Source organism: Paroedura picta, chromosome 3 (assembly GCF_049243985.1).
Source record: "Paroedura picta isolate Pp20150507F chromosome 3, Ppicta_v3.0, whole genome shotgun sequence".
NCBI lineage: Eukaryota > Metazoa > Chordata > Lepidosauria > Squamata > Gekkonidae > Paroedura > Paroedura picta.
The window spans coordinates 14,409,614-14,523,339 of NC_135371.1; the positions used below are offsets into that span (position 1 = coordinate 14,409,614).

Sequence of the window (113,726 nt, forward strand, 5' to 3'; positions counted from 1 at the left end):
CCAACAACAGATGCCCTGTGAGGCGGGTGAGGCTGAGAGAGCTCTGAGAGAACCGGCCCCAGGCCACCCAGCTGGCTGCAGGTGGAGAAAGAGTTTGGAGCCAAACCTGGTTCTCCAGATTAGAGTCTGCTGCTCTTAACCACTACCCCATGGTGGCTCTAGTAACCATCAGGACAGATTTTATTTTGATTGACATGTATATGCAGTGAAGGGAAAATACCAACTCATGTATGGGGCTGGATCTTGGTTTCCAAAAATACGGCAGAGAGTAATGGGAAGCTAGGGAGAACTGGCCTGCAAACCACCTTTGTGACCCACTTTTTGGTCCCAACCCATGGATCATCAGTCACATATTTTTAAATATATGGCCCTCTTTATAGCTTAAGCTTGCTAAATGGCAATGAACTGTCAAGGTATTTGGTGTCTTTCCTTCTAAGCTATTCAACAGGTGCTGTTTCCCATCCACGGCCATGCAGGGAGGTTTATTAGAATGCTTGCCTGGCAGCTATTCAACAGGTGCTGTTTCCCATCCACAGTCATGCAGGAAGGCTTATTAGAATGCATGCCTGCCAACTATTCAACAGGTGCTGTTTCCCATCCACGGCCATGCAGGAAGGCTTATTAGAATGCTTGCCTGCCAGCCTGTTATCACTGCCAACCCTCCCCAAGAAGATGGGAATGGGTAGGAGCCAACATCCTCTTCACATATGGTGTTTGATTGGCAATCTTGAGAGCTGTGGCTGGGAAATACAACAGCTGTTGCTTTTTTAACAGAGGTGCTGGCACTTTAGTGTGAAGTAATCCCATTGGCTGATGCCCCGGGAGACCTTTCTTTCCAGGTCAGGTGCTGTACAGATGGTTGGACAAAACTGCAGCCACCAAGCTCTCTGTGTGGAGGCAGCCTTTCCCTAGCTTGTGGCTAAGTCTATTAAGGTTGGAGAGGGGATTCTTTGTTTGTTATTCCAGCAGGTGATGGGGTAAGAACAAGGAATGAGGAAGAGTAACAACAACACTGCCTTACAAATGGAGAATGGTTTTGCTAGAGATCTCAGAAAAAGAAAAAGAAAAGAGTTGGTACTTGTATGCCGCTTTTCTCTAACCAAAGGAGTCTCAAAGTGGCTTACATTTGCCTTCCCTTTCCTCTCCCCACAACAGACACCCTGTGAGGGAGCTGAAGCTGAGAGAGTCCTGAGATTACTGCCTGGTCAGAACAGCTTTATCAGTGCTGTGGGGAGCCCAAGGTCACCCAGCTGGCTGCATGTGGGGGAGGAGCAGGGAATCAAGCCTGGCTCACCAGATTAGAAGTCCACACTCCTAAGCAAGCTGGCTCCTCTATCAGAGAAACCCCAAAGACTTTATGCACCTGGAGTCTCACAGCAATTTCTGAGGAAAAGCCTTTATTTCTGCCATCCAAATGAAAACCCTTTGGTTGAAGAATATCAGCTTAAGACAGCTGTGACATCACAGCCTTGTCTTGTATATGGATGTTCTTAGAGCAAACTCAAATGGCCATTGGGGTTATCTTTATTTGGACTTGTGACCAAATGGAATGCATTCTAGTGGATATTGTTGATACAATTCATAGGTACTGTTGTATTCTGGAAAGATATTTCCCTTAAGGTCCACTATTCACACTGCATTGGTTACATTTGACAAAGTACAGGAGCTGCATTTTTTAGAAATGAAAGAGCTAATGTCAAGACCTGCCTTGCTGTGGCTGGCCATAGCATTTGTCTGGACCCCAAATGGTGGATCTTCAGCCATAACAAGTGGGAGCAAGGCTCTTGACTACAACAAAATGCTTTCCATGCCATAATTGACATACAAAGTGGGTCTGCGTAAAATAAAAATTTGTAGGATCATTCTCTACATGTCTAGTAGAAATGCCCCCCCTGCTAAAATGCTCCCCCCCCACCAAGACAACCATTAGCTTACACTGTATACATGACACAGGGGTCTCTCCCCAAATCTGTAGCTAGTAGTGAGGACAAACCTCAAGAATCCTGCACCCATCCCCACCCCAAGCACCAATCACTCAGGTTCTGTTATACGGATGATGGGCTGGAGCAGGGGTAGTCAAACTGCGGCCCGCCAGATGTCCATGGACTACAATTCCCATGAGCTCCTGCCAGTAAAAGCTGGCAGGGGCTCCTGGGAATTGTAGTCCATGGACATCTGGCGGGCCGCAGTTTGACTACCCCTGGGCTGGAGGAACAAAGGATGTGCTCTCTCAACCCCTTCCTAGAATGTCACACCTAGACGAGATCTAGAACGGGGGTAGTCAAACTGCGTCCCTCCAGATGTCCATGGACTACAATTCCCAGGAGCCCCTGCCAGCATTCGCTGGCAGGAGCTCCTGGGAAATGTAGTCCATGGACATCTGGAGGGCCGCAGTTTGACTACCCCTGATCTAGAACATCACAGACTGCCCAGGGGCTGCATAGCTTTCTCTCCCTCTTGAGGCAGAACAGTGCTGGCAGGGTCTCATGGAGAGCCACAGTTTGGTTTCCCCCCTGCTCTAGCTGGAGAGTCTCTTCCCTACTGCCAGGAAATCCAAGTGCCGTTGGCATCTGATCCATTCCTCCCACTTCCCCCCCTCCCCTGCATTGAATGCTCTTCTCTTTTCCGTGAGCACAGCAGCAGTCGTACTAAAGAAAAGCGCGTTGGAGAGATTTGACGTTTATTGTAGAGGAAGTGTATGCATGCGTGCACACAAACCACCCACCAGTTACCATTGAAGTGTAAGGCCCAAAACATTTCAAGCCCAAACATAAAACCGCTTCAACAACTATTGTTTACATGAAAAGAGAAATCAAGGGTCTGTCGGCTGTTTGAGGAAAAGAGGTAGGCTGTTGCCGTGGCCCCCAAGAAAAAGGAATATCAATGAAAATAATAATAATAATAATAATAATAATAATAATAATAATAATAATTCTTTCTCTCCTCTCTGCCAGCAGATATAACCACCTATAGGCATTCAAGCACTCCTTTTTCTCCCACGTTTTCTTGGGAGTAGTTTTAGCCCGTCAACCCCCCCCCCCTCATTCTCAATAGCTTTGCGTTTACTTGTCAGCTTTGCATTTTGTACCAAAGCTGTGGATCTCAATGCTACAGGACCATTTCGTTCAGCAGGAAGGGTACGTATCTGAGCACTCATGGGACATCGGTCAAGAAGTCTCCCCTAAGTCTTCTCCGCACATGCATCCTTGGATCAGGGGCCTTCCATTTGGACTAACTACAGAAACACACACTGGTGTAACCACAGCAAACAACTGTGGCGTAACGCAGTCTTCATTATCCGTCATCACGCGAGCTGTAAGTCCATTTATCTGGCTTGCTTCTCAAGCGCTGGAGATCTAGGGTGCTACAGCCACAAAGTACTTTATGTCTATTCATCATGGACTCTACTTTGCCGACAACAGCGTGGACTAGGAGTGGACCAAGGCGATGTGTGCCTCTTGGGCCAGAAACCCATAACCAGTTTTGCATTTGATCATGTTGAGCAACAGTATGTCCAAGAACTCCAGTTCAGTTCTCAGTAGCTCGAGAAGTCTTCTTATATCACTATGGAGCCAAGGGGCCATGTGACCCAGTAAGTTTAACAGATATTAAAGGAACGTGCCGAAAACCTGGAGAAAAAGATTCCCCCAAGTCCACAATATTTTGCAGAAATATGTGCAGTTCCTCTGGATTCTTCTTTGAAGAGCCTGTGACAAGGAGAAGAAGAGCCTCAAAGCAGCATACAATCGCCCTCCCTTTCCCCTCCCCACAACAGGCAGAAGGGGCCTTCTTGGATCAGACCAGGCACCCTTCAAGGCAGGTATTTGGCTTTCAGACGCAGCCATGCACTTCTAGGAGCTCACAAAAGCACCATATAAAAGTGGAGTCTTCCATGTCCAAAACCAATAGTAACTGGGAGAGGAAGAGATAAATGGATGCTTTCACACCCTGAATAATGCCCTTGCCATCATCTGGAAGCAGGTTTGCCTAAAATCCAGTGGCAAAAGGCATTGAAAATAGATGTGCATTATTCAGTGTGTGAGAGAGGGGAAAACCATTTAACTACCACAGGTAACAGGCCCATCCTCCAGGATTTGCCTGGCCTAATTAAAAGCCCATGTAAGCCAATGGGCCTTACAACATCTTATGGCTTGATTTCCAGAACTGGGAAAGCTCAGCAGGAGAACTGCCATTATATCTGCTAGAAGATGGACATTGAAGGGGGATCCTAAATGAGTTTGCTACTAGGGAACCCTTCCCCCCCCCCAAAAGACTCCTTTAACTTTCATCAATTTCCCCAGGCAAACCACCCCTTGGAGCAATTTGCTAAATGGGACCGGAGATTTACAGGTATCCTCACTAGGAAAACGGCTCAGGAATAAAAGAAGCAAAAGAGCTTTTTTTTTTTTACCCTGCTTTTCACTGCCGGAAGGGGTCTCTGAGCGGCCTACAATCTCCTTCCCTTTCTTTCCCCACAGCAGACACCCTGTGAAGTTGGTGAGGCTGAGGGAGAGAACTGTGACTGGCCCAAGGTCAGCCAGCTGGCTGCATGTGGAGGAGTGGGGAGTCAAACCCAGTTCTCCAGATTAGAGACCACCACTCTTAACTGCTACACCATGCTGGCTCTCATATAGACAGCACAGGGCAGTGGCCAGGACCCCGTGTTCTTGGGAGAGTCTGTCTCTATGTTATAGAAACTATTACAATTATAGCATAGTGCAGGGGTTGGACTAGATGACCCATGAGGTCCCTTCCAACTCTATTATTCTATGATTACAGCCAACCTCACCTTCTCTCGTGACCATGACAGGAGTGGTACCAAGGGGCCCTTGCAATGGTTGGGTTTGTCAAATTTGGTGTGGCCGCTGCCGTCACTGATTTGGCTCGTTCTTCCTCAGTAGGCTAGCGATAGTGCCCACTCCTGACTGTTGGATTTACTGCCTGAGTTGATTTTCAAGAGACACTAACTGAAGCAAGTGGAGCCCAAGAGCAAGTGGGCAGCTGTTCTGGCTGCCAAGCCACCAGGCACAGCCTGGAGATCGCCCACTTTTACAACTGATCCGCTGACAGAGATCAGCTCCCCTAGAGTGTTGAAGTGTGTATACCAGGGGTAGTCAAACTGCGGCCCTCCAGATGTCCATGGACTACAATTCCCAGGAGCCCCCTGCCAGCGTTCGCTGGCAGGGGGCTCCTGGGAATTATAGTCCATGGACATCTGGAGGGCCGCAGTTTGACTACCCCTGGTGTATACCCTGCTGAGGGGTCTCACCCCTCCCCAAATCCCACCATCTCCAAGATCCACCCCCAAAATTGCCAGGTATTTTCCAATCTGGAGTGGCTGTTGCTCCTAGTAGTAAAAGCCCACTCTACAAAGAGTAGCATACACCATTTGGTTGCTGACTATAACCAAGAGCCCTCTGCAGAGTATTTTCCCAGGACCTTCCAACCACTCAACCTGCCCTCTATGCCCCTAAACCCATTTAAATCCACGGTATCAATGCACGATGAATTACCTGGCGGAGAGGAGGGGGCCTTTAACCTTGCGAAGCCCGTTTGTTCATCAGCTTGGCTTTCCTTTTGTGAGGCCTGTGGGCTCGCTGGTGTCTCACGAGGTTCGGGTGGCACAGGAAGTTCTCCCCACACTTGTTGCAGATGTAGGACATCTCCTTGGAGTGGATTCTCAGGTGCCTTACGAGCTTGGAGCTGGACAGGAATCCCTTCCCACACTCCGCGCAACCGTACGGCCTCTCGCCCGTGTGGACCTTCTCGTGCATATTCCGGCTGGACGAGTGCGTGAAGCATTCCCCGCACTGCCGGCAAGCGTGCGGCTTCTCCCCCGTATGGGTCCGTCGGTGCCTGTTCAGGTTCGAGACGTAGCGGAACTTCTTCCCGCAGTAGAGGCAGCTGTAGGGCATCTCCCCTGTGTGGACCCGGAGGTGCTTCACCAAGTCCGAACTCTGCGAGAAGGTTTTCCCGCACTCGGGGCAATTGTAGCCCCAGGACCCCTCTTCCTGGTGGAACCGCTGGTGGAGCAGGAGGCTCCGGTGCTGCCGGAAGGTCTCCCCGCATTCTGAACACAGGAAAGGCATTTCTCCGGTGTGGACCCGCTGGTGGGTGAGCAGGTTGGAGCGCTGAGCAAAGCGCTTCCCGCATTCCGAACACAGGTGAGGCTTGATGCCTGCATGGAGCTGCTGGTGTTTCAGGAGGTTGGAACTCTGGCGGAAGCGTTTCCCGCACTGCGGGCAGGGGTAGGGCAGCTCCCCTGTGTGGATCCTCTGGTGGATGGTGAGGCTCGACTGTTGGCTGAAGCATCTCCCGCACTCTGGGCACTGGAACGGCCTCTCGCCCGTGTGGATTCTTTGGTGAGTAAGAAGGTTGGGGCTCCGCTGGAAGCTTTTGCCGCACACACTGCACTGGTAGCTCTTCTGGACCAGGGCAGGGTCCTCGGGAGGGGTCTTGGCACCGGGGCTGCCGTGTTCTCTGGCTCTGTTGACGCTGGGCACCATGGCTGCCTGGAGGGTAAGGAGAATTAGTATGCTGTTCACAGCCAGAGGTGAAGCAAAGAAAGGCCCGTATGGACCAACACCGCGGGGTGGGGTGGCTGGTGTGTTTTCTGGTGGGAGTCCAGTGGCTTTAACAAATGTCCACATTGGGGGGGGGGAATTTAAAGTCAAGTTTCCCTTACACCTTATGTAGTTAAGTGCTACCCCTCCCAGTTTGCCAAAAAATGTCAGAGAATGTTTCTTTTATGCAACTGCGGCTGCCAAGCTTGTAGATGCAGCAAGATGGAAACAACAAGATTTGCTTGGTGTGAACATCAAGCTCCTGACAGTTAGAGCGGTTTCTCAGTGGAACAGGCTTTCTCAGTGGAACAGGCTTCCTCAGGAGGTGGTGGGTTCTCCATCTTTGGGAATGTTTAAACAGAGGCTGGAGAGCCATCTGACGGAGAGGCTGATTCTGTGAAGGCTCAAGGGGGTGGCAGGTTACAGTGGATGAACGATAGGGTTGGGAGTGTCCTGCATCGTGCAGGGGGTTGGACTAGATGACCCAGGAGGTCCCTTCCAATTCTATGATTCTGTGATGCTAACACACAGTTAGACAAGATCAGAGAGTTTGCTACTATGGCTATGTCTACTATGGTTAAATTGACTAACTTGGTAAACAGAGGGCCATTGGAACAATTTAATAATCACTGGAAATTTTCCTTAGAATTTGTTGATAAACAGAAGCTTATTTTGCACTTGCTATATTATACCGACTACAATGATGTAATAGGTTTGGACAATTGTGGCAAAGGAAGATGCTGGGGAGAAATATTCAATGTACTTTCTGATATCTTTTTCTATATTCTATCAATATTTAAAATAAATAAAAAATATTTTACAAAATGTCCACATCATGGGGTAGCTACATCTCTTGGCTTTCTACTCCCCCTTTCCCCAAGATCAAGGCAAGATAGTACAAATGCAAACTCTGGATTTCCAGCAGCTTAGGAAAATAATTGGTTTTTATACCCCGCTCTTCACTGCCTGAAGAAGTCTCAAAGTGGCTCCCGATCACCTTCCCTTCCTGTGAGGTAGGTGAACTGAGAGAGCCCTGATGTTACTGTTCTGTGAGAACAGCTCTAACAGGACTGTGATGAGCCCAAGATCACCCAGCTGGCTGCATGTGGATGAGCAGGGACTCAAACCTGGCTCACCAGATTAGATGCCACAAGATTAGAAGAAGAAGAGTTGGTTCTTATATGCCGCTTTTCCCTACCCGAAGGAGGTTCAAAGCGGCTTACAGTCGCCTTCCCTTTCCTCTCCCCACAACAGACACCCTGTGAGGGAGGTGAGGCTGAGGGAGCCCTGAGATTACTGAAGAAGAAGAGTTGGTTCTTATATGCCGCTTTTCTCTACCTGAAGGAGGCTCAAAGTGGCTTACATTCACCTTCCCTTTCCTCTCCCCACAACAGACACCCTGTGGGGTGGGTGAGGCTCAGAGAGCCCTGAGAATACCTCTATCAGTGCTGGCTGAATATATCAGTCAGAATACCTTTATTAGTGCCGTGACGAGCCCAAGGTCACCCAGCCGGCTGTCTGTGCAGGAGTGCAGAATCGAACCTGGCTTGCCAGATTAGAAGCCCGCACTCCTAACCACGACACCAAACTGGTGTAGAAGCCGTCGTTCTTAACCACTGCCCCACCCTGGCTAGAACCACAAGCGCAGCATTCTCAAGCCTGCACTGAGTGACTTTGTGTTTACAACATGAGCCTCCAAGCATGAAAGTGCTTGTACTGGACTACACAGTCTAGAAGCAAGCTGCAAAGTTCCTTGTAAGTTAGAATTGCTGTGTAGGTGATTGGCAGAACAGAGTTCAAGTCCAATAGCACCTTTAAGACCAACAGAGCTCTAGTCAACCATCCCACTTGCGACTGGAAAGGAGAGCTCTTAAAGAAGCTAATGCCTAGTCTCCTCACAACAGTAGTATGCAAATCACTCCTTCGTTCCTTTTATCAAGATTCTCCCATGGAGGCGAGGGAAAGGGACAAACAGTTCTTTCTGCAGAAGAGCATTACGCAAAAACAAAGATCCCTCTTGTGTTGTGTCCTTTTGGAAGACCCGTGTCTCTCTCTTCTCAAGCACAGCTTTTCAACACCAGTTGCCCCCTCCTCCTTCCTTACCCCTTATTTTGACACCCTCAGGACCTCACTAGGAATGTATCCAACCTAATAAAGTGCTTTAGGATGCTTTGGGCTGATCCTGCATTGAGCAGGGGGTTGGACTAGATGGCCTGTATGGCCCCTTCCAACTCTATGATTCTAAGTACCCCAAGGCCAAAACACATGAAAAAAGACCTGAAGATAGATGCCCCCAGAGCTTCAAGCTGTGGGGAGTCACCAAAAAGAAGAGAAAGCGTGGGAGGAGGCAGGTTTCTCATACCCCTTACAAATTCTGCAGAGGAAGAGCAAAAATTGGGCATGCGTGCTGATGTCTAAGTTACCTCCTCTGCATACACGATCGCTCACAGGAACCTGATTTATGAAGGATATTTTTGCAGGACAATTATTCTTTTTCTTGTAGAGCCTTGACCCAAGGATTTATCACCTGGACGGGGGAGGAGTGCTGCTATATCAGTAGAACTCAAATCCCTAAAGAAAGACACACAAACCAAATTAATTACAAAGACAGAGAGATATTTAACAAGGTACAAGAAAGAGAGCCTGTAAACCATTTTTGGCATGAAAGGACATTCCTATAAGCACCTACAGGAGTTTAGAAGATATACTATGAGTTTGCTGTTTTTACACAGAAAGAACAATAATAAAACACAACGTGTACAACCTCCAAAGCCTTCTCAGGGCTCTGAAAGTTTTATGTAAACTGCAACCAACCATAGCTTGTTAAAACATTTATCCCACCGCCATCTCCTCATGGTTCAAGATGGGCTTACAAAAGTAGCTTAAAACAACCCCAACAACTCTCTCTTACAAGATGCTTCCCATTCAAACCCACTCACTTACCACTCTGATAATTAAGCTCCTTCTCACATAACCACTCATTTCTAATAGTATCAGTTTTCTCTCAGACACTTAGAGAGAGGGCCCACCGGGGCAGATAACAGTTATATAGACCTCCTTGCATGGGTGGGGTTAAAACGATGGAGACAGATCTTGAAAAGGCTTGCTTAATTTGGTCTGAAGCGATCTCTTAAAGGGGAGCAAAAGAGAACAGGTGGTTATTGCAGGATAGAGAGTCAGGTGTCTCTTAGGGGGGGGGTCAGGTTGCCAACTGCTAGCTGGAACCTCATCTCTAGGCTACGGAGAACTGTTCCCCTGGACAAAATGGCTGCTTTGGAGGGTAAATTGTCCTTCCCAGCGCCATTCCCAAATCTCCAGTAATTAGCAAACCTGAACCTGAATCTTACAATCCTACACCCTTCTCCCACTCCCCTCCATGACTCAGGGGCATGACTTGGCAACCCTTTTCTGAGGTCTTTTGACCAGCCACCCCTTTAACTGCTGGCCAAGCTACGGACAGACTGATATGCTTCAGTTCCAGCTCCTCAAAGCTTTCCCCTCCTGCTGATTAGGCCTCTGTTAAGGGGATAGGATTAGACCAGTGGTTTTCAACCTGGGGACTGGGACCCCTTTGGGGGTCAAACGACCCTTTCACAGGGATTGCAGGAGGGCAAGCAGCTTGGCCGGGTGGGGGCACTGTCCACACAACAGCCTTGCGGGGTAGACCGAGATAGAGCGTTCATCTTTCTGGAGCAGCGGAAAAGAGCGAGATCGGCATGGTGGGACAAGAGGCAGAACTGAACTGAGAAACCCCAGGAAAAAACCCAATTTATATACAATCATGAGCAGTGGATCTTCCTGCCGTTGGTCAGTTTCGGGTTAATTTCTGTGAAGGAACACTTGCATGATTTTATGGTTGGGGGGTCAGCACAACAGGAGGAACTGTATTAAAGGGTTGCAGCATTAGGAAGGTTGAGAACCACTGGGTTAGACCTTCCTTCCCCTCAGGCCTGGAAGTCCTACTTTTTGCTCTCGCCATGGTCTCCACTGCTCCAGATTGGGGAACTCCTTCCAGCTCAACAAATTTGGAGCCCAGGGGCACCTTTAAGGGCAACAAAGTTTTGGTCAAAGTCTTCAAGGCGCCACAGGGCTCCAAATTTGTTCTGCTGCTTCAGACCAACATGGCCGCCCACTTGAATCTACCTTCCACCTCAGTTCATAATACCTTCTGTGGTTTTCTGGGGAAATCTCTGTGTGGGCACGGAAAGAACACGAATCCTAATGAGAGCTGTATTTGAAAAGGACAAAACAAAATGGAGGGGCTGACGGTAGCAACCAGAAAATCACCCTCAAAAACGTAAAGCATGGGGAGAGGAAGGGAAGGCAATTGGAGGCTGCCTTGAGACCCCCTTCAAGGTAGTAAAAACTGGGGGATAAAGAGCCAGCTCTTCTTCTTCTCATGGTGCCAGGGCTGCCTGAATAGCCCAGCTTAACCCACGATCCTCATTCCGCACACACAGGATAATGCACTTTCAATGTGCTTTGGCAGCTGGACTTTCCTGTGCAGAACAGGAAAATCTACTTCTAAAGTGCATTGAAGGTGCATTATCTATTGTGCTGAGAGCTAAGGAGGTTGGCTGAAAGTCTTGGATGGAAGCAAGACCAGGACTGCTATGCCGAAGGTGGTCATGGCAAACCACCAGCCCCTTGCCTGGGGTGCCCTGAGGTTGGGGTCAGTCAGTGGCAAATTGATGAGTCATTCTCTTTTGTGGTGTTACAGAAGGTATCAGTCTATTGCAGCCTTTCCCGACTTTTTACCATTGAGAAACCCCTGAAACAGCCTTCAGGCTTCAAGAACTGGCACAATAGTGCAGAATATGGTTGGGAAGCATAGCTATGAACATGCCCTTCCTACCCCCTCCAGGTTCATTTTTGGCCATGGGGGGAGGTCAACATGATTATATATAGTCATATCACCTAATAAAAATGAATCCCCCCCCGCCATCCATTCAGGAAACTTTTCCAGGGTCCTTAAGAAACCCCAGGGTTTCATGAAACCCTGGTTGAGAAAGCCGTTTACTGGGATAGGAGTGCTGGGGCGTTCCTTGATAAGGCCACCACATTTGAAAACTCGTTCTGCTCCTTTTCCTTTAAATGAAGCACGACATGCATATATGAAACAAGTGGAGCCTTTTTCTACTCCTGGGAGCTCTATGCCAGGAAGAGGTTTCACCTGTCACGACTCCTGTACTCAGGCTTCTGTCCTAGGCCAAAGAGTAGAGCCAGGTTTTAGCAACCAAATCTCTGGATTAGCCAAACACCCCAGAAAGCCAAGGTGGCATCATAGCTCCAAAGCTGGCTAGGAACCAGCTAGGCCTGGTCATAACCTCCCTGCTCCCCACTTCTAAAAAGCTCGCCACATAATTGCAAGCCAGCTTGTCCTACCTCAAAGGGCTGTTGTGAATTTTACAAAGGTTATATATAAAAATGAGAAATGGATAGATTAGGCAAATGGGAGTGGCCTAAAGATACAGAGGAGAAGACTCTTCTTTTTTTTTGAGGAAAAACTAGTTTGTTTTTTTTTGTCGCCCGCTCTTTATTACCCAAAGCGGCTTACAAACTCCTTTCCTCTCCCCACAACAGATATCCTGTGAGGTGAATGAGGTTGAGAGAGCTCTGACAGAACTGTGACCGATCCGAGGTCATCCACATGCTGGCTGCATGTGGAGGAGGTGGGAAATCAGTTCTCCAAATTAGAGGCTGCTGCACCATTTTGGAGGGCAAATGAGAGTAAGGCGAGAACTTGGGTGGCCAGAGAAGTGGTCTCAGGCAGTGGCCCAGAAACGGCAACACAAGCCCCTTTGGCTCACTGGCCAGAGGAGGTCAGCCAACCAAATACCCAGGTCTGGAATGGAGAAGGGATGTCCTGAAAGGAGAGGGGGCAGCTTGGAGTCAGGGGAGCTGCTGGGAAGAGTGGAATGAACAGAGGAGGGGGTAGGGATGCCACCCTCCAGGTGGGACCTGGGGATCCCATGCAACCACATCTCATTTCCAGACTACAGAGATCAGTTCCCCTGGAGAAAAGGGGCGCTTTGGCGGGTGGACCCTACAGCACTCTACCCCACTGAGGCCCCTGTCCTCTCTAGGCTCCTTCCCTAAATCTCCAGGAGTTTTCTCAACCTGAATTTGGCAACCCTACCCTCCCACCCTCATGCTCCACCGGAGGACTAGGGGGACCTGGGCCCATTCCGCAGATGTTGGATAATGCACTTTCATTGCACTTTAGAAGTGGATTATCCTGTTCTGCACAGGAAAATCCAGCTGCAAAAGTGCATTGAAACTGCATTATCCAATGTATGCAGAATGGGGCCTGGTAACCCTAGTGGGTCGAAGAAACACAGTCCTGGAGACTGGTGAAAAGACACTTAAAGTCAAAGCAGCGTCCATTCCCCAGCAGGGATCGCTGCTTGGAGGGTAGAGAGCCCTTGAGCCCACCCATTTTCCAGGTAGGATCTCACAGGTAGGATCTCACAGGTAGCTGTCACCGGGCAAGGTGCTGGTGTCGCGGTGAGCAGGCCTTGGCCAGTTGTGTCACCAGAAAGCAGGAACTGAGCTTGTTTGTCTTGCATGCCACATCCCTGAGGTTCAGAAAGCCAATGCAAACCCACTGCCTCTCTACGTCACTGATGCCCTTGCTGGAGGGGGCAGCCATCGATGGTTGTCTCTCTGTGGCTGGGGCTGGGAAGACACACTCTGCGTCAGGATCGCTCCTCAAATGGCTCCCATTTTCCAATGCTTGGTCCAAGCAAAGTGCCCTCATTTCCTTGTTGCTTTTGTGTGCTGGCACGTGTCATCCTGGGGCGGAGGGGAAAGGGAAAGCCCTGCCTGTGACCCAAAAAAGCCAGTGGACAGCCCGCCTGACTCTGTGGTCAAGGTGCTGTTGTTGGATAATATGAGCATCGATCCCACTACCTATCGCATGCTGAGCTCTCTCCCCCTTGGGCTAATCCCACACCCCATGCTGGTGGAAAGGGGTTCACAGCATCCTATGAAGGGGAGAGACTCGAGAGGTGGTAGCCAAGGCAGGCCTATCTCTCCACGGCTCCGGCCAACAAAAGGAAGGAGCAAAGAAGCCTGGAGAATGTGGGCATCGATCCCACTACCTCTCGCATGCTAAGCAAGCGCTCTACCACTTGAGCTAATTCCCCTGCCTTGCTTAGAAAGAGGAGAGGTGCATCAGGACCTTCCCTGGGGTAGCTCCCCATTTGTAATGCTTGCCCCAAGCAAGCCCCCTTTTATTCTCCTGTTATTTACAATGCTGGCAGTTCTGAAGAGTGCTTGCACTCAGAAGCTCACACCTTGAATACATCTTTGTTGGTCTTAAAGGTGCTACTGGACTCTGGTTTTATCGTGCACGCAAAAGGGAGCGCTTTACCCAATGAGCTAATTCCCCTGCCTGAGGTTTCATCCACCATCTGTGCATCAGGAAATCCCTCCAAATGGCTCCTGGTTTTTAAACCTTGGTCAAGGGAGACATCCTAGACGGGAGAGGAGGATTGGAAAACACAGGCATTGAAGCCGTCACCCCTCGCATGCCCAGGAGGTGCTCCCTTTCACCCTGCATGAGGCGCTAAAAGCTAACAAACCAGGACTGCAATTCTGCAGCAGAACAGCTCCTGTGGGGGAAATGCAGGCGTCAGTCTTGTTGCCACTCATGCTAAGGGAGCCTTGTGTCACTTGTGCTAATTCCCGGTAGGGGCGGCAGTGGCCAGGGCGGATTCTGCTCCCTGTGGCGCTGGCCACCAAAAGGAGGCAGCAGACAAGACTGTCCAGTGCTGGAGAATGCAGGCATCGATCCTGCTACCTCTCGCATGCTAAGCGAGCGCTCTACCATTTGAGCTAATTCCCCTGCCTTGCTTGGAAAGAGGAGAGGTGCATCAGGACCTTCCCTGGGATAGCTCCCCATTTGTAATGCTTGCCCCAATCAAGCCCAAATTAATCCCCCCATTGCTTTACAATGCTGGCAATTGTCACCTGGGATTGGAGGGGAAAGGGAAGAGCCAAAAAACATGGTGCACAGCTACCCTTGCTGGAGAATGCAGGCATTGGCCCCTCTGCCTCTTGTAGGCTAATTGAGTTATCTCCCTTTTGAGCTAATTCCCCAGTGCTGGTGGAAAGGGGTTCACAGCATCCTATGAAGGCGACCTCTCTCTCCACGGCTCCAGCCAACAAAAGGAAGGAGCAAAGAAGCCTGGAGAATGTGGGCATCGATCCCACTACCTCTCGCATGCTAAGCGAGCGCTCTACCATTTGAGCTAATTCCCCACTGCTGATGAGAAGGGTTTCCTGTGGTCATGAGGTCATGCCAGGGCATGCGTCCAGGGCACATCATGGCCTCCATGGTTCTGGTCAGCAAACGGAAGTGGCGACAGAGCCCTCCAATGCACTGGAGCATATGGGAACAAACCCACTACCTTCTCACACACTTAACAAGTGATCTACTATTTAAGCTCATTCCCCACCCTTGGTAGGAAGGGCTTCGTCACATCATCCTGAGAAGGGGTGGCTGGTAGGGTCTTGGACCAAGGCATGCATTTCACAGCTCTGGGCAGGAAGCAGACGCAACAGAGGGCTGTCCTGGGCAGAGTCTCCACTAACTTTGTTTATTCCATTGTCAATCCTGTTGAATTCAGATCGCTTTGAACTTGGATCTTCCTCTTCCCCCCCCCCCTCATTGAAACAGGAAAGTCTTCTGCACGTGGTTAGGGTAGTTCAGAAGGGGGGGGGGGAGCCAAGCCTCTTTCTTTCTTTTCTTGAAGGGGGGGGGGGAGAAGCCAAGCAAGGAGCCTCTTTCTTTTCTTGGAGGGGGAGATGATCGAAAAAGGCAGAGAAGGGAGAAAAAATCGAGGACCGACAGAAGTTGAGAGAAATTAGGGGCTTCTCCTTTAAGGCAAGTTTGTCACATGACCATCTGTGGCCAATCACGGGTCCTCTACCAGGAGGAGAACCCAGATTCAAAACAGCCTTTAAATATTGAGGGTTAAAAGCACTCTAAGATATCACACAATAAAGGTAGGGTCACTCTGGATCAATCCTTCTTGCTGCAGAAGGAAATTTTAAATCACCCCAAATCCAAACGGAAATCGCATTCTGTGTAGAGGGCAGGGACAGAATCGATCTGAGGTTGGAATAAAAGCTCCGTGCAGTTTACACCCTGGAGAATGTGGGCATTCATCCCATTACCTCTTCCCATGCTGAGAGAGAGCTAATTCTCCCTGCACTGGAAAAGGCCCCGTTCCAGAAATGACAGTGGGGCTTGTTGGCTGTAGGGCATGATCATCTGCTCTCCACGGGTGGTCAACACATCAACCTTGTTGGTCTGTGATTTAGGAGATAAAAATCTGAGGTTTAATTCTCAGACAAGCACATGCTTGACAGCTGGACCTTGAGAAACATTGTTGCAAAGCTGCCCTGACTGAGCGGCTTGTTCAGTCCTGCTGCTTGGGGGGGGGGTGTCACTATGGGTGGGCAGGTAGTTATGAGTTCCTGACTTGTGCTAGATGGACTAGATGACACTGGAGGTACCTTCCAACTCTATGATTCTATGAACTGGCTTGCCACTCTCATCTTGGGAAACCACATCTGTTATTATGTAACTGTGCCTTATACTTACTGTCCACAGTCCCGTCCTGTATTTTACCCCACCTTTCTTCCTGGCTGGGGCCTCAAAACTGCTTACAGCATTCCCCTCTCCACCATTTTATCTTTCCTTTAATTCCCTATGCTTTCTGTGCTATCAAACTCAGTCACACAGGCATGTTTGGTTCCTAGGACGGTTCCTTTTTATAAAGTGGCCAGTTCTGGAGAGGGCAGGGGTCAGGGAGGAAAGGAACCCCGGGTTGGGGGGTTGCCAAGTCCTCCTGGACACTGGTTGGGGATGGAGGGGTAGAGTTACCAGATCCAGGTAGGGAAACTCTTAGAGATTTGGGGATGGAGACTGGGAAGGACAGTGGGGTACCCCAGGGGTAGTCAACCTGTGGTCCTCCAGATGTTCATGGACTACAATTCCCATGAGCCCCTGCCAGCATTTGTTGACATTGGCTCATGGGAATTTTAGTCCATGAACATCTGGAGGACCACAGGTTGACTACCCCTGGGGTCCACCACAGAGTCCACCCTCCAAAGCAGCCATTTTCTCCAGGGAACAGATATCGACATTTTTTCTGAAGATCGTTGTAATTCTGGAAGCGTCTCCAGGCTCCACCTGGAGGTCAGCAACTCTAACCTCTTCCATTTTGACCGATGAAGAGTTCTGTGTAACTCAAAAGTCTGCATACACCGTCCACAGAAATAGATGCAGCAGAAGTTTAATAACTACTGGTATTTGGATGTACCTTTCCCTATCCCTCTCATACCCCTTCCTCCAGTAGCTCCTTTGCAAAGCCTTTAAAAAGAACGCCAGACTAAAACAAAAACCACCTCCCCCTGCCCCTAGCAATAGAAGCGTCTACAAACTCATGGCGCTCTCCGATTGGCTAACAAGGATCACATGGCAACTGGCTCCAGACGGCCGAGATTCCCGACGGAAGAGTTCAGCGGTTCGGTCCAGGCGTCGCCTCCGTCTCTTTCTGTCAACTGTGCAGCGCCCTCTTGCGGACAAAGGCAGCACAGCGGTCTCAACGTCTCGTTACGCGCCGAGCATCGCACGCGGCCCGCCGTAACCCAAGATGGCGCTTCCCACAGTGGCCAATCCCCGGCTGATTAACAGTCCAACATTATCTCATTGGCTTGCCCATTCCGCCGCCGGCTAGACTAGGCAACGACGCAGCACCCGGCATATCTCTCTCTCGTGACAGTGGAAGACTCCGACACATCAACAGCTGAGTGGATCAGAGGCACGGGGGCCGCCATGTTGTACGGACGAAGGGAAGGGTCTTGGGAAGACCACGGTTTCCGCTTCCGTTGAGGCTGGAGGGGCTGCAGCGGGAGCTGGAGGTAAATAGAGCCATTTTCCCTTCCTTGGCTGGCCCTGGCCATTGGAGAGGGGCTACTCGGGGGGAGGAGGAAGGCGGTGCGGAATGGGGGGGGGGAAGGGGTGCAGGTCGGGGAGGGGGCGAGGGTGGCCCGTCGCAGGGAGACGCGGGTTCAAAGCCCGCCCGGCCAGGGGAGCGCGATGGATGGCGCTGGAAGCCTCCCATTCTCGCCCGTGCAATCTCAGAGGGAGGCATGCGTCTGGATCCCGGGAAAAGTGGATCCCGATCCACCCCAAGGGTCGACCGCAACACTGGCTTGGAAGGGGCCGCAGCAGACGACCTCCCTTGGCAATGGCAATAAGATGGTTGCAGCGATGGGCGACTGCCAAGCCTGGCAGCTCCCTCCCAAGCTCTGTAGCAATTAAGAAAAAGAAGGGTCCGGTCGCGTTTAGGGCGTCGCTGCAAGCGAGGTGCAGGAAGGCGATGCCCGGAGTGTTGTCTTTGCTCCCTCTCCGGCTTCCTCCCAGCGGGAACCACATCGAGAGCAAAGCGGGTGTCTGCAGGGCTCTCCCTCTTCGCAGCACTTGAGGGCTCTTGAAGTTTAGAGCTAGCAAATGCCTGGAGCAGTTCACAGCACGGGCATGGCGGTGGTTTCTGGAAACGCTGTTGTTTAGTTTAGCTGTGGGGTGCAGGAGGTGGGAGAGGAGGAGAAGAGCTGGTTTTCACACCCTGCTTTTTGCTACCCAGAGGAGGGACGTGACCTCAAACTGGCTGGCAGGGTTCTGTTTACAAGGAGTAGTAGAAGCTGGCCAGGCTGGATGCCTCCTTCAGTAGCCAGAAACCTGGCAATTGGCTGTTGTCATCTAGGGACCTGGAAAATTCTCATGTTCCATATTATGCGCACCCCCCCCCCCAAAAAAAAAGCAACAACTAACAAACTTGGGCTGACAGTGTTGGAGGAAGGAATCAGCAGGACAGTGTGAGAAATGGTGAAAAAGGTGCTCATAAGCTGCCACACACAAAATCAGAGTATAGTTTTAAAAATAGAAATAAACCTGTGCCAACCCCTGGGAGATGTTTGTTTTGATGGGCTGGTATGCTTTTGCATTGCCTGCATGTGGGGGCTGTCAGGCGGCAGGGGTAGTCAAACTGCGGCCCTCCAGATGTCCGTGGACTACAATTCCCATGAGCCCCTGCCAGCAAACATTGGCAAGGGCTCCTGGGAATTGTCGTCCATGGACATCCGGAGGGCTGCAGTTTGACTACCCCTGCGGGTAGACCTTCTTTGTGAGGTACAGCTGTGCAGTTTTCCTTAGAAGGAAATGTGCTGGCGTGAAAGCCGGTCTCAATCCCCAGCTCTCTCAAAAAGCCTCTTTTCTAGCTGCAGAGGGGGGAAGAGGAAAACTTACGGTGCGGATTAGGATTTAGACCCCTTCTAATTGACATACCGTATTTGCCGGCGTATAAGACGACTGGGCATATAAGACGACCCCCCCAACATTTCCACTCAAAATATAGAGTTTGTTACATTACATTACAGTACTATGGGCTACTTTGGGCAGCTATGTCTATCCCAACTGAAGGGCACCCAGCGTATAGGACGACCCCCCACTTGGAGGCATGCTTTTCAGGGGGGGGAAGTAGTCTTATACGCCAGCAAATACTGTATTTCCCAGGGAGCTGTAGATTCTCAATAAAGAGGGCAACTGAAACTCTTTGTTGCTGAAGAATTTGTGTGTCGTGTCCCGTTCTCTCCCCCCACCCCCCTGGGCTGAGCAAGTAGTTAGAACAGTTTTCATGTTTGTTTGTTTGTTTGCAAAACACATTGATGGATTTCTGGGAGGGAGGGAGAAGGGGCCCTGCAGATGTTGTTGGTTACACCTGGTCTCAACCAAATGCCTGGTGGAAGAGCTCCCTTTTGCAGCCCCTTCGGAACTGTTCTAGCTCTGTCAGGGCCCTGATCTCCTCCGGGAGCTCATTCCACCAGGACAGAGAATGTCAGGATCAGCTTTTACAAACCACAGTGGCACTTGGTATATTCTTATACATTCTGGACCGCCACCTCACCCAGGCACCTGGGGCTTTTCCAACCCGGCCATCGTATCTACTGACAAAGGTGTCTCATGGCAGATTGACGCCTCACCTGTTAACACAGCCTTGATGTGTGGTGGTGGGGATATCAGCTCTTCTGTTGCCTTTTAAAGAGCGATGCCTATAACTCCCCTCCCGTTTTCTTTTCCAGCCCTGCCTCTGACGTGCTCCTTCCGTTCTCCAGTCTCTGCTGCTGGCGGCTACCTTGGACAAGGTGTCTTAGGGGTGGGCAGTGGAGGGGGGGTGGAGGACACGCCTTGTGGGGGGGATTTTCTCCACCCCCTCTGCGAGGGAGAGTCGGCTTCGGTGACCAACCCTGGGGTCAGTTTTGCCAAGCCAGTCTTGCCTCGCTTGCTTCCAGTCTGGATCGCACACGGGAGCGGGAGGCGCCCCACCGCTTTCCGGACTGCCGCTGGAAGAGCGGCTTGATTTCTGCCCTTGCGGCGTGTGCCAAATGCATCCCTGCGGGCCTAATCGCCTCGTGCCAAATCTCTGCGGAGGGTCCTGGTGTTAAAATGCTGCCCGGGTTCCTGTGACGAGGCCAACCCACCCAGGGAGGCAGGGAGACTGGAGACTGCGGAGGGGCAGAGGGCGCCCGGCATGGAGGGATCTGACCAGCGGCTGGTGCTGGGCATGAACATGGGCGATGGGCGGCAGACACCTCCCGGGGAGCTGCGGACTCCCACCGAAGAGGGGCAGGAGCAAAGGACCCCTGTGCCTGAAGCCATCTGTGATGGGGGTGGAGATGCCAAGACTCCCCAGAGGACGGAAGAAGAAGAGGAGGAAGAGGAGGAGGAGGAGGAAGAGCTGGACCCCCGAATCCAGGTGAGACAAAGCGAGGCTCTCCTTTTAGGCAGGCCAGGGAGGATTTGATATTTTTACAGCCGCAGATATGTGGAATGTGAAAGGGAACCGGTTGGACGACTTTGGGTCCTCACCCTTACCTTAGGGAAGCCCTCAGGGTTGCCAGCCAACCAGGATCCAAACAGGCCTGCTGAGTTATTTATTGATGCTTCTGCCTCCGGGCCAGATGCCAGAACTTCTCTAAGATTGGGGGCTGGCAGAAATGGCTCGGCTTAAAAGCTCTGGTTTTTCAGAACGCACGGGCTCGAACGGTATGACTCACGGGCATGCCTTCGGGAGCCAGGCTATTGCGCTAAGGCCCCGCATAGCATTTCAGGCACCGGTTCTTGGGGGAGGGGATGGCTAAGAAGGTTCATAGATGCTTCCCGCAGGACTCTGCCCACCGGTTCCCTTGAGCTGAGGCAGGAAGGGGGCAGCACAGCGGTGTGCCAACCTGGCATGGGCAGCAGTGTGTGTGTGTGTGGGGGGGGCCTTCTGTCATGCACACCATACAACTCCTTTGTGCACCCGCCCCTCACGGGAACAGAAATTGTGATCTCAGCCAATTGGCTGCTTACTTGCTTCTGAACCCTGGCAAAAGCAGGGAAATAAATTTTACCGTTCCAGGAAGCAGGCTAGAGCAATGAACCTTGCCTCAAAATGTAGTGCAGGTGACAGTCATTCGGATGACAGGGCTGACGTGCAAACCGCTGAGTCAAATTGTGCCCATAACACAGGAATTACTTTCGGACAGCAATTGGTGGCGTTCCCTGCCGGCGCCAGCAAGCGGAGAACTTCTGCAAGTAGCTCTGGGGCCACTGGATCTTGCCCCTGGCCCAGCCCTCCCTGCACGGGGTCACCCAAATGGAGGAGGTCAAATTATGATAACCCTAGAAATATAACATTTCTATCTCCTGAGGCTCTTAAAACTTTTCTGTTTGAGGGTGATCACCCTTACCTCGAGACAGTAACTCCAGACTTTTGGTGTCGGGCAGGGAAGAGGGTGGGAGAGGTGAATCTTGGCATTTAAATGTGCTGAGATTGGTGGTGTGGATGCTGCACGGCAGAGGATTTAGGATGCTTAGGGCTGATCCTGCGTTGAGCAGGGGGTTGGACTAGATGGCCTGTATGGCCCCTTCCAACTCTATGATTCTAGGATTCAGAGAGTAGCCAAGAAACTGCATGGGTGGGATTTGAGAGATGGGCAAGCCCTGCCTGGACACAAGGAGAGGGATTGACCTCCGGCCAGGGCTGGGTGTCCTTGGACACATCTTGCCTGTTCAGGAACAGAATTTAGGAGAATGCTCCTCTTATGATACACGTTTTAAAAAAAGAAATGTCTCCAGCCCATAAGAATGTGAGGCATGTGCAGGGTTGCGTGTCTTCGCAGAAGCCAGCCAGGATGTGATCGACTGATCTGGGCTCTTTGCAAATGAACAGGTTTGCAAGGCTTGATAGACTTAATTAGTCTGCTCTTTTGCTTTCGGCAATCTCCGAGGGAGCAAAATGGGCACTTAGCTGTAAAGGAAGGATTTGGATCATTATGTTCAATTAGTGATTTGAAACGTCTTCATTTTCCAAATGTTTTGTCCCGGCATAGGCGTGGTGGCGTGGGTTCTTTGCGGAGGCATGCTGCTTCTTCCTCAGGGGCACTTCCTCTGTGATCCATCATAACTGGTTAATAATAAATACCAAGAGGATTCCTGATTCCATATACCCCAGTTCTTTCCCCCTAAACCACAAGTTTCTAGCCCTCTTGGTTGTACAGCAAAATATTGGGCATCTTAGGGGGCGGGGGCTGAAAAAGTTGCTTGGCTCCTGTGCTGTCTTCTGGTGGTGAAAGGTACAATCTGTCCTCTCCTTCCCCTTTTTCTGGATAGGTAAATTTAGAAACCTGTGGTTTTCAGCCATCTGCACGTAAGACCATGAAAGGCCTTTCTCTGCCATAACTTTCCATCCGTTCTCCGAGATCCCGCCTTTGGATTAAATAAAGAAATGCAATTTTCTGGAAAGCTTTTATCCATTAAGCAGAACGAAATATTCCCAACTTCACGCCGCTTTCCATTGCTTCTGAATGAGAAATGGAGATTTTCCTGTTCTTTTTTCTGGTGAAAATATCTGTGAAGCTGTCGAGGCATCTGGAAAGGGGTGGTGGGTTCCGAGCACCTAAGCGCATCCTTCTGTAAAGAGACATCCGTAGTTCTCTGCCTTGAGCCTCACTCTCTATTTTTAACCCAAGGAGGAACTGGAGCATCTCAACCAGGCCAACGAGGAGATAAATCGCGTGGAGCTACAACTGGATGTAAGTAAAGGTGGTGTGGTTCCACCCTTGGAGCTTGGCTTCCTCTTACCAATATATTTTACCACCTCCAGTCGTCTGTTTTGTCTGAAGATGCACCCGTACCAGTCTGTGTGAGAACGTACAAAGTTGCCTCAACAAGAGTCTGTTCTGAGTAGCAGGATCTCCCTAAAGTCCCAGGCAAAGACCTTTCTCAGTGCAGCTATCTGCAAGTGGTTGAACTTTTGGGTTGAGCTTTTTGTTTGTCTGCTTTAAGGGGGGAGGTCTGCGACGAGGAACAGAGTGTTAGCTTTGCATGGGTAGCCCCGGGTTCCATTACCAGCATCTCCAGTTAAAGGAAGAAGGCTTCTGGAACCTGTAGGGGCTTTCATTCACTGTGGGGGGCACTGCATGCAGTTGGGTGCTGCATGCAATTTGCCCTTTGTTACAATTGGTGTTGCATTAGGCAGGTTCTAGTTGCCAACTTGTATATCACCACGGTGATGCATTTGCGACTCCAAAAACTCCCTTGTGGTTGGCTTCAGGGCCACATGAGCGACATGCGAATGCACGGATCCCATAAGCCACTAGGAATACAAGGCCGTTGCTGACATCACTGGTGCAGCTCCATCGATGCAGAGGTGCAAGGCAGTCACGTGATCAGTTACGGGTGAAGTGTTGGCACCCTTTCTGGACCTGGGGTTCAGTGGGAAGTAGCCAGGCCACCCAATGCAAGGCACACAGGAGGGACCCACGAATCTAGTCTAGGAGCAGGAATTGACATATGTTTATGTTGGTGGTTGTGGGTTTTCCTGGCTATGTGGCTGTGTCTGGTAGCTTTAGTCCCTGGTGTTTCGTCGGGAACTGTGGCCGGCATTCTCAGAGGCAGGACATGGCAAGATGGGAACCTTCCCTGTGCCAAAGTCTTGGCAAAACACCAGGGGCTAAAATGACCAGACTACACCTGCACAGCTCAGAAAACCCACCACAGCCAGCCAACTCCGGCCTTTGACAATGCCTTGTGTTTATATTGTTGATTGCAACAGGAAGCCCGGACAACGTACCGGAGGATTTTATCAGAATCTGCCCGGAAGCTCAACGCTCAGGGCTCCCAGCTGGGAAACTGCATTGAGAAGGCACGTCCTTACTACGAGGCCAGGCGCCTGGCCAAGGAGGTATGGCCGCCATTGCCTTTGCACAGTGCCGCTCTGAGGCGCGTCACCGTCCCTGCCAGCCTTAGAACAAGCACATGTGGCTTAGGTGCTGCTGTGGCCAAACCCCCCTCTGAAATTCCCAGAACACGGAGAAGGATTTTTGAAGGCTCAGTGTGACGATTCAGGATTTCTCTGGGCTCATTTTGCATCTCAGAAGCGGCTGCTCCTGAACAGAGTTTCCATTGGTGCACGAGCAAGGAATTCTGGGTATTTTCAGCCCCCTCCCCCGTGCTGCGTTGGATCATTAAAGAGGTCACGCTCCTGCCCCTAGAGCTCTACCCGCAGCATACTTTCTCTCTCCCTCATAGAGAACAGGAGAGGGAGGCGAGGTAGTGTGGAGCCAGGAAGCCTGAGGAAACGCCTGAAGCTGGCTGCACTGCTTGAACAGCACAGCCAGACAGATTATTGCTCACAGATCGCCAAACCAGATTTGTGAAAACTGTAATTTCCCCCCCCCCCATCAACTAGGGATGATAAGACAGAAGGCTGACCTTTGCCTGATCACAGGCTCTGTCTCTAGAACAACCTCCCTCTCTCTCTTATCACCCACCCTGATTTGGATAGCCCAGGTAGCAAGCCCAATTCTGTCAGATCTTGGAAGCTAAGCAAGGCTGACCCTGGCTAGTATATGGATGGCTGACCATCAAGGCTTTGGATGGTAGTTCTTCCGAAGAACACTAGGGGTCATCGTTCGGAGGCAGGCAGGCAATGGCAAACCTCTGAACATCCCTCGCTTGGCTGCTAAGACAATCTTTGGATTGCAAAGAATCATAGAGTTGGAAGGGGGCCTCCAGGGTCATCTAGTCGAACCCCCTGCTCCATGGCTACACCATGCACACCATAAATAATATGCACCCTCCCAGTGTCAGAATGCTCTCTGGCTTCAGGGATAATCTCTCACTCTGTCTTGGCTTCAGATAGCTAATCCATAAGGCACATCCCTCATCCAGGACCCTGGAAATTGTGCTGGGGGATGAAGGCAGGGCTATCCCTGTGCAGTCTTGCTTCCCACTTCAGTCCGGCATAACGGACCAAGAAAGCACACCAAGATCACCTCATAAGTTCCACACAGCATGCTACAGGCCCAGCTTCTACGAGAGTGTGTGTGTGTGTGTGTGAGAGAGAGGGAGACAGAGGTTCATTGTAGCAAGGGGAGGCCTGTTAAGGCCTGTTAGCCTTCCCTCCACTAATACGCTAGGTCAGCCTGCACAGGGGGCTTTTCCTCCTTATAAAAAAGGAAATAAGACAAACAAGGGATCCCCCTCCCAACCCTTAATTCGGAATGGTGCAGCCCAGCAAGCCGTGCAGTTGGAGCCCCCTTGACTGTATCATTTGGCTCTTAGACTCGTTGCCGTTCCAAGATTGCAGGAGGCCCAGGGGGAGGGAAGGAGGCGGGGCACTCGGGCTGGCTCCTCCCTCCTCCCAGCCGTACCCAGGAGGGCTTTCGGTGTCCTCTACTTCCATTGAGGTGTGTTCCCCCTTCGGTCCCGGCAGGCTCAGCAGGAGACCCAGAAGGCTGCGCTTCGTTACGAGCGAGCGGTCAGCATGCACAACGCGGCCCGGGAGATGGTGTTTGTGGCCGAGCAGGGCGTGATGGCGGACAAGAACCGGCTCGACCCCACCTGGCAAGAGATGCTCAACCATGCCACGTGCAAGGTGAAAACCTATCCGGGAGGGAGGCTGCAGGCGATACCGTTCCACATACTAGAGCCAGTGTGGCAAAGTGGCAGCTTCTAATCTGGCGAGCCCAGTTGGATTCCCTGCTCCTCCACATGCAGCCAGCTGGGTGACCTGGGGCTCATCACAGCCCTGATAGTCCTGTTCTCACGGAGCAGTCCTGTCAGAAGCTCTCTCAGCCTCACCTCCCTCACAGGGTGTCTGTTGTGGGGAGAGAAAGGGAAGGCGATTGTGAGCCACTTTGAGATAGAGAATGGCGTCATATAAGAACCAACTGTTTTTCAATAATCTCAGGGCTCTCTCAGCCTCACCTCCCTCACAGGGTGTCTGTTGTGGGGAGAGGAAGGGAAGGCGATTGTAACTCCCCTGGGCAGTAAAAAGCAAGTTGTTGTTATTATTATTATTATTATTATTATTATTATTATTATTATTATTATTATTGTTGTTGTTGTTGTTGTTGTTATTGTTATTATTGTTATTGTTATTATTATTATTGTTATTATTATTATTATTATTATTATTATTATTATTATTATTATTATTATTATATTTATTACCCACCACTCCCAGACAAGCTGGCCCATGGTGGGTTACATACAAAATACACACAGTAACGCAATATCCAATTAACTCCCCCATTAAAACCCCATAAAATTAAAGAAAAATATTAAAAACCATGGGGCGGAAATAATAACACATTATCTAACAGCTCCCATTAACAGCTGGCGTGGCTGACGAGGGGTGTGACATCTGACCACGCCAATGGACTGGCGTGGAAGCATATCTTCTGGGGGGAGGGGAGCCCCATCTTGCACTCGAAAGCTCACACCTTGAATAAATCTTTGTTGGTCTTAAAGGACTCTGGTTTTATTCTGATTCTGTGGTACATTTTAAAATGTTCAACATTGGCTGGGGAGGCGGGGGGGGGGGCCGAGAGCAAACCACAAAATCCCAAGGATTTACTAAATCTTATCCTGTTTTACACATTCATGAGGACCAGAGGCCTACTTCCTAAATCAGGGATAAGACAGCTAAATATCGCCTCCTTGTTGAGGCTCAGCAGGGAACGGCCAGTGGAGATTTGACAGATGGTGCCCAGTGTAGGTTCTTGGCTCTGACTCTCTCCCTTCCTTCCCTGCTAGGTGAATGAGGCGGAGGAGGAGCGCCTGCGCAGCGAACGGGAGCACCAGCGGGTCACGCAGCTGTGCCAGCAAGCGGAGGCCAAGGTGCAGTCCCTCCAGAAGTCCCTGAAGCGAGTCATTGTGAAGAGCAAGCCCTACTTTGAGCTGAAGGCTCAGTTCAACCAAATTCTTGAGGTGAGACTTCCTCTCTCAGCGGTTCAACGAGGGTTACAAGGTCTCTTCAGAACTTACCTGAGTGGACCTTGACCTCGGTCTTGACAGCTGAGTTCCCCACCTCCCATCTGCCCCTGACACTGAGGAAGCACCAGTCCAGTTAGCTTGCTGACTTAACCCCATTATTCAGAACATGGCCGTTTCTCAAAAATAGAATACTTAGATCTTGACAGCTATTAACCTCTACGCATAAAATTAAGAGCCTCTTGTGGCGCAGAGTGGTAAGGCAGCCGTCTGAAAGCTTTGCCCATGAGGCTGGGAGTTCGATCCCAGCAGCCGGCTCAAGGTTGACTCAGCCTTCCATCCTTCCGAGGTCGGTAAAATGAGTACCCAGCTTGCTGGGGGGTAAACGGTAATGACTGGGGAAGGCACTGGCAAACCACCCCGTATTGAGTCTGCCATGAAAACACTAGAGGGCGTCACCCCAAGGGTCAGACATGACCCGGTGCTTGCACAGGGGATACCTTTACCTTTACCTTTATAAAATTAACATGTGGAATTCACTGCCACAGGAAGTAGCGGCGGCTACGAGCATAGACCGCTTCAAGAGGGGATTGGATAAACATGGGACTGATGCTCATCAGGGGCTATTAGCTGCAAGCTATAGAGAGAATGCTCTGTCCGGGCCATGATGCTCTGGATGCTTGGGGGGGGGGCAACAGTGGGAGGGCTTCTGGCTCTGCCAGTGGACCTCCTGATGGCATCTGGGTTTTGTCCATCATATGACACAGAATATTGGACTGGCTGGTCCATTGGCCTGATCCAAAATGGCTTCTCTTATGTCAGGCTTTCTCAACCAGATGACCCTGAGAAAAATGGTCTTTGTGGTAAGTGTTCTGCCTGGTGGCTTTACACTTTGGGTCTCCCCCCCACACATGGGATTTCTGCGCATTCCCTCGCAATGTGAGAGGCTTGAAATCCGAGTCAAATTCCAAATTCGCTTTAGATTTCAGTTTGGAGAATTCCGTGCGAACTTGGCGTTTTCTTTCGCGTTTCCTTGTCCTGAAACTAAAAAGGGAAGACTCACCGCTGCACATATTGGGGTACAGCTTGATCTTCGTTCTTGTTCTGCTATTTAGGAGCACAAGGTCAGGGTGACGTCCCTCGAGAAGCAGGTGGCCCAGGCCAAGATGCGCTACTCGGTGGCCCTGCGGAACCTGGAGCAGATCAGCGAGCAGATCCACGCCCGCCGGCTCCAGCGCCTGGTCGGCCGGCGGGCCTCCCCGGTGGGCGCAGAGGCCAGCCCGGCGCTGCTGTATGGAGGGGCGTCCCTGCCTCCTGAGCCGGCCTCCTCCGCCGACACCCTCTCGGTGCTCAGCTTCCAGACCATCGCCTCCGACCTGCAGAAGTTCGACTCGGTTGAGCACCTGCTGGGGCTGTCCGACGCCGCCAGCCTGAACAGCGACGAGCTGGAGGAGCGGGAGCAGCGCCGCAATGCCCAGCCCCACCCCTTCAAGCACCACCGCAGCATCAGCCTCTGACCCGCACCCCCCGGGGCAGGGGAACGAAGGAGAGACGGCCGCCATAAGGAGGGGTGAGGAATGGTTAGCGGGGGGAGGCGCCTTTCTGAATGTGCGGATGGCAGAGCTGTTTTATCCGGAGCATAATCTGCAGGTGGGTTTTGAAACCCCCTCCCCCCCCCCCCGTTTGGTATGTCAGATTTCCTGCCCCTTAATTCACCCAGCACTGCAGTGCCCACCCCACCCCACCCCGCCCCACTTGCTCTTGGGGACGTTGGCATTAGGGCTCCACTTTGGGGCTGCCCTTCTCCTCTTCCCCCCCCCCCGAGCATGCCCCTGCTTCCTGGCAGCATTGCATCCTGGGAGTTCACCTCTCCCTGCACACTCCTCCCGGCTTACTCTCAAGGAGCGGCCTGCAAGTTGCAGGGAAAGACTCGGGGAGGGGGGAAGCCCAAGCAGGGGTGGGCGAAGAAATCCTGCTGCTTGTTCTGATCAGGTTGTCTGCTGCCGGCTGTGGAGGGCTGAAGTGCCAAGTTCCACCCAGGACTGTGCGGTGTGGCCTTTTAAAATGGAACTCTGACGCCCCGCCTAGGGGCTCCTGGAAACACTACAGCGTATCGGAGGCATGCCCTCCGTCCCCCTTTCCTTTCTCGCGCCTCCCATGCGATGCAATAGGACAACACCCTCTTTTTCTAGCTTTTCCAGCATTGCCTCTAGGCCAGCTCTACGAAGAGGCCGGCGCCTTGGGGGTGCTGTTCAGAGCGAGGGGGGCAGAGCAATGGGGGGGAAGAGCCTCGTCCAGCTGGGGCGGCTCCCCCCACTCTCTCTCTCTCTCTCCTCCCTGGTTGGTCCCAGTCACATGACGATGGCATGTTTGCTTCATTGGACGTGGTTTGCACTAGCAGGGGGGCACCGAAGTTCCTAAGGAAGTTGCTGCTTGCTCCGGCTCTTTCTCTCCCCCCCCCCTCCTGGACGACGGTGCCACTTCCTGCCTCTCAAGCAATTGTTCTGGGTTCGGGTTGCGATGAGAACCGTACTGGTTTGAGGCCGCCCGGCTGCAACTCCGTGTGTTTGTATGACCGGCTTCTGCTGTGTATTTTATTTAAAGTAAAATTTATCGCCCTGTAGAAAACTTTCCCTTGGCGTTTTTTGCCTCCTTTCTGTCTTTTTATTCCCAGCTGTGATTTGAAGGGCACAGTGTTTTTTTTTTCTTCTCCCGACGTCTGTTCGGAATCTCCCAGTGCGGAAACGCCACTCGAGGGACGAGAGCTTCATCGAGCTCAGAATACAGCCCTGTTTCCCCTGACCTGCCTGGCTCAGGCTAGCCGATCTCCTCAGATCTCAGAAGCTAAGCAGGGCCAGCCCTGGTTAGTCCTTGAATGGGAGACCACCAAAGAAGTCCCTGAGCCGAGGCAGGCAATGCAAACCAGGTCTCTCTCCCCCGGAGACATTCGCCAGGTGTTTGGAAGCCGTTGTGGGTGGTTAGAGCAGAGCCGCCTGAAACTCAGCCCCTCCAAGACGGGGGTCCTGTGGCTGAGCAGGAAAGGGGCAGGACAGGAATCTCGCCTCCTCACCTTTGCAGGGACACAACTTAACAATCTCGGCCACAGTAAGGAATTTGGGGATGGTTCTGGATGCCTCCCTTTCAATGGAGGCCCAGGTCACAGGAGTAGCCCACACCAGGGGTAGTCAACCTGTGGTCGTCCAGATGTCCATGGACTACAATTCCCATGAGCCCCTGCCAGCAAACGCTGGCAGGGGCTCATGGGAATTGTAGTCCATGGACATCTGGACGACCACAGGTTGACTACCCCTGGCCCACGTGACATTTTACCATCTTCGCCCTACCTGTCCCCGGACTGTTTGGCCACAGTGATCCATGCAATGGTCACCTCCAGACTGGACTTCTGTATCTCGCTGTACACTGGCCTACCCTTGCCCTTGACCCGGAAACTCCAGCTGGTGCGGAATGCAGGTGCTAGGGTCGTCACTGGTTCATCTTGGAGGACCCATATCCAGCTGGTGCTGAGGCAGCTGCATTGGTCCCACATGGGGCCCTCAAGAGACAACACAGGAGCTCCAACACTCCAGCCAGGATGCTCTTGCCGGACAAAGCTGGCCTCGGTCCCAATCCCTCTTTGCTTTGGGTGCTCCTTCCCCTGCCTGGCCTGGGAATCATAGAATCATGGAGCTGGAACGGACTGCCAGGGCCATCTAGTCTAACCCCCCCTGCACAAGGCAGGAACTAACAACCACAAGGGAAGGTGCACAACACACCAGGACCTCTCTGCAAACAGCTCCCAGTCTTTAATGCTTGCTCAAAGCAAACCACCTTAATTCCCCTGTGACTCTTCTGGGCTGGCGGGCATAACCCTGGGTTGGTAAAAAAAACAGATGACGCCACCCTGACTGCATGGGCAGAGTTCCCTTGCTGGGAAATGTGAAGTATCGCTCCCCCAGTATTAGTGGGAAGGGGAGAATGCCGGAGAACGGAGCTCGGACAGATCCTGCTTCCTTTGGCTCTGGCCAGGGAAAGGTGGCAGCTGTCCAGGACTAGAGGAGGCTGCCTCTCACCGGCTCTGTTGCTTGAGCGATTCCCCTGCTCAGTCCGTGAAAACCCATGATGCATCAGGAGAATCACTGCCTATGTTCAATGCTCGTTCAAAGCAAATGCCCTCATTTCCTTGTTACTTTTCTGTGCTGGCACCTGTCGCCCTGGGGTGGAGGGAAAAGGGAAAGCCCGACCTGTGACCTACTGTATGGTCAAGGTGCTCTTGCTGGACGATGCGGGCATCGATCCCACCACCTCTCGCATGCTAAGCGAGCGCTCTGCCACTTGAGCTAATTCCCCACTGCCAGCAAGAAGGGTTTGAATTGGAATCGAGGCGGAACTCGACCTAGAAGCTAGAATGACTAATCTGAGGCTATATCATACTTTGGTCCCGTGATGAGAATCCAAGAGTGGATAAGACAGTCGTGCTAGGAAAAGCTGAAGGGGGCAGTAAAAGCGGAAGATGCAGCATGAGATAGACGGATTCAGTGAAGGGAAGAGCTGAGCAAAGGTGTTAAGGACAGGACGTTGTGGAGGTCACTGATTCATGTGGTTCCCAGAGGTCGGAAGCCACTTGATGGTGCTTAAAACACACACGCTGTGAGAAGGGAGTTCCCATCCTCAGAAAGGTGGTTGCTAGGGCATTGGGGGCAAGGCAGATGTTTCTCCCTGGATCTGAATTGCCCCGCCTCAGGCAGAGCTAGGTGACGGCAGACAACTGGCTGCTGTACTCAAGTCAGCAGCAAAAGCTGTCCAGCTCTGGAATGAGTCTGCTCTCATGTGCTAAGTCAGGGGTAGTCAACCTGTGGTCCTCCAGATGTCCATGGACTACAATTCCCATGAGCCCCTGCCAGCGAATGCTGGCAGGGGCTCATGGGAATTGTAGTCCATGAACATCTGGAGGACCACAGGTTGACTACCCCTGTGCTAAGTGAGCCTTCTCCCCTTTGAGCTAATTCCTCCCCGCTGATAAGAAGAGAGGGGGTCACATCATCCCGAGAAGGAGAGAGACTCCAAGGGGAGGCTTCTAGTGTAGGGAGCCAAGCCAAGCCTTGCCTCGCTCTCTGGGGCTCTAGACAGCAAAAGGAGGCAACAGCCAGTGCTGGAGAATGCAGGCATCGATCCTGCTACCTCTTGCATGCTAAGCGAGCGCTCTACCACTTGAGCTAATTCCCCTGCCTCGCTTGGAAAGAGGAGAGGTGCATCAGGACCTTCCCTGGGGCAGCTCCCCATTTGTAATGCTTGCCCCAATCAAGCCCTCTTAATCCCCCCGTTTCTTTACAATGCTGCCAATTGTCACCTTGGATTGGAGGGGAAAGGGAAAAACTTGGTGCGCAGCTACCCTTGCTGGAGAATGCAGGCCTTGGCCCCTTTACCTCTCGCAGGCTAAGGAGTGATCTACCTCTTTTTGCTAATTCCCCAGTGCTGGTGGAAAGGGCTTCACAGCATCCAATGAAGGCGACTTCTCTCCCCACGGCTCCGGCCAACAAAAGGAAGGAGCAAAGAAGCCTGGAGAATGTGGGCATCGATCCCACTACCTCTCGCATGCTAAGCGAGCGCTCTACCACTTGAGCTAATTCCCCAGTGCTTCCCATCGTCCTGAGAAGGAGAAAGACTTGCAGGGGTGGTAGCTAGGGCAGGCCTCTCTCCCCATGGCTCTGGCAGCCCAAAAAGGCATCAGGCAGGGCTGTCCAGTGCTGGAGAATGTGGGCATTGATCTTGCCTGCTGAGCAAGCCTTGTGCCACTTGAGCTGATTGCCCAGTGCTGGTAGGAAGGGGTTTGTGCGATTGTGAGAAGGAGAGGATGCCAGGGCAAGGGAAGAGGGGAAATCTCCATGGCTCTGGCCAGCAAAAGGTGGCAAACAGGGCTGTGCAGTGCAGGGGAGAACGTGGGCACCGGCCCCATTCTCTTTCCCATGCTGAGCAAGCATTCTGCCAATGGGACGTTCTCCCTGCCGTTCATAGGAAGGGGTTCACAACATCATCCTGAGGCAGGGAGAGGCTCCAGGGTGGCTCAGGTCAGCAAAAGGAGGCAGCAGGTGGGCTGTCCAGTGCTGGAGGATGCAGGCATCGATCCTGCTACTTCTTGCATGCTAAGGGAGCGCACTACCGCTTGAGCCAGGGGTAGTCAAACTGCGGCCCTCCAGATGTCCATGGACTACAATTCCCAGGAGCCCCTGCCAGCGAATGCTGGCAGGGGCTCCTGGGAATTGTAGTCCATGGACATCTGGAGGGCCGCAGTTTGACTACCCCTCCAATGCTGATGGAAAGGGGTTCACAGCATCCTGAGAAGATGAGAGACTCGAGAATTGGCTGCATCCTCCTCTTCTCCAGCTTGGACAGTCACAGTTCCTGGCATCCTCCACTACTATGCCTGGGGAAGGGGGCTTATATTGTCTCCCCAGTACCAAGCCTGGGGCAGCACCTCAGCCCAGTGGGTTAGGCTGATAGCTGGTGACTGGCCCGAAAGAGCTTCTATGGCTGGCTGGTGGTTGGAACCTGTATTTCCCACGCCCATCTCTGAAGCTCAAACCACGACACCACACTGCCCTTCGTACAGCTCACAGGCCTAGGGGAAGAGAGGGTAACCTGAGGGTTCCTGCTGGGCCTGGCGCAATGAATCCTTCCCCAAAGGCAAAAATGCTCTTGGAAAGGGCCTTTCACTGACAAAATCTGAGCCTAGAATGCTGAGGTTATCTGTTCGTGGCCACTGAGGGCTTCTGCCATATTGTTGCCCATGTACTGGCTATGTGGAGAACTTTCTGGATCTCTTCCGAGTTGGCCTTGTTTTTCACCCCCCTGAATAACTTCAAGTCCTCTGCAGAGTTGGCCAGTACGCTGCCCAACCCCAACGCTAGTTCACATACGGGTAAATGAAATAGCACTGGCCCCAACACCAATCCTTCCGGGGACCCCACTGCTTATCTCCCTCCATTGGGAGAGCTGCCTGTTTATTTGCTTCCTCTTCCGCTTGTTCCTGACGGGTTCTTGTTGAACACGACAGGCTGCAACTCCAGGAAGAGATTGAAAGAAAGCAGCAAATGGAATGGAGATATTGTCAATTTGCACTCTACTGTGAACCCCCTTTCTGGGCTCCTCTGCCGAAATCACTGTAGGGAAAGGTTGTTGTTTTCAGCCACTCAGTTGCGTCTGTCTCTTGGCAATCCTATGGCACAGCCGCCACCACGACCCCTGATCCCACTCTGCCTCCCTCAGCCATACAATGTTCCGGCCGTGTCCATCCTGATCGCGTCCAACCACCGTGCCCTTTTGTCAGCCCGATTTCTTTTTTCCACTGACCAATCCTAGCATAATTGCTTTCCCCGTCGAGTTGGATCGCATGATATGGCCTAAGTAAGTGAGCTGCAGTTTCATGATTTTGCCTACCAATGATATATCAGACTTTATGCCCTATAGCAGTTCCTTGTTTGTGAGGAATAGGAGCACGCAAACATACATACCCCTCGGTGAAGAAAGCCTGCAGGAGCTACAGACTTCCAGACAGTTTCACTTTCTCCCAAGTTTTGCATTCTTTTTCATTTTTCTGCCTAGTCTGAAGCGGTGAAGAAATCAAAACCTTGTCCAGTGTCTTCTCTTGTTTTGGTTGATGCTAATGAAAGCTATTACTTGAATTTGGGTTTCCTTTTCTGTCATTCACTACCAGCAATGCTTTCCATCATGACAGGGACACTGGTAGCATTCCTTTAAGGCTTTGACTTGTGTACCTACTGAGAGCCAGTTTGGTGTAGTGGTTAGGAGTGTGGACTTCTAATATGGCATGCCAGGTTTGATTCTACAGTCCCCCACATGCAGCCAGCTGGGTGGCCTTGGGCTGGCCACGGCACTGATAAAGCTGTTCTGACTGAGCAGTGATATCAAGGCTCTCTCAGCCTCACCCACCTCACAGGGTGTCTGTTGTGGGGAGAGGAAAGGGAAGGCAATTGTAAGCCGCTTTGAGACTCCTTCGGGTAGGGAAAAACGGCGTATAGGAACCAACTCTTCTTCTTCTTCTTCCCCAAGTGGCTGGACCTTCATATTGTGACCTTCGGGGACTTATTAGTATCTGGCCCTATTCATGGTGTCTCTTTTCTGTTTTTACTTGGCTTTACTTGTCTCTCCCTACCAGGTGGTAAAAGTGATTAGCAGCATAAAGCAAGAGAGAGGAGTAGATACTTTACTGCAACTTCGTCTTTGACTTGAACACAACTGGTACCTGGGTATGTGAAGTTTTCTGCACTGGTGGCAAAGTCAGTTTGGGAGGAGTGATTTTTAGCAATAAAAAAAATGCAAAGAAAAGGGTGCTGCTCTGATCCTTCAACCTGAAGCCGCTGTAGGTGCAACTTGACAAAAAGACCCCTCAAAAACAAACCTTAGGGAAACTATTGGAGCTTACACATAAGGTGACAGATATTTGGGAAGATTCCAGTTTGGAATAGAGCCACCCCTTTAGCATCTCTGCTAAAATAATCCATAACCTGATCACCTTTATCCCAGGTCTTCCATCACACTACATTTCCTCTGCTTTTTTCTGAGACCACTGCTAATGCTTTTGAAGTTATCCGCATAAAGCAGGAGCATCCAAACTGTGGATCTCCAGTTTTCCATGGACAACAATTACCACTAGCAGTGGCTCATGGCAATTGTAGTCCATGGACATCTGGAGAGCCACAGTTTGGCCACCTGTGGCATAAAGGCTAGGAAGGTGAAATTCTCATGTATACAAAATTCAGCTACAAGATTCCAGGGAAAGTTCCAAACACAACCGTTAAGGGCAATTGTGATCACACAGAAAAAATTGCCAAATCCAGCTGCAGGGCTTACTGGTGCATCTCATAGAATCATGGAATCAGAGTTGGAAGGAACCTCCTGGGTCATCTAGTCCAGCCCCCTGCACTATGCGGGACACTCACAACCACCTGCCACCCCCTTGAGCCTTCAAAGAATCAGCCTCCCTGTCAGTACTTTTTTTTTAACCTGAAAGGACCCTTTTTATTTCTGTTAACACCATTCTCACCACTCACAATAGGGCTTTTAAACAGTATAGGCATTTGGGTTGCCCAAATAAGAGATTTTTTAAACAAATAAGACACACAATGTTTCACTTCATTGCATTTCAAACCCCATATAAGCACAGTGCTCTCTACAAAGCAACAAGACATTTCCAAGCTGATCGAGAAACACAGGCAAACAGAGAGAGACAATTACAAAAGCAGAAAGGCAGAAACAAAACTCAGATCTCGGTAGAACTGCTATTTGTCTCTCAACAGACAGCATTAATATCCCAGCTGTTTGCAGGCAGCCCTGGCAATTCCAGCTGCACCTTTTGGAATGTCCCTGGTGCATGGAGAAGCCGTAATTCTTTGTAGGCCTCTTTCATTCTCAGACAAGATCATTTGGAAAAGTCCTGTTACCAAGGGTGTCTTAGGATGCAACGGCCCAGGCAAGGGCACCATTTTCACCAACTTCTTCCTCGGTTAAATATCCAGTGAACAATGAAGTGAGCTTTTCCGCACTCGGGCCAGGAGAGGGCAAAGGAGCAGGAAGGATAGAAAACAGTTTGTTCAGGCAAAGGTTTCTGTCAGGGAGTGTGTGTCATTTGACATATTAACCAGTTGGGCATAGCCATTGTCAACACGTTGGGTAAACCACAACAGACACCCTGTGAGGGAGGTGGGGCTGAGAGAGCTATGAGAGAACTGTGAGGACAGTTCTATCTGTGACTAACCCAAGGTTACCCAGCGGTCCAAGGTGATAATGGCAGCAGGGAGGAAGACAAGAGGAAGAGCAGTCTTAGAGGCGTGCAGTGTTCAGGAGCCCCTTAGAGACCGTGAAGAGATTCAGCTTTTCAGAGTCAAAGCTTTCTGAGGAGACAAAGTATCTGACAAAAGCTTTGACTCTCCCAAGCTTACACCCCAAAGATCTTGTGGATCTCGAAAATGCTACTGGTGGATTCAAAGCTAAATGGGAGAATGGTAAGACAGGCTGCTTTAGAAGGAGCAGGAAAACCGCAAACTAAAAAACGGTGCCCTCCGACAGCTTTCCAGGTGCCTGGCAGGAGCTTTTTCGGAAATGGGTGGGGCCAGGTGAGGAATGGCTGCTAGGATCCCAGGAGCATTCCCAAGGTCAGAAAAGATTTCTGCCCAGAGAATGGCTTTCTCTCTCGGGAAGGAAGCAGAAAATGGTTGGCTGCTGAAACCTACACCCCAAGGCCTGGAGCAATAATGGCGAGGAAGGAGACGGCAGGATCCAATCACAGGGTGAGGGAGAGCAGAAAGGGCAACCAATCAGGTTGCAGGTCTGGACACTGCAGAATGCAGACTTGGCCGACAGGGCTGCCGACAGCCTGGAGGAAAGAAAAAACACCTCCTGAGCCTTTAATAGGGACTTAAAGGGAATGTTGTTTAGCAGGTTAAGTTTATTTACCTCTGTGCTGGGAAAAACTGCCCATTTCCACACCTGAAGCCTTGCTAAAGGGACGTGGCCCTTTTCTCCAGGCCTGTGGGCAGCTCTCTTTGCAGAAGAAACGCGTGAGAGCAGCAGAATGGGGACGGAAAAGAAGAGGAAGGGGCTAGTTGATCAAGGAAGAGGCCTGGGCCCCGGACGGGGCAGGTGAAGGGAAGGACGGATGCTGGAAATTCCGGACAGGGAAAGGCAGGGCCCAGGGTAGATCCAGAGAAGGGAGGGGGAGAGGGGAGGGAGGAGAAGGGAAGGAAGAGAGAGTGGGGAGGGGGCCCGGCGAAGCAAAGGAGGCAGAGAAGGCTGAGGCGGGGAGAGGAGCGGCAGGCTTGGGGGGAACGGCGGGGGCCTTGTCACTGCTGTGGGTGTGCTGGTGGCGGTTGAGGTGGGAGCTGCGGCTGAAGCCTTTGCCGCAGACGCCGCACTTGTAGGGCTTCTCCCCGGTGTGGGTGCGCTGGTGGATGGTGAGCTCCGAGCGCTGGATGAAGGCCTTGCCGCAGTCCCCGCACGCGTAGGGCTTCTCGCCCAGGTGGATGCGCTGGTGTTTGATGAGGTTGGAGCTGACGCTGAAGCACTTGCCGCAGTCCCCGCACGCGTAGGGCTTCTCGCCCGTGTGCATGCGCCGGTGCTTGGTGAGGTCAGACTTCTGGATGAAGCCCTTCCCGCAGTCGGCGCACTTGTAGGGCTTCTCGCCCAGGTGGGTGCGCTGGTGCTTCAGCAGGTTGGAGCGCACGCTGAAGCTCTTCCCGCACTCGCTGCACTTGTAGGGCTTCTCGCCGGTGTGCATGCGCCGGTGCTTGGCCAGGGCCGAGTTCTGGGCGAAGCGCTTGCCGCAGTCCCCGCAGGAGTAGGGCTTCTCGCCCGTCTGAGTGCCCTGGTGCCGCACGCCCTCCCCGCCGCCCCTCCCGCACTCGCCGCAGGCCGGCCGCCGCCAGAGGAAACTCTTGCCGCAATCGCTGCACTTGCAGGGCAGCAAGGCCCCGCGCCGGCGCCTCCGCCGGGCCCCCGGGGAACCGCAGTCCGCGCAACGGCAGGGCGGGAGCTCCGCGCTCCTGTGCACGCGCCGGTGCCGCTCCACGTGGGAGCTCTGCGAGAAGCCCTTGCCGCAGTCGTCGCAGTGGTAGGGCTTGTCGCCGGCGTGGATGCGGCGGTGGCGGTCCAGGTGGGAGCTCCAGGCAAAGCTCTTCCCGCAGTCGCCGCAGGCGTAGGGCTTGGCGGAGTCGCCGGGGTGCCGGGAGCGCCGGTGCTGCCGCAGGGCCCCGTTCAGCCCGAAGCTCTTGCCGCAGTCCTCGCAGACGTAGGGCTTCTCCGCGGCATGGTGAGCGCGGCGGTGCTTGGACAGCGCCGCGTTCTTGCTGAACCCTTTCCCGCAGTCCCCGCAGCGGTAGGGCTTGGTGCTGGCTTTGCTCGCCGGTGCCGCGGCGGCGGGAGCCAGGCAGCACTTGCACGGGGAAGCCTGGGAGGAGCCCGAGTGGATGCGCCGGTGGCGGTCCAGGTGGGAGCTCCAGGCGAAGGCCCGGCCGCAGTCCTCGCAGACGTAGGGCTTCTCCCCGGTGTGGATGCGCCGGTGGCGCTCCAGGTGCGAGTTCCAGTTGAAGCCCTTGCCGCACTCGGCGCACTTGAAGGGCTTCTCCTCCAGGTGCTGCTTCTGGTGCTCGACGAGGTGGGCCGGGAGGCCGAAGCTCTTCCCGCAGACGTTGCACTCGCACGGCCGGGCCGGGGCGGCCCCCGCCTTCTTGCCCGCGTGGCTGCGCTGGTGCTGGATGAAGGCCGAGCCGACGCTGAAGCTCTTGCCGCACTCGGCGCAGCGGTAGGGCTTGGTGCCGGCGTGGCGCCGCTGGTGGGTCACCAGGGTGGAGTTGAGGCGGAAGCTCTTGCCGCACTCGGGGCACTTGTAGGGCTTCTCCAGGACGGGGCCGCCGTGCTGCCGGGAGCGCTTGCCAAAGCCAAAGCCCTTCCCGCAGTCGAGGCACCGCCCGGCGTGGCCCAGCAGCCCGTGGTGGCCTCGAGGGGAGAACTTCTTGAAGCCCCGGTGAGTGGCTGGCTTGCTGCCCAGTTTCTTCCCCGGGGGCTTCTTTGACTGCTCCTCCGAGGCTGCTTGGCCCTGGCTTTCATGGCTGGCCTTCTCCTTGGACTTCTCCAGCAGAGGGTCTGGTTGGGCGACCACTTTCTCCACTGCAACGTTCTCTCCACCATCTTCTCCTCCCTCTTGTGTTGTCACTGCCGCTGCCACCTCCTCCTCTTCTTCTTCCTCCTCCTCCTCCTCCTCATTCCCATTGTCACTCATCATCCCATCATCTGCTGGAACAAGGAGAGAATCCAGTAACTCCTGGGGTCTGGGGAAGGAAACTTGGAAGAAGGGAATTGAAAAAGGCTGTCATGCGCTCATAGACCTGGCATCACAACTTGTCACATTCCTCCCCACTGATGGCCTGCTGGCTCTCCCCCTGCCCACATCCTCCCGCACTGCTGCCCACAGCCCGTCTTCAAAGGTACCCCTTACATTCTCTGCTCAGTCCCGCAAGGGAGGAACCATGTCTCCGGTTCAATCCCCGGCACTTCCAGTGAAAAGGATCAACTCACAGGTGATGCGAAACACCTTTGTTGGAGGAAGCAGCTGCCAGCCTAAGTAGAGAGCACTGACTTTGATAAACCAATGGCCTGACTCAGTATAAGGCAGCTTCATGTTTCCCCCCACTTTCTGCACCTTTGTGTGTGAGTGAGGAGGGAATATCCAAAGAGTTTGAATCCAGATACAATTCACAACGCATTTTATTGGGGGTTTGGACCAATAACCGCTTCCTCAGTTCCCCATCTGAACAACCGCTTGAGCCACCATATAAAATGTGTTCCAGTTTCTCCCAGTTATCACTGGAGCAGGTTCGAATCCAACCCATGGCTCGGAGTGGCACAAGCCCAGGCTTGTCCAATCTGGGCTACTAATTATTTATGTATCATATGGCACGTGTGTTACGTAGCCAGGAGACCCTAAAATTGTCTGGCAGCCAGGCAAGAAATGTTTGGAGGTGGTTTGCCACTGCCTGCTTCTGAACAGAAACCCTGGACTTCCTTGGAGGTCACCTTTCCAAGTGCTGGCCAGGGCTGTCCCTGTTTAGCTTCCCAGATCTGTAGATGAGAAGCCCCGTCAGCCGCGGAAGCCAAAAGAGAAGAGAACGTATCAAGCTGACGATGGTTGTCTTTTAGTCAATTTTCCAAGAGATGTCAGTCTTTCAAACGAGTGTTAAAGCAATACATCCGTTTTCGCAAGCTTCTTCAGTGACACTAAAAATAATATAATGTACATAAATTATACATATCCCAAGAATTTTTTTCAAATATATAACTGTAATACAATAAATGAAATAAACATTCATATCTATCGGTATCCGTGTCAATTTTTTACTTGTTCCTCCAATTACAAAATATTTTTAGTGTCACTGAAGAAGCTTGCGAAAACGGGTGTATACCTAGGAGCTTGCTTTGACCCTCATTTGAAAGACTGACATCTATTTGAAAATTGACTAAAAGACAGCCATCGTCAGCTTGATACGTTTTCTTCTTTTTCGGCTTTCGAGATCTGACAGGATCGGGTTTGCCCGGGCTCTCCAGGCCAGGTTGGTTTCGGTCTCTTAGCATGCCACTGAAATCCACGGAAGCTACAATGCAGAGGTGCCTTGTGGATTGTGCCCTGTGTGTTTCCAGAGCAACCTGGCGGGTGCTGCTGATTCCTCATCTGCAAGCAATTAAAGAAGAACTGCAAAGAAAGGGTAATTGCCTAGCAACCATCAAAACTGTATCCAATTTCCTTCCCGCCCGCCTCCCCCACCCCATTTCCCCCTCTGCAATTTACATTTTTGGTTGCTTGGTACTGACTGGGAACCTCAAGCATAGTTTGCTGCTCAGCCCGGCTTCTTCAGGGGAGGTCTGATTTTCCCATGCTGGGACAAGCGGCCTATGCAAGGAGATAAGAGTTTGGCAATGGACAGGGATCTCCCGTTCTTCCCCATGATAATCTTTTAAAGCAGGTTGAGCAGACAACAGGTGGCAGGAGAAGATGCCGCTCAGTGGCAGAGCATCTGCTTCACATGCAAAAGGTCATGGGTCCAGTCCCTGGCATTTCCCTTTTAAAAAGCTCGGCCTGAGATCCTGGATTGCTGCTGCCAGAGACTGTGTTCTTAATGCTCCCCCGTGTAAAAGCTCCCTGGGACAAATAGCACGTCAGCGAGAAAAACAGAGAGGACACGTTTTATCCCATCCTTTCTCTAAGGGCCTCAGAGCAGTATACTTCCCCCTGTGTCAGTTTATCCACACAACAACCCTGTAAGGTAGGCAAGGGGGAGAGACGTTGACCAGCTGAATGTCAACCATCAAGGTTTGTGGCGGAGCGTGAATCCAAACCTGGGATTTTCAGAACTGACCCCGACATTCCCCACAACACCCTGGCACTCATGTGCTGTGGTAGGTTTCCCATTTACAAGGATTTATGAATGCAGAGGAACTTAAAGAAATGTACTCTCTCCTCTGCAACCAGAAGTGGGTCCTTCCTACCACACCTATACTCACCCCTGCCCCATTCTGCCTTATGTGGAGACCAGGTCGGGGTTTCTACTATGATGAGATCATAGAATCCTAGAGTGTGAAGGGGCCACCCAGGCCATCCAGTCCAACCCCCTGCTCAATGCAGGATCAGCCTAAAACATCAATGAGGAGGATCTGCCCAGCTGCTGCTTGAAGACCGCCAGTGAGGGGGAGCTCACCACCTCCTTAGGCAGCCCATTCCACTGCTGAACATTCCCAAATCCTTCAGCCTTTCCTTATAGGGTTTGGTCCCCAGATCATCCTTGTCACTCTCCCCTGCACCCTCTCCATCTTGAGCTGCGTCCATGCGCGTGGGGGAACATATGCGTCTCACCTGGGAGAAACATACCCATTTCTTATTACACTGCAAGTCTCTCTCTGTGCGTAAAGTGCTGTCAAATCACAGCCAACTCACAATGATCCCACCAAGGGGCTTTCAAGAAAGGGGAGAAGCAGAGGTGCCAGCCATTGACTTCCCCCACAGACTCTTCCCTGGTGGTCTCCCTTCAAAATACCCAAACTGCTCAATTTTCAAGATCTGACAAGACTGGCCGATGCTTTCCGGTTTCCACTTGCATCTCTGCTGTTTTTGGCCTCTTGTCAAGGTGCAAAGCCACCCTCTGAACGTTTGCCCAAAAGCTCTGCGGCATCCCATGCTGTTGCAAGAGGAACACAAAGACTATCTCCAGCCCTGCGGGCTGGATTCTGCAGCAGACTTACCAGGTGCCAGTCCTCTTCTCCGGTGAGATTCGGCAAAAGCAGTTATCCGGGGCCAGCTGATTGCAATTTCCTCTGCTATGGATGGTGGGGGACGACAGGGGGATGGGAGGATGCAATTAAAAATAAAATTAGATGGAGCACTTTGGCGGTCCCCAAATCATCCTGCCTTCATGTAGACCGAGGAATTTGGGGAACTCCCCCTTCCATCCTCTTGAGATAGAGATAAAGGCTTGGTATGTTTTATATCCTCCCCTAGAGAAAACCCTCAGGCTCTGATCCATCCAAAACACATTTACCTGAGGGTAAGTCCTGCTGAAACCAAGAGAATTCCATTCCAAGTAAGCGTGTTTAGGGACAGATCATGCGCATAACTTTCACTTTCGGATATCTGTTTGGCACATTCTGTTTCTACAGGTGCTAGATTTTCAAATGGGTTTTTGCTTTGTTGTTTCTGTGTTTTTCCCCGGGGACTGCGGTGAAGCAGGATGACAAAAAAGGAAATAAAGGATAGATGGGAGCAGGGACAACTGTCCAGGGCATTTGATGTCCCATGTGCAAGCTCCATTCAATGCCTGCTCTCATCTTAAGATACTGTTCAGGTATTTTCAATACTTGTGTGAGGGCTTGTGTTCTAGATTAAAGTGTGACCGGTTTTCCCTAGGTGGCAATACACTAGGTAGCTTTAGGTAAGCGATTATTCTTTCAGCCTCAGCCCCGTCCCACCCCCACCTCGGACCTCCAAATGTGGAGATGACAATATAAGCTACTGATCTCTTAGGAAATAATAGCGGCCCTGTCTTACAGGGCGGTTTTAAGAATTGCTGTGAGCTGATCTAGACAATCTAGGCATCATGAGGCCATTTCTGTTTTCCCATGACATATTTGGTCATTTATATGGCTTTCTACATGCATCTCTCGTATTGAATTGCTTGCTTGGCCCCTGAGGCATCCGCTTCAACAGTTTCATCATGAATTTTGATTCCACGCTCTCTGAAAGAATGTGGACTATTTAGCCATCAATCTATGGTTCTCTTTTCAAATTACTGGCTTCTGCAACTTCCTTTAACAAGCTTGCAGTGTCTTAAAGGTAAAGGTATCCCCTGTGCAAGCACCAGGTCATGTCTGACCCTTGGGGTGACGCCCTCTAGTGTTTTCATAGCAGATTCAATATGGGGTGGTTTTGTCATTCCCTTCCCCAGTCATTACTGTTTACCCCCCAGCAAGCTGGGTACTCATTTTACCGACCTCGGAAGGATGGAAGGCTGAGTCGGCTGCTGGGATCGAACTCCCAGCCTCATGGGCAGAGCTTTCAGACTGCATGTCTGCTGCCTTACCACTCTGCGCCACAAGAGACTCTTGCAGTGTCTTACAGGATGAGAAACACCGCCCCGAGATGCCGCAGTGAGGGGAGGTATATAAATGAAATGAATGAATAAATGAAAATAAACAAACTACTAAATCTCTATTCGTTAGCTATCTCATGGTATTAGATTGTCTTTTTATGCCATGCAATTACGCCTGGCAACTCAGTGAGAAAGGAGAGCCAGAAATAAACGAAGAAAATAAGTCACAATTCTTGACTTAGTGTAGGGCAGCTGTTAAGAAGCTACTCAAACCAATAGTCACCCTGGGCCCATTGTTATTTCCTATCTTACCCCATCGCTGCCTCCAAAATTCAGAGAGGGAAGGGGGTCATGGCCAACGGAAGGAGAACTCCTCCTTGAGCGAGGAACTAAATCCTTTTGTCTATCTTTTAAAAAGCAATACTCGCGTCCTGTAATATTGAATTCCGCCAGCTAATTCCTGAATACACTGTTGTGACCTCACCCTGGGCTACTTTGGGCATAAGGGTGCATTCTGCGATTTCCTAGCATGGGATGCTGTGATAACATCGGAGAGAAGGAACCTAAGAAGCTGCAGGTGCTTTAAAAATCACAACAACAACCGCCCTTACCTAAAGAGATCACATTCTCATAATTTTCTTGCATGTCGTCACTGGGATGCAGAAGAGTCCACGCACTGCTATGCCTGGAGGGAAAGGCACAATCACCCATTTCCTTGCGGGTCACATTCATTCTTGCAATAACAACCTCCACCCTATCTCCCCGTCTGCCCATCATCACATTAGTAATAACCACACCCAATCTGCAGGGAAACTGCTGGTCTCTCAAAATTGGTTCCATGCTCTTCATTCAACAATAATCTCTATAAGACTTGGGAAGCCAAAAACTTCTATTGGAAGGCCGGTATGCATCCTGCAATTTAGACTCAAAAGATTATTCACTGCAGGATGTTTGCAAATTTCAATACTTTAGGCGACGAGGTACCTACTGGCTTATAAGGTTGCCAGCCTCCAGATGGGGGCTGGAGATCTCCCAAAATTACAAGGGATCAGTTTACCTGGAGAAAATCTCTGTTTTGGAGGATGGATTCTATGGCATTATATCCTGTCCCCAAAATGTGCCCACCCCTAGATTCCATGCACAAATTTCCAGGAATTTCCAAACCTGGAGTTGGCAACTGCATTGACTTCTCATTCTCTTTGGCTAATTCTGGCTACGTGATCTTCCGAATGAGCCGTGAGGTCCTTTGTGACATGGAGAACAAAAGCCCGGTTCATTGCTTACTTGCCTGGCACATTCTTTCCCCCCTCTTCCACCCAGGAGCTCAGAGAAGGGTGCCCCATTTTTCACTGTCCCGCTTTTTATCCTGACCATGACCTTGGGGCTGCAAGAGAGTGACTTTCCTCTGTTCATCCGGAAAGCTTAAGAGCAGGGCAGGTATTTGCAGTTGGATCTCCCATATCATACTTTATTGCTCCAACCACTTTGCCACAACAGCTATCCAGACACAAGCCTTCTACCCACAAAGAAGACCAAAAAAAGGGGGTCAGCAAATCTGTGTTTGAGGGGTGCCTAACTTGCATCAAGTGATTAAGAGCGTGCCTGGGCTCACAAATGGCATGTGGGAATGCGTTCATCCGGGACAAGATTCAAGACTTCAGGGCAGACCTGGAATTATGCAAAACAAAACATGATGTACAGGTCGTGGTTTTCCTCCGGACTGCACATGCAAAAAAGAACTCTGGTACTCTGGCTTGGTGTTTCTAACGGCTAAGGATCTTGAAGTTGGCAGGAAATACAGCCTAGTAAAGAAGAAGGGGCACTAGAACTAAGGAATGGTAAGGAACCCAGATTGGAATACATAGATGTGATTGATGGAGGATCGCAGCTCAGGTTGCCAACCTCCAGGTGATGGAGGTATCCTAGATCTACAACTGATCTCCAAACTGGAGGTACCCTAGATCTACAGCTGATCGCATTTGCTGGCAGGGGCTCATGGGAATTGTAGTCCATGGACATCTGGAGGACCACAGGTTGACTACCGGCACTGCATCCCCAGCCCAGCCCCCCCTCCAGATTCCATCCTCAAATCTCCAGGAATTTCCCAACCCAAAGTGGCAACCCTAACATACAGCGCATGCTTACAACTCATAAATTCAATCCTGGCCTCTCTCAAACTGCCTCTCAAAGTCTCTTCAGTCTGAGCTTCCCAATGAGCAAGCTCAGACGGATGAGACTGAGAGACAGTTTGGTGTAAGGGCTAGAGCGCTGGATTCCCATCGGAGGACACCCCTCCGCCCCCCCAATTCAGGCTTTTCCTCAGAACTCTAGCCTTTCCTTGCAGGTTGCAATCGCTCGGCCTAAACTACCTCGCAAGGTTGTTGTGCGAATCATGCCGCGAGCGACCCTGAAATCCTTGGAGGAAAGGCGGGGAATGTCAATGGGAGAAACAAAATGAGGCACGGGGCCGAGAGGACCGGTGCGAGTGCGTGTGCGCGCGTGGGGGCATCTCCCCAGAAAGGACGCAATCCGAATTAACGCCATAGTCCTGCAAAGGTTGTTGCTTCGCCTTACCCTCGTCCCTGCCTGCCAGGTAGCCTTGCTTCTTGGATTACTGTTCCTCGCCGGGGCGCCTTGCCTTCTCCGGGAGCGCCATCGCCACCCGATCCCGGGCGTGTCAACGTCGGGGGGTGGGAGGGAGGGGGGGGGAAGAATCTAGACAGCCGATCCCGATCCGGAGTCGCTCGCTTCCCTTCCTCCCCTTCCCAACATTTTCTCTTTCTCGCGCTCTCGGTCGCTCCTCGATTACCTGGTGCTTCCGGTTCAGGAGCGCCTGGATTATGCCTGCGGAATCCGGAGGCTCCCCTCGGGATCCATTAATTGTGAACCATTATTATTAGCGGCCAGGCGTCCCCCCCTCCCCCCAAAAAAAGAAAGGCACCGGGGCGGGGGTGGGGGGGGATGGAAGACAAGCAAGCGAGCGAGAGGTTGCAGACCGGCTGGGTATTGCACGGACACAGGAAGGGGCTGGAGGAAGCGGCTGGTGGTGGGGATCTGATGCTGAGAGGCGAGGAGGGGGAGGCAGGAAGGCGGGGAGGAGGGCTGGGGGGCGGGGGATCATAAAGAATAGAGGGAGAAGAAGACCAGGGATCGCGGTGCGGGGAAGGGGCTGCCTCCCTCCCTGCCTTTGCGCGGCGAAGGGGATCGAGCCGCCTCCATTGCGCGCGGCAAGCGGGCAGAGCCCCTCCCGGCGCCAGAAGGCTGGAGAGATCCTATGCGAGCGGCCAGGCGGCCTCTAAGAAAGACCTCGAGCCCGGCAAGGACTTTCTCATTGTTTGGATAGGCGCAGCTTCCCACCCCCCACTGCCCACCCCAGACAACCCCCGGGAATCCGCGGATCTGTTTGCTCCTGAGCCGCAGAAACCAGGTAAATGCATTGAAGAGGAGATCGGGGGATGGGCTGCAAAGGGACCCTGTGCGGGGGATCGAAAGAGACGACCCTTTCACCCGACAGTGATCTCTTTCTGGGTAACGGGTTAGATCCCTGCTGGAAAGGATGGGCGGGGGGGGGGGGCGTAGGACGGAGAGCCCAAACTGCTGCTTTTATTGACACATGACCTTGTTTAAACTCCCACAAGGGACAGGTTCGGATACCTGGTTGCCCAACAGTGAAGGAGGATCATAAAGAATAGAGGTAGCCCTGGGGTCCCTGTGGTCTCTAAAACTTTCTCCAGATGCCTTTGAGGTTTGCGAAGAGAGGATTGCCCTCCGGGCCAATTCTTTGCCTTGCGAAGGTCCTTTGTGCAGAGGTTTCCAGCCTGCTTGAATCCACATAGGCTTCTCAGACCTTTCTCCAGAAAAAAACGCAATCTGCATTTTTTTTCTCCCGTCTACACGTTATGATTCACAGCATTCCCGCAGATCTGGCATATAAGTGAAATAATTCTGGACTTCAGTATATCTTTTAAAAAAGAGAACGGAAATGGCTACAGCCCCACTGGCTGAGTCACCCTGGTTGCGTGGCTTTCTTCTTGCGTGGCTTTGAGCAAGTGGCTTCTGTTTCTCCCACTCCGCAAAGGGGAAACTGTCAGGCTGTACGTCTCGGTTTTTGTTGAGCGCAAGGAAATCTCTTTGCCGTCCATGACTGGACATCCGCCTTGTGGCGGAGCATTTTGTGTGTGAGAGAGGGGCCAGGAACTCTGTTCCCCAACTCATCCAAACACCAGATGAGGGTAGTCTGACAGGGCCTCATCCGTGGGGGATGGATCAATGATTGTCACGGAAGACCCCGCACTGTTATGTACCTCCCTCCAGATACACTCAGGTGGGTCATAGTGTTGGTCCGCAAGAGAAAAGCTAGATCCAACTCCAGGAGCACCGTAGAAATCTACAAGGTTTGGAGAGTAGAAAGTTTAAGAGTCAAAACTCCCTTTGTCAGATCTGATGCAGGAGCTTGGACTTACATCCAGGAAATCTTGCTCTTAAAGTGCTACTGAACTGAGACTAGCTTTTCCCAGACACTGTCTCCTATAGTTCCTCTTCAGGATTAAATCCAGTGGCTGACAGCGTATAGAAGACACTGTCTGGACACAGTATGATCTACTGAGGGATAAATCTCCTGCTTTTGCAACCTGCGTAGGAGTTGTAAACACAAGAGGGTGCCAAATTCCTGGAGGACCACAATTCTGGCTTGGTGGGCAGATCTGATTTATCTCAGTGTATAGACACAACTGACTCTCTGCAAAGGCTTTCAATTGCATCAGATTCTTTCCCTCCAGGCCATGCACATCTTAGGCCAACCACCACCAGTCTGCTTCCAGGTCTAACCTTCTCAGCTAGCGTTTGTCTGATCCTGCATCTTGACAGCATTTTCCACCACCCCCTGAAGGTCTAATGCAGGGGTAGTCAAACTGCGGCCCTCCAGATGTCCATGGACTACAATTCTTAGGAGCCCCTGCCAGCGAATGCTGGCAGGGGCTCCTGGGAATTGTAGTCCATGGACATCTGGAGGGCCGCAGTTTGACTACCCCTTGGGCAATATCCACACTCCTGTGTAATCCCGAGACAGATTGACATGAAAAGGGGATTAATGCTTTATGCCAGAAATACAAACCTTGAGCAGCAGGTGCTGAGTATGGTGTTGGTAGATGTTCTTCTTGTTTCAGGACCCGTCTTCATCTGCAAGGAACTGGGTTGGTGCCAGACCATGGAGGATGAGTGGCTGGTGGTCGATCCGAACCAGAAGCCTATCTACAGGGAAACCCACCAACAGCCTTGTGAAAGCCTGGTGGCACTCAGTAAGTATCTCGGTCATGGAATATAAGCTCTCAGACCTCAGACTGGGGCATTCTAGCAGCTTTCAGACGAAATACGTGTCTTGCATCTGTTGGGCTCTTTTTCGAGGTGTGCCTGTGGGGTCTGTCAGAAGCAACCACTGCAACAGGCAGCTGGAGGCTTGTGGACACACAGAGGTGTTTATTCGCTGTGACCCCTGGCAGCATAGAGACAAATATCTCCACCACCTCTTCCAAGAATCCGTGCACTAAAAAGGGGTTTTATCTCAGTGTGGTAGAGAAGCTCCTTTCAGGGCTGGGCACACTGCATCATAGAATCATAGAGTTGGAAGGGGCCATACAGGCCATCTAGTCCAACCCCCTGCTCTACGCAGGATCAGCCTTAAGCATCCTAAACCATCTGTCAGTTTGCATGGCCAAAACTGAGAGTAACAATGGCAGACTAAAGTCTGCTTTCATGGAGAATTCGATGAGGCGCAAATACTGTGCCCTAGCTGCAGCCCTCGCTGACAGTTTTGTCTTCAGTAATGACTACATTACACAAGAGGGATCATTACTGTAGCATTTCACTAGAAAGTGAACCTAACTCCCCAAGGGTCTTTCTGAGGCTCCCTCCTAAGAGTAGTAACACTGAGCTTTTGGGGCATCTATCCATTAAGCAAGACTGTTTCCCCCTCCCCTCCAAGTTCTCTAATGGAGAAAGTCAAAGATCCATTCCACGGACAGTTAGGATCCTCACAGCGAATGGTAAACCAGAATTTTACCTTGCCATCTCTCGGGCAGAGTGGAATTCTCACAGGGATCAGATCCTGCTTGGGGATATTTTTTTGAATTTTATTTCTTTATCATTCAGTTTGTATCCCGCCACTCCCACACAGTGGCTCGTAGCAGGTAACAGTCATCATAGCCATCAGAATAAAATCCCACAAAATTAAAAAATCCTGTTTATCCCCATCCCAATGCAGCAGTATAAACTTCCTCATTCAATTGAGAGCCAGCTTGGTGTGGTGTTTAAAAGCTGTGGCTTGTAAACTGGAGAGTTGGCTTTGATTCACTGCTCCTCCACATGCAGCCAGCTGCGTGACCTTGGGTTAATCACAGTCGTGTTAAAACTCTTCTCACAGAGCAGTTCTGTCAGAGTTCTCTCAGCCTCACCTATCTCACAGCATGCCTGTTGTGGGGAGAGGAAGGGAAGACGATTGTGAGCCACTTTAAGACTCCTTTGGGTAGTGAAAAGCAGAGAATAAAACCAATTCTTCTTCATTGTGAATTTTTTGGAATCACTTCCTGCCATTCTTCAGAGCTCTCCTTGGTACTGCACCAGCTTAGTACCACTGTTTCCTCCTCTCAAAAGTTAATGTGTATCATGGCTGACTGGTTCCATCTTGCTGGTATTGTTAATTGGGCCTTGCACCTACAGGTCTCTTGTCATCCTCAAGGCCAAGTGTGGAAGGGCTTAATTGACTCCAGGTGAGCTGAGCCACAGAACGGGCAGGGGAGAATCAGGGTTGATGATGTAATTTTCCAGAGGGTTCTAGCTGAATGTGTTCTGATTGGTTCATTATCATTGCCTGACCCAGCTAGGCCAAAACTATAGCTCACCTGCAAATTTGGAGGCAAGAGCTAGCTTGAATTCTGAAGGATTAAAGGCCTGTTCTTATGATCCTCTGTCAGCAATGTAATGAATGCTTGACCTGAGACCTGAAATTTCATAACTGTAAGATTATGCCTTCTAATGCAGTTCTTCATTGTGTTAGATAATCAAGCTGGTATTTCTTGTTTTCAGAGCTGATTGGTTTTAGAGACCCATGTTGCTTATTATGAACTGATATTCTAAAATTCTTTCCAAGAAACTTTACATATATATTTTTACAATGATCTGTTTCTTGTGCCCTGGGCACCCACGAGGTTCAGATTTGGACTCTTTGACACCTTATAATTTGCAATTTAAAACTGATTTCCTCTCATAACTTTCAATGCTTAACAGGGAGGGTTTTTGCCAGAGATGCCATGATATATAGGGACTCCTTGTTGGCATATGAGACATTCTCACTTGTTCTGCATCCCATAGGAATTAATGTATTTATCTTATTTATTATATTCATATTTATTTAGCTCAAATCTGGCCATTGCAGTTGTCAGAGGGGTTAGGGAGAACATACCTGAGAGCTAGTGTGCAGTAGTGGTGAGGATGTCAGACTAGAATCTGGAAGATCTAGGTTCATCTCCCCATTCTCCTGTGAAAGCTCACCTGGGTGATCTAAGACCCATCCTTTGCTCTTGCCCAGCCTACCTCATGGAATCGTTGTGATGATAAAACAGATGGAGAGGAGAGCAATGGATGCCACCCTGAGCTTCTTGGGGGAACAGGGGGGATAAAACATACTATAGAAAAAAACCTACGCTGCTTAATTCTTTGGAAATTGGCCTTCAGTAGGGCATTTTTAATCAAAACGCAGAAGTGAAAGGGAACTGAAATTGGTATCCTAATGGCTGGCCTAAGCAGTGCTATTTCCACAACCAATATTCAAGAAAATTTTCATTCTGATCTCCATGGACTTGGAGATGCTTGCATAGACATTTGGAGGTAGCCAGTGCCTTATGTAAGCCATAGATTGTATGCAGGGGCAGCCACTTACTTGAGCGTATTTAACGTATAAAGACATACTTGGTTTGCTTACATTGATTATTGTACCCATGACAAGTTGGCAACTCAGTAGATGAACAGGCATCATTGCACTGGAGGCCAGGTGGTTGTGAAAGATATATCCCTGAGCTTAGTTATAAGGTGGCCCAATTACACATGTAAATCCTCACTTGATAATTGTCTTCATTAAGTGATAAGGGTAGGGCTGTGGCTCAGTGGTAGAGCAGCTGCTTCATACACAGAAGGTTCTGGGTTCAATCCTGGGAAGCTCCAGCAAAAAGGGACAGATAATACTCCAGAAATCTGATCCCAGTTAAAAGTAGACTTGATGGGCCAAGGGGGCCTGGCTGAGCAGAAGGCAACTTCTTGAGTTGATTTGAATCATAGAATCATAGTGTTGGAAGGGACCTCTTGGGTCATCTAGTCCAACCCCCTGCACTATGAAGGACACTCCCAACCCTCTCGCTCATCCACTCTAACCTGCCACCCCCTTGAACTTTCACAGAATCAGCCTCTCCGTCAGATGGCTATACAGCCTCTGTTTAAACATTTCCAAAGATGGAGAACCCACCACTCTGTCAGGAAGTTCTTCCGAATATTTAGACGGAATTTCTTGTGAATTAATTTCATCCCATTGGTTCTGGTCCATCCCTCCGGTGTTCTGCGAGTTTTAAGAGTTTTTGTTCTTAGGACCTGGCAACTTGGAACCAAAGGTCACAGTCAACTTGGCATATAAGTACTGGATCCAGTTGGCCGAGGCAGGACTAAAAAAGGCAAAAGGAGTATGCAGTCCAGGGAAATTAAAATGGAATTGTATATCTGCACATATTTGAGCAAGTACTTCACAGTAGGGAGTTGTAAGTTTGGTCGGTCAAGGAAGCATGGCTAGAACGGGACCCTTCAAAAAGTCTTTGAGATTTCCTGGTGTGTTTTTTCTCCTCCCAAGCAGGATCTTCAAGTTCTGAATCCAATGAGATTTTCCTTGTGGAAGATGAAGAAGAGCCTTGTATCCCAGAGCCTGGAAGACGGGAAAACCCAAGAAGAGCCAATTTAGGTGAGGAGTCCATTTCAGTTTTTTTAGGACAAGAGTGCTAGTAAAATATAGAAGCTAGAGCAGGGGTAGTCAAACTGCGGCCCTCCAGATGTCCATGGACTACAATTCCCAGGAGCCCCCTGCCAGCATTTGCTGGCAGGGGGCTCCTGGGAATTGTAGTCCATGGACATCTGGAGGGCCGCAGTTTGACTACCCCTGGGCTAGAGCATCAGGCTAGGAAGCCCTGACTTCAGATTTCCACTCAATCATACAAATCCTTGAGTGACTGTTGATAGGCAGGTGGCTGTCCGGGCCCCTGAGAGATAAAACAGGCACTCAGCTATTTCCCACCTGAGCCAATGGGCGTGGCTGTTCCAACATTCCATCTTCAGGGTTCAAATACAGATGCTGGAAGTTTAGGACTGCCTGAGGGATTATTTAGACCAAAGAAGGAGAATTGTCTCAGCAAAGGAGCTAACAATTTTGTGTGTAGCTCAGCTTGGTAGCATGGCAGACTGGTTAAACTCTAGAGGATAGAGTCGCAAAGCTTGTCTCTGGTAATGAGCACAGCCAATAATTAAAAGCTTTAAAAAGCATTCACCATATTATATACAGGTTATGGGCTGAATGCTTTTTAAATACGCCTTCATTTTTGTTTTATGAAGCCTCCTGCTTCGGTGATCTTTGTCCCCTTCTCGCTCAATAAAAAAAACTTAGCTCACGGCAGAGATTCAAAGCCTTCACCTGTGGTATGCCAAGAACATCTTGAAACTGAAGGGAAGGCTTTTATCTCAACACCAAGCGGGTTCCCCAGAGAGGGAGAGGGTTCTCTCCGTTTCAGCTTCTTGTGAGAAAAGAGTGGAGGAATGAACCATGTGCATTGTCCTGAACTCCTCAGAGAAATAGCAGAGTAAAAAATGTGGTGCATCCACAAAACCGTTGGTTCATTTTCATTATGCAGCCCAACAAGCTCACCGCAGCATGAAATATTTGCCCTCTCCCCACATTTATCAGATCTGTGTCTATCATGAGCATGTGTGTGTGTATTTACCCCAGGGAATTACAGATTGTGGCATCTGGCATAGAAATGGGTGTCGTGAGAATTTTGACTTCAGTAGTTCTGGATGGAACCATGAGATCTAGAAGCAGAAGTCTCAGATTAGGGAACATCTGGGTCACATCTGCTTTTATCGGGTGTTGGTAGCAGGGGGATTAGTTGAGGGTGAGGTGGGAGGAGGGCAATTCTTGCTGTTTTAATATATTCTGTCTGTTCATTTTAAATTTGTCTCCAGAACTATGATCCTGGCCACCGCGAGCCGGCTGTGCCAGGAGCAGTGGCCTATAAAATAAATAAATAAACCAGGTTGAAATGCTTCCGGAAACAAATCCCTTTGCTGCTGACTCTTTCTGTACAGAGCTGAGCACTCGTAGTGAGTTGTCTTGTCTGTGCCTTCCAGCAGGTGAGGGACTGGGCAGCGAGGAAGAAGAAGAGAGCGAGGAGGAAGAAGTCCAGCAGCGCGACGGTCCCAAGGTGGTGCAGCTGGACGCCAGCATGGTTTCCGGGGAATGCAAGAGCCTCCGCTGGAGGGTGGTGCAGCAGGTGGGCGGAGGCGGCAAGGTACTGGCGAGAGAGGGCCCGCCCATCATGGTGCTGCAGAAGGGCTACCAGTGCGAGGACTGCGGGAAAGTGTTCAGCTGCAGCTCGCACTACAGCAAGCACCGGCGCACGCACACCGGGGAGCGCCCCTTCCGATGCGGAGAGTGCGGCAAGAGCTTCAATGTCAGCTCCAACCTCTACAGGCATCAGCGGGCCCACGCCAACGCCAACGCGGCGCCGGTCGCTCCCGTGGCCTCCCTGATGCCCTCCCGCGGCTTGCCTTACCAGTGCGCCGACTGCGGCCAGTGCTTCCGCCGCAACACGGAGCTGGTGACGCACCAGCGGCTGCACACGGGCCGCCTGCCCTTCCAGTGCAGCGACTGCGGCAAGAGCTTCTCGTGGAGCTCCCACTTTGCCCGGCACCTGCGGATCCACACCGGGGAGAAGCCCTACCCCTGCAACGAGTGCGGCAAGCGCTTCAGCCGCAGCTCCCACCTCTACCGGCACCAGCGCACCCACGGCACCAACGCCGCCGCCAACGTCACCCGCGCCTACATCTGCACTTACTGCGGCCGCAGCTTCAGCACCACGCTGCACTTCGACCAGCACCAGCGGACCCACCGCGGCCGCAAGCCCTACAAGTGCACCCTGTGCGGCAAGGCCTTTGCCGACGGCTTGGCCTTGGTGAAACACCAGCGCTTGCACTTAATGGGCGGGGACCAGCACCACCAGTGCCCCGAGTGCGGGCAAAGCTTCGGAGGGCGGTCGCAGCTGGCTCGCCACCGCCGGCTCCACGGCACCACCGACAAGCCCTACGGGTGCGGAGAGTGCGGGCAAAGCTTCGGTGCTCGGACCCAGCTCACCCAGCACCGGCGCCTGCACGTCTCGGCCGACAAGCCCTATCACTGTGGGGAGTGCGGGCTGAGCTTCACCTGGAGCTCGCACTGGGAACGGCACCGGCGCATTCATACCGGGGAAAGGCCCTATTCTTGTGGGGACTGCGGCAAGCGCTTTGGGCGCACCTCCCACCTCTACCGGCACCAGCGCACCCACGCCGGGGGCCAGCCCCACGTCTGTCCGGACTGCGGCAAGAGCTTCAACAGCACCTTGCACTTCCAGCGCCACCAGCACACCCACCACCTTGACTCGGAGAGCGCTCAGCTCTCTGCCCACCCTCGTGGGGACTACGCCAAGCCACGTGCTGACGCGGCGGCCCTGCTTAAGCGCCAGTGCGTGCACACAGACGACAGGCCGCACCCGTGCCCTCAATGCGGACGCCGTTTCCGTGGCGCCGCGTACCTCTACAGGCACCTCCGGAGCCACGCGCACCATGTGGGAGAGACTATGCTCCTGCCCGCTTCTGCAAAGTGTGAGGGAATTGTACCGTGCTAAGGAGTCAGGAAGGGTCTGTGCAGTCCTAAAGAGCATTAGGCCCCCTGTGGGGAACCCCGTCCCTAGCTGGCAGACATTCAGAGCTCCTGTCAAGAAGAGCTCCCCAGGGATTCAAGACCAGTCCAAAGCCCTTCAGGCGGCTGCTCCTGTCCAAATATGTGCTCTGGCCCAATGTTTTGTTAACATTTCTGAGTTGTAAGGGAGGTAAAATGACATCCTGTAGGACCATTTTAGGTTGGCAGGGGTCACGGAGCTTCTTAGTAAGTCCGTTTTCCCTCACGGCAAGTCCCATGAAAGATGAAAACGTTCTCATTTTGTTTACTCATTTTGTCCCCCTTTGTGGCACCTGTCTTTGGGGACCAAGGTGGCCACTGAACCTGCTCAGTTTCAGAAGGTAGGCCGCATCCCCTGAGGGGCCTCTGTCTGATTACAAGTCTTGGATTCTGAGTAGCCCACGGGCCTTGTAGGAAGGGCTTGGGATAATGTTATATACCCATCTGAATACTAAGCCCCAGAAACAGTCACATAGTGAAGAAAGAGTGGGAGACAAAAATCAGGTCCATTTCAATCTGTCAATAGCCACAGTGTTGTGAAGGTGCTCAGGGGTCCCCTATACTCCCTAGCCCCTTGGCCGAGCAAGAGTTCCCAGTGCTCCTTGGGAAAGCCACACCGTTAAACCAGTCTGCATTTATGGTAGCACTACACTACCATTTTGACTGTGAGATGATATATAATGCCCCCTCAAAATCCTTGCAAGTAGAAAGCCAGCATAGCAAGCAAAGGGCCGGGTTCAACCCCCCCCCCCTCGTTCTGCTTGCTCTTGGCCTGCAAGTTGGGTTCTAACTCGAGAACATTCACTTGGGGCAGGAGTAGTCAAACTGCGGCCCGCCAGATGTCCATGGACTACAATTCCCAGGAGCCCCTGCCAGCATTTGCTGGCAGGGGCTCCTGGGAATTGTAGTCCATGGACATCTGGAGGGCCGCAGTTTGACTACACTTGGCTTAGGGTATCTACTACTTCTAGTCAGGAGCGGTACATTCCGTTCACAACTCCTTTCCCGCTCATTTTGCTCCAGCATCATCAGTCTGGAGTAATTTCAGGGAAGCCTACATTCTGTCAGTTGAGCTTGTTTGTTTTGCAGGCAGCCCTCCCTTCAAGCACACAAAAACATTATTTCAGCCAGCAGATTTGGGACCAGTTTAGACAAGCAGCAGAATCAAGCGGTCAGGACCATGCCCGACTGCACCGGTTCAAGCCACAGGTGGGAGGCTGCCTGTTTAAATATTCCCCTCCTCTTGACAATACTCCCAGCAAATGAAAAGGAAGCAAATCAGAGAGAAAGGACCATTCTTTCTGCCCTGCATGTTAATGTTCTGTGTGACTCCTGTGTTAAGGACATGAAATCTCCCCTCCCTTGCCTAGCAATCCAGGAAAACCTTGATTCGATGGATTGTGTGATTCACTTTGCAAGCCTCTAAGAAAGGCGGAACTACCAAACCAAAACTCAAACGTAGGAAATATTTGGGGCAAACGGAATCCATGTCTTGTACCGAGTCAGAGCATTGGCCTGTTCCGGGCGATGTTGTCTAATCTGATTCTCTCTAAAATCAGAGTCCAGTAGCACCTTTTAAATCCAACAAAGATTTATTCTCTCTGATTCTCTCTGCCATTGCTGCCTGGTGACCATCAGTTTGAGTTTGTAGGTTGAACGAGACCCCTTTAAGAGCAAGGCACACACACTGTGGCTGAGCAGGGGCTTTGGGACAGAGGGCATGTTTCTGGGTCAGAGTCTGCGAACGGGCTTTGGATTGGGTTGTGGGGAGGTGGGTAGATTAGACGGGTAGATTAAATAGCAGAGTAGAGCAGGGTGGTGTATTAGCGAGGGATCAATTGTGATGCGGAGCAGGGAGTGAACGGAGAGAGGTATTTGGGGATCTTTTCTTGTGACCCCACTACCAATCCTATCCATATGCACTGACAGCCTACTGGATCAGGTTCCCTACCCTACTGTTACGAAGAGGAAGTGGCTCTGTTGGAAATCCTATGGCAGGAATATCACCATCCTTCTGTGCCTCAAAGGTGGCAACCATGGTTCTCTGGGGCTGGGCCAGTTCTAAGAACAACGGGAGTGTCCAGCTACAAAAAAAGAAGGGATTTCTTTATGTGGGGTGACCCAAGAAGAAGACTGCTTTCACAGGATACCTTGGGCCTGCCTTATATTCAGGAGGGTGGTGTTTTCTGTTTTGTTTTTGGACTTTTGACATCTACACGACGATTTCACATTTTGTACGTTCGGGGCATCCCCATTTTGCCCTTCTCCCAACAGACCCCAGACCACCTCTGAACATTCCCGTACCTTGAGCTGGCTGAATTGCGCAGGCCCTGTTTGCTCTAGTGTGTTACCCAAAGTAACAAGTGGCTAGATGTTTCTTCATGGTAGAGAAGCTGCTGGAACGCGTAAGGCAATTCAACCCTAGGAGGCCATTGTGCGTGTCACACTTGAGTGTGTCAGTGTCCAAATCAAAGAAGGAAAAGCCCAGTGTCAAATGCCCAGCTGTGATTTCGCCAGTTCATCCTCTGCTCCCAAGGAGCAACCCTGCACATCTGTTTCCAAGAAGAGATCTGGTGATCACACACTCCTCGGTCCTCCTTTTTGGCTGTCATGCCAGGCTCTTGACAGCGTGCTTCTGTCGGAGCAAAGGATGGATGTAGCCCTCTGTATTTTCCTGGCAGCCGTAAGATGCACTCCTCAATCACTTCCAGGCCAACCAGCAATTGACTGGGCAGCATCTTTTCACAGCGCTTATCTCCCCACCTTCCCTGTTGGATAAAACGGCCAATGAGAGTGAAGGATAATGGTAGCAGTGGGTCAGAGTGCTGCTCCTTAGGAAGTGGTTTTACATCCTCTCCCGTGGGCCTAGATGTCCACCCTCTCTGGGTAGTGGTCCAGTGGTCCAGTCTTCTAAAAGATGTTGGGAATGAGAAAATAAGGAAAGAATGCAGAAATTGTGGATTGCCAGTTGCGGCCACGAACAGAAATTCAAGGACAAACTAGAGGTTACTGCTGGCATGAGATAGGTCAAGGCTTCCCCAGCCCTTTTTACAGATGATATATTGGAAAACTACCATTTTAAAGGGCTCCAGGACTTAATTTGGCTCAGGAGTGTGGTGATAAAGAGCTTCAGCCTTTCCTCCTGAACAGTTCTTTTTTTTTGGTGGGGGGGGGGGGCGGGGATTTGCCTCTCTGTAGAAGCTAAAGGAACACATTTGGTTTAGGAGTACCCTGACCCAACTCTTGTCAGATTTAATGTCTAGTTCGGCCCTCCATTGTTCCCTAAGACAGCAGTGTTTGTTTATTGGGAATTTGGTGGTCACTGGCCTGCAAGAATGCCATCTTACTGATCCAGCTGTGTCCGAAGCGAGCAGGATTTTGTGTGTGTTGTGAAGCAAATAGATTAGAGGAATTAAAAAAAGGAATTAAAAAGGGTTTGTGTTCACGGCTGCTTTTCTTGGTCTCTCAGGGAACTAACTTGTCTCTCAAAAGAAGCCTTTCTCAACTTTTTCACCATTAAGAAACCCCTGAAACTTCCTTCAGGCTTCGAAAAGCCCCAGAATTGGCGCAATGGTGCAGAATATGGTTGGGAACCATTGCTGTGTACACCCCTACCCGGTGCCCCGCCCCTTCCCACCCACTCCAGGCCCATCATTGGCCATTTTGGGGGTCAACATGACCATATATGGTCATCACTTGATAAATGTTTAACAATTTGAAAAAATTTATAAAAAAATTAATTAATTCCCACCATTTGTGAAACCCTTCCAGGCAGGGCTGTCAAGTAACCCAGGTTGAGAAAGCTTGACTGGCCAGGGTGGAAGTGTTTAAGAATAAAAGTGTCTGAGATCTAGATCTCCTATGAATCGAGTAAAATGAATTGAGATCTGCCTAGGTATTACTTTGTACCCAGTCCTTTATCCCACTGCACACTTGTGAAGGTGCTCACGGACAAGGCGGTAATTTATAATCAGTAGTATACTCCCTGGATTTTTAGACATGAAGACAGTCATTCCATCGAGGTACCATCCTACAAGTTCCCAATGCATTTACTTTATTTCTTGCCTACCTTTGATGTAGAGACTCAAGATCAAGATGGGTTACGATGTTATAAAAAAGACACACACACACCCTGGTACACTATGTACAATGACCAATGCAATAAAACTGTTACACAGTTAAAAGGTCAAGGTGCCCTGGGGGGGCAAAAACTTCTTCCCCAGCTGGCTGCCTTACCTCTCCGGTCCAGAGAGTTTTTCTTTTAAATCAGCAGCACAGAATACATTTTTGATAATAGGTCTGTTTTTCCATAGGTTTCCATCCATCAGTAGTGGCTTAGGTGAGTCTTGTAGATCAGTGGTTCTCAACCTGGGGGTCGGGACTCCTTTGGGGGTCAAATGACCCTTTCATAGATGGGTCCCATGGGAGGGAGTAGGGGCTGATTCTTCTCCCTTTTCTGACCTGAAATGCCCCCTCCTGTTTGCTCACCTGTGGTAGCTCTAAATTTACCTCCAACAGGGCAAATAACAGTTCCCTGTCCTGTTATGACCTTAAATTCAGCACATCGACAGCTTGTCAATCCTGCTGGACGGCAACTTTTTATCCAGCCCTCTTGCCTGTGCTTTTTAAAGGCAGTTTGATGGGCAAAACATTCCCCGCTTAGGGCACAAGAGCAGCCCAGACCTGGGCTTTTCCTGGTCAGCTGGCAATATATGTTCCCCCTAAACAATGACAGGTGGCAACCCAGTCTCTAGACCTCACTTACGCTGGCTCTGAATAAAGTTTGCAAATGAAACCCACATAATTGCCAGTCTGCAAACTGGAGACTTCTTGGTGTAACGGTTAGGAGCATGGACTTCTAATCTGGCGAGCCGAGTTTGATTCCCCGTTCCCCCACATGCAGCCAGCTGGGTGACCTCGGGCTCGCCACAGCTCTGATAGAGCTGTTCTGACTGAGCAGTTCTGTTGTAGCTCTCTCAGCCTTCCTTACCTCAGGAGGTGTCTGTTGTGGGGGGAGGAAAGGGAAGGCGAATGAAAGCTGCTGTGACACTCTTCTTCCTCAACCTACCAGGTAGGGTTGCCAGCTCTGGGTTGGGAAAAACCTGGAGATTCGGGGGCGGGAGCTTGCGGAGGGTGGAATTTAGGAGGGAGGGGCTCCAACGGGTGATAATGCCACCTTCCAAAGCGGCCACTTGCTCCATGCAAACGGACCTCCATCTCCTGAAGTGGTAATGCCAGGAGCTCTTCAGGCACCACCTGGCGACAGATTACCCTAATACAGGGGTAGTCAAACTGCGGCCCTCCAGATGTCCGTGAACTACAATTCCCAGGAGCCCCTGACAGCTAACGCTGTCAGGGGCTCATGGGAATTGTAGTCCACAGACATCTGGAGGGCCGCAGTTTGACTACCCCTGCTACCTGGACGCATGTTTTGGTCTCCTCTACTCGGGCCACATTTCCCTCTCCTGAACGCCGAACCTGGGGGAGAGGTCTCTACCCTCAAACGCCTGCCTGCTGCCTGGCTGGGCGATGGCTGCATGGGTGCAATGCCTGCGTCCCTGAGATGCGCCATGCACGGCGCGGGAGATTGCAGGGAGCCAGCAGAGGGCCCTGGCTGCGGCTGCTCGGCGAAGGGGGCCGCTGGATGGATGGATGGCTGCCTCCCCCCCCCCCCGCCCCTTCTTTCTGCCGGCTGCCTGTATCCGGGGTTGAGCTTCCTGGGTCAGGAGCTGCTGCTGAGCCCGGAGTGACCCGGGCGTCCCCCGCCCCCTACAGAGCCGCCGCTGATGCCCCCGAGGGGACGCCGCGCCGCACCAGGGCTCTCCCGCGCCCGCCCGCGGCGGGGGGCTGGATCCGGCTGGGAGCCCCCGCACTACCCCGGGGTAGGAGGCCACCCCGGGGTCTCAAGCCACGCGTCACCCTTGAGCCGCTGGACACCCCGGGGATTGGAGAGAGGAGGGTAAATAAAGGATTTGTGGGGGGGGGGACGCGCCATCCCCACGGAAGGGTCAGCCGAATGGAGGGACCCCGGCGGCCGCCTCGCCGCACCCGCCTGGGAGCAAGTCCCCTGGAGTCAGTGGGTCTCCCCTCCGAGCAAATGGGCTCAGGGTCCGGCGCCCCGTTGCACGAAAAGCCTTCTTCGGTCCCCACGGCGGCAGGGTTTATTCCAAAGTGGATCTGGCCATCTTTGGTGCGGCAGAGAGAAATCTGTGCCGTGGCTAGCAGTTTTTGTGTTGTCGCGCACGAAGGTGTGTGTACACAAAGATCTGGGTTGGTTCTTGCAAATAAATAGCGGAGGTGAGAAAGTTAGCAACTGGCGGGGGTAGTATTCTTTCCTTAGCTGGAACCACCTGCCTCTCCGCCCGCCCCCCACCTTTTCCTTTAATATTGTATCTGCCCTTGTCCAGTCTGTCCTTCCTTTCATTTTTTCTGTCCAGTCTGTCCTTCCTTCCTTTCATTTTTTCTGCCTGGAATTGGGAATGTATGCACATGCCTTTGCTGCTTATGCACTTGGCAGTGGTGTTTGTGTGCTTTTATAAGAAACATGACAAGGGTAGGTGTTCCCACTGGCCCACTGTTCCACTTTTACTACAGCCCTACATGGTTGGTTAGACTGAGATATTGGGTCCTAAATCTAATCCATAGCTGTTAAACTATACGTCCCTCTCTCCCCAATGGAAGATAAAGAAGAGGAGGTTTTTAGGGACCAAATAAGGATTCAAAGGGCATTCTCCCCTTCTCTGTTTTATCCTCACAACAACCCTGGCAGGTAGGTTAGTCTAAGTGTGTATGACTGGCCCCAAATCACCCAGCAGACTTCTGTGGCAGAAAAGGGGGATTCGAACTTGGGTCTTCCAGAGCCTGGACCTGTACTCAAACTACTACACCATCCAGAGTCGGTGACAAAATGTAGTTTTTCAGGGAGGGAACCCTTTTGAGGGAAAGGTCCCAGTTGCTTTGCCATGCTTTTATTGCACCTAGAGAGAAGATGCCCAGAGCTAGGAATCAGAGTCACACCCTCAAACGCCCTGCATAGGATTGTGCAGTCACTTGACAGGCTAGTTTTGTGGAAACTTCCTAATGTGGTGTTTTGAACCCCATGCTTTGGCATGTCACCCCACCAAGCCACCTTGGCCTCCCATGCAACACAGAAAGGGTTCCTCTAGGACTCCAGGAGATTAAACTCCTCTCTCTCCACAGTTCTGTCAGGCGGTGGGGAGTGGACAACGCTGGTCATTTCACAAGCCCTTCTGTACATCCCCTCAGAGTGTGACATCATGCAAGAGAACTATGAGAACGTGATCTCATTGGGTAAGAATGCATTTTCTTTTTTTACCATATATCACCATGTACTGGTCCCAGCTCAGGTTTAAGTTAGAGGGGCTTATGTCAGACAAATCCTTCTCTCTTGAATTTGTAACAGTCAGGATTTATCTTGTCCTGAATTCAGATTCTACCCCACCCCCATATTCTCCTAGAGCAATTGTTACCCAAGTCAGTCTTCGTGTCATGTTGTCATATGTCCACTAGAGGTGGAAAATGCAACTCAGAATCTGAGGATTGCCCTGTATAGTGTAGTCACCAGTCCCCATTTAACACAACAAAAGGGAAAAAATCAGAAGAGACATACTTAATGAAGAAGGAAACTTCAGTGTCCTATTCAGGATCAAAATCTGGCGGCAGAAAGTGCCATCAGCTTGCAGCTGACTGAAGGCAACCTGATGGGCAGAGGTGGAAGAACTGTGGCTCTCCAGATGTCTATGGATTACAATTACCATGAGCCCCTGTCAGCAGGAATTACATCTCACCCCCAGACTACAGAGATCAGTTTTCCTGGAGAAAATGAGAAATTTAGAGCCGCTTTGGGACTCTTAAGTGGGGTATAAAATATCTGGCTCTTCTTTTTTCCTTCAAGGAGTAGCAAACCCCTTGAGCCCAGCAGGGGCTCATGGTAATTGTAGTCCATGGATGTCACTATTTGGCTACCTGTGCTGTAGATCTTCAAGGCAAGAGATGATGGTTTGAATGAAGTGGCTTGCCATTGCTTGCCTGTGCATAGACACCTTGGTGCTCTCTTGTCCAAATACAAACGAGGCCTGACCCAGATTAGCTTCTGAAATCAGATGAGATCGGGCTAGCCTGGGCTCTTGTGGTCAAGACAGAGATTCAGAGCTCTGTGTAAAGCCATCTTAAACTGATGCCACTTTTCTTCCCCTAAGAATAAAATGGCCCTTTAGTCGCTCTGCACTTCCCAGGTTCTCATAGTGTTTTTCTAACTTGCACTCCATCCCACTTCCCCCATCCACAGCAGAGGAGATTGCAATCAGCTGGCCCAGGATAACCGCTTTCGCTGAGTCCCACAGAAGAAGAGGGCTGATGTCTGGTAAGTTAGCATGGGAAGGAGAGCTGCATCCCCCCAGTCCCGTCTGGCAGCGTCACTTGGTGCCCCACCTGCACCCTGTCCTGGAGAGAAATATTCTAGCCAGGCTTTCATAGCTTGGTTGCTTCAGGACTGGACTATTGCAATGCACGCCCTTGAAGACTTTTAGGAAATGTCATCTGGTCCATAAAGCTGTAGCCATGCTGGCAGGTATAATTAGCAGCACTCAGGTTATGTGCCTTAAAACAGGGCTAGTCCACCTGTGGTCCTCCAGATGTTCATGGACTACAATTCCCATGAGCCCCTGCTGGCAGGGGCTCATGGGAATTGTAGTCCATGAACATCTGGAGGACCACAGGTGGACTAGCCCTGCCTTAAAAGATCTGCAGTGACATCCAGTCTATTTCCAGGCATAGTTCACATCCCCAGTCTCTGTGGTGCCTCACCTAGGTTCAGCCTAAGAAAGGCCCTTCTTTGTGGTGGCACCTGCTGAATGTAATCTCTAAAACGTGCGGGATAAGATAAGTCCACTTTCTACTCCCCATTTCATTCATAAGTTGGCTAGGTCAGCCACTGCCAGCCCCAGAGATCAGATAATTTTGGTTACCAGACTGAAGTGGGTAGAGGGAGCAATTCTTCTTCAGTTCAGAAGTGTAATCTTAGTTGAAGAAGAACTTTGGGTTGTAAGACTTGCCTTGGCATTGAATGTGAGCATTATGACTTCCTAAGCTTATAACGTGAGCATGAGGGATGCAAACCTGGATGGTTGCTGATTTTTGCACATTGAGCTACTCTTAGAAGCACCATTTGGATGAATTTCCATTGCTTTCAGTATTTGAACTTCTGTGAGCTAAGGCAGCAGTCCCCAATCTTTTTATCACCGGGGACCAGTCAATGCTTGACAATTTTACTGAGGCCCGGGGGGGAGGTAGTCTTTTGCTGAGGGACGTTGCCGCTGCCTGAATCCCAGTGTCCCTGACTTCCTGCTGCCTGCTAGGGGGCACTGCCAGCAGCAGCTGCACAGTGCCACACTGAGAGGGAGCCCCAGCCATGGCAGCCGCTGGAGAGCCAGCGGCAGCATGGCAGGGCAGCCCCCAAGGCAGCAGCTGGGGAGGAGGACGAGGAGGAGCCGTGGCCCACTACCGACTGATCCACGGACTGGTACCGGTCCCCGGACCGGGGGTTGGGGACTACTGAGCTAAGGGACAGAAAGGGCTGGCTAGATGCTAGAACAGCGTTTCTCAACTTTTTTTTACTGCTGAGAAACCCCTGAAACATTCTTCAGGCTCTGAGAAACCTCAGAAGTGGCCGGATCGTGCAGAATACGGTTGGGAAACATAGTTGTGTACATACCCACCTGGGACTCCTCCCCTTCCTGGCCCATCATTGGCCATTTTGGGAGGGGAAGGATGCTCAATATGACCATTTATCACCTGATAAATGTTAACAATTTTTAAAAATATATAAAAAATAATTAACTCCCGCCTATTCAGGAAACCCAGGGCTGTCTAGAAACCCCAGGGTTTTATAAAACCCTAGTTTTTACAATATATTGATTATATTGAACCGCCATTTATTTAGTTATTGTTAATATTTTATAGAGTTTTAAAGGGCAATTAAGGGGTATTAGAGCCTCTTGTGGTGCAGAGTGTTAAGGCAGTAGACATGCAGTCTGAAAGACATGCAGCACATGAGGCTGGGAGTTCGATCCCAGCAGCCGGCTCAAGGTTGACTCAGCCTTCCATCCTTCCAAGGTCGGCAAAATGAGTACCCAGCTTGGGGGTAAATGGTAATGACTGGGGAAGGCACTGGCAAACCACCCCGTATTGAGTCTGCCATGAAAACGCTAGAGGGCGTCACCCCAAGGGTCAGACATGACTCGGTGCTTGCACAGGGGATACCTTTACCTTTACTTTTATTAACTGAAGATGTTTTATTCTTGTGATGTTGTGTTTATGACATGTTTGTGAACCGCCACGAGCCAGCTACACTGGGAGTGGCGGTATAGAAATGTAGTAAACAAACAAACAGTTGAGACATTCTGTGCTAGAATCACACTGCTCCACATTTGTCCAGATCAGATTTTATGTGCCCTACTGAGGTGCTCCCTTTCCTTTACCCGCTTCCGTTTTGGCCTTCTGTGGTGCAGACCCGGAGCCTGAACACAGCCCAGTGGAACCGGTCCCGGTGCAGGACTCCGTTGTGGCCGGGCCGAGCGAAGGTGGACTGAATGTGGATCTGCGGCGGCAGCTGGGCCTCATCCTACAGACTGCGGGCAGGAGCCAGGTGGAGAAGATGCTGCGGGAGCTGGTGAAGGAGCAGAGCCAAGATGGGAAGCGCAGACCGCGGAAGAAGGTCCTCAGGAGCCCCAAAAGTGAAGGTGGGCAGGTCTCATTGCGTGTGCCACAGGGGCAGTGCGTGAAATCATTGGAAATAAAGAGGATTGCCCAGCTGGGATGCCCAAGGGACTAGGCCATGCCTCTTGCATGCCTTCCATCTCTGTATCTGTTTAATAGGTAGCAGCAGCTCCCTTTGATCTATAGCATCATAGAATTGGAAGGGACCTCCAGGGATATCTAGTCTAGCCCCCTGCCGAATGCAGGAAATGGCCACAAAAGCCAGGCACCTACACAGTCCTTTTAGCCACCCATTTACAGTCTGCCTAAGTTCACAGAATTAGCATTTTTGTCAAAACAAAAAGCTTAAAAACTTCCAAAGAAGGAGAACCCGCCACCTCTCGTGGAAGTCTGTTCGACTGAGGAAGTGCTCTAACTATCAGGAACTTCTTCCGGATGTTTAGCTGAAAATTTTTTTGAATTAATTTCATCCCATTGGTTCTGGTCCGACCCTCCAGGGCAATGGAAAACAACTCTGCTCCATCCTCTATGTGACAGCCCTTCCAGTATCTGAAGATGGTTATCGTATCCCCTCTTAGTCATCTCCTCTCCAGGCTAAACTGACCAAGCTCCCCCAACCTTTCTTTCTTGGTCTCCAAACCCCTCAACATCTGTCGCCCTCCTCTGGACACGCTCCAGTTTGTCTACATCCCTCTTCAACTGTGGTGCCCAAAACTGAACACAGTGCTCCAAGTAAGGCTGGAGTAAAGCGGTGCCATTATCTTGCATGATCGGGACACTATACTCCTTTATGTACTGGTTGTTAAGAGTATTTTGACATTGGTGCAACTTGCTTACTGGGACCACCACTGCTTGTTTTACTTAAAAAAAAAATCATGTACGTTTTATTGGCCCTGACTGGGATGACCCAGGCTAGTTCAATCTCATCAGATCTTGGAAGCTAAGCAGGGTTGACCCTGGTCAGTCCTTGGGTGGGAGACCACCAGAGAAGTCCAGGGTGGTAGAGGCGGGCAGTGGCAAACCACCTCTGTTTTTCTCTGGCCTTGGGTCCCCTAAGCAGGCTGCAACTTGATGGCATTTCCTACAACATTGCAACGTATTACTTGTTGTCCAGGCAGAATGCTCCTAGCACTAAGTGGCTGTAAATTGGAGAGGAGACATTTCCCCAAACCAACCTTTTCAGTTCAACCTGAAAAATCATGTGGGGATTGCAGTCATTCTCCCTGTGACGAAGCTGGCAGACCCAAGTTTAGGTTATCAGTTTTCCTGGATACTCTCATTATGCATTTATATTAATAGCTGACCATCTGTACGGGCAGTACAAATTTTGAGTGCAGTGGCACCTTGAATACCATCAAGGTATGATCTTTCATGTGCACGCACACTTCCTTTGAACCTGACATTGTACTGGAGGAAGTGTGCGTGCACACAAAAGCCCATGCCTTGAATACAACTTTGCTGGCCTCAAAGGTGCCCCTGGACTCCAAATTTGTTCTGCTGCTTCAGACCAACACGGCAACCCACTTGAATCCCTCTCTCTGGGCCTTCAGCTCACAACTGGGCTTTGATTTTCATGCAGGCTAATCATCACAATATCCTAAAAATCTAACTGTAAAAAGCCACGGGGTGCATTTTAAGAGCCCCCACCAAGTGATCAAGCTTCCGAGTTATCCAGAATTCTTCATCAGTTAGCTGTTAATAAAAGGGAGGGGATTTTCAGGCCCTGTAAGGCCTCTTGTTTTACTTCCTCTGTAGAATGCCGGACAGACCTGAATAGATAAAGCCATGGTGAGTTGATCGGGTACCATATTCTTTTTTGGGAGGGAAAGAAGATTAAAATGACAGCCTCAGCAGAAAACGGAACCCCGGAGTTGATCAGATCTCTCTCTTGCATTCTCTTTCAGCTCCTTTTGTCACAGTGTTGCTGCTGGGAGGATAAAATGGGATGGGAGATCCGGGTACAACACCCTGACCTCCTTGGAAGAAAGGCAGGATAGAAATGTCCTAGATAGATAGGCAGAACAAAGTTGGCATCCGGTGGCACCTTTAAGAGCAACCAAGGTTTATACAAGGCATAAACTTTTGTGTGAAACAGAATTTCCTCAACCTTTACGTAAGTAATTGTATCTGAAGACTTGACTTGCACATGAAAGCTTATACCAACATATGGCTACCCACCTGAATAGAGATAGAAGGGTGTTATTTATATACCACTGACACTGTTCAAAGTGTTTTGCAACATATCATCATCTTAGCATAGCCCTGTAAGTTACGCCACCTTTATTAGCCCCATAGTGCTAACTAGTCAGTTTTATGCTAATCAACAATCTCCCCTGGCAGAGTGGGTTTTTTTTTCCATTGCTATGCTACAAAGGCTCATTTGGAATGAAAAAAAATGTTATGTATGTTTTAAAAATTGTATTCCTCTGTTGTTGTTTTTTTCATTCTGCAAAATCTGCTTGATTTGCATAAATATGCACATGAAACCCATGTGTTTTTTTTGCAAATAAGCGTGTAGAGCCTTGAAACTTCCCTTTCCTTCTAGCTTGTGCCATGTCTGGTCGCTCAGACGTCAATAAGTATCATTTCAAAAATGGGGGGGGGGGTTTTGCTTTGGACTCAAGGAAGCAAATTGAGATGCTCAGGAGGCAAAATTCTACCACTTTGGACAAGTGTGGAGCAATGTGATTCTAGCATCTAGCCAGCCCTGTCTGTCCCTTAGGCTCAGGGAGGTTCACATAGTGAACATTGTAGCAACTCGTTTACTGGGACCCCTCCTCTCCATCGTCCCTTCCCGTCCCTGCTTTGTACCTGCCCATGTCTGTCTCATTTCCATCCCGGGGCTTTTCCCATCCGTCTTTCCCTTCTCCTGGCAGTGCTCAGACTGTGCTCAATGAGAATTTATCCAAGTTATTTCCAACTTAGTCTGGGGAATAAAAGCTACTCCAAAAGGCTTGGGCCTGGCCTTTGGGCGGTGTCCACAGAGGGGAAAAATCTGCAAAGAGGAGTCACAACATCTCCTAGCACTGCTTCTCCGTGTCTTCTGGCCTGATTTCCGGAAGCGGGGTGACAAAATGACACGTGTTACAACTCTGATGCTCTGAAAAGACCCTCAACACTGGCCTGAGCGTATCCAGACTCACCTATCTCACCTGAGAAAGGAACAGATTGAGGGGACAGAGCAGCGTGTAGCAATTGTAGAAGGAACATATTCCTTGGTGCTGAGATGGTCATGCTGTCTTTCGTCTCCCCTTCTCAATTGCAGTCGCTGATGGGAACGAAGAGGAGCCCCAGGCAGAAGAAGATAGCTCAGAGAAGGTGGAGCCACCAGGTTCCCCATTGGGGACATCTGACGGGCCAGGTGAGGGTAACGTGGATGGCAGCCAGGCCCAGCTCAGCTCAGAGGGACGGCAGGTGCCAGCTTTCCATCAGAGGGAAGGGAAGGCCTCCAGAAAGCTACAGGACCAGTCTGCAGATTCAGCAGCAGCAGAAAGACCAGGGGTCTGTGTTGAGTGTGGGAAGAAGAACTCGGGCGCCGGTGGGCGAGGCCACAGCGTGCCGACCCCGGAGAGACCGCACCAGTGTGCCGAGTGCGGACGTTGCTTCCGGCAGCGCTCCATCCTGGCCAAGCACCAAAAGATCCACACGGGCGAGAAGCCCTACCCGTGCACGGCCTGCGGCAAGCGCTTCAACCGCAGCTCCAACCTGGCGCAACACCAGCGCGTGCACACGGGCGAGCGCCCCTTCCCCTGCGCCGCCTGCAGCAAGGCCTTCACCCAGAAATCGGACCTGGAGCGGCACCAGCGCGTGCACACGGGGGAGCGGCCGTACTCCTGCCCAGACTGCGGCAAGCGCTTCTCGGTCAGCTCCCACCTCGACCGGCACAGGCGCACGCACCAGCACAACCGCCGCGAGTTACCCCCTGCTGCTGCCGCAGCCCCGTCTGCCCACCGCTGCCCCGACTGCGGGAAGTGCTTTGGCCAACGCTCGGCTCTCTCCAAGCACCGGAAGACCCATTCCGGGGAGCGCCCTTACCCATGCGACGCCTGCGGCAAGCGTTTCAGCCGCAGCTCCAACTTGGCGCAGCACCAGCGCATCCACACCGGGGAGCGCCCGTTCCCCTGCACGGACTGCGGCAAACGGTTCATCCAGCGCTCCGACCTGGAGCGCCACCAGCGTGTGCACACGGGCGAGCGCCCCTACACGTGCGCTCAGTGCGGCCGCGGCTTCTCGGTGAGCTCTCATCTTGACCGGCACCAAAGAGTCCACCAAGCCCAGGCGGCCGCGGCGGCCGCACACCGCTGCCCCGAGCACGTCAAGGGCTTGCTGCTCAGCAGCGGGGGCAAGCAGCTCCTCAAGAACCAGCTCTACAGCAGCAAGGGGCGTCTCACGCGCAGCGGCCACTGCCTGGACTGCGGCAAGAGCCTGGGCAAGGCCCCGTCGCAGTCGCCGGCGCCCCCGGTGGAGAAGCCCTACAAGTGTGAGGACTGCGGGAAAGCTTTTGCCCAGCGCGCGGCCTTGGTCAAGCACCAGCGCATCCACACCGGGGAGAAGCCGTTCTCCTGCACGGACTGCGGCAAGGCCTTCATCCAGAAATCGGACTTGACCATCCACCGGCGCATGCACACAGGCGAGAAGCCCTACGCGTGCGGGGACTGCGGCAAGTGCTTCAGCGTCAGCTCCAACCTGCTGACCCACCAGCGCACCCACCTGGGCGAGAAGCCCTACGCGTGCGGGGACTGCGGCAAGGCCTTCATCCAGCGCTCGGAGCTCACCATCCACCAGCGCTCCCACACCGGGGAGAAGCCCTACAAGTGCGGTGTCTGCGGCAAAGGCTTCAGCCGCAGCTCCCACCTCAACCGCCACCAGCGCACCCACAGCAGTGTCAAGGCCCCTGCCGGACTGGACTTGGCCCCGGCCTCGCTGGTGGCCTCCGCTGGGTCCCCCAAGCCTGCCCCTCCTCTTCCCGCTTCAGCCTTCTCTGCTTCCTACCCCTCCCCCAGCCCTCTTCCCGCCCTGCCTTCCTTCCCTTCCTCTCCATCATCCCTCCCCATCCCGTCTCTGGACCTGCCCTGGTCTCTCCCCTTTCCGTCCCGGGGCTTTTCCCATCCGTCGTTCCCTTCTCCCGCTGTGGGCAGTGCTCAGACATCATCCCTAATAAACTAGGCCTTTCCCTTCCGAAAGGCCCTCTCCATTCCTGGCCCGCTGCCTCTCTCCAGCTTGGCCTTCTGATCCCATCTTCCCTAGCCAACAAACAAGGGCCACAAGTTGCCATGCACATGCACATAATCATGTGGTGAATGCCTCTCATTGGTGGCTGCTATGCCTGTTGAGCCTGGGAGATGCATGTTACACTGCTGGGATCCTTTGCCTCGATTGGGTTATTTGGACTGAATAAGGAGGGCTGTTTTATCTTCAGAATATTCAGATATCCCAGCCTCCCTCCAGTGTTTTGAAATGGTACAGCCTAGTGAAATCTGAACCTCCAAACTGTTCTGGGCATGAGTTTTGGCCTGTGATTGTGACCAGCGGCCTCTGCTACTCAGCCACCTCAGGCCTGCTCCTCTCAAGCCATCCTGTTCACAAGATCGCACAGGCGAGCTCGGCCATTAAACCCCAAGTTGATTGAAAAGGAGGCCAGGGATACATTTTTCTTTCCTTGACGGGGTATAAATGGGGCTTGGTGAATGTACTTCTGGATTTATCCAGATCAGGAGAGAGCTTACATCAGTGTAAGGGGTTTCTCTTCTCAGCATCCCTTTTTTGTGACCAAAAGGGGTAGGACCAAAATGTATGAAACAGAAACAAATCATATGGAAGTCAGGAATGGGGATTCTAACTTGACTGAGTCTTTACCAAGTTCAAAATGGAGGTGGTATTCACTCCAGAGTTATCTAGAGTCAAAGATGGAGAGCCAGCTTGGTGTAGTGGTTAAGAGTGGCGGCCTCTAATCTGGTCAGCTGTGTTGGATTCCCCACTCCTCCACATGCAGCCATGCTGGGCCACCTTGGGCCAGTCACATTCCTCATAAAGACGTTCGCATAGGGCAGTTCTGTCAGAGTTCTCTGAGCCACACCTACCTCGGAGGGTGTCTGTTGTGGGGAGAGGAAGGGAAGGCGATTGGAATCCGCTTTGAGACTCCTTTGGGTAGTGAAAAGCGGGGAATAAAAACCAACTCTTCTTCCTCATCTGTGAAGCACCTCCCAGCTTTAGGGCCATCATCTTCTGAGTCAGAAGATGTGTTGGGCATTTCTCTCCTGATAACTTGCCTCTCCTAGTCCACAGTATTCTCCCCCACCTTCCAGCTCCTCTTATTTAGCTTTTCTTTGGCTCTTGTCCAATTTGATGCATGCTTATCAGGAGTAAATTCTCAGTTCGTTCAGTGGGCCTTGCTTCCTTATATGTTTGCACAGGGCTGCAGCCCTTAGCCACTTTTCTCTCATTCCGCTGTTCTAGTTCCACAGGAGCATCCCCACCACTCCTTCTGTTTGGACATCTCTGTGTACAGATTTCAACTGGTTTCACAGCAAGTCCCATTCCCTTAAGAGGACTTCTGCTTCTTGTGCTGGGGGTAAGGAACAGGGAAGCATTCTCAGGGAACAGAATGGACTAGCCACGTCAGATTTCAGAATCAGGAATAACCTACCTCACCAACTTGCCAGGACAAAACAGAGGAGAGGAGAATCTTACCCATACAGTAGGTTTGAAAAGAACAAAACCCAAAACTCCCTGGAGTTTAAAAAAGGTATTGGTTTTCCTCCATAGAGGTAAAGGTATCCCCTGTGCAAGCACCGAGTCATGCCTTACCCTTGGGGTGACGCCCTCTAGCGTTTTCTTGGCAGACTCAATACAGGGTGGTTTGCCATTCCCTTCCCCAGTCATTACCATTTTACCCGCCAGCAAGCTGGGTACTCATTTTACCAACCTCGGAAGGATGGAAGGCTGAGTCAACCTTGAGCTAGCTGCTGGGCTCAAACTCCCAGCTTCATGGTCAGAGCTTCACACAGCATGTCAGCTGCCTTACCACCCTGTGCCACAAGAGGCTCTTTTTCCTCTATAGTAAAATACAAAAACAAAGAAGTCATAATAATTTTATTGAGACAAGTGAGCAAAAGCTATGTAATATCTTTTACTGAAACTGCCTTCCCTTTAGGTAGGAAACCAGCAGAACTGGCAGAAGACTAGGCCTTCCTGATAAATTACTTTTGCTACCTGTGGGAAATTTTAACATGGAGGGTCATTTAAAAGTGGCACCACTCTCCCCCCACCCCATGCAGTCGCTGATGAGGTCAAGGGGAATTAGGGATGTTCAACAAGGAACGCTCCTTTCTCTCCCTAAACTACAGTTCCCAGGATTCTTTGGGAGAAGCTGCGACACCTATGCCCTTATCTGTATTGCCAACTCCAGAATGGAATACTCTATTGTGGGGGTGGCCAAACCATGGCTATTCAGATGTCTATGGGCTACAGTTACCATGAACCGCTCCCCATATGACTACTTTGCAAGGGCTCATGGTAATTGTAGTCCATGGACATCTGGAGAGCTACAGTTTGGCTACCCCTGTTCTATTGCTTTTATGCTGTCTCACTTTGTGCCGCTGAGCAAGGCATGCCTCCTAACCGGCCTTGTGCAAAATGGCCAACATTTTCGGAAGAGAGATGTTAGACTAAAAAAGACAGGCTGATGGCGGGAGGTGTTGAGGCTGGAACCTAAAGCCCAGCTTCCGTGGGGGAGTGATGCAAGGAATATGTGCCTTTTCTCTAAACAGCCCTGACTGTAACTTTTGTCCTGAAGAGACCCCAGCCTTTGGTTTGAAGTTGTACGAGTTTGGGGCAAAATACGTGTACTTGTAGTGCGTCTTCGTTAGGAAAAGGCTCCCAAGTAGTCCAAGTTCAAAACATGGATGATTCATTGTTGCTATCACTATTTTGGATTTCAATGAAGCTAAGCTCTGACAAACTTCACACACATGCACATGACTGCCTTTTTAATTATTATTCTTATTGTTGGGAATTCTTTTGTATCAAGTGTAAAACTGGTCATTTTTTAAAATTATTATTAATTCTGATGGATTTTTCTTGTGGAATATCCAAACTGTGAACAAAATAAAATGAAGAGGAAAGCTTTTTTTTAAAATAATTGATTAAATGTTGACATTGGCAACAAGTTGGGAAACTTCAGTTTGTTACTGCTTTTCCTCATTTTCCCTCTTGCCCAAAGACACATCTTACAGACCACTGGTTCATCAAAGCCAGGACTGTCCACTCAGATCACTGCAGCTCTCCAGGGTCTCAGCCAGAGATCTTTCCCATCACCTGTTCTCTAGAAGTTCTTCAGGTTCCAATAGAACTTATTCCCAAGCAAGTGTACATAGAGCTACAGGCTTCCTTTCAAACCAAATTCATTTGGGTGCAAGGATTACCCATATCCATTCAATGAGAAGACTGCAAAGCTTTGGAGAAGGCAAATCGCTTGGGAATACATTGCCCCATAATGTGTTCAAGGATGATGCCTGCCTGCTGATCTCCTGTCTCTTTACACAGAAGTAGAAATACAAACTCGACAAGGGGCTAGACCCTATGACTCCCTTCAGTTTGCATTGTCCTTTGCTCCTACCAAGTCTTCTTTCAGTGAAGACTATTCCCCATCAGAGGACTCGTTTCTGCATCAGAAAGTCATTCCCCCATGAGAGAAGACTTTATGTTATTGGATCCAGCTTAGTAGAGCGGAGCCATAGGATGAAGTCCAAGTTTTTAAAAAATTAATCTACCTTAATCTGTATTAAAATCTTGACATCCATGTTTTAAAATCTCAAGACTCCTAGGAATCTTTCAGAACTGCCATGTTGTTTGATGTGCAGAAGACTCGCAGTCATTAAGACGGGAAAAGGGCTTTTTATCCTCTTGAGACAAAACATCTACAGAACTCCAACAAACTATCTGTCGAATTTTAGTTGGTATGGAACAAGGTGAAAATATGGACAAGCAGGAAAGAATGAGTTACAACTATACATGTGAACACGAAGGCCCTTGCACATAAAGTCCTGTGTCTTGTATAGCCATTATCACAGAGCTGTTAGTTGGCACGTTAAAGATTTTATTGGCACTTTAAAGACTTTATTGCTTCATCAGATGTGTAGAGTGCACATTTATAAGAATACCTCCTAAGGATGCAACTTCATGTATCTAATGCAGGCTTTCACAACCAAGGTTTCCTGAATGGGTGGGAGTTAACTGTTTATTTTTTAAATTGTTAAACATTTATCAGGTGATACGACTATATATGATCATGTCAACTACCATCCCAAAATGGCCAATGATGGGCCTGGAGGGGGTGGGAAGAGGAGGGCCCCCGGGTAGGAGTGTACACAGCTGCTGCTTCCCTGCCATACTCTGCATGGTTGTGCCACTTCTGGGGTTTCTTGAAGCCTGAAGAATATTTCAGGGGTTTCTCAATGGTAAAAAAGTTGAGAAAGCCTCATTCATTCATTCATTCATTCATTCATTCATTCATTCATTCATTCATTCATTCATTCATTCATCTTATACCCCGCCCCTCTCGACAAGTCGGCTCGGCACAGCTTACAAATAAAAGGCAAACAGCCTTTACAATAATAAATACAATAACAACACTAAAAACAACATCCCCCCCCCCCACAGAAACTTGTGCTGAAATTAATTTTTTTTAGTCTTTGAGGAACCAACCAGACTACTGTTTAATTTTCCTGCCACAGGTTAATGCAGCAACCTCTGGAATTGTTTTGTGGGGTATGTGTTAGTGTGGGATCAAGACTGAAGGGATTGGAGTTTAAATCCTCAAATCAGCGATAAAACTCACTGGATGACCTTGGGACAGTTCCTTTCTCTCAGTCCAGCCTTCCACACAGGGCTGTTGTAAGGAGAAAATGGGGGGAGTTGAAATGAAGAAAAGGAGACCCACGCTGAGCCCCTTGAAATCTGCAAGCAAATAACTGTAGGCAGCCACAGCAAATGATTACAACAACATCCGTGAAAGAAAAAACACTGGCATAGCTGGCAAAACCAACCAAAAGAAATTAAAAGGGGCATATAAAAGTAATTGTCTTTTGTATTCCAATATGCAACAAGGTTCCGGGATTGAATACCTTGTTTCACCTTCACTTTTTCACAGCACATTACAACAGCACAGTCAAAAACTAGCTCTCAAGCAGTATGGTAACCTGCATTGCGTGGATCCCGTCTGTTGCAATGCTGGTTGCCATACTGCTTGAGAGCTATAATTTTTCCCTGTGCTGATATAATATGCTGTGAAAAAGCAAAGCTGAAACAAGGGGCCATTTCGCACGGGGATCTTTGTTGCAAATTGTTTGCGGAATGAAAAATCGCCATTTAAAATAGTGGAATTCGTCGTTTTGCACACCTGGCTTTGTAGTGGAATCAGTTGCGTTTTTTAGCGTTTCCCACAGGCTTCCGGTCTCGGCAGAAATCGCTAGAAAGGAAGCGCTATTGCCAAGCTCGTCCCGCCCCTGGCCGTCAAGCAGCCAATGGGCAGCCGTTAGCATGCTCCCAAACAGCCGCTTTCCCTTTAAGGAAGGTTTTTAAAAAAAAAAAACAGACCCATAGCAACGAATCTGTGTAGATTCGTTGCTACGGAGAGACCCATCCAGCTGCCTAATGTGAGCTATCGTTTGATTGTATGATCGTTTGCACGCTGCCTCGAGTGATAAAAAAAAATCCCCCCCCCCCTTCTCACGGGCTCGATTTTCGGCTGAATTTATGTGTAAAAAATAAAGGGACTTTATTTCAGCAAACGGGCTTTTAAGTGGTTTGTGCTTAGTGACTAAAGGTGAAGGACTGAAGCCAGGGAAGCCTCTAAACAGAAAGAGGCTCGCCGGTGCGTTTATCCCCGCTCGCTCCGAGAAAAAAAAATGGCGATCGCTTCGCCGGAAGTTTGGAGGAGAGATCCAGGGGGAGGGACTTTGAAGAACCAGCTACAATGGTAACGCACAGGTCTTTAGCGCTAGTGTTGCAGATTGGTTGCAGGAGTGTATCGCTATCCGGAGGGTGAATCCACTTTTCTGGATTTCCCTCAAAGCGCCACAACGAAGCGCTTATTGCTGATCGGTTTCAGGATTGTTGCAGATTGTTGACGACGTCGTGCGTTATGGCAAATTAGTAGCGTTTTCAATCGGCAACCATTGTGCTATTTTTAAGCCGTGGGAAATGCCCCACAATTCCGGAACCTTGCCACATATTGGAATAAAAGAAGACAACTATTATATGCACCTTTAGTTTTTTTTTTCTGGGGGGGGGGGGGGGTGCCAGCTACGCCACAGTGTTTCTTCTTTCACTGATGTTGTACCCCGGGCAGGATTTTTAAAAACATGACAGCAGGAGATACTGCTGGGTATTTCATGTCTTCTGTGAGAACTTCACCAGCAGGTTTCTACCGAGCAACCGGTTGCAAAAGAGATGGAAGCTGCAGGCCAAGCAGTTAACATACGAGCCTCCTTCTCTTCTAGAGTCCAAACAAGCAGCCGCATTCTGGCATCTCTGCTGGACCAAGGGAAATATTGCACCCTCCTCGTTTCATTGTGCTCTGTGTCCCCCAAGTTACAGGCTAGGCCTCTATGCAAATCCTTGCCTCCCACACCCCGCCCCAACCAACATAGGCATGAAAATTGAAGTGAGCACCCTCCCCTGGCTGGTTGTACTTGTGGGAGCACGTTGTTTGTGCGTTATCCCACACCCAGCAAGACTGCCTGGATCCCTGCAATCTCGACACAGTGAAACGTCAGTGGAGGCGAGCTGAGCCGTGCTTTTTGTCCGGAGCCACCATGGCCCTGCCCCTGGCCCTCACCAACTTCGTCCTCTTCTTCCTCGGGGCCCTGCTCCTCTATCAATACAGCAACACTTTTCGATATTACTTTCGGGTTTGTTTTTTAATTGGCTGGATGCTGGGCATGTCTATCCCCGTGCTTCCTGTTGTGGCCCTCCGGGGAAGGAATGTGGCAAATATGAGGTAAGTAGACAATTGCTCGTATTTATCTACCGCTGCCAACGTCCACCCGTGAAGCCCCTGATGAAGGGACAAGGCATTTTCCTTCAGGCCTGCTGGCAACACTGCATGAACACCCGGAAGGGTTAATGGGCAGAGTTATGGAAATGACAAAAGGCAAAAAGTCCTTTCAGAAGTCTTGTTCAAGTGAAGGAGGGCGGGGAAATGACACAAGTTTAGGGAAACCACCTTAAATGTGTTGCAGTTAAGAGCAGCTGCCTCTAATCTGGAGAGCCGAGTTTGATTCCATGCTCTCCAGCTGGGTGACCTCGGGCTCACCACAGCACTGATAAACCTGTTCTGACGGAGCAGTAATATCAGGGCTCTCTCAGCCTCACAGGTGTCTGTTGTGGAGAGAGGAAAGGGAAGGTGAATATAAGCCGCTTTGAGCCTCCTTCGGGTAGAGAAAAACGGCATATTATTATTATTATTATTATTATTATTATTATTATTATTATTATTATTATTATTATTGTTATTGTTATTGTTATTGTTATTGTTATTGTTATTGTTATTATTATTATTATTATTATTATTATTATATTTATTCCCCGCCACTCCCTTGCGGCTTGCGGCAGGTTACAATATCTTAAAACCCCATTAAAAGTCCATTAAAACAATAATTACAGTTTTAACATTATTATTAGCTAACTAACTAACATGGCAAGATCGGCTAATCAACTTCCCCCCTCCCACTACTGGCAGGTGGAGAGGGGATCCTGATGGTTCCTAGTCCCAAATCCCAATCCCAGAACCAACTCTTCTTCTTCAGTAATCTCAGGGCTCTCTCAGCCTCACCCCCCTCACAGGGTGTCTGTTGTGGGGAGAGGAATGGGAAGGCGTCTGTAAGCCACTTTGAGACTCCTTCTGGTAGAGAAAAGCGGCATATAAGACCCAACTCTTCTTCTTCAGTAATCTCAGGGCTCTCTCAGCCTCACCTCCCTCACAGGGTGTCTGTTGTGGGCAGAGGAATGGGAAGGCGTCTGTAAGCCACTTTGAGCCTCCTTTGGGTAGAGAAAAGTGGCATATATGAACCAATTCCTCTTCTTCCTTTTCCTCCTCTGCTAGATGTATGGTTGAGGCTGATAAAGCGCACACAAAAACAAGGATATAGTCGTCCCTCCCCAGCTGACCATCTCCCCTCCACCACCGCTACCATCAGCTAGTCTTGAGAATTTGGTTTAGTGGGATAAGATGGAGCAGTTTTAACCCAATTCAATTATATATATTTATTATGATTTCATTGTTTTAATTTATATATGTCTGGACCCTTTAACTATTACCTGCCCCTGAGACTTTGCAAGAGAGGGGCGGTCCATAAGTCTAGTTACTAAATAAAGTAAAAATATACAGATGAATTCACAAAGCAAAATAAATGCGAAGATACTCAGGACTCTGTCAAAGGGCATCCCTGAAGGATTTCACACACTTGGACAGTACTGGATTACCACCCTGCTCTGATCATTCTTCTTCCTGTTCCTCCCTTTCGTGGCCTATGTAAAAGATATCTGTTCTTGCCCCTCTTTTTCAGAGTCCTTCGCTTTGCAATGTTGCCTTTGAAATACATCCTTGGCATCAAGATCAACGTGCAAGGCGCTATGAACTTGAACCTGGAAGGGCCTTATGTCATGGTGGCCAATCACCAGTGCAACGTGGACTATCTTGGTAAGTTGGCCACACAGTTGAGCACTGGGGTTTTTTTTAGCTAGCCAGCTGGCGTCCACACCACCTTCTTTGCCCAAAGTTATCCTGGATAGATAGATACAGCATGTTGCTCCTAGTCCCTGCTTTAGAGATGAGGACTAGGAGCTAAGGGTTCAAATTAAAGGAAAGGACATTCCACTTAAATAGTAGAATCCCTTTTCTTACACTGAAGTCTGTACTTGGTATAAGCCGGCTTGGTGTAGTGGTTAGGAGCCTGGACTTCTAATCTGGCGAGCAGATTAGAAGTCTTTCTTTCTTTCTTTCTTTCTTTCTTTCTTTCTTTCTTTCTTTCTTTCTTTCTTTCTTTCTTTCTTTCTTTCTTTCTTTCTTTCTTTCTTTCTTTCTCTCTCTCTCTCTCTCTCTCTCTTTCTCTCTCTCTTTCTTTCTCTCTCTCTTTTCTTTTCCTTCTAACCCAGGGATGATGCAGATCTTGCCAGGCCGATCTACCCTCATTGTCACGAAAGAAATCTTCTACATGCTGACGGTGGCGGTGGTCTGCTGGCTGAGCGGCTTCATTATCGTCGAAGACAAGAAGGCAGCAGACAGCACCAGTGTCATGGAGGCGGTAGCAGGGACCATGGTCCGGGACAATGTGAGTAGAGAGCCACGCAGTGCAACAATCACCTCCCAGATCGGGGTCTCCGCCTCCCTGCCCTCAGAGGTGGCCCTGACGTGCTCCTATACAGACCACAACAGCATCAGGAGTTGGTTCCCCCCAAGTCCTGCCCTCCCACGGAGCCACCGGCAAAATCTCCAGGAATTTCCCAACCAAGAGTGGGCACCCCAAACAGAGCACCCACAGCAAAGAGGGAGGGTCCTACATAGCTTGGGCCTACTGCACCTAAAAATGGGAAGAGCCTCCCCCTCAGAGGACTGGAATAAGGATGGCTCTTTGGAACCTTGCCAGCACAAGGGCAAAGGGCAGGCACGAGCTGTCTTTATGTTGGGGTCAGTGAGGCAACCAGCTTTTCATTCAGGACACTGGGCGGTGGCGGGCTGGTCTCCAGAGATGATGCTTGGTTTGCCAAGCTCCAGGTGGGGCCTGGAGATCTCCCAGAGCGACGATGGATCATTCCCCTTTGTATTCCCAAGTATTTCCTAGCCCAGAGCTGCTCACTCTGGTTCCCCTAGACAAAATAGCTGAATTGGAGGGTAGACTCTGCTGCATTAGATCCAGTTTGTTAGATCCCTCATTTCCCCAAGCCCCAGTTCTCCAGAAATTACCCAGTCTGGAGTTCGAAATCCTAGATAGCGTTGTTATTGTGTGAATGTGAGGGGGGAGGGAAACCTTCTTGCAGATCCCTGTTCTACATTTCTGTAAAATTCTGCCAAGTTGAGTATCATCATGGCTCAGGAGAGCAGCCAATGGCCATCAAAACACGATTTAAAACACACTGCAAGGTTGTGTTGCAAGCCCTATCAGCCATTTCTGTTTTCTCTTTCTGCACTTCCCCAGCTGCGGATCTGGTTGTTTCCTGAAGGCACCAAGAACTACTACACCACCATGCTGCCATTCCAGCATGGGGCCTTCCATCTGGCTGTGAAAGCTCAGGTGAGATCATCTGCCGCTCAGTCTCCTGTGTGCCTAGTCTAGTCGCCGCTGACTTGTGGTAACCCCGAATGGGGATTTCAAGGCAAGAGACTTTAGAACAGTGGTTCTCAACCTGGGGTAGGGACCCCTTTGGGAGTCGAACAACCCTTTCACAGGGGTCGCAGCATGGCGAGCAGCTTGGCTGGGGGGGTGCCATCCACACAACAGTCTTGCAGGGTAGATCAAGATAGAGTGTTCGTCTGTCTGGAGCAGTGGAAAAGAGTGAGATTGGTATGGTGGGACAAGAGGCAGAACTGAACTGAGAAACCACGGGGGGGGGGAAACCAATTTATATACAATCAGGAACAAGGGATCTTCACGGCATTGGTCAGTTTCGGTTTAATTTCTGTGAAAGAACCCTTGCATAATTTTATGATTGGGGATCCCCACAACAGGAGGAACTGCATTAAAGGGTTGCGGCATTAGGAAGGTTGAGAACCGCTGCTTTAGAGGTAGTTTTGCAGTTGTTGTTTTTGTTGTTATTATTTAAATTAATTACCTGCCACTCCTGGAACCAGTTTGTGGCGGGGTACAATTTGTCCCCAATAAAACCTCCATAAAACCCCATTAAAACACACTAGGGCATAAAACCATACAACAAAAATCAAAATCCCAAGAACATGGTGGTGAATTTAACCTCTTGACCCCCCCCCCCCAATAACATCTGAAAAAGGAAGTGATACAAAGTCTGACACCGCTTGGCATGGGGTGGGGGGGCAACCAGATCTTCTCTCCATGCGGGCCTCAACCATAAACCATAGAGTTCCTGCCTCTGCATAGCAACCCCTGACCTTGGTGGTCTCCCAGCCAAGTACAAACCAGGCCCAGCTCTGCTTCCCTGCAGGCATCTGGACAGGAAAGGAAACCTTTCTCTTTTATGTTTGCCTGCTAAAACTGACATCTCCCTGCCACAGTTTTCATCTAACAGAAAAAAAATAGGATGTGACCTTTTACAAACAGTCTGGGCAATGATGCACAAGATATTGTGACAAGGAGTTTTAGTGGCAGGCCTTGTCTTTTATCACAGTGTATATATCTATTCCTTTCATTGCCTTAAGAAATGGATTGTGCTTTGCTGCTTTTGCTGGAGTATTGCTCTCAAAAACATGTTTGCCCAAATTCTTTGTGGGAGGGATTTAAGAAGGGCCCTGAGTTGGATGGGATTCACCTGATCTTATCTCTACTAATGAAACAGGGTCCAGGAGTGAGGAGCTGAGAGGCAGGTGTAACCCATCAACCTTGTTTACTACTTAAGCTCAGGCATATAAAATGAGGCATTGGCTCAGCATGAGGAGCTTCAGTGTAGGCTGGGCCACATGCTGCACACCTTTTGGCTGGGGTCCATATCTCTGCTACTGTCCTGGAGCTCCCGGTAGCTGCTAAGAGATATCCTTGCTCGGTGTGTATGAATGCTATATTGTAACATCTGTATCATCCAGTGAATTACAATTGCCTGCTAATTGCACTCAATAAAAGGTAGCAGTTTTTCCAATCTACTGATGTGCTTATCGTTTCCAAATCCTAAGAAAAGAACCACTGCCAAGTTGCGTGGCAAAATGCAAACATTTCAGAAATATGTCCCAGTATCTTTGGAATTCTTCAGCTGTTAGCTTGGCTATCACTGCCAGCTCTCTGATTTTTTCACACCGTAAGTTTATCTGCGGTTCTTGTTGTTGTTTCCATGCGGAAGCAATGATTAGTCTTGCTGCTGTTGTTGCATAAAAGAACATTTTAACGTAGTTTGCAGCTTAGCATGCACTCAAATTTTTAAAACAAGTTTACAATTCCACCACATGTGAAAGAAAGACCCTACCATTTCATAATATTTCCAAATTTACCCATCAGTTTGATTATGTTTTACAAATTGCTTTAGGAGTCACATACCACCTAAAATATTTTAGACCAATTTTCTCACAATGATTGACATTTTGTCGATTTTACTGTTTTGCACCATAAATATTCCCAATCTTCCATCATTACTGACTCTCTGAAATTTTACCATCCAATTTTAGTATCCGTTTTACCATACGTTTTTTCACTTGTTCTGTCTCGGTTTCATATGTTAGTAGAAGTTTACAGCTTGGTGTCAAAGTCAGTTTGTTCTCTTAATTTTTCATTAGAGTCTTTTTATTCTTCTTTTGCCATTGATGCCCATTGCATATATACAAACCAGTTAGTTGTTTTCCCCTCTTGTTGCAATCTTTGCCAGCGTTTTCACTGATATTTCTGTATCTTATTGGCATTTCATTGTTTTATATTTGTTATACAATGTTCTGAAAGCATGGCTTAGAATCTCAGTAAACAAAGTAGTCACCTAAAACCACAGAGAACCAGATAGAATAAAACAGGCAAAAATTTCAGCAATCAGAATAAGGCCGCTCAATGATCAACAGAAATTTTATAGAGTTATACTTGTGTGATTTTGTATGGCAGGTCCCCGTTATTCCTGTGGTGATGTCCTCATACCAACCTTTCTTCAACAAGAAGATCCAAAAATTCACTCCAGGTAAGTGTGAGAGAGGAGTGGCAAGGGAAGGAAATTGTGATATGCTGACTTAGATTGTGAAATACAGGCTTCCTTAAGGCATTGCATCCCAAGCCCAAATTAAATGTCTGACTAAGTGATCCTACTTCTCCACCTGTCCCTCAGGTTGCTTAACCTCACCTCCTGAATCAGAATTTCCACCCCACCCCCACCCCAGTCCCAGAAGCCCACATCTCACTTACTATATATGTCAGTTCTGGTGACTGGAATATTGAATCAAGAATGGGGAGATCAGGATTTAAGTACCCACTTTGCCAATAAGTTCTACTGGGGGACCTTTGACTAGTCATTCTCTCTTCACCAAAACTACTTCACAGAGTTCTTGGGAACATAAATTGCAGGAAGAGAAAACCATGCATGCCTCCCTGAGCTCCCTGGAGAAAAGGTGGGGTGGAGGGAAGACGTAGAGAACTGAAAACCTGCCCTTGGTATAGGAAATGTTTAGTTCTTGCCCTCCAGTTCTCCTGGGCTTTGGCCCCTTTCACTGGAAATGTCTGGGATCACAGCTGGTACTGTACCTCTGCACCAGAGCTGTGGGATGGGAAAGAATGAGACTCTTCTGGCTTGGCCCATCTATTTTTTTTGCAAACAAATGGATGTGTACGTTTCAGCTGTATTCCAATTCTGGTCACTATTGGGTATTGGAAATAGCTTTCGGATCCAGCTCTATAACACAGTTCCTTTGTTCCTGGGTTCTTCTTCTACAGGGGAAGTGACAATCCGGATCCTCCCACCAGTGAAGACAGAAGGCCTTGTTTCAGGAGATGTCCCAGAACTCACAGACCGCGTGCGGGAAGCCATGCTCTCCTCCTTCCATGAGATATCAGAAGGCACAAGGGAGCAAGAATGAATCACCAGAGAAGCCGTCTGTTGCCAAGAAACTTGGAAACTATTCCTCCCCCCTCTTCTTGACTCATAAAATGATATTTAACTATAAAAAGTATCAATATTTTGCTCAGAAAGCAGAGATCTAAAACCAGCATGGGGTTAGATCTACACATGAAAGTTTACTCGCCACGGGACAGGAAAAGACACTGCCTCGGGACGAGGAGGTACTGCTTGGCGTATACAAGGTGATGTGGAAGACGTCCACCTGAAACACTGGAGAGCTACTGCCAGTCAATATGGACCGTTTCATGTGTCCATTTGCCCATCACTTGTTGTTGTTAGGTGCGAAGCCATGTCCGACCCATCGCAACCCCATGGACAATGATCCTCCAGGCCTTCCTGTCCTCTACCATTCCCCGGAGTCCATTTAAGCTCGCACCGGCTGCTTCAGTGACTCCATCCAGCCACCTCATTCTCTGTCGCCCTTGCCCATCGCAATGTTGTTCACAAACAATACACTAAGGATAAAACAGTTAGCTGACTAGGGTACAAAAACCTACAAAATAAATAGGATTCCACCGTCTCGCAGGGTGCTCCAGTTTCCGCAGTCCCTGTCGGAACCCCTTGGAGCCACTCATTGTGTAGGACAGGGGTAGTCAAACTGCGGCCCTCCAGATGTCCATGGACTACAATTCCCAGAAGCCCCTGCCAGCATTTGCTGGCAGGGGCTTCTGGGAATTGTAGTCCATGGACATCTGGAGGGCCGCAGTTTGACTACCCCTGGGAAATAAGCAGCATCTCTCTGGCTGTTGTGGTAAGCACACAAGGTCAGTTTTGATCTGGGAAAGACCGGAGGGCAGGCCGCTGCTACCACCAAGACTTCTGACGCCTTTGCCGTACGGGCAGGCCGCATTGTGAGGCGAGCACCCGTCGCCATAACAACCGACTCCAGCAAAGAAGCGCCAGGGACAGCTCGGGCTTGGCCCAGAGAGATCCTGTTGGGAGGAAAACTTCACAACCAGATTGTGAGGCAAGACAGATGCCTCCTATGCCATCCCTGACAGCTGGACCCAAGGCCTGTGCCCTTAATTTTGCCCTAGGGAGCTCAGCCTTACTGGACCCAGGTAAATGAGGCTCATGGAGAACTATCTCATTTAGCCCCCCCCCTTTTTTCTTTTTTTTTTACGATTGATCCCTTCTAGCTCATCCTGCTGCGTGTAACATTAGCCCCTTCCCACAGCTCCTTTAGGTGCATAAGGGAAGCAAGTCATTGGTGGGTTCTGAGGAGGGGGGTGTTCCATTGCCTGTAATTGGAACTGTGCTAATGAAGGCCTTTCTTATGTCTCTGTTCCTCTCCCCCTGCTCCCAGGTAAGATGGGGGCTCATCCCAGAGACACCCAGGGCGAGGATGCTGTTGGAGCCAGCATACTGTACAGATCCTTGGCCTGATCCTGCAAGGCACTTCAAGTGCTCTTGCTTAATAGGCATATGCACACAAATGGCACAGAACTCAAAACATTATGGTCTCTGGTGTGTGAGTCTTCCTTCCTTCCTTCCTTCCTTCCTTCCTTCCTTCCTTCCTTCCTTCCTTCCTTCCTTCCTTCCTTCCCTCTTTCCTTCTTTCCTTCTTTCCTTCTTTCCTTCTTTCTTTCTTTCTTTCTTTCTTTCTTTCTTTCTTTCTTTCTTTCTTTCTTTCTTTCTTTCTTTCTTTCTTCCTTCCTTCCTTTCCTTTCCTTTCCTTTCCTTTCCTTTGCAATTTCTGGCCTTCTTTATATACTTATCCTCTTTATTTATTTTTTAATTTCCTTTCGATATGTCAGTTTTCTAAAACAGATTTGTGTTCTTATGGCTGAGGATGGATGCATGAAACAAATGGGGGTAACAGCTACTAAGGACTGAGGGTCTAAATGTATGCTGAGTTGTTCTCATGTCCCTGGTTCGTTCACTCCAGTCCTGTCCATCGGTCATGTCCAGCTTGGTGTGGTGGTTAAGAGTGGCAGCTTCTAATCTGGCTAGTGGGGGTTGATTCCCCGCTTCTAAATATGCAGCTAATTGAGTGACCTTGGGTTTGTCACAGCCATGATAGTGCTGTTTTGACTGAGCAGTTCTCTCAGAGCTCTCTCTCTGAGCCCCACCTACTTTACATGGTGTCTGCTGTGGGGAGAGGAAAGAAAAGCTGATCGTAAGCTGCTTTGAGACTCCTTAGGGTAGTGAAAAGCGAGGTATTCTTCTTTCAAATCCAACTCTTCTTTTTCCTGAGAGTTCTGTGCTTGGTATTTAATTCCCAGGAGGTGAGTTTGGATCAAAAATAGGGTGCATGGGAGGCACTTGAGAGCTTGCTTGGTGTAGTGGTCAAGAGCAGTGGCTTGTAATCTGGAGAACTGGGTTTGATTCCCCACTCCTCCTCTCCATGCAGCCACCTGGGTAATCTTGGGTCACTCACAGTTCTCTCAGAGCTCTCTCAGTCTCACCTACCTCAAAGGGTGTCTGTTGTGGGGGGAGGAAGAGTAGGCAATTGTAAGGCACCTTGAAACTCCTTTGGGTAGCAAAAAACAGGGTACAAAATACCAACTTTTTATTCAGAGGGTTCGAACGCAAACAAAGGCAGGGCACACTTAAAAATATTTATCCTCCCCCCTTAGTGCTAATACCATGTACAGCCAAAGGTACCAACAAGATAGTTTTAGAGAAGAGCAAACCAACTATGTCACTGGAAGGGAAGATATTACGGCTAAAGCTCACTTACTTTGGACACATCATGCGATCAAACTCGCTAGAAAAATCATTAATGCTCGGCATGGTCAGTGGCAAAAGGAAATTTGGTCGCCAAAGGATCCGCTGGCAGATACAGGGATGAGCATGAACCAACAAAAAGAAGCAGTCACTGACAGGGGCGCATGGCAATGTCTTTCCTATAGAATCGCAGAGGGTTGGACATGACTGAACGGATAACATCATCATCATCTTAGTGCTTGTCGTGTTTTGTTGCATTACAACCCAGAACAAAGTTGGGTTGGGGAGTGGGAGGTACCATTTGCTGACCAAAAAGTGAAATTTCTATCTGATCTGACCAGAGAACCGTCATCCATGTGTTTGGAGAGTGTGCCACATGTAGCTGGGCAAACTCCAACTGTGTCCTATTCTTTTCCTTAAGCAATGGCTTTTTCCCCCTAGCCATCCTCCCATAAAGCCCCGTATACTCTGTGGAGTATACAGCTTTATGTGGTCTCATGGGCCATCTCCACTGCAGGCCTTCGTGTGTTATCCTTGGTGTCTTTGTTGGATTTCTCACCCATGCCCTCCTTGCCCAGGCTGTGAGTTTCGGAGCGTGGCCTTCTCTTGGCAGGTTTGTAGTGGTGCCATATTCTTTGCATTTTGTTATAATGGATTTAATGGTGCTCCATGGGATATTCAAAGTTTGGAGTATTAGTTTATAACCCCCTCCCTGATCTATTTTCCTCCACAACTTTGTCTCTGACCTGTTTGGTCTGCATGTTGCTTGTTTAGTGCTGCTGCAGAGTCAGGGGCCTTTCAAAACAGGTCTGTTTATACCGACAACCTGTGACAGATCATGTGTCCCTTGGATTGCATCTGGGGGACCCTCATTAACCAATTATGTGGCCTCTGAAGTTAAGTGGTTAGACCATAATTTATTTAGATGTGTCATAGCAAGGGGGATGAATGCTTATGGACAGTCATGATTTCTGCTTTTCTTGTCCTGAGTACTGTTTGTGTCATAATAAAAAATATTTTGCACCTTCAGGCATGTTGTGAGAAACAAATGGTGCTAAACTTCTCCCCCCCACACACACACACACAAGTTAGTGCCAGGTTGTAATGTGGCAAAACACCACGGGGTAGGGAAATACTTTTGCAAGACACTGTATATATAAACAACAATTGACTTTAAGAATCATGATTTTTAAAAAACATTTTAATTAGTTCCCACTAATAAAATACAAAGAACAAAGAAATCAAATAATTACAGAACCCACCTTACCATTCTAACCTAACAATGTGGGACTCGCCTATTCACAAAGGTCAAATAAAAGTGCCAATGTTTCTGAAATTCTTCTGGCGGTCTTCTATTTGCTGAGCTTGTTAATTTTGCCATCTTACTCAGTTCTCCAATTTTGTCAAGCCAGTCAGTCACTCCCGTGTGTCTTTTTGCTTCCAATTCTGGGGTATTACTAATGTGACCAGATTTCCGGGGACAAACGGCGGGACGCACTGCCGCAGCAGCAGCAGCTGCTGCACTCGGGCCCTCCCCCCCCCCCAACTGGCCTCGCCAGAATGGCGGTGGTGGGGAGCAAGCTGGTTGCTCGTGGCGGCGGCATTAGTCGGGCCCTCCCCCCTCTGGCCTCTGAATGCATGTATATAAATTAAGTAAACTTAATGAACAAAGATGATTTTTCCAATATATTATGTGCAATTTATTTGTTATTGCACATAATACATAGGAAAAATGATATTTGTTTGTTAATCAAGCTTACTATTTTTCATTTAGCCCTGTCACTGAAGAAATTTATTTCTGAAAGTGTTTATAGAACCGGGGAACTCTCTGGCAAGTCTTCTACCTGTTTAGTAACGTTAGAGGACATGCAGAAGTTCTTATCAGGCTGAGTTTTGTCAATGATTCTAGAACTGCGATTATGTCTTTTCAAGGGAGACATGAATGTTATTGCACGGGTGAATCCTCTAAAGAGGAAAGCTTCCAAACAAGCATTGGTGATGTTGATAATGGAGTTTTCGGCGTTCCGCAGGACCTGTAAGACGGAGCTCTTCCGCCAGGTCTACGGTTGAGGCCAGGGCATGGAAGATCGGATGGGCTCCACTGGAATATACTGCCACTTTAAGCTGAGAACATTTTGCTGGTGGTTGTTGATAGGTGCAGTCCCTCGGGCGCTGTGGGGAGGGATGAGCCTCAGGGGAGGGCAGTATGTAAATATAATAAATAAATATACAAATATAATACATTAATAAATAAATAATGTTTACTGCCGTGCTTGATTTGCTATTAATATTTTTAATGGGTTTTTGCTGTTTCATTTGGGGTTTTCTTATGGAACCAGCCACGAGACGGCCTGCCATGAGTGGCGGGAAATAATTTTTTTTTTTTATGATTATTTTATTGTTTATTATTATATAAAGCATTTACAGAGAAGTTGTAAAGAAAAAGCGACCAGTTGATATGGTTTGCCATCTCTTTTAACATAGATATTTAGTTCTCATCACATATTATTCCTAGTCTAAAAGTTTTTACCATTTTTCTTAGCCAAGTGATTGTTAATACATATGAGATCTGTTATAGGAATACATTCTGTTATTATCTTAAATGATATTAGGTCAGTCTCCTTCATAAGTTGGCCCTAACCCAAGAATTACTACTGTTGTCTTGTTAATGCCTATAAAATATGGTTTGTCATCCTCTTTTGGCATACATATTAACATACATATTCAATTCCCATCGCATATTAATCCTGATCTAGGAGTTATTACCATCTTTCTTAACAAAGTAGTTGTTGATACATAGGAAGGTATAATCTATTATAAGGATATATTCTATTATTGTCTTAAGTGATATAAAGTCAGTTCCCTTCATATATTAGACTTGTCCTAAAGGTTGCTACTGCTTTTTTTTTTCTCACAAGAAGCCAGGAGAGTACTCCATTGTTCAGCTCATCTTTCAGGTGGTCGCAGAAAATGAAATTGTATTTTTTTCCATAGTAGAGTGTTTCTGATTGTCCTTCTGTCAGGGCCAGAGAAATCTCTTGCTTGATTCTTGCTTGTAATAGCCTTTGAGGGGGCTCTGAATCCTTTGTCAATCTGGATCTCTTCCTCTGGTCGCACAGAAATATCTCCTGATAGCTTCCTAGTTGCTGTCGCTTTTGAATAGACTCTTTTTATTTTGCTGATCCAAGTCATTTCCTGCTCTGAATAGACTTCCAGGTTTTTGGTACTTTCCTTCCATGAATCTGTTTTCCCAGGTTCTTTAAAGATACTTTGGGTTTTTACATCTCTGGCACTCTCTCCCTCCAGTTGATTAACTTCCAGACATTGAAGTTTCACTTGATTTACTGTTAGCTGAGCTGCGTCATCAGCTGGTCTCTCCGCGGGAAATAAATTTAATAAATAAATAAATACAAAGAACAAGCTTCCCTCCAACCCAAATTCCCTTCGGTCCTAATTGCAATGGGGCTGAAGTCAAGAGTGAGGGCTGGGTTTTCAGAGGGGCATTCCATGATTGGTGGGCAATGAGTGCAGGCCACGTGTGGCTTAGCAGGATAAAGAGTCCCCTGGCCCAGGCAAGCCTGATCTTGCCAGGGTTGCCTAAGCAGGGCTGCCCCAGTCAGTAGTTGGTTGGGAGACCACTAAGGAAGTCCAGGGTCACTACATTTATTTATTTATTTATTTATTTATCATACTTCTATACCGCCCTCCCCGGAGGCTCAGGGCGGTTTACATTATAACAGAAAACAATACATAAAACAGTCTGTAGAACATGTATAACTGATAACTAATAATTGTAACCAAATAACAACACAGTATAACAGTAAACAATATAGTAATACAAACAGGTCCAGGGCTTATTGATGGGATTCTGAGGGGGGGGGAGCAGGGGCCCTTGGTCGCTGATTGATTACGTCTGGTCTCGGCCAAATGCCTGGCGGAGGAGCTCCTTTTTGCAGGCCCTGCGGAACTGTTTAAGCTCCGTCAGGGCCCTGATCTCCTCTGGGAGCTCATTCCACCAGGTGGGGGCCAGAACAGAGAATGCTCTGGCCCTGGTCGAGACCAGGCGGACTTCTTTAGGGCCAGGGATCCTTAGCTGATTGGAGGCAGTAGAGCGCAGAGCTCTTTTGGGGGCATAGGCAGGGAGGCGGTCCCTCAGGTACACTGGGCCCTGACCACGTATGGCCTTGAAGGTAATTACCAGAACTGATCCGGAATTCAACTGGTAACCATTGCAGCTGATGGAGAATAGGCCGGATATGAGACCTCCACGGTGTTGCTGTGAGGATCCTGGCTGCTGCATTTTGAAGTAGGCATGGAAGTAGGCAATGGCAAACCACCTCTGAATGCCTCTTGCCTTGAAAACAACAAGCTATGACTTGATGACACACATATATATATATATATAGTTAGCCTACCCTTTCTTGCATCTGGCATCTTCTTGCCATATACTGAGATCATGGTGCCCTATTTGTTCTTCTCGCCCAGCAGCAGCACTGCCATGGCAGCCATGGGACCCCCTCCCCGCCTGCTGACCGGCCAGGTAGGCGCGGTAAAATGGCACAAGGACAACAGCAAGACCATCCAGAAAGCCAACGAGCTGACGAAAGACTGCGGGAAGCAAGCCCTCGACCTCTGGAGGGCGCCCTTGGAGCCTGGGCAGCCGGAGGAGACGCCGTACGAATGCAAGGCAAGGAAGGAATCCTGGAAATTCAAGCTGGACGTGTCATCGTCGGGAGAGGTGAAGAGAACGCCGCCCGAAGGGCCGGGGGTGACCCTGTGGAAGTCAAAAGTCAAGCCTCCCCCGTGGGTCTGCAAGATGTCCCCGCCCTGCTTCCGAGACTTCTTCAACACCAAGAACAACGAATACGTGACTCAGTACGCCAGGGAGACGCGTCAAGTGGTGAGCCGCATGCGCCAGGCCCTGTTAGAGATCAACGAGCAGTACAAGGCCCTGGTGCGCGAGAGAGAACGGCTCGATGCCACGCTGGGCAGGATCCGCCAGAGCCTCATCACCAACAGGCAAACCCAAGTCATCCGGGAGCACAGACCAGCCTTGGAGAGGGTGAGACAGCTGTTGCGCACGCACACCACTCACTAGCCAGCCAAGCTGCATCCCGTGCATGCCCTTGAAGCATGTAGTCATTTGCCATGGGTGTGCTCATGGGTGTCTATCAGATCCCTGGGCCAAGAACAGCGTCCACGAGGCAGGCAAAACAAAAGGGCCTTCTTAACAGCATCTCTTAAGAGCCTCTTGTGGCGCAGAGTGGTAAGGCAGCAGACATGCAGTCTGAAAGCTCTGCCCATGAGGCTGGGAGTTCGATCCCAGCAGCCGGCTCAAGGTTGACTCAGCCTTCCATCCTTCCGAGGTCGGTAAAATGAGTACCCAGCTTGCTGGGGGGTAAACGGTAATGACTGGGGAAGGCACTGGCAAACCACCCCGTATTGAGTCTGCCATGAAAACGCTAGAAGGCGTCACCCCAAGGGTCAGACATGACTTGGTGCTTGCACAGGGGATACCTTTGCCTTTTTTTTAAGCAGCATCTCTTATATCGCCCTGGAGGATTGGAGTGGAAGCCAACTAGCTATGGAGATTGCAAAGGTGAAACAGCACCCGTTAAACAGCACCCAGTACATTTCCATGGGAACACCAAGATCACACATGATGTTGTTTTATGGATTGGGAGGCCAGCCTCCAGGGAGACCTGGGGGTCCCCAGGAATTGCAGCTCATCTCCAGACTACTGAGATAGTTCTGCTGGAGGAAAGGGCTGCTTTGGAGGGTGGACTTTGTGGCCTTGGCCCCCACTGAGGTCCCTGTCCTCCCCAGGCTCCATCTCCAACACTCCAGGAGTTCCCCATCCTGGAGCTGGCAACCCTCCCCCCATCCTCCACTAGTGGCTGGGAAGGACCTTGCAGCCCTACTTATGTACAGTCACTATCACTGGTGCATCTAAGAATGCACTGTCACCTCTGACAGATAACAACTAAGGTACCTTTACCAGCTCCACGGCCTGTTAACCTTCTAACAGGACATACCAGAGACTGAATGGGGAATCTTTTGCAAGGGGGGAAGGTTGAAGTTAATGGTTTTAAAATGTGCTTTTACTGTGGATGTTTTAGTTTGTTACTTGCGTGGGAGGGGGTCCTTGTGAGGGCAGATTGGTGTGATATAAATTTTGTAAAATACATAAAATAACAATAACAGATGAAAAGTTGGTTTTTATTCCCTGATTTTTACTACCCAAAAGAGGCTCAGAATGGCTTACAATCACCTTCCCCTCCTTTCCCCACAACAAATATGCTGAGAGAGCTCTGACAGAACTGCTCTGCAAGAACAGCTCTAACGGGATGGACACTAGTCCAAGGTCACACGGCTGGCTGTATGTGGAGGAGTGGGAAATCAAACCTCACCAGATTAGGAGCTCCCGCTCTTAACCACTATACCAAGCTGGCTTTCACATAATAGTAATAGTAATAACAACAACAACAATAAATAAATAATAATATTTTATTCCTTTAGCCCCTTCCCTAGTCGGCTCAGGGTGGGTAACATAAATATTAAAAACATTTAGTTCCAATAATTTACATAAACAATAAATGGGTTTAAAATATGTATAGAACGGTACTGGCTAGATATCAGGAAAAAAAAATTTCACAGCCGGAGTAGTTCAGCAGCGGAGATTCTGTTACTGCCAGTCTTACAACTGAGGGATATTGTGATCAAAGCTATTGTTGTTTTACTGGGTTTTTATGGGATATATTGTTTTTATGGCTTTATTCTGTAAGCCGCCTCGAAGTGACAGTGTCATGAGAGATGGGGTATAACTTTAAAAATAAATAAATAAAATAAAATAAACAGAAGTTGTGGCCCTCCTAATGTTAATTTTGAATTGGAAGAAGGGCTTTTTTGAACTGGAAGACAAGCCAGCTTGGTGTGTATAGTGGTTAAGGGAAGCAAATCTGATTCCCTGCTCCTCCACATGCAGCCACCTGGGTGACCTTGGGCTACTCACAGTCCTGATAGTACTGTTCTCACATAGCAGTCCTGTCAGAACTCTCCCGGCCTCACCTACCTCACAGGGTGTCTGTTGTGGGATTGGAACCCGCTTTGGGATTCCTTCCAGTAGTAAAAAGCAGGGTACAAAAAAACGGCTTTCTTGCTCTTTTCTTCCTAAGTTAATTTCAAATTGGAAGAGGGGCCTTCATTCGTTTGTTCTGAATGGAATGCCAATCAGCTTCAATGAGTGACCCTCAGCATTAGGAGAGAGCAAAGTAATCCTCTCTGCTGATTCTTTCCACAACATTTGGGGATGTTACGAATCTCTAAGTTGGTCCCCACTTTAGTCACTGGGTCTCTTCACCCGCCCCCTGCAAAACCCTCTGGAAAAACAAAGTTATCTTCCAGATAAAGTAACAATACACATCCTTTCAGACGTACGAAGTATGTGAAAGACAGAAGCATCTGCACTACATGGGAAAGGGCAGTGAGCTCCCAGACACAGCATCTGCCTGGCATGCAGAAGGTCACAGGTTCAATCCCTGGCATCTCCAGTTAAAGCGATCAGATGGCAGGAGATGCACTAGGCCTGAGACCTTGGAGAATTGTTGCCGGTCGGTAGACAACACCGTTCTCACCACACAGAAACAGAGTCTCGTGTCGTCTTCATTCACTCTATTGCTCCGCAGGTTCTCATTTTCAGAACAGACGAGGGAAAAGCCTCCCAGCTTTTCCAGGGAGACTTCTGGCCGAGCACTGCCATGTCAGGCCGGGAGCATAGGTGGGTGCCAGGGAGCTGTGCCCTACGCGAGGATTCCCATGTAAATCACACAGCCCTCCTGTTCCCCGTAGCCAATCTAGCTTGCTCTCCTCCCTCCTTTGCAGGTACCTGATAAGGTGGATGCCTTGATGACATGGGAGAAGAAGGAATTGCTAAGACAGAAAGAAAAACTAGAGGGGATGATGGCCATGTCGGAGGAGCACCTCAAGGTAGGTAGCAGGACTCCACCATTCCCTACTGGCAACGGGGAAGAGAAGCAGCAGAAAGGAAGGGCAAAGCAATAAAACATATGATTTATAAGCCATAATCAGTCTCCATTTCACAGCAAGAAGGGGAAGGAACCACAACTTTGGGTGGGGGGAAGAACAAATTATTATAGCCCTGTGATTCTCCTAGGCCCTGATCCACCTGCCAGGAAGATTTACCTGCAGCCCAGTTTTAAGGGGTCCAGCACACAGCTGGCTGCTCAGACACTGGACAAACTGAGTAGGGGGTAGGTAGTGGTGGATAATCATTAATATGCTCATGGTTTAATGGTGGTTGTATTGATGTTTACTTTTATGTTGTGAACTGCCCCAAGCCCATCCATGGGGTGGGGTGGTATATACAAACTTAAGATCATGCCCCTTCCCCCTCCCAGGGCTGATGTTAACATCTGGGTGCTGCCAGCTAGGCCCCCTCTCCTCCCCGATAGTGGGTATTATTTATCGCCTGTTTGCTGTGTATTTTTCTATTGTATCAGTATGTCCTTTTAATGGGGGTTTTAATGGGATTTTTTAATGAGGACCTTGTGACCCGCCATGAGCCACTGTATGGGAGTGGTGGGATATAAATCACGTAAATAAATAAATATTATTAATAATAATAATAAAACAACGACTACCACTAATAATGACAACTTGCTCTTTGCACTGTATTGATGATTGAGAAGATGACATCATCTCACATCATTCCAATTCATCACCACCTTAAAAGTCAGCCATAACGGGGGTTGTTACAGCAGTTCTAGTTTAGCCGACAAAGGTCATGTGCCTGTTGCATGTCACACAGCCGGGGTGGCCAAACTGGGCATTCCCAGTGTCCATAGACTACAATACCCATGAGCCCCTGCCACAATGCTGGCAGAGGATCCTAGAGATTGTAGTCCATGGACACTGGGAGAACCACAGTTTGCCCACCTCTCATACAGCCACCAACTCATTGCTCGCAGTCCCCAGCCTGCTGCCCACGGAGGCCACGGTACCTGCTGACACTTTTCCAGGTGTGTCCACCAAGTGTTTCTGAATGGGGGTGGAATCAGGGGGAGATTTCCCCAGCAGGGCTAATGATTGGCCACTGGAGATAAAACTGTACCTTTGGATTGGGAAAAGGTAGAAATCCTTTCTCCCAACCTGAAGGCACAGTTTTATCCCCAGTGGCCAATCAGTAACCCTGCTGGGGTTAAACAGCTACGCACCTGTTTGCCTGGAGCAGGTTGGACTTCCCCCAGGCAACCCAAGCAGGGATGCTTTCAGGTATAAGGAAAGGACTGCTCCTTGCTTCTCTCCGAGTTGCCAGAGTGACACAATTCACTGCCACTGGGATGCAGGTTAGCAAAAATGTTTGTGAACCAGTATCTCTTACGAAACCAACATGGAAGGGTGGCCAACAGGTTTGCTCGGCCTGCTGTAATCAGATCTGGCATTGTTCTTCTCTTGAGGCACAATATAGGGGTGTGGGGGAGGGAGAAGGCAAGAGGCTTGGTTTGCCTTCCTCTTCACAAATGCCTTGGATTCTGCAGGCGCTGGGCACGTGTCGGCAAGCCCTGGAAACCGCATGTGATGAACGCAGCCGTGTGTTGGACCTGATGCCCCACCCCCTGCGCATGGTTCTCCTAGAGGCTGGGCGTGACTCCTGGCTCAAACTGGGCCGGCCCTCGTCCCCCTGGGTAGAGCGGAACCGGACCCCCAGGCCGGACCCCATCGGGCCTTACACACCAGGTAAGGAGGGAAAACACCCTACTTGTGTCAGAAAAGGGGGAAAAGACATGGGAAAAACAGAAATGTCTAGCAACTCAAGGAAATCTGGCAACCACATCAGCTTCATGGAATCTCTGGGCTGTAGTGAGGAGAGCACTACCTATGATCTGGCATTGACTAGATGGCCTCTATGGTCCTTTCCAGCTCTATGGTTCTATGCTGCCCTGAGCTATGTCGAGCAAGACTGAGATTAAAAAAAAATGGGTGAGACCTAATGGGTTAGATCAGCCTTTCTCACCTTTTTTACATTTGAGCAACCTTTGAAACATTCCTCAGGCTTTGAAAAACCCAAAAAGTGGTGTGATGGTGCAGAATATGGTTGGGGCGCATCGTCGCATATATACCCACCCAGGGCTCCTCCCCTTCCCACCCCCTCCAGGCCCATCACTGGCCATTTGGAGAGGGGGGTTGACATGACCACATCTGGTCATATCGCCCAATAATTGTTTAACAGATTTTTAAAATATATATTAAAAATTAATGAACTCCCACCCATTAGGGAGACCCTTCCAGGACCGTCAAGTAGCCCCAGGGTGTCATGAAACCCTGGTTGAGAAAGCCTGGGTTATAAGGCTTCTGCATGCTTACTGCTGGACATGTCCACCTAGTACAAGGGTAGGCAAATTGTGGTCCTCCAGATGTCCATGGACTACAATTCCCATGAGCATGCTGGCAGGGGCTTATGGGAATTGTAGTCCATGGACATCTGGAGGGCCACAGTTCGCCTACCCCTGACCTAGTATATACCAACCGACAAAAGGAGTCCGGCTGATGAAGACCTGACCTGGATGGCCCAGATGAGCCTGATCTCTTCAGATCTTGGAAGTGAAGCAAGGTCAGCCTCCGTCAATATTTGGATGGGAGACCATCAAGAAGGTCCAGGGTTGCTCCACAGAGGCTGACAATGGCAAAGTATGCACACCAACCTAGACCAATAAGCTTCACCAGGAGGGGATTGTCCTGCCAGGAAGCAGCCCGACCTGATATCTGCTCTACTGTATATCTTGTCCATCTTTATTGATGTGCTGACATCTCCATGCAGATGCATCACTGCCAACGCAGAGAGAGGGAAATATGAGAGGAGAAAAAAAAAAACCCCTCCAAAGTAAACCAAAATGGAGCACAGGATAACGGGACACAGTCTCTGAGCTTCTCTGTGGCTCTTTCAGAGAGAAGGCAGGGGAGAAACAGGCCCCATGAGGAACTTAGCAGAAACTGTCCTTTAAACTGGAGTTTATGTTCTAAGCCAGCTGTCCCCAACACCCTGTCCGATGACTGGTACCGGTCCATGGATCAGTTGGTACCAGGCCGCAGCTCCTCCTCGTCCTCCTCCCCGGCTGCTGCCTGGGGGGCTGCCCTGCCACTCTGCCGCCGGCTCACCTTTGGTGCTCTCCGGCGGCCACCATGGCTGGGGCTCCCCTCAGCGTGGCACTGCGCAGCTGCTACCGGCAGCACCCCCCCCCCCCAGTGTGTGGCGGGAAGTCAGGGGCGCCGGCGGGAAAACAAATGGAGCAGGGGCTCAGGTGGCGGTGACAACGTCCATCAGCAAAAGACTACCCCCCTTCCGGGCCTCAGTAAAATTGTCAAGCGTTGACTGGTCCCTAGTGATAAAAAGGTTGGGGACCACTGTTCTAAGGCAGGGGTAGTCAACCTGTGGTCCTCCAGGTGTCCATGGACTACAATTCCCATGAGTCCCAGCCAGCGAATGCTGGCAGGGGCTCCTGGGAATTGTAGTCCATGGACATCTGGAGGACCACAGGTTGACTACCACTGTTCTAAGGCACAGTGTATCAGGGCTCAATCTAGACAAGACACTGGAAGTTCTAGGTACAGAGCTCCCAAACGTTTGCGCATGTTTGTTTACAAGCAGCTGTACAGGGCCGGGTTCGCATCAAGGCCACGATCCCTCCCCCACCACGTTGCTTTCCTCATCTGAAATCAATCCTTGTGTACCATCCCAAGCAATTTCCCTCTTCTCAACCCACTGACTTCAGTGAACTTGGAAGGGTGTTAACTCTGCTTTGGGTGGTGCTGCTTGGGATGCCTCCTTGCATAGCCCAACCCACGGGTGGAAGATCGCTGGCCCAGATGAGCAGCTGGACTCAACAAAAGGCAGCTTCGCATGCTTAGCCTAGCTGCTCTGTGGGATCATTTCAAGGTAGGGAAACAGCATGGCCAGGAGTCTCCACCCTCCCTGCCTCCTCCCTCAACACTGTCCCAATACGGACCAGGAGCCTGAGCAGCTATTGAAATAAAACATCATGGGAACTCCCAACTTAGAAAGTTAGTGTGGTCATGTGAAAGGTTAGAATACTGTTGTCTTCAGCTATGAATCCCACTGTTATGATTGTTGTTGCTATGAGTTGCGCTGTGTTATCCCTTTGTTTTATGTAAACTGCCCTGAGCCTCAAGGGAGGGAGGTATAGAAACATAATAAATAAAATAAACAAGCTCTGGAGAGCCAGCGGGGTGGTGTGGTGGCTAAGAGTGACAGCCTCTGATCTGGAGAACTGGGTTCGATTCCCCCACTCCTCTGCATGCAGCCAGCTGGATGGCCTTGGGCCATTCACAGTTCTCTCAGAGCTCTCAGTCTCACCCACCTCACAGGGTGGGCAGAGGAAGGGGAAGGTGTTTGTAAGCTGCTTTGGGACTCCTTCGGGCAAGTGGAACATAAAAAAGTAGCTCTTCTTCTTCACTGCTGAATCCTCAGTGTCTCATGTGGTTGGGCTCTTCCAGTAGGAAGCAAGGTGGCCCCTTCTGCTGGGCATAGCGTAATTCACCAATATTGACCAATAAAGCCTGAGACCAGATCACTTGCCTCTTCTCTCCCTCCTTCCCTCCCACCCACCCTCCCTCCCTCCAGAGTGTGAGGCAGCTCTTGAGGATGCCCAGCGCCTCACCTTTCTTTCCAAGGAGATGATGCTGAAGGTGAAAGAGGCCATCAAGGAGGCACAGGACATGCGCCACACAGCCCACAACACCATTGAGAACAGCTTGCAAGGCAAAAGGGACGAGACTCTGTGCCACAAGGTAAGGTGGAGCGAGCGGCTGCACCACATATGCAATCATGCTTGCTGTCCAAATGGGTGTGCCTCACTCCAATTCAAGATACAACAGAGAGATTCCATTTAAGCAGATTGTAGCTTTTATTGTAGAGCCTCTTGTGGCGCAGGGTGGTAAGGCAGCAGACATGCAGTCTGAAACTCTGCCCATGAGGCTGGGAGTTCAATCCCAGCAGCCGGCTCAAGGTTGACTCAGCCTTCCAGCCTTCTGAGGTCGGTAAAATGAGTACCCAGCTTGCTGGGGGGTAAACGGTAATGACTGGGGAAGGCACTGGCAAACCACCCCGTATTGAGTCTGCCATGAAAACGCTAGAGGGCATCACCCCAAGGGTCAGACATGACCCGGTGCTTGCACAGGGGATACCTTTACCCTTTTACCTTTACAGCAGATTAACCAATGACTAAATTTTGAGTTGGGTGATCAGGGATGGCCTGTTTTGACCAGCAAAGGCCAAATTCAGCCAGGGCTGAGAGTCAGGGTGTGTTTGTTTGTTTGTGGGTGACTATTTAGAGGCTGGTGCGCTTCCATCTTAGGAATTGAAGGAGCAAAGAGAGAAGAAACCTGGCAGCTCTTGTTGTATACTGAGCTAAAGAACGATGTCTTGAAAAGGCATCAGGTATATGCAAAAATCTCTGCGTCATCAACATATGAATCAACCACCTGCCTTTGCGTCAAGCAATTTGGAATCATTTCACTGCTGCTCGGTTCTTCCTCTAACGCCTGATGTCCTCCCCTTGTAGTGCACGAATTGTGCTAGAGCAGGGGTAGTCAAACTGCGGCCCTCCAGATGTCCATGGACTACAATTCCCAGAAGCCCCTGCCAGCAAATGCTGGCAGGGGCTTCTGGGAATTGTAGTCCATGGACATCTGGAGGGCCGCAGTTTGACTACCCCTGTGCTAGAGAATAAGCAGGCCCTGGCCCCCACAGCACCTCTTTTATGGGCAGTTCTGCAGAGAAAATTAGCAGGATGTAAAGTTCCGTCACACAAGTGAGCTTCCTTTTTTCTTTCTCTCCCCACTGCAGGAACGGTTAGACATGGCCTTGGGAGGAACACGCGGCACCCTGCACCGCTGCCAGCGTTTTATGCATGAGATGAACATCACCCGAGGAATGACACTGGTGAGCAATTAAGGGGGGGGAGTGTCACTATTCCCCCCTACTGCCAGCTGCTTGGGTTCAGTGTGAAGAAGAGGAGCTGGTTCTTATATGCCGCTTTTCTCTACCCAAAGGAGGCTCAAAGCGGCTTACGGTCACCTTCCCTTTCCTCTCCCCACAACAGACACCCTGTGAGGTGGGTGAGGCTGAGAGAGCCCTGAGATTACTGAAGAAGAAGAGTTGGTTCTTGTATGCCTCTTTTCTCTACCCAAAGGAGGCTCAAAGTGGCTTACATTCGCCTTCCCTTTCCTCTCCCCACAACAGACACCCTGTGAGTTGGGTGAGGCTGACAGAGCCCTGATATTGCTCGGTCAGTCCTGTGGTGAGCCCAAGGTCATCCAGCTGGCTGCATGTGAGGGAGAGCAGAATTGAACCTGTCATGCCAGATTAGAAGTCCGTACTGCTAACCACTACACCAAACTGGCTCTCTGGATTAGCTGGTCCCCTCCCACCAACACCCTTTCCCTCCCATCCTTGAAATTCACTTTTGGTTGTCATCCACTTTTACTTCTACAGGGTCCTGACAGCAGCAAGTACTTGGAGACACGAGAGAAGCTGACACGGCCAATGGTGCAGGTGTACCAAAGACACGTAGGAACACAGCTGCCTGAACCTGCAATCCTCAACCAGGTAAATAGCGACAGGGAGTCTACAAGCACTGGCTCTCAAAAATTTTGCCACCAGTTCTTGAGGTTGCAAACTCACATGCGTTCCTTTGGGATAGGTCCTTCTAAATGCAGTGGGACTGGCTTTTATAAGTAAATATGCATATGACAGGGCTGCAAGAGTTGTAAATATTTTTCACTATAGGATTGTATGATTATAGGAGCAGCAAATGGGATGCCAGGGAAGAAAGGAGGAGACAATGGGGAGTAGGGCCAAGAGAAGGCTGGGCTTCATGAACTGAGATTACGCTTTGGTCATAAAGCTGAGTCCTCTGGCATGTCTGTGCAGTTCCCTCTTATGCTCTCATATCTGCAGCAGGAGGCCCTCTTCCAGCATAGCAATTCCATAGCATAAAACTGACACTCTAAAAAAGACAGAGTCCAATAGCACCTTTAATAAAAGATTTATTTATTTAGTCTTAAAGGTGCTATTGGACTCTATTTTTGTTGTGCTACTTCAGACCAACACTACCCACTTAAATTACTCCAAAAAAGACTTTGTTCATGCTTGGTAGGAAATCTGGCAATGCGGAGCTTTAGCCAAATAAAGTGGGCAAACCCCTTTCTTAGCTCTGCTGACGTTTGCCTGGATCAGGCAAATATTTTTGCAACCAGCAACACCTAGATATTGTTTCTTGATATTCAATCCAAGCGTAAAGAATAACACTGGGGAGAGTTCCATGTCAAATGCCTGTCACTCTTCCATTGTTCTCAAGCCAAGATTAAAAAAAAAACTATTCTGAATATTAAAGCTAAATGATTTAATTACACTTCGATGGGAGGTGGGAGTCCTTCAAGAACCACCTTTGGGATCGCTGACCAAAATGGGTAGAATCCATCCCCTAATTGTTCCCTACCTTCTAAATCATCTATCTGTGACGGCAAAACAGGAGCTTAAGAGCTGTAAAGATTTCCAGACTGTTCTTGTGCAATGATGCAAGCTTACCCTGTGAATGTGAAATTGATGCCTGAGGATAACTGCTCCTGTTCCCTAAGCATCTGCTTACCAGTTTTCTACCTTTGCTTCCTTTCCCAGTCCACCGCACTGCTAGATCTCTCCATAGTGGACACAGCTAATAACATTCAGAGCCTACAGGACAGCAGGGCGTACCTGAAGCAACGCATTCATGACAAAGAGACTGGCTACGGTGTGGATGGCAGCATCAAACGCCTGCGACAGCGGCGCATACACCCCCGCACCTGCCTGCAAGAGACTCTTAATCTGGTCTACACCTAAGAAGCTCACAAATATATAGAGAGATCATGAAAATAAACTCTAGAATGGCCAAGACTGTTTCTTCCTAACTTGAAAGTCAGGGAACAACTGTTCTTGCCTCCCCCCCCCCCCCAAACTACAAGACATGCCCCAAGATCATCTAGAAGGGGAGAATTGAAGCCTCTGACTTGAGACCTTTTCTTTCAGGGAATAAGAAAACTTTCTTGCTCTCTTCAGGCAGTAGGACCATTTTTAGGTAACAAAGGCACCCGAGTGCTTGGATTGTGTGATGGCCATACGGTGTATGGGCTTGTCTCTGACAAAGGGAGATCTGACTCTCGTAAACTCATACCCCTTGAAATCTTGTTGGTCTCCAAGGTGCTACTGGGCTTGATCTGGGCTGCTCTACTTCAAACCAACAAAGCTACCCTCTAAAACTCATACAACATAGTGCCCAGGGTATCTGTTCTGGGAGCCCCACTCGGCCATGGAAAATCACTGATGAGCTCGAGGCAGTCAACTTCCCTCAGCCCAACCTACCTCACAGGGCTGTTGTGAGGATAAAAGAGAGGAGGGGAAAACAAGTACATTCTTACCCAACTTTCCACACACACCCCACCCCATATTCCTACTAACACAGCTCAAAGCAATCTAATACAATGTAAGTGCATAATGTTCTTTGGGAAGGGGTTCTAAACTGAGGGCAACCTATGACAGGCAGGAGAGGTGTCTGGCTTCTTCCTGTAATCTTACAAGGGACCAATGGCTCAATACTACATCTATGGTGGTGATAGACACCAGCAGGTGGTAGAGCGGGACTGCAGTATCTCCCAGGTGGTATTAACACAATGTTGTGAACTCTGGCTTGAAAAATTCCTGGAGATTTCAGAGTGGAATTTGAGCAGGGAACGGAGCTCTGCGGGAATGCAATGTCATGGTGCCTCTCCACCGTCCTTTCCTCCAGGCAATCTCAAGCCCTATCTGAAAGTTGGTGCACATGAAGGTGCTTTATACTGAATCGTCAGATCACTGGCTCATCGAGGTCCGTCCTGTCTCAGACTGGCAACAGACGTCCCCTGCTATCTTATACTGGAAACCAAAACTGGAGATGCCAGATAGATGCGGCTGCTTTACGACAGAGCCACGCCCTCTCCCCAATCTTTACGTGCATGCTAAAGCTTTGGGCAGCTTTTTTCCTTTCCTTAGTTTCCATAAAAATAAAAAGCTTTCCTCCCAAAACCGTCATTGGTTTTATTACAGTACGTTTCTACCATGGGAAAAAAAATGCAAGATCTTGACCACAGTGAGGGCATCGTGCCCTTACTTCCCAAGCGCTCTTTCTGCTTCAACCCAACCGGTCACCACGCATGCTCCACTCGGAAGCATCGGTCTAAGCGCGCACGCGCTAGAAGGAAATGTCAACGCTTTGCACGCATTTTGGCCGCCTGCAGAAAACAAACCACAAATAAACATTAAAATTCAGCGAGGAGAGGCCGATAGCGGGGGGAGGAGAGCCTTAAAAAATATTCCCAATAGTCACCTTCCATTTTGAAACAGGAGCGCCGAGGAAACTTACAAGCCAGAACGACGCATGCGCGGAACGGAGGCCGGCACGCGGTGACCCCGACGGCCTGTAGCTGGGCTCGGGAGCCATGTTAGGAAGAGTCACTGCGCCTGCGTGGGATGCGCCGGAAGCCGATGGCCCGTGGATAAGACTCTGGGCAGCCCCGCGCGTGGCCCTTTTCCGCCTGGGCCAGCAGAGGGGAGCGAGTTACCCGCACGTGAGTCTTGGCTGGGGAGGGGTCGGACTGGAGCCGGGGCGGCAAATTCGGGGCAAGGGGGCAGTTCGGGGGCGGGGGGTGGCTGGCTGCCGCAGGTGAGGCTCAGGTGAGGCCTGGAGCTGCAGCTGCAGGGGGTGGTGGACAGAAGGCAGGAGAGGCCTTGGAGGCGGGTGGGGGTGGCGGTGAGCTGAAAAAGACATTGTGGGGAGTTAACTGCCTCGGGGGCGAAAGGCGCTCCTTTCTTACTGTCCAATTTCCACTTTTCTGTTGGCTTCGCTGGTTCCTGGATTCCCCCCCCACCCCCACCAAGAGCAGCGCCGCCACATCTAACACGACGGTCATTTAAGGCTTACCTAACCGTCACGGGGAAGGGTCTGATCTTTTCCAATTAAGAAATCGTGAAGGCCTCAAAGCAAGCATCAAACAAAAGGAATGCAAGCTCGCACTGCAGTCCTAAACAGCTTTACCCCCTTCTGAAGTCATCCATGTCGGCACACTGTAATTGTACTTGGGATACTAAAATCAGAGTCCAGTAGCACCTTTAAGACCAACAAAGATTTATTCAGGGCGTGAGCCTTTGAGTGCAAGCACTCCCCGTCAGACTATGATTCTCCTACATGACAGGGAATATACAGCAAAAATCAACTCTGTTACATCAGTAGACTGTCACAACCATTGTACTTAGGATGGCTTTTGTCAGTATTTCCATAAAAGGAGGAATTCTCTGTCACAGATGTGGATTAGATCTGGCATAGTTTTTTAAAGTGGAAAATCCTTACCCATTCCAGAGGAGCATCTCAAGGAACAGGATATACCATAATTTCCCCCCTCTTTGTGTTACACACTTTTATTCCTTAAATTTCCTCATTATAAAGATAGCTCTCTCCTAAAATGGCAATGCCCAAGTTATCATTTTCTTACTCTATGTGTAAATTTGGGTTTGTATACTCTCAATCCCATCCCATGATTATGAAGTCATGAGTTACCAGTTGCCCTGAGTTCAGGAGCAGTTATGCAGAATACCTTTTTAATATTCCTGCATTAAAAAAAAATCATCCTTTCTGGGGATAGTATGACTTGAATGATGGATTGGGCAATTTGCCGTACAGAATTTCTGGTAAAACAATGTATAGATTTACTTGCATAGACATCTGCTTCTGAACAATTGTGATGAACAGCCCTTGTATCCTTTAGGCTGCTCTGTATTTACTTATTTTATGTTTATAATAATTTTTATATCACCACAGCAGATTCAAAAACCATATTATATTATCAGTTAGTGGGAAGAATAATAAGAATAATTTTGGGGAAAATTTTCCACCAATATGGCTGCTTTAAAGAAATAAAGATAGTAAATTATAGAACAGCAGAATCAAAGAGGTATAGTTTTATTCCAATTGAAACTCTGGAATTTGCACAAAAGATTCTACCAAGAGGCTGAAAAGCTAAATTTTTAAAGACCCAGTAATAAGAAACCTCATAGGAATCCCTTGATCTGGTGTACCTGTAGCCATAATATATTTGACTCCTTCCACTAAATATCCTTATGCCGTGCCAGAATTATGTGGTTTATTTTCCTACTCCTGAAGTTACCTTTGATTCATAGCCATGGCATTCATATTCTGTTTCAGTTTCCCCTGTAATAAGAGCCTAATTTAAGTATATATATTCAGTCCTGAAGTCTGCCTAAATAATGCTTTTTTTCCAGACCAAGGCTAGACGTGTCTGGCTGCAGATTTCACATTGCTTATGTATTATTTGGACTGACACTGATGGCCCAAGCCAGCCCATTCTCATCAGACCAGAAGTTAAACAGGTTCAATCCTGGTTAGTACTTGGATGGGAGACAGTCCTGTAAGTCCGAAGTGGTTACGCAGAGGCAGGCAATGGCAAAAACCACCCCTGAATATCTTACTTGAGAACCTCACAGGGTTATCATAAGTCGGTTCTGATCTGATGACACTTTCTGCTACCTTGTGTATTTGGACAATGGGTCTTTTCCATGCGTGGAGCATTGGGCAGAACTGTTTGGTGGGAGAATCACTTTCCATGCAGCGGATCACTGTGGCTTAGGTTTTCCCCCAGAGCCAGTGCAGGTTGAACTATCCGGGATTTAAGACCTCTCTGTTTCATCTTTAGAATGACTGACTGGGAGCCAGCCCCTGCTGTGGCAGAGACCCCAGACATCAAGCTGTTTGGGAAATGGAGCACCGATGATGTGCAGATCAGTGACATCTCCTTGCAGGTATGGCTGTGCATGAACTCGGAAGGAGATTGCTTCCAAGAGCCCTCTTGTAATTTTTTTAACCTCGGTGAGAGATGAAGGCCAATTCCCGTTCTGGAATGTCTGCCCCCTAATGCATTTCTCTGTATACTTCGACAGGATTATATTGCCGTGAAGGAGAAGTACGCCAAGTACTTGCCACACAGCGCTGGCCGCTATGCCGCAAAGCGCTTCCGCAAGGCTCAGTGCCCCATCGTGGAGCGCCTCACCAACTCCATGATGATGCACGGGCGCAATAATGGCAAGAAGCTCATGACTGTCCGGATCATCAAACATGCCTTCGAAATCATCCACCTGCTCACAGGAGAGGTAAGAGAGGTGGGCCTTGTACAATCAACAGCCCGTGACATCAGCATTTGCTCTTGGAGGGTGGGGTGGCAAAGCTTCCGAGGAAGGAGTGATCCCAGTAGAAAGTAGTCATACCTTCTGGCTCACTTGGTGCTTTCAGCTTGTCTTGGGAACCAGTGTTCACAGCTGACTTACTGGTTGTATGTTAATGACCAAAGTTGCCAGTAATCTACATCTGTTAGGATTCTTTTCTAGCATTCTCAGTGTGACTCTAGATCAGGGTTTTGTGAAAGCCTGGGGTTCTTTGACTGTTCAGGAAGGGTTTCCCAAATGGGTGGGAGTTAATTAATTTTTAATATATTTTTTAAATGAAACATTTATTGGGTGATATGAACATGTATGCATTCCTTCCCAAAATGGCCAATGATGGGGATGGGAGGGGGCGGGACTCTGGATGGGTGTGTCCACAGGTATGCTTCCCAACCTTACTCTGCAAGATCGCGCCACTTCTGGGGTTCAGGGGTTTCTCAGTGATAAAGATGTTGAGAAACGGAGCTCTGTATGTTGTATTTTGGGGGTGTTGGCATTGTTCTCAGCTTTCTGATTTACTGTTTTCTTGGCCTAACGAGCAGTTAGCCCTGCATCCATTTTAATCCTGGCTATCATAGACTTCAGTTTTCTGGCAGCTGCATGGGTGATTGTTACAGCACAGTGTAGCATTTGGGTCAGTACCTGCTCATTACTGTTAATTTAAGGCCAGGAGGAATTGCTACACTTTAATGCAAGGGCTGGTTGACCCTCCTGGGTGGCTGGCATAATGGCACAAAACAGTTTCAAGTATCAATTGCACTGTTTTAATTTGACATTTCTCAAGTCATTGTAGAATTTCTGCACAGAAGATTCCTAGTGATTGCTCAGTAAATAGTTCTCCATTTCTGTGTTCATGGTGATTTTCTCACAGGGTTCATGGCTTCCCAGAACTTTTCAGTTACCATTTAAACCTTTATAAACCCCCTGGAGTGCTGGAAAGAGTTAGCAAAACAAACTATATACAAAGAATTGCACAAGTTTGTGTTTTAGTGAGTTGGTTCATGTAGTATAGTTTTCATATTGTGTGCAGTTTTAAGTTTCAAGTAGGTCTCATAGACAGCTTTAAAGAAGGGATTAGATAGATTCATGAGGGCTAAAAGGAATGTTCTCATTCAGAAGTAGTCCCTGAATCCCAGTGCCAGAAGACAATGTCAAGGAAAGGCCTCTGCCTCTATGCCCTGTTGTTGGCCCTCCAGGGGAACTGGTTGGCCTCTGTGTGAGGAAGAATGCTGGGCTAAATGGACCCTCACTGGTCTGATCTAATATAGCAGAGCTTATGTTCTTAATGTCTCTTTCTTTTTTGGTATTTGTGGCTTGAAGGTGAAGGCTTATAGGATGATTTTCAGTCCTTGCATATATATGATCTCTGTTTTCCAACTATGGTTTTGTGCTTTGGAGAGAGTGTACCAGTAATAAGCACCAGTTAGCTGGTAGTCAGGAGGACCTGTAATTTGGTACAGGCGCAAATGCTTGGTAGGCAGGAGATCTGGGGTTCAGTCTCTGGCATCTTCAGTTTAAAACAGTAGGTGTTGCAAGAGACCTGAGACTCTGGTGAGAGCTGCTTCAAGCAAGAAGCGGGTGCCAGCTTAAGTGGGACAATGGTCCAACTAATTAAGGCAGATTCATACCTGATTTATACACAACACTCACGGGTTGTGGTAACCTGGAACTAAAAGAGCTATCTGTTTCACAATACATTCGTCATCTTCACCAGTATACAGCTTGTCCATTTTATAAATAGAAGAAGAGTTGATTTTTATATGTCACTTTTCTCTACCAGGAAATCACCTTCCCTTTCCTCTCTCCACAGCAATCAGGTTAGGCTGAGAGATCTGATATTACTGCTCTGTGAGAACAGTACTATCTGGACTGTGACTAGTCCAAGGTCACCTAGCTGCATGTGGGAGAGCGGGGAATCAAATCCGGCCCGCCAGATTCGAAGCCACAACTCTAAACCAGTGCACCAAGCTGTCTCTAAGATAAAGTCTCGTGTATACTTTTTTTTAAAGTAACTGGACAAGCTTAGATTCAAGTGGATAGCCGTGTTGATCTGAAGTAGCACAACAAAATCAGAGTCCAGTAGCACCTTTAAGACCAACAAAAAATTATTCAAGGTGTGAGCTTTTGAGTGCAGTCTGAGGAAGAGTGCCTGCACTCGAAAGCTCACTCCTTGAATAAATCTTTGTTGGTCTTAAAGGTGCTACTGGACTCTGGTTTTGTTAGACAAGCTTAGATATGGATCATTTCTGGGTGCTGCAATGCTGTTTATTTGGCTTCCTGAAATGGATGTGGTTGTGTTGTGACCTGTCCTACCCTCTGTTATAGAATCCCCTGCAAGTCCTGGTGAACGCCATAATCAACAGTGGCCCTCGTGAAGACTCTACCCGCATTGGTCGTGCTGGTACGGTGAGGAGGCAAGCTGTGGATGTCTCACCTCTGCGCCGTGTAAATCAGGTATGGACTCTTGGCAAAGGGAAAAAGCCGGTTGGTAGGCATTGTTATCTGAACTGATTTTTCTCACTAACTTGCCTTTTGTCTCTTTCTTCAGGCTATCTGGCTACTCTGCACTGGGGCACGTGAAGCCGCCTTCCGCAACATCAAGACCATAGCTGAGTGCCTGGCCGATGAGCTGATCAACGCAGCCAAGGTGGGTCTAAGGCGTGGGACTTAAGACCGTGACTACCTGTTCAAGGTAGAATTGTGAGCGGGCCTCAGGCCAAAGCAGTGCCTAGCATCCAGGGAGATCTTCACGGGTAGGAACAGAGACAGGAGCAAGGAGAAGAACTTGGCAAAGAGGGTTTAACTTGCAGGTTCAATCCCTGTCACCTTCAGTTAGAAGGGACACACTGCCTCTTCTGAACCATTTCCAATATGGGATCCAAGTCCTCTCATCAGAAAACCAACAGCGAGACTTTGGGAGATTCAAAGACAGACAGACAGACAGACAGACAGACAGACAGACAGACAGACAGACAGACAGACAGACAGACAGACAGACAGAGGTGCCGAGGATAATTTGATGGGTTCTTTTTTTTAAGCAGCAGGCCAGTAGCTCCTGGAAAAGTTACATAGTGGTAGCAATAATATTCCGATACAAGCTTGATAAATTAAGTCAAGTTAAACATAAACGTTACATAAAAAAAATATTTTGTTCTTTCCAAAGAAAAAAAATAGGACAAGAAAACTCAAAATACCAGGAACAAATAAAAAGTGTATGTGTGTGAGATATAAAACAGAAACAAAACTATAACAACAGGAATGGCAGATCTATGCATAAGTGTCTATAAAAGGTTTCCAAATATCTAAAAATAAGCCAATATGCCATCTGTATGCCATGAGTTCACGAGCCTCTTGTGGCGCAGAGTGGTAAGGCAGCCGTCTGAAAGCTTTGCCCATGAGGCTGGGAGTTCGATCCCAGCAGCCGGCTCAAGGTTGACTCAGCCTTCCATCCTTCCGAGGTCGGCCAAATGAGTACCCAGCTTGCTGGGGGGTAAACGGTAATGACTGGGGAAGGCACTGGCAAACCACCCCGTATTGAGTCTGCCATGAAAACGCTAGAGGGCGTCACCCCAAGGGTCAGACATGACCTGGTGCTTGCACAGGGGATACCTTTACCTTTATGCCATGAGTTCAAATAGATAGTAAGATTCAAATAGATAGTAAGGCAGGTTACAGTGGATGAGCGATAGGGTTGTGAGTGTCCTGCATTGTGGTCCTTTCCAACTCTATGATTCTAAGATCCTGAATGCATTGATTTGCAAGATGTGGTTATTTATCTCTCCAGTATTGTGATGCATTGTCTTTCAGCTGTAGTAAGGGCCATTTCTGTTGACTGTCAGTCTCCAGGAAATTCCAGGAAGAGGCAGATAGTTTAAAGCAGTGGTCCCCAACCTTTGCTATGGTAATGTTTAAACATCCCTTCAAAATAAGATACAGACACGCCACAACAATGAACATAAGGCACATTTTATTTTCATGGAAATTTTAACTCATGACAATGACAAATCAATGGGAACCCTGAGCTTGTTTCTCTGCAACGAGATAGTCCTATCTGGGAGTGATGGGAGACAATGACACCCGAAGTGTGCTGTAAAGAGCTGGGGGGGGGGGGGGGCAAACACTGGCAGGGGCTCATGGGAATTGTAGTCTACGAACATCTGGAGAAACACAGGTTTGACTACCCCTGATCTAGACAATTTATGTCAATTTAGATCAGCTACTAGCCAAGTTTTGAGAAGTTTGACAATATTCATCTTTTTGGGAAGGAATTGAAAAACACCGATCCAAGAGATTGGGTTGGAGCCGTGCTTTTTGGCCTGTGTCTCACAGCTGTTTCTTACTCCCAGGGTTCCTCCAATTCCTATGCCATCAAGAAGAAGGACGAGCTGGAGCGTGTGGCCAAGTCCAACCGTTAGAACTATTGCTGGAGGTCCAAAGAAAATAAACCAATTTTCATACGGTCCTGCTTCTGTCTGAATTTGCAAGCTCACTTCCTTGCTGTGGATGGGAGAGGCTGTGATTGAAAGAGGAGTGCCTGCTGTGATGTGTCACGGCCTCCTTAAGTGGCCCTTTTGCCAGGCAAGCTTCCTTTTGAAGGCTGCTCAGGGTTTGGGAGCATGGTGTTAGTAGTGTGTATTAGTTTGAGGTTACTTAGATGAAGAACGCCATTTCGCTTCACCTTTGCTCAGCCATATACATCCATTACTGTGGGAGGCACCACTTTGGTGCCCTGTAAATGAGGACACACCCTCAGGCTAACCCCTCCCTTTCCCTTCTTAGTGGGTGCGGAATTGGGTTAGTTATATTGAATTTTGCTGCCATTCTTGTCATAACTTTTGTTTTATTGTTTTAGGGGATTGGTTTTTATGTGACCCACCTCGAGCCTCTGGGGGGAGGCAGATATAAATTTAATAATAATAATAATAATAATAATAATAATAATAATAATAATGGCCGAGGCTAATCTGATCTTGTCAGTTCTTGGAAACTAGGCAGGATCAGACATCACATGATGGCCAGCAGCAGAGCATCAAGGCCGAGGCCTTACCCTGATATTACCTCTGGGATTCAGAGGTTTAGTTCCCCAAAATGTGGAGGTTCCCCTCTGTAGCCCCTGATAGGCTTATCGTCCAGGAGTCTACCAAATCCCCTTTGA

At 49.6% G+C, this 113,726-nt stretch overlaps 8 protein-coding genes and 3 non-coding genes across 31 annotated transcripts; 6 read left to right on the forward strand and 5 right to left on the reverse strand.

Annotated features, from left to right (window-relative positions):
• Positions 1-2,412: 2,412 nt before the first annotated feature.
• On the reverse strand, positions 2,413-9,678 carry LOC143831632 (uncharacterized). The gene is made up of 4 exons (XM_077324786.1): positions 9,507-9,678; positions 8,987-9,134; positions 5,514-6,512; positions 2,413-3,707 (listed from the first exon to the last, which is right to left on the reverse strand). Exon 3 carries the CDS (start codon positions 6,504-6,506, stop codon positions 5,535-5,537), a length of 972 nt encoding a protein of 323 aa, XP_077180901.1. The 5' UTR covers positions 6,507-6,512; positions 8,987-9,134; positions 9,507-9,678; the 3' UTR covers positions 2,413-3,707; positions 5,514-5,534.
• Positions 9,679-14,339: 4,661 nt separating this feature from the next.
• Positions 14,340-14,412, reverse strand: TRNAA-AGC (transfer RNA alanine (anticodon AGC)). The gene has a single exon. It is a non-coding gene; the product is annotated as a tRNA-Ala (tRNA).
• A 343-nt stretch (positions 14,413-14,755) lies between these two features.
• On the reverse strand, positions 14,756-14,828 carry TRNAA-AGC (transfer RNA alanine (anticodon AGC)). Its single transcript has one exon. It is a non-coding gene; the product is annotated as a tRNA-Ala (tRNA).
• A 2,515-nt stretch (positions 14,829-17,343) lies between these two features.
• On the forward strand, positions 17,344-29,530 carry SH3BP5L (SH3 binding domain protein 5 like). Its single transcript, XM_077324782.1, has 7 exons — positions 17,344-17,498; positions 19,719-20,392; positions 22,650-22,712; positions 23,735-23,863; positions 25,397-25,558; positions 26,722-26,895; positions 28,014-29,530. The coding sequence occupies exons 2-7, from the start codon at positions 20,168-20,170 to the stop codon at positions 28,413-28,415; spliced, it is 1,155 nt and encodes a 384-aa protein (XP_077180897.1). The 5' UTR covers positions 17,344-17,498; positions 19,719-20,167; the 3' UTR covers positions 28,416-29,530.
• Positions 29,531-32,455: 2,925 nt separating this feature from the next.
• On the reverse strand, positions 32,456-32,528 carry TRNAA-AGC (transfer RNA alanine (anticodon AGC)). Its single transcript has one exon. It is a non-coding gene; the product is annotated as a tRNA-Ala (tRNA).
• Positions 32,529-36,030: 3,502 nt separating this feature from the next.
• On the reverse strand, positions 36,031-47,105 carry LOC143831616 (uncharacterized). Of its 17 annotated transcripts, none has more exons than XM_077324746.1 (5): positions 46,617-47,105; positions 44,654-44,727; positions 42,996-43,169; positions 42,700-42,771; positions 36,031-39,699 (listed from the first exon to the last, which is right to left on the reverse strand). In XM_077324746.1, exons 3-5 carry the CDS (start codon positions 43,030-43,032, stop codon positions 37,514-37,516), a joined length of 2,295 nt encoding a protein of 764 aa, XP_077180861.1. In that variant the 5' UTR covers positions 43,033-43,169; positions 44,654-44,727; positions 46,617-47,105; the 3' UTR covers positions 36,031-37,513. The 17 variants fall into 17 exon arrangements, with proteins under 17 accessions (XP_077180861.1, XP_077180853.1, XP_077180858.1 ...); XM_077324738.1 differs by having other exon boundaries at positions 36,031-39,750; XM_077324743.1 differs by having other exon boundaries at positions 42,700-42,774.
• Positions 47,106-47,152: 47 nt separating this feature from the next.
• LOC143831619 (uncharacterized) lies at positions 47,153-56,876 on the forward strand. 4 transcript variants are annotated; one of them, XM_077324758.1, is made up of 4 exons: positions 47,153-47,469; positions 49,208-49,339; positions 52,930-53,037; positions 54,474-56,876. In XM_077324758.1, exons 2-4 carry the CDS (start codon positions 49,249-49,251, stop codon positions 56,003-56,005), a joined length of 1,731 nt encoding a protein of 576 aa, XP_077180873.1. In that variant the 5' UTR covers positions 47,153-47,469; positions 49,208-49,248; the 3' UTR covers positions 56,006-56,876. The 4 variants fall into 4 exon arrangements, with proteins under 4 accessions (XP_077180873.1, XP_077180875.1, XP_077180874.1 ...); XM_077324760.1 differs by having other exon boundaries at positions 54,477-56,876; XM_077324759.1 differs by having other exon boundaries at positions 52,933-53,037.
• A 4,732-nt stretch (positions 56,877-61,608) lies between these two features.
• Positions 61,609-74,935, forward strand: LOC143831617 (uncharacterized). The gene is made up of 5 exons (XM_077324755.1): positions 61,609-62,017; positions 63,259-63,369; positions 64,367-64,441; positions 66,588-66,818; positions 70,061-74,935. Exons 2-5 carry the CDS (start codon positions 63,336-63,338, stop codon positions 71,959-71,961), a joined length of 2,241 nt encoding a protein of 746 aa, XP_077180870.1. The 5' UTR covers positions 61,609-62,017; positions 63,259-63,335; the 3' UTR covers positions 71,962-74,935.
• A 3,378-nt stretch (positions 74,936-78,313) lies between these two features.
• LOC143831634 (1-acyl-sn-glycerol-3-phosphate acyltransferase alpha-like) lies at positions 78,314-86,035 on the forward strand. The gene is made up of 6 exons (XM_077324787.1): positions 78,314-78,796; positions 80,364-80,497; positions 80,953-81,128; positions 81,993-82,088; positions 84,561-84,633; positions 85,380-86,035. Exons 1-6 carry the CDS (start codon positions 78,612-78,614, stop codon positions 85,520-85,522), a joined length of 807 nt encoding a protein of 268 aa, XP_077180902.1. The 5' UTR covers positions 78,314-78,611; the 3' UTR covers positions 85,523-86,035.
• Positions 86,036-86,332: 297 nt separating this feature from the next.
• TEKTL1 (tektin like 1) lies at positions 86,333-104,201 on the forward strand. Of its 2 annotated transcripts, none has more exons than XM_077324792.1 (8): positions 86,333-86,624; positions 92,719-93,295; positions 96,115-96,219; positions 97,791-97,989; positions 100,892-101,058; positions 102,116-102,211; positions 102,764-102,877; positions 103,949-104,201. In XM_077324792.1, the coding sequence occupies exons 2-8, from the start codon at positions 92,732-92,734 to the stop codon at positions 104,147-104,149; spliced, it is 1,446 nt and encodes a 481-aa protein (XP_077180907.1). In that variant the 5' UTR covers positions 86,333-86,624; positions 92,719-92,731; the 3' UTR covers positions 104,150-104,201. The 2 variants fall into 2 exon arrangements, with proteins under 2 accessions (XP_077180907.1, XP_077180906.1); XM_077324791.1 differs by having other exon boundaries at positions 86,335-86,624; positions 92,722-93,295.
• A 1,468-nt stretch (positions 104,202-105,669) lies between these two features.
• On the forward strand, positions 105,670-113,031 carry RPS5 (ribosomal protein S5). Its single transcript, XM_077324794.1, has 6 exons — positions 105,670-105,909; positions 108,049-108,154; positions 108,293-108,502; positions 110,897-111,025; positions 111,120-111,218; positions 112,918-113,031. The coding sequence occupies exons 2-6, from the start codon at positions 108,050-108,052 to the stop codon at positions 112,984-112,986; spliced, it is 612 nt and encodes a 203-aa protein (XP_077180909.1). The 5' UTR covers positions 105,670-105,909; position 108,049; the 3' UTR covers positions 112,987-113,031.
• The last annotated feature ends 695 nt before the right edge of the window (positions 113,032-113,726 follow it).

Coding starts and splice junctions, on each gene's coding strand:
- LOC143831632 (XM_077324786.1), bottom strand. CDS start 6,506: ATGGTGCCCAGCGTCAACAGAGCCAGAGAACACGGCAGCCCCGGTGCC.
- SH3BP5L (XM_077324782.1), top strand. CDS start 20,168: ATGGAGGGATCTGACCAGCGGCTGGTGCTGGGCATGAACATGGGCGAT. Junction 20,393..22,649: donor AGCTGGACCCCCGAATCCAG/GTGAGACAAAGC, acceptor TTTTAACCCAAG/GAGGAACTGGAGCATCTCAA. Junction 25,559..26,721: donor TCAACCATGCCACGTGCAAG/GTGAAAACCTAT, acceptor CTTCCCTGCTAG/GTGAATGAGGCGGAGGAGGA.
- LOC143831616 (XM_077324736.1), bottom strand. CDS start 43,032: ATGGAATTCTCTTGGTTTCAGCAGGACTTACCCTCAG. Junction 42,775..42,995: donor TCAGCAGGACTTACCCTCAG/GTAAATGTGTTT, acceptor CACCATCCATAG/CAGAGGAAATTGCAATCAGC. Junction 39,751..42,699: donor GAGAAGAGGACTGGCACCTG/GTAAGTCTGCTG, acceptor CCTTCTTCCAAG/TTTCCTTCCCCAGACCCCAG.
- LOC143831619 (XM_077324758.1), top strand. CDS start 49,249: ATGGAGGATGAGTGGCTGGTGGTCGATCCGAACCAGAAGCCTATCTAC. Junction 49,340..52,929: donor TGAAAGCCTGGTGGCACTCA/GTAAGTATCTCG, acceptor TCTCCTCCCAAG/CAGGATCTTCAAGTTCTGAA. Junction 53,038..54,473: donor CCCAAGAAGAGCCAATTTAG/GTGAGGAGTCCA, acceptor TGTGCCTTCCAG/CAGGTGAGGGACTGGGCAGC.
- LOC143831617 (XM_077324755.1), top strand. CDS start 63,336: ATGCAAGAGAACTATGAGAACGTGATCTCATTGG. Junction 64,442..66,587: donor AAGAAGAGGGCTGATGTCTG/GTAAGTTAGCAT, acceptor TCTGTGGTGCAG/ACCCGGAGCCTGAACACAGC. Junction 66,819..70,060: donor CAGGAGCCCCAAAAGTGAAG/GTGGGCAGGTCT, acceptor TCTCAATTGCAG/TCGCTGATGGGAACGAAGAG.
- LOC143831634 (XM_077324787.1), top strand. CDS start 78,612: ATGGCCCTGCCCCTGGCCCTCACCAACTTCGTCCTCTTCTTCCTCGGG. Junction 80,498..80,952: donor GTGCAACGTGGACTATCTTG/GTAAGTTGGCCA, acceptor CTTCTAACCCAG/GGATGATGCAGATCTTGCCA. Junction 82,089..84,560: donor ATCTGGCTGTGAAAGCTCAG/GTGAGATCATCT, acceptor TTTGTATGGCAG/GTCCCCGTTATTCCTGTGGT.
- TEKTL1 (XM_077324792.1), top strand. CDS start 92,732: ATGGCAGCCATGGGACCCCCTCCCCGCCTGCTGACCGGCCAGGTAGGC. Junction 97,990..100,891: donor CATCGGGCCTTACACACCAG/GTAAGGAGGGAA, acceptor CCCTCCCTCCAG/AGTGTGAGGCAGCTCTTGAG. Junction 102,212..102,763: donor TCACCCGAGGAATGACACTG/GTGAGCAATTAA, acceptor TTACTTCTACAG/GGTCCTGACAGCAGCAAGTA.
- RPS5 (XM_077324794.1), top strand. CDS start 108,050: ATGACTGACTGGGAGCCAGCCCCTGCTGTGGCAGAGACCCCAGACATC. Junction 108,503..110,896: donor TCCACCTGCTCACAGGAGAG/GTAAGAGAGGTG, acceptor CCTCTGTTATAG/AATCCCCTGCAAGTCCTGGT. Junction 111,026..111,119: donor CTCTGCGCCGTGTAAATCAG/GTATGGACTCTT, acceptor CTCTTTCTTCAG/GCTATCTGGCTACTCTGCAC.